The sequence below is a fragment of the Delphinapterus leucas genome, chromosome 20 (genome assembly GCF_059928025.1).
Source record: "Delphinapterus leucas isolate spDelLeu-1000000601 "Yukka" chromosome 20, BTC_Dleu_Yukka2, whole genome shotgun sequence".
NCBI classification, from domain to species: domain Eukaryota; kingdom Metazoa; phylum Chordata; class Mammalia; order Artiodactyla; family Monodontidae; genus Delphinapterus; species Delphinapterus leucas.
The window spans coordinates 8483196-8609684 of record NC_143148.1 but is presented as its reverse complement, the minus strand read 5'-3'; the positions used below and the strand labels follow the sequence as shown (position 1 = coordinate 8609684).

Sequence of the window (126489 nt, the reverse complement as noted above, 5' to 3'; positions counted from 1 at the left end):
AGGAGGGTTGCTGCTATGCCCATTGTACAGATGAGGAAACTAAGGCACAAAGAGGAGACTAACTTGCTCAAGGCACAGAGCCAGTAGGTGGCAGAGCTGGGATATGAACCTGGAGACCTCATTCCAGAGCCTGTACTCTTCAATATCATACTCTCTGGCTTCAGAATGAAGCTGCAGGGCTTCCCTGGTGGCACAGTGGTTAAGAACCTGCCTGCTAATGCAGAGGACACGGGTTCGAGCCCTGGTCTGGGAAGATCCCACATACTGCGGAGCAACTAAGCCCGTGCGCCACAACTGCGGGGCCTGCGCTCTACCGCCCATGAGCCACAACTACTGAAGACCACATGCTTAGAGCCCGTGCTCTGCAACAAGAGAAGCCACCACAGTGAGAAACCTGTGCACCGCAACGAGGAGTAGCCCCTGCTCGCTGCAACTAGAGAAAACCCGCGCACAGCAACAAAGATCCAACGCAGCCAAAAAAATATAAATAAAATAAATAAATTCAAAAAGAAAGAAAGAAAGAAGCTGCAGTGCCACTATGGAAAACAGTATGGAGGTTCCTCAAAAAACTAAAAATAGAATTGCCATATGTTCCTGCAATCTCTTTCCTGGGCATATATTTGGAGAAAACCATAATCGAGAAGATACATGCACCCCAATGTTCATAGCAGCACTATTTACAATAGCCAAGACGTGGAAGCAACCTAAATGTCCATCCACAGATGAATGGATAAAGAAGAGGTGGTATCAATACATATACATGATGGAATACTACTCAGCCATAAAAAGAATAGAATGAAATAATGCCATTTGCAGCAACATGGATGGACCTAAAGGTTATCATACCAAATGAAGCCAGACAGAGAAAGGCAAATACCATAAGATATCACTTATATGTGGAATCTAAAATATGACACAAATGAACCTATCAACAAAACAGAAACAGACGCACAGACCAGACCAGACGCACAGACATAGAGAACAGACTTGTGGTCACCAAGGGGGAGGGGGAGTGGGGGACGGAAGGATTGGGAGTTTGGAATTAGCAGATGCAAACTATTATGTATGGGATGGATAAACAACAAGGCCCTACTGTAGAGCACAGGGAGCTATAGTCAATATCCTGTGATAAACCATAAGAGTTTATCACAAAAGAATGTGAAAAAGAATGTATATATGACTGAATCACTTTGCTGTACAGCAGAAATTAACACAACGTTGTAAATCAACTATACTTCAATTTAAAAAAGAAATCCTTTGAGACTATAATAATAAAGATATTCTCCTTAAACAAAACAAAACAGAAGAAGCTGCAGGAAAAATTTATTGAATGAGTTAACACTGCAGGGTGTGGAGAGGATGGGGGGTGGGGAGTTTGGGAAATGTGTTCCAGGTCATTTCAGCTCCCTCTACTTAAAATCCTTTTAAGGGGGATTTTTGTCTTGTTTGCTGGTTTTTTTTCAATGATGGGAAATGTCCAGCCTTCACAGAATGCGTTTTCTGAGTACGAGTCGCACTGGGCCAGCCTGGCAGATGGGTCCCTGCTCTGCCATGCCAGGTCCTTTAGGGCACAAGGCTCCAAGATTCCAAAGTGCAGCTCCTTCCATGAAGAAAAAAATTCAAGTGTGTCCTATGTCTGAAGCCACCCAGGATATTCATTTTCCTAACAGAAAAATCCAGATTCACAGGTACTGTCCCTTCCTTACCAAAGTCGTTGAAGTTTCCCTGTGTGGGGTCCAGAAAAGAAGAAAGGGTGTGACAAAGGCAATTTGGCCAAAGCCATCTTTGCGCAGGTGACGTGGGTGGCTGAGGAACTGTGCTTCTCTCCCTTCCACTAGTACCTCTCACCTTATTTCCTGAGATTCAGCAAGATCATCAACTGCTCTGAAATTAAGACCATTGTTCCTTGATTTCAATGATAATAATAGCTCTCAGATAACACATGGTCCAAGTTTCAAAGCTGTTATTCTTTGGCTGTGCTGTTCTCTCTTTCTTGAAATGTTAATTCAGCATCCCTGGAAGGGGCATATTTTGTATTATTAGCAGCAAGCTACAAGCTGAATATAGGAATAAGAGTTTCAAGAGGAAGTTGTTGAGGGAAAGGTGAGAGATAATTTTGGATTTCTTTTGTCATTCAATAAATACTAAAATACTGGGTATTGGGGATGCCCACACGTTTATCCTAGCGCTTAGCCTCTCCTTTGTATCAGTTAGCTACAGCTGTGTAAGAAACCATCTTGAAATTTAGTAGCTTAAAACAACAACTTTTTCTTTTTTTCTCATGTGTATTTGGGTCGTCTAGACAGTTCTGCTAATCTGGGCCAGGCTTGGCTGACCTTGGCTGGTTTCACTCGTGAATCTGCCATCATCCTCTGGCAGGTTAACTAGAGGCTGGCTGGTTTTGAATTACTTCAGCTGGGATGACTCAATTCTTCTTTACCTCTCCCTCACATCCCTCCAGCAAGCTAGCCCAGGCAGGTTCTCATGACAAAGGTGGAGAAGAAGAGAGAGAAGTGAAATACTCTGAGTCTCTTAAGGCTTAGCCTTGGAATTTGTACACTCCTGCTGTATTCTACTGGCTAAAGCAAGTTGTAAATTTCAGTTCAGGGGGTGGGAAAAGAGACTCCATCTCTCTTTTTTTTAATTTTTAAAAAATATTTATTTATTTATTTTGGCCCTGCTGGGTCTTAATTGCGGCATGCAGGATCTTTGCTGCAGCATGCAGGATCTTTAGTTGTGGCATGCATTTGGGATCTAGTTCCCCCATCAGGGATCGGACCCGGGCCCCCTGCATTGGGAGCACGAAGTCCTACCCACTGAACCTCAAGGGAAGTCCCAAGAGACTCCATGTCTTGATGGGAGGAGCTGTGAAAGCACACCGCAAAGCGCCCGGATAAAGGGAAGGGTGGAGAAGGGCAGCCTCAAGGCAGGGAAGAGAGGTCTTTCTTATTTCTGCTTCTCCCATGAGCCAACGAAAGTCTGATTCCCATTGTCCACAGTTGCACAGTCCTGTCTTCTGACTTTAACCTTCACTTCTTTCTGTGAGTCCCTTAGGTCTCTTTTGGGGCAGCTCTATCCCATTCCTTACTCTCCAAGCCCCCAACCCCACCTCCACCCATCATTGGAGGCTGATGAATCCCCCTCCTACTTCAGGATAAGGCTGATTCCAGCTTCCCTGCCTTTTGTTTATTTCTTCCATCTCCTGTGAGGAAGTGTTTGTTCTCGAATGCTCATGAGGGAAGGGTTCAACCTGGACTCCTCCCACTTTCTCAGATCCACCCCCCACCCCCACCCCGAGTTAGTCACCCTTCTACCTCCCTCTGGGTCAGTCCTCTTGTTTCCATCCCCACATTTCCACCCCAGTCCAGGCCCCACCATTATTTCTTGCCCTAGACTAACAACCACCATACACACAGGCATGGTGGGGGATGGTGTCTGGTTTTTAATCCTGGTTCTGCTGTTGATCAGCTGGGTGACCTCAGGGAACTGACTTTGCCTCTCTGTGCTTCAGTTTCCTCCTGCTGTAGACTGAATGTATATTTCCCCCCAGCCCTCAAACTCTATATGTTGAAACCTAATCCCCAATGTGGTGGTATTTGTAGATGGGGCCTTTAAGAGGTGATTAGGTCATGAGGGTGGCGTTCTCATGTATGAGATTAGCTCCCTTAGAAAAGAGACCCCAGAGAGCTCCCTCACCCTTTCTGCCATGCAAGGACGTGCAAGAAGATGGCTGTCTGTGAAGCAGGAAGCACCTTGATCTTGGACTTCCCAGCCTCTAGAACAGTAAGAAATAAATTTCTGTTGTTTATAAGCCACCCAGTCTACGGTATTGTGTTCCAGCAGCCTGAACAGACTAAAATACCTCTTCTATAAGACACCTCACTTCTATAGATTAGTGATGATAATAGTATCTGCTTATAAGGTTGTTTGCTGTAAGGATCCGAAAAGCAACCTCATCTGAACATCTGAAGCTCTTGGGACTGTTCTGGTCCTGGAAATTGACAGGGATAAATGGCGATGATAGGATGGGGGTGGGGGGATTGATTCCATCCGATGTGCTAGGTCTGTGCTCAGTATGTCACTGGTCCTCCCAGTGAGCCTAGGGGTTAATTCCATTTTCCCGATGAGACAATTGAGGCTCAAAGAGCCTCAAGGTCACGGTTGCCCAAGGTCACGGTTACTGAATAATTGGGCCACGATTTGAATTGAGATCCATCTGATTCCTAAGTTTCTCTTTCTGACTGTGAGCACCGGCTTCTCCCTTGTCTCCCCGCTTCCCCTCTGACCCCCCCAGTCTCTGCTCCTCAGTCAGCCAAAGGGAGGCAAGGAAGGGGTAAAGCTAATCAAGTCTGCTGAAGGTTTTTCAGCAACATGAATCAGTCCAATGCATGATCCAAGACTGGATCCTATACTGGCGAAAACATGGCTGTAAAGGACATTACTGAAGGGAAGTGAGAGATTTGAAGTTGTGGATTAAACAACAGTATTACTGTATCAGTGTTACATTTCCTGATTTTGATAACTGCCCTGGGGTTTTTGAAGAGAATGTCTTTGTTCTGTAGCTCCATGCTGAAGTATTTATAGGGATCAAGGGACAGGATGTCTGCCGCTGCCTCTCAAATGTTCAGAAAAGCGTGAGATAAAACACATGTGGTTAAATATTATTGGCTGATGAACCTAGGAGAATGGAGTTCTTTTTACTCTTCTTGTTTGAGAAGAGTAAACTGTAAAAGAGTTTTCTGTAGTTTGATCTTATTTCAGGTGAAAAACAAATCAGCAAAAACACACTCTTCATTCTGCTCCTCAGTAGGTGCCATGAGAAAGGAAAATCTATGTCCACGCAGACACTTGTACACGAAGGTTCAAAGCAGCAGTATTCACAGCAACCAAAAAGCAGAAACAACCCAAATGTCTATCAACTGATGAATGGAGAAACCCAATGTGGTGTATCCCAACAGTAGAAATATTTTTTTATGGAAGTATAGTTGATTTACAATGTTGTGTCAGTTCCAGGTGCACAGCAAAGTGATTCAGTTATCTATCTATCTATCTATCTCCTTTTCCATCATAGGTTATTACAAGATATTGAATATAGTTCCCTGTGCTATACAGTAGGACCTTGTTATTTATCTATTTTATGTTTAAAAAAATTTTTATTGCAGTATAGTTGATTTACAATATTATGTTACTTTCTGCTGGACAGCAAAGTGAATCAGTTATACATATACATATATCCACTCTTTTTAAGATTCTTTTCCCATATAGGTCATTACAGAGTACTGAGTAGAGTCCCCTGTGCTATACAGTAGGCCTTTATTGGTTATCTATTTTATATATAGTAGTGTGTATATATCAATCCCAATCTCCCGATTTATCCCTCCCCCCTTGTAACCATGAGATTGTTTTCTACATCTGCGACCCTATTTGTGTTTTGTGAATAAGTTCATTTGTACCAGTTTTTTAGATTCCACATATAAGCAATATCATATGGTATTTGTCCTTCTCTGTCTGACTTAATTCACTCAGTATGACAATCTCTAGGTCCATCCATGTTGCTGCAAATGGCATTATTTCATTCTTTTTTTTATGGCTGAATAATATTCCATTGTATATATGTACCACATCTTCTTTATTCATTCCTCTGTCAATGGGCATTTAGGTTGCTTCCATGTCCTGGCTATTGTAAACAGTGCTGCAATGAACATTGTGGTGTATGTATCTTTTCGAATTACAGTTTTCTCTGGACATATGCCCAGGAGTGGGATTGCTGGATCATATGGTAGCTCTATTTTTAGTTTTTTATGGAACTGCCGTACTGTTCTCCATAGTGGTTGTACCAATTTACATTTCCACCAAGAGTGTAGAAGGATTCCCTTTTCTCCACACCCTCTCCAACATTTATTATTTGTAGACTTTTTAATGTCAGCCATTCTGACCAGTGTGAAGTGACACCTCATTGTAGTTGTTTTTTTTCTATTTTTGGCTGCACCATGCGGCACGTAAGATCTTAATTCCCCAACCAGGGATCGAAACTAGGCCCCCTGCATTGGAAGTGTGGAGTCTTAACCACTGGACTGCCAGGAAAGTCCCCCACCTCACTGTAGTTATGATTTGTATTTCGCTAATAATGAGCAATGTAGAGCATCATTTCATGTGCCTATTGGCCATATGTATGTCTTCTTTGGAGAAATGTCTATTTAGGCCTTCTGTCCATTTTTTGATTGGGTTGTTTGTTTTTTTTGTTATCAAGTTGTGTGAGCTATTTGTATATTTTGGAAATTAAATCCTTGTCAGTTGCATCATTTACAAATATTTTCTCCCAACCCATAGGTTGTCTTTTTGTTTTGTTTATCGTTTCCTTTGCTGTGCAAAAGCTCATCAGTTTGATTAGGTTCCATTTGTTTATTTTTGCTTTTATTTCTATTGCCTTGGGAGACCCAACAGTGGAATATTATTCAGCCATAAAAAGGAATGAAGTTCTGATTCATGCTACAGCATGGGTGAACTTTGAAAACATTATGCTGGGAATTCCCTGGCAATCCAATAGTTAGGACTCTGCGCTCTCACTGCCAAGGGCCTGGGATCAATCCCTGGTTGGGGAACTAAGATCCCACAAGCCATGAGGGGTGGCCAAAAAGAAAACATTATGCTAAGTGAAAGAAGCCAGACACAGAGGCCATGTATTGTAGGATTCCATTTATATGAAATGTCCGGAATAGACAAATCCATAGAGATAGGGTCGGTGGGGAGGGAGAAATAGGAAGGACTGCTAATGGCACAGGGTTTCTTGTTGGGGTAATGAAAATGTTCTGGAACTAGATAGTGGTGATGGTTGCACAGCCTTGCGAATATACAATAAACTGTGGAATGGTCCACTTTACATGAACAAGTTTTATGGTATGTGAACTGCATAGCAATTAAAAGTAATAACGACAGTGACAATAAAGCCTTCAATGACTGTGTATGGCTTTTGGGATCAAACCCCAAATTCCTGGTGTAAGGTCACCCAGTCCCTAAGCCTCTCTCAGCCAAGCTCTCAAGACTCCAGCAGCCCAACCTGCCTTCCTTCCCTGCCGCTGCCACCTCTGGGGCTTTGCACCTGCCCTTCCCCTCCATCCTTGTCTGACTAACTCAATTTATCTTGCAAGTCTTAGCTTACAATTGACATCCTTCAGGAAGGTGTCCCTTAATCCCCAGAGTCTGAGTCACCGGGTTCCCAAAGTAGCATTTGGGATGATTTCCATGTGACATTTTAATTGTTATGCATTTATTTTAAAGCACGTTGGGGGAAAAAGGAACTGGCCCTTCACACCTGTGATTTCATGATTATTGTTCCTTGGGATCAGCCTAAGGTAGCCCCAGGGGGACCCATCAAAGGAAGAAAAAAAGTTGGTTGAAAGAACAAATTTTATTTTATTTTATTGAAGTATAGTTGATTTACAATGTTGTGTTGATTTCTACTGTACAGCAAAGTGATTTGGTGATACATATATATTTTTTCACATTCTTTTCCATTATGGTTTATCACAGGATACTGAATATAGCTCCCTGTGCTATACAGGAGGACCTTGTTGTTTATGAGAGAACATATTTTCAAGGTACAGACAATAGAGGGAGTACTCGGCAAAAGTTGTGAAATAGACTTTTAGGAATAATAGAAGTGGGGAAACCCCGGGGGGCTGAGTTAACTCCACCTGACCTCCCATAGCAGCCGTCAGGCTAATATCTGTCACAGTGCGAAATGATTTGTTTTATGTCTGTCTCCCGCACTAGGGTGTGAGTCCCATGAAGGCAGGGTTGGGCCTGGCTCTTCCCCACTGTGTCCCCAGCACTGCCCATGCAGGGCGGGGCACAGAGCAGGTGCTCAGAGAGGGTGTGCTGAATAAACTGTGGCCAAGCTGTTCTGGACTGTGGACTACCCGCAAGGGCACTAGGGAGCCTTAGGAGGGCTTCAATCAGGGGAGTGTCAAGGTTGATCTGTGCTTTAGAAATTCCAGGCTCCCTTTCTACTTTGGACCCGGAAAATCCACATTCCTCCCCGTCTGACCTTTCCTATCAGACTCCTCTTTACCCTTCTCCTCCTCCAGGAAGCCTTCCTGAACTGCAGGCTGGGTCAGGTGCCTGCTCTGGGCTTCCACAAGCCCCCACTTCCCCTATCCCAGCCCTGTCTACCCTGGGGGTGGGTCTGTATCCTCCAGAGACTTGTGAGGTCTCCACAAGTTCTGCCCTAGGCTCTCAGGAACCACTCCAGAGTAGGTGCATTGACTGGACCTCTCTCCACTGCCATCTCCCCAGATCTCGCTCCATTCTTTTCCTCCACCAGCCCCTCCCTAGCTGTTTTTGGATCCTCTCCTCATATACACGCCATGTGTATTATTTTTAAAATCGTGTGCTTAACACCACTGCTTTCTCACCATTTAAAATTAAAAAACAATTTTTGTGTCATGAAATTGACTGTTGTCACCATTTAAAATGTACAATTCAGTGGCATTAAGTACATTCACAGTGTTGTACCGCCATCACCACTATCTAATTCTCGAAATTTCCCATCACCCCCAAAGGAAACCCTATGCCCATATAGCAGTCACTAGCCATTCCCCCCTCCCCCCAGGCCCTGGCCACCTCTGCTTTCTGTCTCTATGGATTTGCCTTTTCTGGACAGTTCGTATAATGGACTCGCCCAATATGTGGCCTTTTGGATCTAGCTTCTTACACTTAGCATCATGTTTTCAAGGTTCCACGTCATAGCATGGATCCGTTCCTTTTTGTGGCTGAATAATATTCCATTGTGTGGATAGACCACATTTTGTTGATTCATTCATCTGCTGGTGGACATTTGGGTTGTTTCCACCTTCTGGCTATTGTGAATAATGCTGCTGGGAACATTCATGTACACGTTATTGTTTGAACACCTGTTTTCAATTGTTCTGGGTATACACATAGGTGTGGCCATGTAGTAATTCCAGGTGCAACTTATGGAGGAAACAGCGAACTGTTGTCCATATTGGTGGCCCCTTTACCCACCAGCAGTGTGTGAGGATTCTGATTTCCCCACATCCTTCCTAACACTTGGTATTGTCCCTTTTTTGGATTATGGCCATTCTAGCAAGGGCGAAGTGGCCTCTCATGGTTTTGACTTGCATTTCCCTAATGACTAATAACCTTGAACATCTTTTTATGTGCTTCTTGGTCATTTTCTCCCTACCTTTTGCAAACTGACCTCAGCTCCTACCACCTTGCTAAAGCCATTTTCCCCATATTCACCAGTCCACTGGCTTCCCTTTTTAAAAATTTTTTAAAAATTTGTTTTATTGAAGAATAGTTGATTTACAATGTTGTATTGATTTCTGCTGTACAGCAAAGTGATAAAGTGATTCAGTTATATATATATATATATATATATATACACTCTTTTTCATATTTGTTTCCATTATGGTTTATTACAGAATATTGAATATAGTTCCTTCGGCTATACAGTAGGACCTTGCTGTTTATCCACTGGTTTATCTTAATTCCCATTTTTTCCTGTCTCTCAGCAACTCTGGATGCCTTCCTCTCTCTCCCACCATGACCTACCCATTCTTGGTCTTCCTCTTCTTTTTCTGGAGAGAGATGTGGGACCTTGGGCCAGTTATTTAACTTCTCTGTGCCTCGGTTTTTTCATCTGTGAAACGAGACCGCTAACTCTTTCGACTTCTTGGTTGTTGTAACAATTCAATGAGCTTAGAACTGTGCTTGATGATTACAGAGTAATGACCAGGGAAGTATTTAATGGTGAGAGGAGTCGGAGGGCTGAGGGCAGAACATTTCCTCGTGAAAGGTGCTTTAAAAAATTAAAAAGCTGGAGGGTGAAAAAATAAAATAAAATTTAAAAGCTTGCCCTGATACAGAATTTTAGGAAAAACCATCAGAAATTCTTTTATTAAAAAAAAAAAAAAACCCACAAGAATATTACTCAGCCATAAAAAAGAATGAAATAATGCCATTTGCAGCAACATGGATGGACCTGGAGATGATCATACTAAGTGAAGTAAGTCAGACAGAGACAAATACCATATGATATCGCTTATATGTGGAATCTAAAAAGAAAAAATACAAATGAACTTATTTACAAAACAGAAAGAGATTCACGGACATAGAAAACAAACTTATGGTTACCAAAGGAGAAAGGGGAGGAGGGTAGGGATAAATTAGGAGTCTGGGATTAACATATACACCTACTATATATAAAATAGATAACCAACAAGGACCTACTGTATAGCACAGGGAGCTATACTCAATATTTTGTAATAACCTACAAGAGAAAAGAATCTGAAAAAGAATATATATATATAATATATATATATGGACTGAATCACTTTGCTGTACACCTGAAACTAACATGACATTGCAAGTCAACTATACTTCAATTTAAAAAAGTAAAAAAAAAAAAAACCCACAAAACTCCTCTACAACAGAAAGCATACAAAATAGTTCACCTTCATTAAGAATCTGCATTAAGAAATAGAGACACAGATGTAGAGAACAAACGTATGGACACCAAGGGGGGAAAGAGGCTCGGGGCGGGGGCGGTGATGAACTGGGAGATTGGGATTGACATATATACACTAATATGTATAAAATAGATAACTAATAAGAACCTGCTGTATAAAAAAATAAATAAAATTCAAAGATTCAAAAAAAATCTGCATTAAGCTTCTTATAGCTTTTAAAACAATGCATCAAAAGACAAAAACGTTTTTAGGGACAAGTGTAATATGGTGGTTACAAGTATGAATTTTGGAGAAGGGTTGCCTGGGTCCGAATCCCTGTGACGCCTGATGTGGGCAATTCTATAACTCTCTGTGACTCAGTTTCCACATGCGTAAAACGGGATGCTGTTAGAACCTGCTAGGATCTTTAAGGGCACTCACCGAGTTTATCTATGTACCTGGGCCGGCAGCGCCAGCTCTGGTAGGCGTTAACTTAGAACTACATCATCTCGTAGCCGGTCAAGTTTTCACTCCAGGCCTGGGTGACTTTCCCAGCCATCTAAACAATGTTTCACAAACCCTGTTGCGAACTTATACAGAGGAAGTCTTGACAAGTAAGATCCATAACAGGTCAAATCTCAGCTGCAGGAAGTCGTTCTCATTCTCTGCTCCAGATCTCCCGGAACAGAGAGTTATAATAAAAGTCAAAACCCGGACAACTCTCCCTTCTGCAGGTCAATTCCGCCAGCGTCGTTTTCCGGAGGAGGCAGGCTTCCGTTCTTAAAGGGGCCTCTCCTAGTTTTGACTTTCTCTTCTCTCTCCTAAGAGGGCCTGGCTGGTTTCTCCTTCTCATCCCCCACTTAGCATCTCTCAGGAAGCGGCCCCTCCCTCTCGGTTGGGATGTTAAATCCTGCAGTGATTACTATTAAATAAAGCCACTCTTCATTGAATCTGGATTTCTGTTGGTCCTGGGTACGCGAAGCAGCTCAATTCCCCAAATACCACTGTGGGTTGTAGGGGGCGCAGGTCGAGGGTCCATGGCCTCTATAGCCAAGTCAAGAAGTTTCCTAGGGGCCGTTGCTTCGAGGTACGTGGATGAAAAGGGAGAGTTCTCAGAACTTAATATTTGTTTACAAGCTTCTAACTTTACAAAAGTCCAAATAGACCTACCCTCCACGCACCCCGGTCTCCCTCTCCACAGACGCTGCAGTTACCAGTTTGTTTCTGCTTTCGAAGATATTCTGTGCATTTAACAAGCAGAAGCTTATATTTTCTCACCTCCCCCTTAAATTATTATACACTCTTCTTCCTTCATTGCCGTTTCCCCTTAACTGAATTCATAGCTTATTCCGCGTCGGTTCATGTATTACTTCCTCATTTTACGGTTATTTCATGTCCCCCTGTGGGCCAGACCACAGCTTATTTAATGAGTCCCCTATCCATGGACAGCTAGGTTGTTTGCGGGTTTGTTTATCCTTACTACTTTTTATGAAAACAAAAACACTGTTCCCTACTCCCTTGGTTAGCATTTATCAAGAAACCTGCAGAAGCCTCAACCTGCCCGCCCCCACTGCCAGTCTCCACTTAGAGTATCCCCATCTCCAGGGTTCCAGTGCTTTGGCGGCTCATCTTATGTGGGTTGCCTAGCTGAAGCTGTCAGGCGCAGGCCGGGGCCCTCTGGCGCCCCGCCCCGCGGCCGGCCCGCAGTCGGGCCGATTCAAATCCAGCCAATGGCAGCGTGTAAACAAACCCAGGCCCCGCCCCACGATGAATAATTCCCCGGGCCGGCGCGAAGCCTATTTAACTAGGCGGGGGATGGGGGCGGGACGGAGATGTGGCCCCGCCCCCATCTTGGGCCAATGGGCAACTAGGCCCCGCCCCCCGCACTTGCCGCTCTGAGGACCCAAGGTCGGGGTGGGCTTGTAGCTGCCTGATTTGCCGCCGCTCGCGGTCTTGGCGCTCCAGGCGAGCCAGCGTAGCTGCGTGCTGGGGTAGCACTGTCCCGCTGTACGAGCCATATTTAAAGGGCGCGGTCAGAGGGCGCAGGTCGCTCCGGAGTCAGTTCCTTCCTAGTCCTCCTATTTTTCCCCTCCTGGCGGCTAGAATTCGGATCCTGGAGAGGTCTTTGATGAAAACTTTCCCCTGAAGTCGGATTGAACGAGAAGTGGAGGGACTGCAGGGGTGTTTTGGGCAAGGTTTTTTCTTGCTTTGTGCCTTCTTGTTATTGAAGTGTTACATGCCTCCAGAAAAGTGCACGGATCCTAAGCGTGCTGCTCAACTGAAAACGAAAAACACCCGTGGAAACATCTTGCCAGATCAAGAAACAGAACTTGGGTTGGCCAAGTTTTAGACTTTGCAGTTGCGGGTGCGAGGGAGGAGCCGCGATGGCCGTTCTTTTGACTTTCAGAGGCACAAACAACTTGTTAAAAAAAAAAAAGAAAGAAAGAAAAAGGAAAACCACGCCTCTGTAGAGAAACGGGAATCAGGCCAGACTCTGGTCAGGCTCCCTCAGGGTAGGAACTGGGCTGTTGGACGGGTAGGACGTGTAGGACTCTGAGATAAAGGGCATTAGGATCTGGTTGGGAGATCTGAGGGTGGGGTGGGGAAGGACTAGAAATTTGAGGGGATAGAAAATGCGCTTGTACTGGGGGTGGGAGAGGGGAGGTTTCTGGGCTGGAGGGTTGGGAGGACCAGGGGGACTTGGAGCCGGTGGGCTAAAAGTGGAACAAGGCATCACAGCCCTTGGGAGAGGGCAGGTTAATTCTCCAGTGTCCTGGACTTTCCACAGCAAATGGGTTTCCTGCTGTTCCTTTTCAGTTGCACAGTTATAATTAAAACAGTCCATGAAACGTTGAGATGAGGGGCCCAGGAATCCAAGCTCATTCAGCAAATATTTGTGAGGTGTCTGTCTCCTGCCCAGACCTATGTTAGGAGAGAGGAAATATCATTACCTATATGGGATTAAGTTCCATATTGGCAGGCAAGGACCTGTGTCCAGAGCCCAGCTGAGCACAGAGGTGTAGCGTATTTGGTAGATGAGAAAAGGTGGGTGCATCTTCTCCTGTCCTAATTTCTCACATCTGGATGCTGCTCGTTCCCTGTCCCATAAGAGCTTCTATGTGCCTCGTCCCATTTCATCCTTTCCATAGCCTTCATAACGTCTGGACTCTGGGGACAAACAGAGCTGGGTTTGACTCCCTGGCTGTGTGACATTGATCCGGTTTCTTACCCTCTCTGAACTGGTTTCTCCACACAAAAAAGTTAGAATTGAGGTTTAAATGAGAGTCAGCGCCTGGCCCAGGGGGTTGGTATTAACAGTTGTCAGAGTGTTTATCAAAGCGAGGAGTTAGTTAGGATTACCAGCTTAATGATGTGTTCGGGAGAGATAAACAGATGTCTGCAATGCATCAAAAACTGAGATGGATTTGATGGATGGATAGATGCACAGATGTGTGATTAAGCTAGTAGAGTAGGATGCTGATGGTTGAATCTAGGTGGTGGGTATTTATCCTATTTCTTCCACTTTTCCATATTTGAAAATGTTCAGAATAAAATGTTGGGGGGCAATGGATTTTGGTGTCTGACTATACAGTCCCATTTTACAGATGAGAAAATGGAGGAGCTGGAGAAGTGACTTGCCCCAGGTTCATCTGGTGACTCATAACAGAACATCTGGGATTAGTCCCTCCCCTGGCTGGGTATCCCTGGGGCAAGTTGCTGAACCTATCTGGGTCTCACTGCCAACCCGATTCTGAACCTGGAACTTATAACTTGCATCTGATTTTCAAAGGGCAGGGGTGTGTCACCCCCTAAAGAATAGCAGGTCTCTTCCCATTTGGGTGCATATAGACCCCTCCTCTGGCCTTGGACATTTGACCTCCCAGGGCTTTGCCAGCGATGGCTAGATTGGGGGCTTCTTTCACACCCATGCCCATTCCAGGCCGCCTGGCCTCAAGACCATCTTCCTAAGAGGTCAGGTATGCCTGTGGAAGGGTGGGTATTATCTCATTGCTCAGCAGATCTTTCTTGAGCACTTATTAAGTGCCAGGCACTGTTCTGGGGTGTGTGTTGGGGGGGTGGTAGATACCATAATGCACCTAAGAAGCCTGGAACCTGCTACAGAGGGCAGGGGAAACTGAGGCTAAGTGACTTATTTGCTTACTTGCTCATTGTCTGTGTCCCCTAATAGACTGTGAGCTGCAGAATGGGGGTAAGGGGTAGCGATGGGGCAGGAACCAGGGTGTTCTTGGTCACTGCTATATTCCTGGTACACACTAGATACCCATAAACAATACTTCCTGTATGAATGAATAAACTTGGACAGCCACCCCCCGCAATGCCTCAGGTCTGCTACCTTTGAACCCCAGTCAGTTCCCGAGTTCCGAGTCCCCCAGGGTTGGCAGCTATAACAAGAGACACCAGTGCCACCCAGCTCAGATCAGGTCCCACTTCCCGGTTGTGTGACCTTGGGCAAAACGCTTCACCTCTCTGAGCCAATTTAGTTTTCTACACTGCAAGGTGGGAATAACTAAAGGTCTCTAGATGGGAGTTCCTGGAGATCTCTTCTTGGTGAAGACTGGAAAAATGGCACCCAGGTAAATGAATACTCAAGGTGTAGCCCAGTGGCTCAATCTTAGCAAATGGAAGGGCAACCTGCACAAAAATAATGTCCTTGTATGTTGCTGTTCCTGGAAGGGTCACATACCTCAGTGGGCCATGGATTACTATAACTATATGAGTTATAGATTGACCACTGTCTTATATTTGAGGCAACACGTGTTCACTTCTAGAATTGATAAAGTTTCCTTTTACTATAATAGTAAATAATAACAGCACTTATCTGGCACTTCCTGTCAGATGCTGCTCTCCATGAGAACATTTTCTTCTAATGACCTTATGAAATGAGGCCTATTAATTATTTCCTCTTGGAAATGGAGGCACGGAGGTGAAGTAATTTGTCCAAGGTCACACAGCAAAGGAAGCGGCAGGATGTGAAGCACAGGCTCACTGGTTTGAGTCAGCGCGCTTAACCTCCGTGGTCTCTTAAATAATACGCGTAGTGCCACCAAGATGCCAGAATCAATTCTAAAGCTTAAAACATTGGTCTCAATCACTCATTTATTCAACACACATTTATTGAACTGCTTCGGTATACACATGGCTTTTCCAGGGCATCGGGGAAACAGAAGGTAAGAAGAGACCAGAATATAAGTCCCGTTGGCCTGTGCGCCCCGGCAGGGTAGCTTCGAGCTGTCTGGGCGCTCGATGGGCCCCGAGCAAGGCGCAGGGCACACAGCAGGCGCTCAGCAAGCGTTCCCTGAACGAACGCGCGAATCGAAGTGTCACGCCCGCAAGGCGTACACGGCCCCGCGGGGCGGAAACAGACCCAACACCACCGAGGCGTCCCGGGGCTTCTGGGAGTCCCATCTGCGCGGCCCGAGAGGCCTCGAGGAGACTCTAAGACAGGTCGGACCCACGTCCCCGGCGCCCTCCCCGAGGCGTAGCAGCTCAAAAGACCGATTGAGGTGAGTGAGCAAGCCGCGTTCGGGGTCCCGGCCAGTAGCCCCAAAGCACCCCCCGCCCCCGCGCCTTCCACCCTTTTGGCTCCGACTCCCGGATCCTTCGCGATTCCACCTGCGGGGCCTCCCCTCTCCTCCAGCCGCGACTCCCGCTACCTTTTCGAAACTTCGGCGCTCCCCCAGATCGCGTCCTCCCGCCCGGCGACCATCCCCCGCGTCGGGGCGCGCCCAGGGCGCACCGCGCCCGCTCCCCAGACGGGCTGGGCGCCCGGGACACGGGAGGGCGAATCCCTTTAGCCTTTTCCCCTAATCCGGAGCATCGCTCGATGCAGTCGGCGGACTCCACCGTAGCCTGGGAAGGCGCGCCCCTGAACCCCCGGGACTAGGGCTGGGGAAGGGGCGGCGCCGGTGCGGAGGTCGCCCTCCCGGGGCGTTCGCAGCCTCCCATTCGTTCGCGGGCCCGCAGCTCGGCGCCCAGAGCCGAAGCTGGTTTGCTGAGTCGCGGGGCGGGGCCTCCCCCAAGCCCGTCCCTCGGCGAGGGCGGAGGGAGGAGGAGGAGGAGGAGGAGGAGGAAAGGGGGGGGCGGAACACAAAACCTGCAAGGTTTTTTTTTCTTTTGCATGTAATTAAAAAATAATTTTTTTTTTTTTTTTTTTTTTGCAAACCCGAGGGGTCCCGCCCGGAGCGGGCGCGGGTCCGGGGTGCCCGGGCCGCGGCGCGGGGCGGCGGCAGGGGCCTGGCGGAGGCTGCCGGGCGGCCGCCATGCGATCAGGCAGTGCGCTGACCGGCCCGGCCGGTCGGCCCCTTCTGGGTCCTCCCTTTGCAGCCCGTGCGGGGCCGTCTCGGAGACCCCGCGCCGACGGCTGCTCAAACATCAGGGTGAGTTTCTCACAATGTAGCAATTTCTCTTTAAATCTCTTAACTCTCTCTACCTGCGAGTCGGGGCTGTGACAGGGCGCAAAAGCGAGGGGGGAGTGGGGGTTGGCGGCGAGGGTGTGTGTGGGGGGAGCCGGAGCCGGGGCCGAACCCACCCCCCCGACACTCACACACTTAGCCCCCCAACCGGGGCGCATCGCCCGCTGCCTCTTTTTCTGTTCGGCGCCCACCACCCCCGGCAGCCCCCCCTCACCCCCCGCGTCTCTCCATCACCGCCGCCCCGATTCTGCGGGGACCCCCCCCTCCACCCACCCTGGGCTCCCCTGCCCAAACCCGGCGCCCGGTGCCTCCCCGGCCCTCCCGCCGGCTGCCGGGGATACAATGGAGCGGCGGAAAAACGAGACCTAACGTTCCACGGGGGGAGGGGTGGGGAGACCCCCTCCCCCGGCCCGGGGGCCCCCCCTCCCCTCACCCTGCTCCCTGCCTTTTGGGGAAGAAGAGGGCAACGGGGGCAGCGGATGGTGGTTTCCCGGCCGGAGCTGGCGAGCCTTCATCTCCCCCTCTCGCCCGTCCCCTGCGCTCCCTCCTCAGATCCCTCCGGGGGTGCCGGAGAGAAACGGGGCCTCCGGCATGCTGGGGAGGGATGGATGCGGAAGGAAGCCACTGGGTCTCCTCCTCCCCACCGCCCCGAAACAATGAAAGGAGTTGACTTGGTCCCCCACCCCCCAGCAATGAAAGGAGTTGACCCCCGCCCCCGCTAGCTGATTGTTCCCGGAGGGGGCCGTTACGGGGGTTGGGGGGAGGAGGGAGGTGAGCCTTACCCCTGTCACCTCCGAGATTTGGGGCGGCCCCCCATCTCCACCCCCTCGGCCTAGCAATGGGAGACACCAGGCCCAGCCCGGGCACCGCGCTCGGGTGGTGACCTTTAGACAAAGGCAGCCCTTTCCCTGTGGTGAGCCCGGACGAGCCGGGCCCGAGGCCTCCCCTAGCCCCTGCGGAGGGCGGCCGGGCCGCGGGCACCCGGAGGGAGGGATGGAGCCATCTGGTTTTCCCATCCCTCACTGCCCCTTGGCTGCTTCTCCGGCTCCTGTCACGGGCGGCCGCGGGGAGACCAGGGACCGCGGGCTGCCCAGGCCTTGGTCCGCGGCCAGCGGCGAGCGGGGCGAGCAGCCGCGGGCGGGCTCGGGAGGCAGCGGTGATTGGAAGGCACGGCGGCTCCTTCCTCTCCGCACCCCTTTGTTTTGCTTTGTGGTTCTGAGCAGCTGAACTTCCCGGGAGGTGGGGTCAGAGGCCGCTGTGTCAGCTCTCCCCGGAGGCCAGGGTGACAGGTCCCAGCCCTCTGGTGTACCTGGACCGGGGCTCCTGCCCGTGCTCGGCCTTCTGTCCGGACAGGCAGCCCCTTTTGTCACACAGCCCTCCGATAGTATAGATCTGAGGATGTATTGAAGGTTTGCTTTTCCCTCACACCTGCTTTCCCGGGGCGCTTGTCAGGGAAACAGTTTTTAGAAACACCCCCACCCTCACGGCCGGAGACTTCTGAGAAGTGCTCTGTGCTTTCACACCTCTCCCTTCACCTGGGGTGGGGATGGGGGCCTCAGTCAACGCCGACCTGCTAGGGTGGTGGGAGAACAGGGGAGGAGGACAGCTGAGGAGCCACCCCCTTCCCATGTGCCAGCGTCCAGTGAGACTCAAGGGGTGTGCTTAGCTACACCCCCCTCCCCCAGAGCTCCCCCACTCCTGGAAGGCGGAAATAACATCTCCTACCCAGAGAGCATTAGGGATTGGCTACTGTTAGGTGCGCTACCCACTGGCCACCACCCGAGGAGGAATTTGGGTCAGTTATGTGATTCCCATTTTGCAGACAGGCTAATGGAGGCTCAGAGAAGCTAAGTGACTTGCCCGGGGTCACACAGCCCCAATCTGTAACCGTCTCAGGTTTTTCCAACTCAGCTCAAAACTCTTAGGTTCTCCTGTACCCCTCTTTAGCAATTTGTCCCTTTGACTTCAGTTGAGTCTCAAATGTAGATAATACCAGGAAGGAGCGGCCGAATTCACCCCGCCCCCCCACCCCCCCACCGAGTGCTCGTTTGGGGAAGGGGTAAGGAGCATCTGGAAGCTGGGCTGAGGGCAGGATGCCTTCACCTGTGGCTGGAGCAGAGTGTTTGCCTGCAGGAGCTGAGGATTGGAGGTGTGGAGTCAGGAGAAGGGGGGGCCCTGGGCCTCGCTGGCTGGGGTTTGGGGGGCACTTGGTTGGTGGCCCCTCTGTCATCCTCTTCCTGTTCCACCTGAGCTGGGACTTGGCCCCGCTGGGAGGGAATCTGAGCTGCCGGGGACCTTCGTCGTCGCTCTGCTCTGTGACCCTCCGTGGCTCCGTGATGTAGCTGGCAGAGAACTCCCCTGCCCGTTCTCCTCTCAGCCTGGGTGGCAGACTCCCTGTCCCACTCTGTAACCTCAGTCATTGGTCCTATCTGCAGGTGGGGATCAGTAGAGCTTCCTTAACTGACCTTGCGGTGACTGAAAGTTTTATCCAAACGTTATTTTTATTTGTCCTTCAGCATACGGGGATATGGCAGGCCTGTAGGAGTGGGGAGGAAAGTTGGGTGCTGGGTATTTTAGGGTGAATGGCAAAAGGCATCTACCCTGGAGGAATTCCCTGTGGTGGTGGGTGAGGGCAGGCAGTAAGGAGTTCCACTTTGGTGACTCTCCATCTCCAGCTCTCTGGGACCCTACCCCTTCAGCAGCCTCCAGCTCTCTGGGACCCCACCCCTTCAGCACTTACTGGTGCCGAATACACATTTGGCCGGTGGGCTGTGGGGGGGGGGGAAGGGGAAGGGCTGGGGAGGGCCCAGCTTACCCAGTGAGGGGGGCAATACGGGGCGATCTTGCCATTTTACAGATGAGGAAACCGAGTCCAGCGGAAACCTGTTCCATGGCTGAGAGGGAACTCCAGCCCAGACTTCAGGGACGGGGGTGTGATTGGAGAGGGGCTAACACTTTGAGGGACACCCTGCAAATACCTTCCTGAGGTGACAGGCATCATAAGTAATCATAATTCCTGTGGGGCGGGGGCAGGAGGGGAGGGGCTGTAGGTCTCTCTAGGGTGAGTGCTTCCTGAAAGTTGGAACTGATTTTTGGGGGGGCAGGGTGGCGGTGGAAAAGGGGGGAAGTGTGAGGCCTAAGAGTGACAGGCCTATGCCCCGCCCCCCTTTTTTGCCCGCTTCCTTCCCAGAGGCCTCAGGGGCCTTCCTCAACCTTCCCTGGGGATGTGGGGTCTTCCCCCTCTCCCCTGTGAGAGTCTGTGAAAGGGTCCAGGGGTCAGCACCAAGCCCAGGGGGCCTGGCAGGAGGGTCCTGGGGTGTGTGTGGGTACCCCGGGGTCCTGGGGGGGTCACCTTTGAGCTCCAGGCCCAGCCACCATCAGAGTTCCCTCCCGCCCTCCCAGCTCTCCCCCGTGGCTGTCTTGACTCCTGGTCTGAAGAATGCAGAGGGCTGCTGGTGGGGGGAAGTTAATTGGAAACAGGAAAACATGGCATTCCTTTCTAGCCGGCCTGGGCCTGGAAAGCAGTGAGGGGCTGCCTTTCTCCCTCTCCCGCCCTGCAGGGGAGAGGTTGGGGGGGCATGGTTCTCTTGCCTCTGTCTCTTCGGGGTCTTTCCCCCGCCAGGCTCCCTGACTCTTAGTGGAAACAGCAAGTTGCCTGTTTTACATCCATGATATAAAATGCTCTCCCCCCAATCCGAATGACTTGCCCCCCTTTTTCACCGGGTCATATCCAAGTTTGTCCCCGTTCTCTGAGGGTGGAGGGCCTGTCTCAGTTGGCTCCCCAGCGTAGGATGTGTCACACTAGAGACACATGGGAAATGTTTGGTTGACTGGTCCCCAAGGATTCCCTCCTCCTTCCTTCCCTAGACTTCTCCCCTGCCTGGGGTACCACCAATAGAGTTTTATCCCCATTGACCGAAGCCTTTGTGTCTCAGTGGCATGCAAGAGCCCCCGACGGGAAAAGAGAAGGTTTTCTAAGACATTTCTAGTTTGGCGACAGTTTTTGTGTCCTGAGTTTGCAGGTATTCATGGTGGCGGGGGATCTGTTGGCAGGAGAAGCTGGAGAGAGGGCCTGTCTGTCTTTAATTGTTCCTGATTAAACTTCCTGAGGGCCTACTGTGTGCCACGACCCTGGGGCCCAGTTATGATATTGGGACCCAATCCGGGAGGAGGCTAGAGAGAAGTGTTGTCTTCAAGGCCGCTGGGGGACTTTGATGCCTTTTATCTGGGTGGTTTGCAAAGGCTCCAAGGGGGAAGCAGCTTCTTTCTCTCTTTCTCTTTTTTTCTAACTGATACATCCACGTGGGACAAATTCAAAATCTCAAACATAGTAAGTCTCCCCCTTTACCCTCTGGGGCATCCCTGGTCCCCCAACTCGCCTCCCCAGAGCACCGCCTCAATCCTGATGTTCTGTGCACACACATTTATATACATGTGTATGTCTTAAAAAATATTTATTTTGCACAGATGGTAGCACCCTCTTCCCATCGTTCTGCACGTTGCTTTTTTCACTTCATCTCCCTGGGAGATGTGCACAATACATGGAGGGGTTTCTTTGGCTTTTTCTCAGCTGCGTTGTATTCCTCAGTGTGGGCAAATCCTCCTAGACTCAGCACGGATATGGAGGTGTTTCCTAAAGTTTCAGCGTGCAGAGCCAGAGGGCATGCATCCATTTGTCTTACTGGGAAGTGGGCATGCCAGTGGGATAAACTCCTGGAGGCGGGGTTGCTGGGTCAAGAGCCTGCGATTTGTCATTCGGTCACTCTTAGGAGGCACCTGTGGAGCTGTATCTTGAAGGAAATCGTTTCCGCCCCTGTTCAAGTCATCCCACCCATCCATCCATTGTCTTTGCCTCTTGTGACCTCCTTGCCCCTTCCTTTCTGCCTGTGGCCTGCACCCTGAGCTTGCCACTTGGTGTAGAGGTCAAGGATGGGGGCGCTGTTGATTCGAATCCCGGCTCTGCCGCTTGCTGGCTGAATGGATGCAGGCAGGGGGCTTGCTGGCTCTGGGCCTCAGTTGTCCCCTCTGTTAAATGGGTTCACCTCAGTAGCTACTTTTGGAAAGGTTGTCGTGAGGATTGAATAATACCCATCAAGGTGCATGGGTAGCCTAGCTGAGCCATTCAGTGGAGGTGTCATCTGTCATTCTATGGCAGTTCTGTCTCCTGGGGTCAGGAACCCCTTAATTCTGGGCTGTGAGCCCCCTTACTGGCAGGCAGGGGAGGGAATGCTGGCTTTTCCACTTACCTGCAGCGTGACCTTGGGCAAGTGATCCTTTTCTGGGTCTCGATTTCCTTGTCTGTAAAATGGGCCCATGATGGCTCCCTGGCAGGTGGGCTGTGAGGACCGAAGGAGGCACTGCCTTCCCCAGCCGGGCGTGCAGTGGCCGTTCAGGAAGGAGCATCTGATGTTACTGTTATCTTCACTATGATTACTGTTCTCCTGTGGGCCCCACGCTGACTTCGCCACTCTGAAAGCTCTCCATTGTCTTCCTGAAAGGCACATAGGGAACATTGTTGGCATTCTAAACCGCACAGCAGCGGAGGGCACAGGGCAGGCTGCTGCGGCGGCCTGGCCCTGGGGACAGACAGGGCTGTCCTGCTGTGGGTCTCGCTTTCCTCATCTGGAAGAACGGCTGTGATGGGAGACCTACCTGCATATCACAAGTGCTCAGAAAATGTCAGTGGCTGTGATGGTGTTGGTGGTGATGATGGAGAGAAATCTCCCGTGGAATTAGATACCTGCGTCCTTGCCTCCTTCCCCTAAAACCCCGGGCAGTCAATGTTGGCATTTTAATCAGAGGGAAGGTTCCAAGGCAATCAAATACCCTTTGGGCCTCAGTTTCCTCATCTGTAACAGAACTCATGGGGTCTTTGTGAAGCTTAAATGAGTGAAGATGTAGAAAGCTTTTAAGACAGGCCCTGGCTTGCAGGAGTGTGGTGAAAATTCACTTTGCTTGTTATTATTTTAATTTTTTATCATGGAAATTTTAAAGAGTTGAGAGAATAAAATAATCAACCCCTGTGTACCCATCGCCAGCTTCACCAATTTTCTACTGATCCCTCCTCCCACCCCACCCCCACCCTCTGCGCCACCCTGCGCTTTCTTTTTCCTTTTCTACTGGAGTACATTTAAGCAGATTCCAGATATCATATCAGTTCAACTGTATCATTATCGTTACTAATGGTGTTATTATTTTTGGTATCCAGAATCTGTTTCATCACCTCCGGGTTCTATCCTGTTCTGTGATGGAAGAGACATTAGGCCCATTTCATAGATTGGGGAAATCGAGGCTGCGGGTAGTAAACTTTGGTCAGGTTGTCCTTGATCTGTGTTCCCATCCTGTCTTGGCCACCCCAGGCTTTGCACCTTGGTGGCTGTTTCTGATCACACGGGCTTAGGGATTTATGCCTGGAAGTGGGTTCTGATATTCTGGGCAGAAATCACAGTCAGAGAAGGTGGGCCAGTGGCAGGGGGATGGACAGATGACCCCGGCAATGAGGGGTTACTAGGTCAGCTGCCCAGGTTCGAGTCCTCTTTCTGTCCCTTCTAACCTTGTGACTTGGCGGCAAGTTACTTCCTTTCTCTAATTCCAGATTAGAGAACCAGAAGTACAGGAATAATAAATCGATGCTTCTTTCAAGAGCTTTTGCATCAGTTAAATCAGGTCCTGAGTGGAAAAGTGTTTTGCAAGTGCCTGGCTCAGAGTAAGCGCTCTGCAGAAGGTAGCAGTCACCATTGTCACTGTAGTTAGTTATCACTTCCGTGGAGGCTGTAACCAAACGCTCCTTCCAGGGTTAAGAGGGTCAGAGGAAGGGTTATATCCCTGGAGCCCCTGACCAGGCCTGGCTGCCTTAATCCCCTCCTTTTGCTCACTCCATCCTCTATAATTCTCCTTCAAAGTGTTTCTTGTCCTTCGAGGGGCTGGAGGGGGCTGTTGACTTCTAGGTAACCACCCCCCCCAGCCTCCTGTGTCCCCTATGTCCCATCCTGGCAGCCTTGGGTGCGGAGTGAGGGAGGAACATCGCTATGGCTGTGGGACCCTCGTTAATGACCCCTGGGGCCCTGGAGGGAGCCCCGGCGGCCTCCGCAGCTTGGAGGTAAAAGCGGTCCGTTCCTCCAGGACACCTGCAGATCGAAGGTCCCTGGAGCCCCCTTTCCAGAGGATGGATGCCTCCCTGCCTCTCGTCCACTATGTGGTACTGGGCAGGCTGTTGCTCACAGATGCTCACGGGATGATTGTGGCAGTTGGCTAGACTGTAACCTCCCTCCTGTCCTTCAAGGCACCTCACCCATCTTCGAGCACCAAGCCCTCCAGGCTAGGTGACGGGGTCAGGCCAGGCCCCCCTCGGCCTAGCAGGCTCTGGCCACGGTGACCTCACTTCTGTCCCCACAGCATGCCCAGTGCCCTCCCGCTTTTGTGGACATGCATCCCCCTTTTTTTTTTTGGCGGTACTCAGGCCTCTCACTGCTGTGGCCTCTCCCGTTGCGGACGCGCAGGCTCAGCGGCCATGGCTCACAGGCCCAGCCGCTCCACAGCACGTGGGATCCTCGCGGACCGGGGCACGAACCCACGTCCCCTGCATCGGCAGGCGGACTCTCAACCACTGCGCCACCAGGGAAGCCCCCATGCACCCCCTTTCACAGAAAGTTTTGTGTGTGTGTGTGTGTGTGTGTGTGTATGTATGTATGTATGTATGTATTTCTCCCCCATCCTCTCATTGAGTGTAATTGGCATACAATGAAATACACAGAGGTTAAGGGTGCTTCTCCATGAGTCTTGCCAAACCCTAGCAGCCTGTGTAATCCGCACCCCATCGAGATCCAGAGCGTTCACATCGCAGCCAGAAAGTTGCTTTGTGCCCCTTCACAGTCAACACCCCCTCCCAGAGCAGCGGGTCACTGGCCCGCTGCTCGTTTATCCTGTTGTGGATCTGCCTTGCCTCTTCTTGAATCTTGCAGACTTGTGTGGTCCTTTGGGTTGAGCACCTCAGCTCAGCATCACTGTTTTGAGATTTAGCCTTTTTATCACTGAGCAGGAGTCCTTGGGAAGGCTTTACCTCCTTTCTCTCGGGAGAGAGAAATCTGCCCCCCCAGCCCCGCCTTGAAGTCTCATCATCCCATTCACCCCTCCCCTGGGTGCCCTTCCCAGCCTCAGCCTCTGGCCTAGGGATGCTCTCCCATTTCACTGTTCCACCCCTCGTAGCCCCATTGGGATGTAGGTATCCCATGAGCTTTTCTTCAGGCCTGGCTTTCTCACTAGATTCTATAAACTACAGGAGGGAAATGATGTGCCCCGTGTTCTCAGCTCCTGGTGTGCAGTAGGAATCCTGTAATGTTTGTTGACTGACTCACTGACTGACTGAAGGATGGACATGTCACAGGCATGGAGAAAGGGAGCAGAGAGCCTGTGCTTGCAGTCGCTATTGTGTTTCTTAAAAAGTGTGACCCACCTGCTTCCAAAGCATCAAAAATGCCAATCTCGGGGTGCCACGCATCTCCTGGGAGTCCTGGTGGGTGGGGCCCGAGAGGCCCCCAGCCAGGCTCAGCTGCCTTCATTGCCCCCCCCGCCCATCCCCCCACCACTTTTATCAAGCCTGGCCCCTGCATGGTTCCTTGGCTCAGGAAGCCCAGCCCTCAAAGCTGCAGGGCTCTGCCTGCAGTGGCAAAGCTCCACCGGCAGGCCCCTCACCCAGGACAGGCAGCCATGGGTCTCCCAACTGCACTTGACACTTGGTCCATGGACATTGCCCATCCTACCCTAGCCACCTCCCCACTGCCCAGTACTCGCTCCCTAAGTGTCTTCAGAGAGGGAGTGAATCAGGGCCCAGGGGGCAGGTCAGGACTGCCCACTGCTCAGCAGGGAGACTGAGGCTGGAGGGGGGCACTCAGGTGCTGCCCTCCTCAGTTCAACCAGGACTGGAAGCCACACATGCTGTGTTCACACGAGCCATTTGTTTTAAGTTACGCCGCCTTTTACAGAGATGTTAAAATGGGGAAAGACTCAGGTCTCGAAGTTGATAAAAATGTCCGGGAAACTTCTGCCTCCGTCTTTGCCTTCTGGTTTCTGGGGCCCTTCCGGGCTGCCTGTGCTTTGCCACCTAAAGTCTCAAAGCTGTTTCGTGAGGAGCTGTTTTTCTTTGTCAGATTTCTGTCTCCTTAGCTGGACCAGCAGAATTCCCTGACATCTGCCCAGCCCTTGCCCCTCCCCGAGCCCGTCCCCCTTCCACAGTCCTATTTTTTCTTTGCGACCTTTAAGGGGCAGGGAGCCGTGTCTGCATTGGTCACAGGGAACACTGAGCCAACTTCTGGGCCTGAAGAGCCCCCGGCCAGACTCTGTAGCAGAATAGGGAGATTTATTTAAGGGAGTTCCTGATGGAAGTCTGCTTTAAGCAAATGAACGGTAAAATATATATACCCACACACATACATTAATATATGTTACATATTATTATACTTTATGTAATAATTTAGTGGTAAATTTAAACTTAGCAGTATAATAGGCATATAGTAAATGTATATATTGTATACACATGTATACAAGTGCATATATATATAATCTGTATAAGATTCCCTTGTATTCCCGTTCCCTTCCCTGGCCCAATGCCCTGGCAAATTGTTCTGTGCCCTGGAGAATTGTTTGCTTTGTGTGGTGGATTTTTGCTTTCTACAGAGGATCCTGCTGTATTTCTCCTTCTGAGTCTTTTTCGCCCAGCACCCACTTTCAGGCCTCCTGTGTTGTTACTTGTCCATCTTGTCTGTTGCTTCTCCTGGCTGTGGGACTCCGTGCGGTGCAGTTTTCATGGTTTGCTTAGAATTCTCCCCAGGGCCAGACCCCCGGGTTGCCTTCCTCTCCCTGTTACAGCGAGAGGTGAAGTGCCTTGTCCAAGGTTACACAGCTAGCTGCTGGCAGAGCAGGGATTTGAATCCAGGCGCATTGTACTGGTTAATTCAGACCCACATAGCAGGCCTCCCTTGTGCCGGGCCTCAGAGCTCTGCACTCGGGACAGGGGAGTGGGGTAAGCCCAAAACACACCCATCCTCCCTGCAAGGTGAGATCAGTGTCTCAGGAGTGTCAGCTGGGCTGGTGGAGGCCAGGAGGAGGCATTGCTTCTGGGGTATGTTGATGCATCAGGGCAGGCTTCCTGGAGGAGAGGGCTTCTGGGGGCAGGCTTTGGGCTCCACGCCATTTCTAGCAGAGAGAAACCTGGCATGCTTTGCACAAAGGCCAGTTGAAGCTTCACGGGGAAAGAGGGCCCAGGACACCGGGGCTGAGATCTGGGGTGCTTTGGTTTTGTTGATGGCAGGTAAGAGAAAGAGGGAGTCCAGGATGATCCAAAGTCACTGGCCTGAGCAACTGAGTGGATGCAGGTGCCCTTTCTTGAGATGCTGTAGTGGTGTCTATAGTTTGGGGAACACAAACCCCAGAGAGTAAAGCTCCAGCACCCTCTCGGCTGGTGGTGAGGTGCAGACGGAATGAATGAATGAACTGGAGGCATCATGAGTGAGAGAGGGTGACACAGAGTGATCACTGAAGTCCCAGGGATGGGGATGATTCCCCAGGGAGAGGACAGGAGAGGGTGGAGAATCAACTTAGGCGGCCACCCACATGTAGGGAGGGGTGGGAGCTTCTTTGGCCAAAACAGAGAAAGGGAGGAGCAGGATAAGGCGCAATCAGTGTCTCAGGAACAAAGTGGGAGAGTTTTTAGAGAGGTTTAACTTCCATGGACCTGAGGACAGGCCTCCTGGGTTGGATGAAGCTGTTCTGGAAGCAAAGATTTCCTGGGTTTGATGGGTATGTAGGGGCGGAAGCCAGACTGGAATATGGTGAGAAGTCATGAGAGAAGGATGGCTTCGTGGATGGATGGATGGATGGATGGATGGATGGATGGATGGATGGACGGACGGAAGGCAGGCAGGCAGATGGAGCTCTTGGCAGCCAGAGATTGAAAAAAAAAATCTTGCTACCCTTTATGGCTCCCTAGTGCCCTCAGGTGAAAGTCTAACCCTCACCTCCCCCCACAGAGCCCCATTAGTCTGGCCTGGGCTTATCTCCCTGACCTCATCTCCTGCCCTTTCACCTTGCTTTCTTCCCGCACCCAGCTTGTTCCTGCCTCCCCACCTTTGCCCTTGCCTCTACTTGCCGTGATCTTCTCCCATTCCTTCCTGTCTCTGGGCTCCTCGTCCTGTCCTGCAGGCCTCTGCTTAAATACCGCCTCCTCTGGGAAGCCTTCCTGGACTACCCTGTCCAAATTCCTCCATGTCACACGGTTTATTTCTGTATGAGGATTCTTCCCCCGGACCTGACTGGGAATGCGTCCAGACTCAGTATTCACTGCATGAATGAGGGACCAGGCTTAGAGAGTTTTAGGATCTGAGCAGGCTTAGAGAAAAGGAAAGGAGCGAAGGAAGATTCTAGGAGAAGAGGGAGGAGGGGCGGTGCTGGGTTGGGCTCAAGAGTGAAGCTTCCTTACAGGTCAGGAGGTGAGGAAGAGAGGGGTGTGAAGGCAGAAGAAAGATGTTTGTGCAGTTGGGAAGTTCAGGAGGCCAGTGCAAACCTGCTTGGAGACAGGAGAGGGGGGCAGGAGCTGGGGGGCAGGAGAGGGGGAGGCCGGTGGTATTGCCAGCTGTTGGGAGGGCAAGAGCTTTGGCCGTCCTGCCCCAGCTGGGAGAGGCAGCCGCCTTTTATCTTTTCCAGGGCAAGGTCTTAAGAGCACGAGGTAGTCCTTAGTGTGGGGGAAGGAGGGCTCAGGTCCTTTGGGGAACCTGCTCGGAGGCCTCTGACGTTTCCCCCAGAGAAACGCATGCTTGACTCTACATCGCAACCTTTGGTGGAGGATTTCAGGGGTGTTGTGGATCCAGTTAGGAGCTTTCCACAGCTCATGACTGTAGCAACAATAATAATAACAGCCCACACGGCCATGGGCACCAGTTTAGGGCCCTCACAAGTCCTGACTCAGTTACTCACGTTAGGACCTTAGGAGGTAGGTGCAGTGAGCATCCCCATTTTACAGATGAGGAAACTGAGGCACTGGGCGGTTAAGTGACTTGCCCAGCGTCACACATCTGCTAAAGGGTAGACTGGGGATCCCCCACCCCACCCCGGGGGGCGCAGTCTGGCCCCAAAGCCCAGGCATTTAGCCATAAAGCCTCACTGTTTGCTTGTTACAGGGACCAGGACTGAAAGCCCACAGTCAGCAAGTTGCCTTTGCCCCGCCCCCCTCCACTCCACTTTTTGCCCTGGGATCCAGCTTGGGTCTCAGCTTAGCCAGTGGAGGCCCTGGCTCAGCAGGGTGCCGTCCCACCCTCCTCTTTCCCTTTTTACCCTCTGTGGTGTCTTCATTAACATAACTGTGGCGCCCCCAGCTTCCTCGGATGTGTTTGTGAGTTTGTGAGCCCGGGTGGGTGACTGATGGTGAGACCTGCAAGGAAGGGGTCAGGACCTTGGAGGCAGATCTGGCCTGGAGGCAGCTGCGGGACTTGGAGCAGGGACCCACCACCTCTCGCAGCCTCAGTTTCCCCATCAGCGAGGGGGGGCCTGATGCCTTCTTCTCGGAGTTTTCATAGGTGATGTCACATGTCAACAGATGTGCTGCAAATTTATGGCAGTAACCAGCTTCCGAGGTGTGTCAACATTCAGAATATTTCAGACCACAGCGCAGGCTGGAATGAGGTGAAACAGCCCTCAGCCAGGCAGGGCAGCTCCCCTTCCCCAGATAGGCTAAAGATTTCTGCAGCAAATACTATTCCTGCTGCTAATATATCTGTGGCTGTTTTACACTAAGAAGGATACATAAGGATAGTCATTGCAGGTTAGCTTTTGCCCCACAATGAGTAAAGGGGAAAACAAAAGGATGGCTTTTAGAGATTTTTGGAGGTTGGAATTGCAGATATGGGGTTGTAGATCGAGATGATCTGCGACATGATGGGATGTCTGTGGAGTTTCATTGAGATAAGGTACCGCCTGGCACTTAATAAGCCCGTTGAAAGTGCTGGTTGCTATTACTAGCACAGTGGTTGCTATTATTATCACTGACCAGCCTTTAGTCTGTACCTACTAAATCTGTGCAGACAGATTGGGCTGTGTTGCAGATCAACAGTTTCTCAAACTTGAACATGCACACGCATCCCTTGGGGAGCCTGTTCAAATGGGGGGTCTGATTCAGCGGGTCTGTGGTGGGCCTGAGACTCTGCATTTCTAGCAGGCTCCCAGGGGACACTGAGGCTGCTCCTTTGAGTAGCAAGGGGTAGAGTGGTTTCCGGATGATTTCCGACTTGCTTCAAGGGCCCTGCACTGGATGCCGAGGCTAAGATCAGATTCCTTAACTCTTTGGGGTTTGCCAATTTGAGGGCAGATCTGTATGAATTAATTAGACACGGAAAAAAGTCATATATAACACTATGAAAGTCTTTTCACTGTCCCCTTGTCCTGCCCTCTCCAGAGGAGAGGGTGCATTCTTTCTACCCCTCTATTCTGTGCATACATTTTTTTCCTCTTGGTCACACGTACCATATGAATTATTCTACACCTTGCTTTTTAACTTGAACAAATGTCTTAGAATTATTTCCATGGCAGCAATCTAGAGCTCCACTCTTTTTAATTGAAGTATAGTTGATTTACAATGTTGTGTTAATTTCTGCTGTACAGCAAAGTGATTCAGTTATACATATATATTTACATTCTTTTTCATAGTCTTTTCCATTGTGGTTTATTACAGAACATTGAATACAGTTCCCTGTGCTATACAGTAGGACCTTGTTTTTTTTTAAAATATTTATTTAATTAATTTATTTATTTTTGGCTTTGTCGGATCTTAGTTGTGGCACACGGGATCTTCACTGCGGTGCATGGGCTTCTCTCCAGTTGTGGCATGTGGGCTCCAGAGCACGTGGGCTCAGTAGTTGGGGCGTGCGCGGGCTTAGGTGTGGTGTGAGGGCTTAGTTGCCCCAAGGCTTGTGGGATCCTAGCTCCCTGACCAGCGATCAAACCCACGTCCTCTGCATTGGACGGCAGATTCTTAACCACTGGACCACTAGGGAAGTCCCCAAGACCTTGTTTTTTTTGTTGTGGTTGTTTCTGTTTGTTTGTTCGTTTGTTTTTTAAGGTTTTTTTTGGCTGCACTGTGTTGCATGTGGGATCTTAGTTCCCCAACCCGGGGTCAAACCCTGCATTGGAAGCGCAGAGTCTTAACCACTGGACCGCCGGGGAAGTCCCAGGACCTTGTTGTTTATCCATTCTGTATATAATAGTTTGCATCTGCTAGTCCCAGACTCTCAATTCATCCGTCCCCCACCCCTCCCCCCATAACCCATTCTTTTAGCAAACTAAAGGAGTAGTATTCCGTAATTTATTTAACCTCTACCCTATGGATTTGTTTTTTTTTTGGTTCCAGTTTTTACTGTGAGCCTATATATGTCTTTATATTTAAAGTGTGCTTACATTTAAAGGGTGTCTCTTGCAGACAGCAAATAGTCTATATCCTTTTGATGACTGGAATGTCGAGACCAGTGCTGTCCAGTAAGAAAATCCTAGCCACTTATACGTTACTTAAAATTTTCTAGTAGCCACAGGAGAAAGAAATAGGGAAAATTAATGTGAATATATTTTTTTCTTTGTTTGTTTGTTTTGTTTTTTTTTTTGTGGTACACGGGCCTCTCACTGCTGTGGCCTCTCCCGTTGCAGAGCACAGGCTCCGGACGTGCAGGCTCAGCAGCCATGGCAATGTGAATATATTTTATGCAACCTGTTATATACAGAATACTATTATTTCAACATGTAATCAGTCTAGAAGTCACTAATGAGATATTTTACAGTCTTTTTTATTGTGGTAAAATGCACGTGACATAAAATTTCCCATTTTCACCATTTTTAAGTGCACAATTCAGTGGCATTAAGTGTGTTTGCAATGTTGTGTAACCATCACCGCTATCCATTTCCAGAACTTGTTCATCCTTCCAAACAGAAACTCTGTGCCCCTTAAACAATAATTCCCCATCCCCCTCTCCCACCACCTACTGGTAACCTCCATTCTACTTTCTTTCTCTATGAATTTGACCACTTCTTCCTCATATAAGCGGAATCATACAGTATTTATCCTTCTGTGTCTGGCTTATTTCACTTACCAGAATGTCTTCAAGGATCACATTCGTAGCATCTATCAGAATTTCCTTCCTTTTTAAGGCCGAATACTATTCCATTGTCTGAATAGACCACGCTGTGTTTATCCATCCAATAATAGACCGACACTTGGGTTACTTCCACCTTTTGGATATTGCGAAGAGCGCTGCTATAAACATTGGCATACAAGTATCTGAGTCTGCCTTCAATGCTTTTGGATATATACCTAGGAATGGAGTCGCTTGGTCATCTGGTAATTCTCTTTTTAACTTTTTGAGGAATCACTGTTGCCCACGGTGGCTGCACCATTTCACATTCCCACCAGTAACGCACAAGGGTTCCGATTTCTCCACATCCTCGCCAACACGTGTTGTACAGTGTTTCCCCCCTTCCGCCCCGCACTGAGTTTTTGAAATCCAGTGTGCATTTTCCACTCAGAACATCTTGTTGGACTAGCTCTGTTCCCAGGGCTGGGCAGTCACATGAGGCCTCTCTGAGTGGACGGTGCAGGGTTAGACCGTTCGTATTTGCCCTCATTACTGATGCGGCTGCGTTGAAATCTTCTATCTTGCTATTCATTTTCGGTTTATCTCTGGTGTTCTTTGTTCCTTATTCTCTCGTTTCCTGCCTCCTTTAGATTAACTGAGTAATGTGGCCTTCCATCTTATCTCCATTAGGAGCTGATTCATGCTACCTCTTTATTACCTTAGAGTTTCCATTCTGCGTCTTTGACCAGGACCTGGGCTCTGATCCTGAGTGAGATGGGAGCCATGGCAGGCTTTTGAGCAGGGGAGTGACCCGACCTGACATTTTTGTATCCACACCTGCAGTTGCTTGTGCAAGAGCGTTTCTACTGGCCAGATTCCTGGAAGAGGACTTGCTAAGGCAAAGGGAAGCGTGTGCTGAGGTTTGAGGAGGCCCTGGCAAATGGCATTCCAGAAAGGCCTCACTATTCTCATCCCTTGCAAACAGCAACCAGAATTTACTGAGTGACTGCTTCGTGCCAGGCCCTAGAGATGCTGGCGAGAATCGGCCCAAGTCCTGCTACTTAAATAACTCTTGGTCCTGGAAACGCTGGGCAGCCTCTGGAGCGGCCTCTGAGCTCAAAGGAAGGTGAAGCTTTCAGAGGAACCAAAAAAGGAGAGGCCAGAGGCTATTCTAGGTGCCAGAAGGAGGCCTGGCACAGCCCTGGTGTGAGCTCTGGCTGGACCAAGAAGTGGACTGTATTGGCCTGGAGACTGCATGTGTGGGCACTCCATGCATGTGGGACATATCGAGGTACAGCTAAGGAGTAAAGTAATAGTACCTACCTCCCCCTTGGGGCTTGTTTGGGAGGGTTCAGCAGGAAGCAGACAGCACACGGGTGGTTGTTTGGCTAACTTATCCCCACTGGGAGGGGATCAGCATCAGGGATGGGGCGGCCTGACCTAGGGACAGGCATGATCCATGCTTTGGACATGCTTAGGTCCTGTGGCAGATAGACTTGGACTTGGAGCCCCAGCTGTCTCCTTCTTCAGGCCAGCTGCGCCAGGCCTCTGTTAAAAGAGGATAAATAACAGTAGAAGCTGCTTCTCAGAAGAGGGATGAGGGTCAGGCAATGAGACGGTGGCCACATGGAGCTCAGGGCCCTCCTGGACCAGAGTAGGGTTCCATAAAGGTCAGCCACTATTACTATTATTGCTGCTGCTGTTGTCATTGTTGTTGATTTAAGGCTTATAGGCAACAGCCAGATCCTTCCAGACCCGCCCCCCCAGGACGGAGACCCCTGGAGAAATGAGGTCGGTTGCTCAGGGTCAGGAAATTGCAGAGCAGGGATTTGAAGCCAGGTTTGTCTGACCTGAGCTCAGGGGCTCCCTGCTTCCAGGCCTTGGGAGAGCCTTGGGCTTAGCACAAAGACTCTTCCTTTCTTAGATCAACCAGTGAGCAAGGCGTGCTTTCACAGTAACACCACCTCCATCAGTAATGATAACGGCAGCTCGCCTGCAGTGACTCAACAGGCAGCAGGACCTGACCCAAAGCCAAGCTATTTGTGGTCTGTCTTTGCTCTCCATGTGAATATTCATACATTTGGCTGCAGAAATATTAGTGTTTGATTACTGGGTGGCATCTCAGAGCTGGTTGTGGGTGTTCCGTCATAGACAGGTGCGCATCCCAGCACCTGGCAAAGTCTGAGAAAGAATCTGCTTTTCGGAAAGCATCTCCCCTCAAAGGTTTTGAATAAAGGCTCTTGGACCTCTTAGAATATATATTCTGTCTCGCGCTTGCCCACCCCCCAGGGTGCATGTTGCCTGTACTGTTTGGCGATGTTGGATGGTGTTTACTATTCAGATTCCGCGCTCCTCGCTAGACGACGCAGAATGAGCAGCCACATCGAGCCTTGATGGGCTCCAAAGGCGAGGAAGCCGGGTGGGTGGTAGGAGTGGGCAGGGAGGCTTCTGGAAGCCTGTTCCCCGAAAGCTGGGAGCCTGGAGGCTGTGTTGGGCTGTGACTGGTGATGAGGGAGGAAGGGGGAACGTGATGATGGGCCAGACTGGGGCCTGCCCTGTGATAGGATGCTCCTTGCGCGGCTGGACACGGTGTCAAGGGAACCAAGACAGAAGCCAGGCCCTGGAAATGGGCAGGAGAGGAATTAAGGGCAGATTTTATTCACTTCTGTCTCCAGCCCGTCCCGCTCTGCCAAGCCCTCCACTGGGTTGTCTCAGAGGCACCTCAAACTTAACACGTCGGACCCCTCACCCCCACCCCCCAAGCAAATGAACAAAAGTAAAGTCTGCCCCCTCCAGTTCGTCACCATCTCGGTCCATCCTCCCAGTGGCCTGGGTCAGGTACTTTGGCACCATCCTTGACTCTTTTTTTTCTCTCTCTTTTTAAATTTTATTTATTTATTTATTTATTTATTTATTTATGGCTGCTGCTCGGCTTGCGGGCTCTTAGTTCCCCAACCTGGGATCAGACCCAGGCTGCAGCAGTGAAAACGCTGAGTCCTGACCACTGGACCGCCAGGGAACTCCCAAGTTTAATTTTTCTTATTGTGATAAACAACGCATGACATAAAACTTACCATCTTAAGCCCTTTTTAGACACACTGTTGTGTGGATGCCCCTTATCCTTCTGTCTTCTGCACCCCGTCAGTCCAGCAGTGTAGCCTGTGAGCTCTGCCTGTGGAAGATCTCCACGGTCTGGCCTGTCTCCCCACCCCCGCTGCGCCCACCCCGGTCCAGCCACCATCACCTCCCGCCTGGACCATCTCAGTCTCCTACTCCTGGGGCTCCCTCCATCCCCTGCCCCCCACCGGCTATTTCCCTCACTCAGCCAACCGGACCCCGTTGTAACCTGAGTCAGCTCACGGCCCTTCTCTGCTCAGAGCCCTCCCGAGCTCGCCCAAGAACTCTGCTCACCAATGCACTAACCACTGGGTGAGCTGTGAGTGTTAAAAATTTCAAAGACTTCGAAGGAAGGGGGAAAAAAGTCAGTTCCCCATTAATACTGTTTTTATATTGATGACACGTTGAAATGATCATGTTTGTATATATCATATTACATAAAATGTATTCTTGAAATTAACATATGTTAAATTCACCTCTTCTTTCCACTAGAAAATTTAGAATCACATATGTGGCCTGCATCGCCTTTCTGGGGGGCAGCGCTGCTTTAGAAGGCACCTCCCCTATTGGGTTGTCGGAGGGGTGAATGAATGAACATAGTAAAGCTTTGAGGGCAGTGCCTGATACATCTAATGCAACATGTTAGCTGTTATTGCTTTTTAATTGTGGGAAAATGTGCATACCATAAAATTTACCATTTTCACCATTTTTAAGTGTCCAGTTCAGTGGCACTAAGTACATTTATGGTGTTATGCAACCATCACCTGTATCCATTTCCAGAACTTTTTCGTCATTCCAAACAGAAACTCAGTACCCATTAAACAATGACTCCCTGTTCTCCCCTTCCACCAGCCCCTCGTAACCTCTCATCTACTTTCTGTTTCCATGAATTTGCCTATTTTGTGCATCTCATTTTAAAATTTACTTTATTTTTTTATCTTTTGGCTGCGCCCTGCGGCTTGTGGGATCTTAGCTCCCCGACCAGGGATGGAACCCGTGCCCCCTGCAGTGGAAGCGCAGAGTCTTATCCACTGGACCGCCAGGGAGGTCCCATATGGTCTCATTTAAATGGAATCATACCATATTTGTCCTTTTGAGTCTGAGTTATTTCACTTAGCATAATGTTGCCAAGGTTCATCGATAATGTAGCATGTATCAGAATTTCATTCCTTTCCAAGACTGAATAATATTCCAGTGTGTGGCTGTACCGCATTTTGTTTCTATCTACATCCCTCAGGTGATGGGCACGTGGGTTGTTGCTGCCTTTTAGCTGATATTATTTTTAGTTCATGATCTGACCCCTGGCTTTCTATCTATCTAACCTCATCTCCCACTAACTACTTTCCCCCTTACTTACTCCACTTCAGCCTCACTAGCCTCCTTCCTTGACTCAGACACGCATCCACCTCAGGGCCTTTGCGCTTGCTATTCCTCTGCTCCATGATTCCCTCCCTCCCCTCCTCAATCAAGCCTGCCTTTATTACTCTAGTTAAAATTACAAATACCTTGTCCTTCTTTTTCATTGCTTTTCCTCCACAGCACTTAGCAACTTCTGACATAATATTTATTTTACATTTATATTGATTTTACATGTCATAATCTTTTGTAACATTTGTATTTTAAATATTGATAAATAATTCTATACATGACATATATATTCTAATATCTATTAAATATTTATTCAATAAATAAAAGCTAAATACATGTAAATTAAATATTTGTAAATACTTAGTATAATCTGTTATATTGTTCTTTCTTTGTTTCCCTCCTTAACCCTCCTCAAAAATGTAAGCTCCACGTGAACAGGGATCTTTGTTTTGTTCACAGCCGTCCCTCCAGCTTCTAGACAGAGCCTGGCACACAGCACATATCCCACGCCTTAATTGCTGAATGGATGAATATTTCGTGAATGAGGAACCTGGGAGGATGTGAATGAGCCAAAAGAAAGTGTGTTAATTGGGGAGAGGAGAGGAAGTTGGGAAGAGCAGAAAAAGGGCCCCGAGGCTTAAAAGCTGGTGTGATCAGGCCCTGGGTGAGTGTGAGGGACACTAGGGAACAGGCTGGCAGAAGAGACACAGTGAGTGCTTTGCGGGGGTGGGGATCTGAACTTTACCTGAAATGTGGTTCCGTCATTTGCTGGGTAACCTTGAGTCAGTGACTTGCCCTCTCTGGGCCTCATTGCCTCATCTGTAAAAAGTGAGAAGAGCAGCTGTTTGTTCGTGAATGCAACATGAACATACATATTTTCTGCATTTCTGCCATGTGCCGGGCACTATGGTAGATGAGGCAGGCAGCGTCCTCACCCTCATTGATCTATTCCAGGCCCCCACCTCCAGGGTCATGTAGAATTAAGCACTGTGGTGGCCTGTGGTGAACCGCAGTTCCTGTCGTCAGGTTAGCTGTAGGCTTCAGCTTTCCTCATCGGTAAGGTAGGGATAGAGGTACCCACCGTGCATGGTTGTCATGGAAGCCCGGTACCCCGTTTATGGTAATGGCGATTTCTAAATGGGGGCTTTGTTATTGGTGTGGTCTTGGGCTCGAGATGCAACTTGGACCTTTCATCATTGAGCTTATGTTTCTTTTCTTTTCTTTCTTTTTTTTTTTTTTTTGACCACACCACGCAGCTTGCGGGATTTTAGTTCCCCGACCAGGGGTTGAACCTGGGCCCCCCAGGTAGTGAAAGCGCTGAGTCCTAACCACTGGACCGCCAGGGAATTCCCATGGAGCTTATGTTTCTTTTCAAAATATGAACTTGACGTGGCTTAGAACGCATTTTGTGGATGCTAAATCTCTGGCCTTGGATGTGGCCTTGATGCTTCACTAGGCTTTTCTGAGTTGGGCACACCTGTTGTACTGTGAGGAGTCCAGAGACTCAGTTTCCTCTCCTCTCCTCTCTGGAACTTCAGCAAAAGATTCTTCGTTCAGCAGGCTGCTGAGTTAACCAACCTTCATTTGGGGGGTGTGTAAGTTAGCACAGGTCATGCTAGCTGCTGTAACAAATAAGACCTTTATTCTCAGTGGCTTCAGTGTACTAAGTGGCTTCAAAGCATTCTTCTCACACATGTTATAGACCAGTGAGGGTGTTTCTGGTGGGGCAGCCTCATGTGAACTCATTGAGAGAACCAGACTCCTTCCCTAGAGTGGCTTTGCCCTCCCCTAAGCCTGTGGAGTCCACTGTAGATGAAGAAGTGTGGAGGGATGTCTTTTGTGGCAGGCCTGGAAAGTACGAATGTCACTTTCACTTATGTTCTGTTGGCCAGAATTCAGTCATGTGACCACACCGAGCTACAAGGGATGCTGGGAAATGTAGTCCAGGGAAAGAAAATGGTTGGGGGAAACATACAGCAGTCTTCACCATAGTGGGTGTGTATTTGTAGATGCCTGGGTGGCCAGTGGAATGAGTGGGAAGGTCTCAGTCAATGGGAGGGGGCATCTGGATTAGCTGTTTTCCTGACCTTTGGACCTGCAGTCTCTGATAAGACATATATTTCACACCATGATCCAGGAGGGATACACACACACACACCTGAAACAAAGTTTTGTGGAACACTTAGCTGAACCACCTTTGAGTCATTCAATATGTTTTCTCAATTTTCCTTCATTTGTTTCAGTGATGGTTGAGACTCACTATACTGATTTCATCATTGCTCAAATTTTCCAACTCACAATTTGAAAAGCGCTGAAAATGAAAGTAGAAATGTGAGGAACCGTATGGGCAACTTCTACACTCCTGAGAGAGTACCACCTCAATTCCCCATGTGTCCCAAGCCCAGTTCCAGAAGCGCGTTGGAGGCATTGGGGCAATTCTGGAAGGTTAGAACACTTAGAACAAAATCTACTCGCTTCCCATGCTTACTGCCCCCCCACCCCAGCTACTTCTCTGACATCCTTTCCAGTGCCCTCCACCCACCTCACAATGATCTAGTTGTTCTTGGTGCCTATCAGGCACATTCCTGCCTTAGGGCCTTTGCACTCACTGTTCCCTCAGCCTGGGATGCTTTGCCCCCATCTATTTGCATGGCTCCCTTCATTTCAGTCTCTGCTTCAGTGTCACATGTATTGACCACCCTGTTTTAAAACTAAAGCCTCCCCTTCCCCATCATTCCCTTATCCTGCCTTTTGAGCTCCTCCTGGCCACTTGCGACTAGCCAATATCACGTAGATGACTTTTTTTTTTTTTACCAATTTATGGTTTGCTTCTTCCAGGAGAATTTAGCTCTATGAGGGGTCTCCCAGGGCCTGGGGCATACTAGGTGTTCACTGAATATTTGTTGAGTGAATGAATGCAAATGTTTTGGTTTTGTGTTTTTTTCTCCCTGCCCAGTGGGAAAGCAGCTTCCTCTCATCAGCATTTTGGGAAGGTGAATTGTCCACAGGGTGTTGTAAGAGAGGGTCTGGGTGGGGGTCGGGTGAGAGGGAGAGAACCAAGCTGGGAAAGCTGTTCCCAGGAATTCTGTGGAACCAATAGCTTGGTTGCTTGACGTGAGAACATATGTCTATAGATTATTATTTCATAAAAGAATCGCTTAGGAACTGTGTGTGTTTTTCTGTCCCCCCTGCTGAAATAACAGTCCTAAATCTCACCTCCTAACCAACTTAACCTCCCAAGGCACTGCAGAGCGTGGCGGGGCAGAGGGGGGTTCCCTTAGGTCCCTCTGGCCTGATTTGCTCTGTGTGTGTGTGTTTTCACTTTTTGTTGAAGTCTAAAGGTTTGCTTGGTTTTGTGTTTTGAAGTATAAAGGTATTTCTGCCTCTGAAATCAGCACTTTACACACTTAGAAAATTCTACAAACCCAGCACATTTCACATGACTTTGTGGTTTCTGTGTTTTCTTGCCCATTTTTGGCTTTGGTGGGGTTGGGGGGTGGGGTGTGGTGGATGGAATGAGAGGCTAAAGCTTCATACTCACCTCTCACACGTGGCGCCCCCATCCCAGGGCCAGTAGTGGGTACAGAGGGAAGTGACCCAGGGACGTGCTGGGGGTGTCCCACCTGGGTCATGGAGGGCACCCAGGAAATTCAGCTAGGGCTGGAGGCGGGGGTCTGGGCGCTGCCACGTGCGTTTGGGGGGGCGGGGGCCGTGCTGAGGGAACATGTTCTGGGAGGATGTGCAGCCTGGTAAGTGCAGGTTGGGAGTCATGGTCCGGGTGGGGGTGGGGGTGGGGATGGGCCATGTGACCGGTTCCTTCCTCCCTCTCTCCCTCTCTCCCTCCCTCTCTCCCTCCCTCCCTCCCTCCCTCCCTCCCTCCCTCTCTCCCTCCCTCCCTCTCTCCCTCCCTCCCTTCCTCCCTTCCTTCCGGTTTTTCCTTGCTTAAAATTTTGAGCAGCTTTATTGAGATATAATTCACATAACCATAATTCCCCCATTTAAAGCATACAGTTCAGTGGTTTTCTGGTACATTCCCAGAGTTGTGCAGCCATCCCCACAACCTAGTTCCAGAACATTTTCATCCCCCCAAATGGAAACCCCGTATCCTTAACAATTGCTCCCCATTCCCCCTTCCATCCAGCCCCTGGCAAGCCCTAACCTGCTTTCTGTCTCATGAATTTGCCTGTTCTGGACATTTTCTATAAATAGAACCCTACACTATGCGACCTTTTGGGTCTGGCTTTCATGCAGTGTGTTTTCAAGGTTCATCCACGTTGTAGCATGGGTCAGTGCTTCATTCCTTTTTTTTTTTTTCTTTTTAAACATTGAGATATTTGCATACCATGAATTTCTCCCCTTTAAGTGTACAATTCAGTGGGTTTTAGTACATTTACAGAGTTGCAACCATGCTCACAATCTAGTTCTAGAACAATTTCATCACCCAAAAGGAAACCCTGTATATTTTCCCCTAATCCCTGGCAACCATTCATTTACTTTATCTTTGGGGATTTACCTTTTCTGAACATTCGTACAAATGGAATCGTGCAAGATGTGGTCTTTTCTGTCTGGCTGCTTTCATTTCACATATTGTTTCCAAGGTTCATCCACGTTGTAGCATGGATCAGTGCTTCATTCCTTTTTATGGCTGAATAATACTCTGTTGTACAAATGTACCGCATCTGGTTTATCCACTTGTCAATTGGTGGACATTTGGGTTGTTTCCACTTTTTGTCAACTGTGAATAAAGCTACTTGGTGGCTATTTCTTCAGCTGAGGTGGAAGATGGCATTTCCAGCCACCCCCTGCCCAGGCCTGTGCTTCCTTTGCGTGCTGACAGGTACACAGGCTTCCCCTTCCCTCTCTCCCTCCCCGCCCTTCCTCTTTTCTTTTCTCTTCCTCGTCTTCCTGTTCTTCCTATGTTGTATCTCCCCCTCCCCCAGCCTCAGCCGAGGGCTTAGGAGTCTGGAAATCATTTCCAGGGAGCCCTGGGCAGTCCCACAGGGCGGTTCTGCTCTCCCAGCAGGGAAGCCTCAGCCCTGCCTGGCCTCCCACCCCTGGGAGGGAACAGAGGGGACAACCAGATCCTTCTAATCCAGCCCCAGGGGAGATGTGTGGGGACGGGGCCACATGTAGGAAACAGCTCTTCTTTGGGGCTTAAAAAAATTTTTTTTTCTTTTTTTTAAATAGGAACAATGCACCCAAGTAGAAAACTCAAATAATATCAGAGATTTCTAGTGAAAAGTCTCCCTCCCTCTCCCAGCTCCCAGCTATCGGTACCCACATCCTCTTCCCAGAGGTAAATGGTTATAGTTTGGGGCCCTCTTTTCAAACAGACATTTTGTGCATGTGTAAGCATCTCTCCCTCTCTCTCTCTCTCTTCTCCTTCTCCCTCCTTCCTTCCCTCCCTCTCTCTTCATGCCCCACCCCCCCCATTTTTTAAGGCACTAATGACAAGTTATTCTAACACTGTTCTACCCTTTGCCTTTAGCTTTTAATGATATATCCTGGGGGTTCTAACTTGTCAAGTTCTGTGCCTTTCTCAGCTGCACGGTATTTATTCCATTGGAGGGCCCTAACTTGCTGAACCAGTCCCCATCTGCTGGAAACTTAGGTTAGTTCTAGGCTATCACAAACAAGACCACAGTGAGGTACTGTGTGTACACCTGTTGATTTGCATGAATGTGAGTAATGTGAGTACCGTGTAAGTTAAAAAGCCCAGAGGTGGAATTGCTGGGACAAAGGGTGTGCAGAAGAAAAAAAAATTTTATTAATGAAAATTTCCAACTGTATACAAAATTAGAGAGAACTGCATAATGAACCCTCCTTACTTATCCCCAGGTTGCATAGATCGAGATCTGGCCACACTTGCTTGTATCGATATCTTTTTTGTTGCTGTTGAAGTATCAATATTTTAAAGCAAATCCCAGATCTCCTGTCATTTTAATTCTACAAACTCAAGTGTGTATTTAAAAAGCAAAACTAGGCATTTTCTTACATAGCCACAATGACATTGTCAAACCTAGTAAAAATTATGGTCATTTGGTATCATCAAGGGATGTGCTTTTTTTTTTTGGCGGTACGCGGGCCTCTCACTGCTGTGGCGTCTCCCGTTGCGGCACAGGCTCCGGATGCACAGGCTCAGCGGCCATGGCTCACGGGCCCAGCCGCTCCACGGCATGTGGGATCTTCCCAGACCGGGGAACGAACCCGCGTCCCCTGCATCGGCAGGCGGACTCTCAACCACTGCGCCACCAGGGAAGCCCCGGGATGTGCTTTTTTTAATTACTTTTTTTTATGGAGATGTGATTCACATACCATAAAATTTACTGTTTGAAAGTACACAGTTCAGTGGGTTTTAGTATATTTACAAGGTTGTACAACCATCACCGTTTTCTGATTCTGGAATATTTTCATCACCCTCAAAAGAAATCCCATTTCCATGAGAAGTCTCCTCATTTCCCCCAGCCCTCCTTCCCCATTACAAGCCCGTGATCACCATTAATCTACTTTCTGTTTCTATAGATTTGCCTGTCTGGACATTTCACATGAATGGAATCATACAGTATGTGTGTGGTCTTTTGTACTTGGCATCTTTCACTGAGTATAATGTTTTCAAGGTTCGTCCATGTCGTAGCATGGATCAGTGCTTCATTCTTTTTTCTGGCTGATTAATGTTCTATTATATGAATATACCAGGTTTTATTTATCCACTGATAGACATTTGGGTTGTTGCCACTTTTTTGTCTCTTGTGAATATGCTGGTATGGGCGTTTGTGCACAAGTCTTTGTGTGGTTGTATGTTAATTTTCTTGGGTCTATACCTAGGAGTGGAATTCCTGGGTTAAATGATAACTCCGTGTTCAGTTATCGAGGTACTGCCAGACTTTTTCCCCCAGCGGCTGCACCAGTTTACTTTCCCACCAGTAATGCATGAGGATTCCAATTTCTCTCTTCTAACATAACTATCCTACTGGGTGTGAGGCGATATCCCATTATGTTTTTTTTTTTTTTAATTTTTTATTTATTTTTGGCTGCATTGGGTCTTTGTCGCTGCACGTGGGCTTTCTCTAGTTGCAGCGAGCGGGGGCTACTCTTCGTCGCGGTGCGCAGGCTTCTCATTGCCGTGGCTTCTATTGTTGCAGAGCACGGGCTCTAGGCGCGTGGGCTTCAGTAGTTGTGGCACGTGGGCTCTAGAGCGCAAACTCAGTAGTTGTGGCGCACAGGCTCAGTAGCTCCGTGGCATGTGGGATCTTCCCGGACCAGGGCTCGAACCCATGTCCCCTGCATTGGCAGGCAGATTCTTAACCACCGCGCCACCAGGGAAGCCCCCCATTATGGTTTTGACTTGCATTTCTCTAATGGCTAATGATGTTGAACATCTTTAAATGGGGTGGGGGTGTGCATCTAAATTCTCATCTCTGTTTCCACTTGGCGGATGGGACCACTGTTTTTCACTGCCTTGTCTTTCATTTTCCCCCAAACACTCTCCTTCCCTCTTCCCTGCCTGTTTTCTCTGCCCCTGCTTTCTGTGTCTTGACTGAGTAGTCTTTGTGTACAGAGACCTCCAATCCTTCTTGCTGCCTGTCATTCAGGGGATGAAATCTGGGCTTCATGGTGGCCTGGGCTCATGCCCTTCTCTGGGGCAGCATGCAGTGTGCAGTGTAGGTGGTTGGTGGTGTCAGCCTGCCCAGTGGGGACCCAAGCTCCACCCCTTACTTGCTGTGTGACTTGGGGCCAGTGCCTTTGCCTCTCTGAGCTTCAGATCCTTGAGGTTAGTGGTGAAGCCCATTTCTTTCCATCTTCCCTTGTGCTTTCTCCTTCTTTTCTTTACTAGATACTTATTGAGCATTTTGCAATTCACATCCCCAAATGGGAGTAACATGTATCCCTTAGCTCACTTATTCAGCAGTTATTTACTAAGTGCCTATTGTGTGCCAGGCACTATTCTAGGAGGGGGGATATAGCATGAACAAGATAAAAATCCCCGCTGTCTGGGGACTGACTGGCTGGTGGGGGAGACCCATGATAGGACTCATCAGAAGGTACTGAATGCAGTGGAGAAAAAGGGAAAGTGGGTGGAGAGGGCTGGTGGTGCGAGTGGTCGTTTTAACCTGCCCTCACTGAAAATGTGACATTTGAGCAAAGACCTGAAGAAGGTGAGGTGGAAGCCCTGTAGCTATCTGCAGGAAGGGTGTTCCTAACAGAGAACAGCAAGTGCAAAGGTCCTGAGGCAGGGAAGTGAAGATACTTGCCCCAATTCACAGCTGGTAACTTGTGGAGTCACAGTTTGAACCAGGCAGTCTGGAGTTAGAGTTTGTTTTTGTTTTGTAATGAACTTCATTAAGGTATAATTTATATTTAATGTGATACATCCATTTAAAAATGTTTTTAATTTAATTTTTTTAATTGAAGTGTAGTTGATTTACCATGTTTCAGGTGTACAGCAAAGTGATTCAATTATACATATATATATTCTTTTATTTATTTATTTTTGGCTGCATTAGGTCTTCGTTGCTGCGTGCGGGCTTCTCATTGTGGTGACTTCTCTTGTTGCGGAGCAAGGCTCTAGGTGCATGGGCTTCAGTAGTTGTGGCTCACTGGCTTCAGTAGTTGTGCCTTGCAGGCTCTAGACCACAGGCTCAGAAGTTGTGCCACACAGGCTTAGTTGCTTCGTGGCATGTGGGATCTTCCCAGACCAGGGCTCGACCTGTGTCCCCTGCATTGGCAGGCGGATTCTTAACCACTGTGCCACCAGGGAAGCCCCATATATCTATTCTTTTTCAGATTCTTTTCCATTATAGATTATTACACGATATTGAGTGTAGTTCCCTGTGCCATACGGTAGGTCCTTCTTGTGTATCTATTTTATATATAGTAGCGTGTATCTGTTAATCCCAAATTTCTAATTTATCCCTCCCTCCAAGTGATACATCCATTTTAAGGGTACTTATTGGATGCATTTTGACAAATCAGTACTATTGTGTAACCGCCTTCCCAGTCAAGGCACAGAACATTTGCTAGCATTTGATGTAAGTAGAATCACACAGCCTGTATTCTTTGGTGTCTGGCTCCTGCCACCCAGCACAGTGATTTTGAGGTTCATGTATGTTGCGCATCTTAGTGGTTCGTTTCCTTTTGTTGCTGTGCAGTAATTCCATTGTGCAGATATAATACATTGCGATCTGTTTATCCCTTCGGCTGCGGGTGCACCTTTGGGCTGTTGCCAGTGTTTGGCCATTACACACGAAGCTGCTGTGAACATTTGGGTACTAATCATTGTGTGACATATGCCATCCTTTCTCTTGGGTAAATACCTGGGCATGGAACGGCTGGGTTGGATGAGGATACGTTTAACTTTATTAGAAACTGTCAAGCCATTTTACAAAGTGGCCGGAACATTTAACATTACCCCATCCGTGCATAAGAGTTCCAGTTGCTCCACATCCTCACCACCACTTGCTGTTATCAGTCTTATAAATTTTCAAATGGGTATGTAGTGGTGTCTCATTATGGTCTTAATTGAAATTTCCCTCATGACTAAAGATGTCGAATATCTCATTGGCTTATGCGCCATTTGTAGGTCTCCTTTCGCTCGTTTTAAAATTGGGTTGTTGGTCTTCTTATTGTGTTGTAGTATTTCTTTATATATTCTGAATATATGTCCTGGTCTGATATATGTGTTGTGAACATTTTCTCGCAACATGTGAGTCCATTCTTGTTATTTGCAGTAGGTGTGTTCTGTAAAGTTGACAAAGTCACCACACTGGGGTCTTGTCAGAGATCCTGCTGGCTTTCCAAGTGGCAGGTAGCTAACTGAGGCCCCAGCTGATGTGCCGCTGTGGTGATTCCCCCCACCAGCTTACATCCCAATCCAGATACCTCTCAAGACCACCCTGTCTCTTCTGCAAGCGCCCTGGCATCCCTGTTCCCACCCGCTGCCTCCTCCGGCGCTTCTCTTTAAATGGCTTTATGGGATGTAATTCGCACACCCTCCAGTTCACCGGTGGCTCTTCGTATATTCAGAGTTGCACAACCATCACCGCAATCAATTTTTGAACATTTTCATTCCCCCCTGAAAGAAACTGGGAACAGTCCCCTGCCAGGTGGCCCTGGACAGACAGGCAAGGGAGAAGAAGGTTGAGGAGGCCCATGTCGCTGGAGCTGAGTGGAAAAAGGAGGGAGGGAGGAGGGCAGTGGGAACAGGGCCAGTTCCTATGTGGCCTGGTGGGCCTCAGTGAGGACTTTGCTTTGACTCCGAGTGAGACAAGAACTCTGCTCAGATTCGGGGCAGAGGAGGGACAGGAGGTGACTCAGGGTCAAACCAGATCCCTAGACTGAGAGTGGGGGTGGGGAGATCCCTAAACTAGGAGTGGGGGTGGGGAGACTGTTGAGGCTGCTGAAGAAATTCAGGCATAATGTGGGTTCGGGAAATATATTGATTTTTGAATTGAATGAAGGAATGATTTCAGCAAAGCAGTAGGAGGCATTTGCTGAAGCAAATGTGCAGGGAAGAGGGCTAGAAGGTCAGTCCCAGCCACACTCCAAAACCAGCCTCTCATGCTTCTGCCCGCTAGAACAAGCAGGGTATCGGGAGGACCCAGCCACTTAACAACCAAAAGCCCGGCTTCCAGGCAGACCTACTTTGTGACCTGGGGCACGCTCAGGGGGGTGTTGCCTCAATTTTCATTCTGTAAAATGGGAATAATCAAGTGCCTGGGTGTGGTTAGTACATGTTTGGTAGTTTTCTTTTCTTTTTAATTTTGAAATAGAGTGTTCATACAGAAGAGTAGAAAACGTGTCTTCCACCTAGCAATGATCAACTAACACTCTCACAGTTACTTTTTTTTAAAACAGCTTTATTGAGCTTCAATTCACATATCATACACATTCAATTCACATATCATACCCATTCGCAGAGATGTGTAACCATCACCATTTCAATTTAAAACATTTTCATCACCCCCAAAATAAACACTGTGCCCCTGAGCCATCACCCTCCCCCGCCACTCCCATCCATCCCAGGCCTGGCAGCCACTGATCTACTTTCTGTCTCTATGGATTTGTCTATTCTGGACATTTCATATAAACAGAATCATATAATATGTGGTCTTTTGTGCCTGGCTTCTTTCACTTGGCATGATGGGTTTCTCTGTTCATCCATGCTGTAGCATGTGTCAGTGCTTCATTCCTTTTCGTGGCTGAGTAATATTCCATTGTATGGATGGACCACATTTTGTTTCTCCATCCATCAGTTAATGGGCATTTGGATTGCTTTTACCTTTTGGCCATTATGAATAATGCTGCTAGTGAACATTTGTGTACATGTTTTTCAGTGCATACATATTTTCATGTTTCCTGGGTAATGTAGCCAGGAGTGGAATTGCTGGGTCATAGGGTAACTCTGTTTAATCCTTCGAGGAGCTGCCAGACTGTTTCCCACGTGATCACACCATGTTACATTCTACCAGTAGTAGATGAGGGAGACAGTTATTCTTTTGTATTCTTCTGTCTTCTCCCCCTTTGGGGGAACTTTCTGTTGAATTACAACATGGAGAAAAGAGCACACATCATAAATGTCCAGTTGGATGAATTTTTTGCACATTGGACACACCCATGTAACTGGCTCCCAGATTTAAAAACAAAACACACAAAAAACCCCCAGAACATGACCCCCTCCCAAAAGATGCCCCAACCCTTTCTGGCCCTTCCATATGCCCCCCACCCCTCCAACCCCCAGGGAACCACCATCCTGATTCTAACTCCATAGTTAAAAGTGGGTGTGTACTTTACACAGGAAACCATACAGTGGTGTTTTCTTTCACTCAACGTGATGTTTGTGAGATGATTCCATGTTGTATATACCAGTAGGTTTTTCCTTTTTCATTGTTGTGTAGTATTCCATTATGTGATGGACCGCAGCGTATTCATGCATTCTTCCGTTGATGGGCATCTGGGTTGTTTCCAGTTCAAGGGTGCTGTGAACATTCTAGAAGGTTCTACATCTGCCCCATTATTCATAAGGGTGGAATTAGAGTAGGCCCAGGCTCTGTGTGATGCCAGGTAGAAATTATCTGTAGGCTCCCCTCCCTTCTTGACGGAGGTGTGCCCCCAATCGCATATTCTAGAACCCTCCTTTCTGAGTGAGGGATGAAAGCCATCATGGCAGTCCCTGCTGCTGGTGTTGGTTATTTAACTCTTGCTCTGTGGACTTGAGAGATGTTGTCTTCCACAGCGCCTGTGAACAAGCCGTCCACAGTGTCAGTGGGGATGCGGGCGTTGTCTGGGGGTCCTGCCCCTGTGGAGGGTTCCTAACCAGCTTGACAGGGTTCATCGGGGTGGTGTCTGTACACATTCTGCACACTTGCTTGGAGTTTTTATTGTCTTCCATATTGGGGTGGCTCCTGGCATTTGGGGCAGGAGCCACTGGTGTAGACTGATTGGATTAATTTGCCTCCTGGGTTGGTGTGCAGGGTGGGGAGGGTGGTAAGTCCTGTGGAGCATCCCCCCACTGTCCTGGGAAGATGCGCCCACCTCCTCTCTCTCTCCGTGTCTGACTGTCTCTGAGACGTTCTCTATGGCATCGGCCCCATCAGCACCTCTGCTCAGTTCTCCCTTCTCTGAGCAGCTTTCTGTGGTGAGGCCCAATTTCACCCTCCCCCACCTGTGACCTTTCACCTCCTCTCCCATCTGCCCCTGACAGGTTCCCTCTGGGCCCCTGGGCCTTGCTCTCATCCCAGTGGCCGGTCCCCCGTTGTGAGCCCTGCCCTGTGGGTCCCTGGTCAGCCTGTGATGTGTCCCCCCTGCCCACCATGCCCTCCCCCAAACCTGGTCACACACCTACTCTGTTCAGAATCAGCTGTGACCACTGAGAATGGTGCCCCTCTGTCATTCAGTCCATGTTTACACAGAGCGAACACAACAGACCAAAACCTGGGCTCACCCGCTCCTCCTTGCAGAGTCAGGCAATAGATAAGATAAATCAGAGTCACGCGTGAGATAGTAATCAGAGCTTTGAAGTAAAGCAAAGCAGGAGAGGGAGGAGGAAGTGCTGGGTGAGGGGGTGGGGATCGTGACTGCCAGCAGAATCAGGTTGAGCCTCACCGATCTGGTGCAAAGGTCCTGAGGCAGGTGTGTGCCTGGGGCATTGGAGGAATATGGAGCAGGCTGGTGTGGGTGGAGGGAAGTGAAGGAGGGAGAGAGGGTGAGAGGTGAGGACAGAGGTGGGATGGGGGCAGATGGTCACAGTAAGAACTTGGACTTTGATTCTGAGTGAGGCAGGAGCCATGGAAGAGCTCCGAGCAGAGGAGGGACATGAGCGGACTTGCATTCTAATATGATCCCTTTGGTCACCATGTGGGGATGAGATTGTAGGAGAACCAGGGCAGAATCAGGGGGACAGAGGGGACAGAACCTGGTTGATGTTTGTCACAGCCAAAAACCAACATCACTATGAACCCAACTCCAGAATTGATTCAGATTTCCTTAGTTTCCCCCTAATGTCCTTTTTCTGTTCCAGGACTCCACCTAGCACACCACCTTATACGTTGCGTCGTCATGTCTCCTTAGACCTCTCTTGGCTGTGACAGTTTCTCAGACTTTCCTTACTTTTGATGACCTTGACATTTTGGGGGACTACTGGCCAGGGAATTTGGAGAATGTGCCTCTCTCGGGATTTGTCTGATGTCTTTCTCGTGATTAGACAAGGGGTTAGGGGTTTGGGAGGAAGACCACAGAGATAAAGTGCCCTTCCCATCTTATCACATCAAAGGTACATACTATCCACTTGACTTATGATGGCTGACGCTGACCTTGATCGCCTGGCGGAGGCCACAATACTTTTGATTCTACACTCCTGGCAGTAAAAATGGTAAGCGTGTGCCTAATGCATATCTATTTACATGCATCCATTCATTTTAATCCTCACAAACCTCTGAGGTGGGCGCTACTTTTAATCCCATTTTATAGAGAAAGAAACTGTAGGAAAAGGGAGGCTGAAGTGACTCGCCTGAGGTCACACATCAGTTAAGTGGCATTTGAGCCCAGAGGTCTGGTTCCAAAGTCCAGGCCTTAACCATCACCTGTTTTTTATAAACTGTATACGTACATGACTCCACTTTGGTACATTATTTAAAAAATACATAAAAATGTACATTAAAAACAGGTGAGGAAGATTTTTAAAAATCAAACATTTTAAATAGCATTATATTTATCAATAGTCATTACTAATGATAAAACCTAAAGTCTCTATTTTGAATGATGTTCTTGATAATTAAAGTTTCAGTCAACTTTTTGCCAGTTCTGCTGAAAACATCACTGATTTTACTTTTTTTTTTTTTTTGGCTGCGTTGGGTCTTTGTTGCTGCGCGGGCTTTCTCTAGTTGTGGCGAGCAGGGGCTACTCTTCCTTGCGGTGCGCGGGCTTCTCATTGCAGTGGCTTCTCTTGCTCCGGAGCACGGGCTCTAGGCACACGGGCTTCAGTAGTTGTGGCACATGGGCTCAGTAGTTGCGGCTCGCAGGCTCTAGATCGCAGGCTCAGTAGTTGTGGCACACAGGCTTAGTTGCTCCATGGCACGTGGGATCTTCCCAGACCAGGGCTCAAACCCGAGTCCCCTGCATTGGCAGGCAGATTCTTAACCACTGCGCCACCAGGGAAGCCCCTGATTTTACTTTTTAATGTGGCTTAAAAAGAGCTTACAATAGGAACAGCTTACAATAGGAATGGGACCATCGACTTTATTTTCTGCTTACATTAACTGTGTTTTCTTTTTTTTTTTTTTTGCGGTACACGGGCCTCTCACTGTTGTGGCCTCTCCCGGAGAACAGGCTCTGGACGCGCAGGCTCAGCGGCCATGGCTCACGGGCCTAGCTGCTCTGTGGCATGTGGGATCCTCCCGAACCGGGGCACGAACCCGTGTCCCCTGCATCGGCAGGTGGACTGTCAACTACTGTGCCACCAGGGAAGCCCTGTGTTTTCTTTTTTTGAGATAACATTCACATAGCATAAAAATTAACCATTTTGAGGGGGAAGGGATAAATTAGGAGTTTGGGATTAACAGATACACACTGCTATACATAAAAGAGATAAACAACAAGGACCTGCTGTGTAGCATAGGGAACTCTACTCAATATTTTGTAATAACCTATAAGGGAAAGAGCAACTGAAAATTTATATATATATATCTGAATCACTTTGCTGTACACCTGAAACTAACACAACATTGTAAATCAACTCTACTTCAATTTTAAAAAGTTAACCATTTTAAAGTGCACAGTTCAGTGGCTTTTAGTACGCTAATAACGGTATGCAACCATCACCTCTATCTAGTTTCCTGCCAACCCACCTATCTAGGATAATTTCGTTTGCCCAAAAGGAAACCCTGTACCCATTAAGCAGTTTCTCTTCGTTTCCCCTCCCCCAGCCCCTGGCAACCCCTTATTTGCTCTCTGTCTCTATGGATTTACCTTTTCTGGACATTTCTTAGAAATGGAATCATACGATAGGTGACCTTTTGTGTCTGTAGCTTATGGTTTTTAACCTTTTGGTTTCTTTGTGAGTCCTTTCTTATGCCCTCTGTCTCTTTTTGTGAGGATGGTTTCATTAAAAGTTGATAACGTGATCTATAAGTCAAGTTATTTGAGAATGTATTGTCAAGCAAAGGGACATCACGGTCTCTGCTTTGGGGACCTTGTACCCTTCTGAGGCACCTTGCTGCCTGGACTGTCCATCACCTTCTGCCCAGCATCAATCCATCTGTTGATTACCTGTCCAGCTGAATATGTTTTATCTCGGAGATTAGGGAATTAATAGAAATTGACATTTTACCAATGGAAACGAACAGAGAGCCCAGGATGAGTATGGACATCTGGTCTGAGGCCAGAGTGGCCAGTGGTCACCTTGATGGGGAAGGGAGAGACTTAATAAACCAAGCTGGGGACCAAAAACTAGTCATTCATTTGGAAAGAGATGAAATGGGATCCCTACCTTACACCATATACCCCCAGATGGTTTAAGGATTCAAAGTCAGATGTAAACCGCCAATCTCAGTTTAGACGTCGGGGAAAGGCCAGGTTCTGAAACAAGACACACAAAGAGCTGCTGGGTGAGGAAGATTTGAAGGCCTTGCATATCTCAGCTATTTTTCTCTGTCTCTGAGCAGCAGCCCTCCCGGCATGGTCCTGGGCGGGAGGCCAACCCCTCTCCTAATAAGATAATTAGTAGCTTTGGGACCGTCGGAATACCTTAGCGAGGAATGGCCTTAGCTGGAGCAGCTGCTTGATCAACCAGGAGAGCTGGTGTAAGGGTGCGTGTGCACTTCACATCCTGCCTGGCTGCCCACTTTTAGCTGCTCTGCCCTGCTGTCCGGCTCAGATTCCAGCGGGCCCTTGACTCTGCTCTTTCCCCTACACCTCCTGGTCAGTCCGTCTGCAGACCCTGTTGCTTTGCCATCAAATCCAGACTCCAACCACTTCTCGCCTCTTCCCCTGCCACCATTGGCCTCCTCTCTGGGCTCCCTGCTCCCATCCTCGCCTCCTGCAATTCGTTCTCCACTCAGCAGCCGGAGGGATCCTGTGAAAACCCAAGTCAGGTCATGTCCCCGGACTCACCCAGAATAAAAGCCCGAGTCCTCACCACGGCCCACCAGGCCCTCTGTGGCTGACCCTCATCGTCTCCTCAACCCCGCTTCACCTCCTTGCTGTTGCTCAAGCATCCCCAGCATGTTTCTGCCACAGGACCTTTGCATCTGCTGTTCCTTCTTCCTGGACCACCCTTCCCTGGGTGTCTGAATCGCTCCTTCCCTTCCCTCCTGCACATCAGCTCAGACTCCCCTTTCTCTGTGAGGCCACCCCAACCACTTTCGCTAAAAATGCACCCGCAGCCCTCCCCGCCCCCTCCCCACAGCACCTTTCTCCCGCCTCCTTGCTTTCCTCCTCTCAGCACCATGTCTTTGTTCGTGGTCTGACTCCTGTCCTAGAACGTCTTCAGGAGAGTAGGGATGTCTGTTGTCCTTGCCGCTGTCTCCCCAGCACTGTTTTGTTGAGTGGGGCAGCGGAGAGTCCTGGGGAGGGGAAACCACGTGACCTCAAATCAAATGGATCTCTTTGGCCCGAGTGGGGAGCTGAGTTTAGAAGGGACCCGAGAGGAAGCCGGAGGCTGGTTAGCGACTCCCCTGCAGCCCTCCAGGCGGTGAGCACAGACAGGGTTAGACGGACGATGCTGCTTGTAAGTAAGCCCTGGAGGAGGGTGGGGGGCATCTGTTAAGAAACAGGATGAAGTGTGGCATCTTGAAACCAGGACCACAAACCCATGGCTGGCTCAGGACCTGCCCACCCAACTCCCTGGCCCTCGTGGGGTAGACCTCAGGCTCCCACTTCTCAGGACTCCCCAGTGGTTCTGCCTCAAGCATCATGTGAGAGAAATCGGGCCATGACTAGGGAAGGCTCCTGAATTTCCGCCGGGGAAGGGTAGAGGGAAGGGAGGTCGTGCCAGCAGATGCCCAGTTTCGCAGCATTTTCCTGGACACTGGAAATGAGGCAGTGGGGTGTCCTGGAAGGCAGTCCAAGGATTTGGTGTCCCGAAGTCTGGGTTCAAATCCCAGTGCTTCCTTTTACCACTGAAAGGCTTTTTAGTTTGTGTGCGTTCGGCTGCAAGTAACAGTTTACGCTGATGAGTGATGGCGGAAACTGTCCTCTTATTTTTTTTAACACATTTTATAAAATGTACTTTTTGGGGAATTCCCTGGTGGTCCAGTGGTTAGGACTTGGAGCCTTCACTGCTGTGGCCCGTGTTCAATCCCTGGTCAGGGAACAAAGATCCTGCAAGCCTCAGGGCATGGCCAAAAAAAAAAAAACAAATTAAAAAAAAACTTTTGCTTTTTGGAATGTTTAGGACATTGGCTGAAAAACCAAAAACTATTTTTGAAAAATTTGCAGTGGAGTGTCTCCGTCCCATCTGCTGGGTCCCCCTCCTAGTTCATAAGTGGGTTTAGTGCTGTAGAGATCCTTCTGGAAGTTCTTTAGACCTAGAAAGGCATTTAGGATATATAGTCTTTTTTTTTTTTTTAAGTGGATATGTAGTTGATTTACTAGAATATATATTCTTGTATCTCCTCCCCACTGTCTTTAAGCAGATGGTAACGTTTTATACACACTTCTGCATTTTACTTTCCGCACAGAACAATAGTTGTGGAGAACTTTCTCTGTCAGTATATGGAGAACATCCTTGTTCCTTTTTTAAAAATAACATCTTTGGGGCTTCCCTGGTGGCGCAGTGGTTGAGAGTCCGCCTGCCGATGCAGGGCACACGGGTTCGTGCCCCGGTCCGGGAAGATCCCACATGCCGCGGAGCGGCTGGGCCCGTGAGCCATGCATGGCCGTTGAGCCTGCGCGTCCGGAGCCTGTGCTCTGCAACGGGAGAGGCCACAACAGTGAGAGGCTCGCGTACTGCAAAAAAATAAAAATAAAAATAACGTCTTTATTAACATATAATTCACATACCATGAAATTCACCTATCTAAACTATACAATTCAGCACTTTCTAGTATATTCACAGGTTATATATTCAAGATTATATGATGTGCAACCATCACCACTATCTAGTTTCAGAACATTTTTATCACCCCCCCCAAAAAAAAATTTTGTGTCCAAGAACAGCCACTTCAAATTCCTCTCTCTCCACAGCCTCTGGCAACCACTAATCTTTCTGTCTCTGTGGATTTGTCTATTCTGAACAGTTCATAAAATGGGATCATACAATATATGGTCCTTTGTGTCTGGCTTCTTCCACTCAGCATGATGCTTTCAAGGATCGTCCATGTTGTACTGTGGTATATCAGTACCTCATTCCTTTTGATGTCTGAGTAATATCCCACCGTACCGAGAGACCACGTTTTGTGGATCCATGCATCCATTGGTGGACATCTGGGTTATTTCAACCTTTTGGCTATTATGAGTAATGCTGCTGTGGACATTTGTGTACAAGTTTTTGTGTGAATGCATGTATTCATTTCTCTTGGGTATATATGTAGGAGTGAAATTGCTGGGTCACATGGTAACGGTGTTTAACTGTTTGGGGAGTTTCCCAGACTACTTTCCACTGAGGCCCCGCCATTTTCCATTCCCACCAGCAGTGTCTGAGGGTTCTGCTTTCTACACATCCTCACCAGCACTCATTATTGTCTGTCTTTTTGACTGTAGCCATCCTAGTGGGTGAAGCAGTCTCCACTTGTGGTTTTGATTTCATTTCCCTGGTGGCTAATGATGTTGAGCATCTCTTCATGGGCTTGTTGGCCATTTGTATTCTTTAAAAAAATTTTTTTAAAAATTTTACGTTGGAGTATAGTTGATTTGCAATGTTGTGTTAATTTCAGGTATACAGCAAAGTGACTCAGTTATAGATATACATATGTCTATTCTTTTTCAGGTTCTTTTCCCATATAGGTGGCCATTTGCATTCTTCATTCTTTTTTACAGCTGCGTAGTATTCCCATTTAGATGGACCCAGTTTATTTAACCTGTTTTCCACTGATGGCCAGTGGATTACTTCCAATATCTCGCTGGTAGACACACACCTTGCCCTAAAAACCTCCTAAATGTATAATTTTGGATATGTCAGGTTGTACCTGTAGGATCAGGCCCATGAGTGAAATCTCCGGGTAAAGGGAAACTAAATGTGCTATAATCTTGACCAGTTTTTCCCTGTACAGTTGATTCTCGTTCCCACATGCCATATTTGTGAATTCATCTACCTGCTAAAATTTCTTTGTAACCCCCAGATCAGCACACCGGGTGCTTTCCCAGTCATTTACAGACATGTGCCGAGCAAGTGAAAAATTTGAGTTGTCCTGTGTGCCTGTTCCCAGCTGAGATCGACCAGGGCGACCCTCTGTCTTCTTGTTTCAGCTCTTACACTGTAGCCAAGTGGCTTTTTCTTGGTCTGTTTAGTGCCATGTTTTTCACATTTTGGGGCTTTTTGTTGCTGATTTAGCTGTTTAAAATGCCCCCCAAACATTGTGCTGAAGTGTTGGCTAGTGTTCCTAAGCTCCAGAAGGCTGTGATGTGTCTCAGATGAGCTTCGTTCAGGTGTGAGTTACAGCGCCGTTGGTTATGGGTTCGCTGCGAATGAATCAGCCGTATATATTAAATCAGGTGTCTTTAAACAGAAACACACGTTAAAAACAAGGTTATGTATTGATCGGTTGATGAAAATGTTGGGACCAGAGGCTCATGAGAAGCTGTATTTCCCCCAGGAGCAATAGTTCCGTATTCTCTAATTCAGTGTTTGTGGCAACTTTGTAGAACATAACTACCACGAATCACAAGAATCGGTTGTGTAGGGTTTTTTTGTTTTTTGTTTTTTTAAGCTGTGCTTTACCGGGATACAAATTAAGTATAATAAAAGGCACAAACCTTAAGTGCGCTGCTTGATGAATTTTGGCAAATATTACCTATGTAACCATCACCCAGATCTAGCTACAGACCATTTCCATCATCACAGAAGATTTCCTCGTGGACCTTCCTAGTCAGTACTTAGCCCTCTCCCCCTCCTGCTGCCCCCTTAAGGCAATCACACCTCCGATTTTTTTCCCCATCAGTTTCACTAGAACTTTACTTCAAGGGGATCGCACAGTGAATGGTCTTCTGTGTCTGGCTTCCTTTCCTCAGCATGGTGGATTTGAGATTCATCCATGACCTTGCCTGTATCAGTCGTTTATTCCCTTTCATTATTAAGCTGTATTCAAGCACGTGGATATAACGTAGTTTGTTTCTCTATCTACCAGTCGATGGACACTGTGCTGTTTCCAATTTGGGGCTTTTGTGAATAATGCTGCTATGAAAATTTCTGTACAAATGTTTCTGTAGACATACTTTTCACATCCGTTAAGTCAATACCTTGGAGTGGAATTTCTGGGTCATAGAGTAGGTATATGTTTAACCGTAGTTAATTCAGGCTTTTAGTTCTCTTCTGGAACAAAACATCTAGTTGAAGGCCATTCCAGGGATATTTGGCAGCTCAGTGTTTCTAGGACGCTGGGTCTGTCTCTGATCCACTGAGCCTTCCCCCTCAGGAGTGCAAAACGGCTGCTGTAGCACTGGCCATTGTCACCATGCTTCACATCATTCTCTCGAGCAGGAAAGAGTAGGGGCAAATAATCTTCCCAATGTAAGGCTCTGTCTTTTTTATCCAAATGTAAAAACCTTCCCGTGTCCACACTTGGCTGCAAAGGAGGCTGAGAAAGGAAGTTTCTGGCAAAGGGGCAAAAGGCCTATACTCACCGTGAGTCATCCTCTTAGGAGGGTACATTCTGAATGGAACCAAATCCAAGTTCTGTTTAAAAGGATATCAGACTGAGACTGGATGTTGGACCCTCCTGAGCCTCGGAGAGGACCCTGTGAGGCCACATTGTCAGGGGCCTGGACACTGGCTGGGAACTGGTGGCTTGTGTTCTATACAAGAGCAAGAGCCCCAGAAGGAAAACTAAAGAGACAAAAGCTTCTAGAGCAGTGGTCCTTGGACCAGAAGCATCAGCATCACCTGGGAACTTGTTAGAAATGCAAATTTTCAGCACCCCCGCCCCCCCCCCCAGCCGCCCCTGCCCCCAACCTGCTGATTCTGAAATCCATTCTTTTCATTCTTTATTTTAAAAGCCTTCCAGGTGATTCTGCCTGCCCATGTTTAGGAACAAGTGGTCTAAAGCATGTGTGGAATGTTGTAGGGGCTTTTCTTTCCCGTTCACTTCTCTTAACTCCATTTTTTCCTGAACTTGAAGTGTTCTCTTTTGCTTGATGCCCTGGGCAGCCCTGTGTCCGGTCAGTGTAATCCCTGCTTTTGTTCCCTTCACCCCACCCCGTTACCTGTTTCACTCCTCAGAATTTCCCCCTGTTTTTTATACACTAGTATTAAGAAAAAATTCAAAAACCTTTTCAGATGCCTGATTTTCTTGGCAAGTCTGTGGCTTTATAGCTTCACTTAGGAGAGCGGCGAATGGCAAAAAGGGAAAAGAGAGAACATACCAGACATTTCTAGTGTGTGACTACCTGTGTAAATAAGGCTTTTAGGAGCTAGACACCAGTTGCTTTATGAGCAATCCAGGTTTTATAGGGCACGCTTTTATGTTGTTAAACTAATTCAGTGATTTTAGAACTCTAAAGGTCACTGAACATAAAGGTGGTGTCGATTTTAATTGCTCTCCAAATAGCTCTTTCTTTCTCTCTCCCCAAAAGTCTGGCTGGATGGATAGATGAAAAGAGAGATGGTGAGGCCTGGATCTGGGCAGGAATAGTGGTCATGGAGAGGAGGAGATAAAGTGGAGAGATTTGGGAGGTGGAATGGGTAAGACTTGGGTGAGGGACTTCCCTGGTGGCACAGTGGTTAAGAATCCACCTGCCAATGCAGGGAACATGGGTTCAATCCCTGGTCCGGGAAGATCCCACATGCTGCGGAGCAGCTAAACCCGTGCACCACAACTAATGAGCCTGCGCTCTACAGCCCGTGAGCCACAACTCCTGAGCCCGCGTGCCACAACTACTGAAGCCTGTGCACCTAGAGCCCGTGCCCCGCAACAAGAGAAGCCACCTCAGTGAGAAGCACGTGCACCACAACGAAGAATAGCCCCTGTCGCTGCAACTAGAGAAAGTCTGCATGCAGCAATGAAGACCCAATGCAGCCAAAAATAAATGAATTAATTTAAAAAAAAAAGAAAGTTGGGTGAGTCAGAGGTGTGAGGTCAAAGTTGGTACTTAGTCTCTAGAGAGGGCTGTATCAGCTAGCTGCTGCCACATAACAAATAACCCCCAACTTTAGAGGCTGTTCTGGTTACTGTTGCTGTTTAACAAATTACCCCAAAATGTAGCAGCTTAATGGAACAATTGTATTATGCTCACAGGTTTTATGGGCCAAGAATTTGACATGGAATTTGACACAGTGGGTCTCTGCTCCATGATGTCTGCGGTCTTGGCTGGGAAGATTCGCAGGCTGGGGGCTGAGGGCTTGTTCATATGCCATGCATGGCACCTGGGCTGGGATGACTTGAAGATAAGACCATCAACCAGAGCATCTACTCATGGTCTCTCCATGTCTAGCTTAGGCTTCACCATAGCATGGTGGCCTCAGAGCGGTCAGAATTCTATTAAGGCGGCTTAGGGCTTCTAGGGTAAATGTCCTGGTGGACATGGCAGAAACTGAATTGACTTTTATGACCTAGCTTCAGAAGTCACATGGTGGCACTTCTGTTGCACTGTCCTAGTTGAATTAGTCACAAATTTTCCTCAATTCAAGAGGACTGGCAAGATCGCACTTTGGTAGATCATGGGAGGTTGGAGACATTATTTCAGCCATCTTTGGAAAACACAATGCGCCACAGTGGATTAAAACAAAACGGTGATTCTAATGGTTGGAATTTGGCCTTGGGTACCTCTGGCTACTTCTGTCTTACCTGGGTGTGTACAGCTGTAGGTCAGCTAGGCGGCTCTGCTTCTAGGGCTTGGCTGGCTGTGAGCTGGGATGATAGAGGTGACGGGCATGTGTCTCTTGTCCTCCAAAAGGCTAGCCTGGACTTTGTCACATGGCAGCTGGGCAAAGAGTAGGCTCAGAAACGCACACCATCACTTCCACCACATTCTGTTGGCCAAGGCAAGTCAGAAGGCCAGCCCAAGTTCAAGGGTTGGATAATAAATAGGAGGAGCTCTAAACAGTGGGACTAGGGAGAAGAAGAGTTTTTGGCCCCAGTGGTCTTTTTTTCAGATCCCCTTACCATCAGCCCTCTCTCATTTTGCTGGGCCTCTCTTCTCAATCAGCGGATTCACAGAGTACAGTCCTTGACCCACGGAAGGCTTTGAGAGTCCTTGTGATGGGCTGCAAAGATGTCTAGAAATGCCAACTCATTTGTGTCAGGTTGTGTTTGACTGCAAATAACAGAAAACCTAACAGTGGCTTAAACTGTAAGGATTAAGAAGTCTGGAGGCAGGCAACCCATGAGGAGTTGTTAAGAACCTAGTCTTTTTCTCTCCTCTCAGCAGTTATCCTCCGTAGGTAGGCTTATCAGCCTCAGATTTATTGCCTCATGATTGCAAAATAGCTGCCACAGCTCCAGTCTTCTCAACTGTATTCAAAGCTGGAAGCAGGAAGCAGGAAGCAAAAGACTTTCTCCCTAGAGAAGCTCTGTCTTTATATTCTGGAAGAAAAACTTTCCCAAATTCTGTCTTCCCCAGAAGATTCATTGAGCAGAACCCAACTCTGTATACTTTGGCTTTTACTTATTTGCAAAACGATGGCTAGCCTAGCTGCTAGGAAGCCTGGGAAAGTGAATGGCTGATAAAGGGGATAGCAGTGCCCCTGGCCTCGTCCAATTATTTTAAAGCTATTTTGGCCACAACCCACAGTAGGAAATATGGACACACAGAGACACACATAATTGAAACCAGTATCACAAACTGATCCCTTTGCTTACCCTGTGTGATGCTTTTTAGTATTTTCTATTCTATCCCATTCCATTTGACCCTATACTCTTTAACTTAAAAAAAAAATTCCTTGTCGCAACCTGCTAATTTGATTTCACAACCCTCAAAGGCATGACCCATAGTTTGAAAAAGACTGACTGACTCAGAACAGCGTTTGTTTACATCTTGGAATTGGCAGGGGTTACCCCGAGCAGCACCAGGCTTCTGTGAGCAAGGCGAGGAGGGGTGGGGAAATGGTGTTTGGAAAAGCAACAGCTAGACTTTGCCACATCCTCTTCTCCACCTATCACTTCCCATCAGCAAATGGTAGAGTTCCGTCGACTTTCATTTTTATGACTTGCAAATAACCCGAGGGTTACTAGCATTAAGTTAAATCTAAATTAAAATTAGCCTGTTTCTGGAGCTTCGCGGGGACTTTTAATTCTGTATCCTGCTCAGCAGCCTGGCTTCTGCACAACTCCTGATGACAACGCAAAACTCCAATGGCATTCCAAGTGCCGGAGGAATTCACACGATTTTCTGGAAGGACACTTTGTCATTGTTGCATCATGGCTGTTCTCTTGAGCTGGTTGTGGTTTCGCAAGCCCAGCTTTTCCTGCTTTTTATAGCCCAGTGGTGGAGAATGAGGTTCTTCAGAATCACAGGGTCTGAGTTCAAATTCTGGCCTCACAGTGTGGTTTGGGGCAAGTGTCCTGACCCCTGGGAGCCTCAGTTTCCTGCGCTGTGGGAAACGTTCCTCCTGCCTCCCCGGGGACTGGGAGGAATCAATAGGTGTGGGGTTAGCCCAGGGCCTGATACCAAGGAAGCACTGGGGCAGGGTGGGCTCTTCCGAGATGTATCAGTCAGCTTCGGCTGAGTGATTTGCAGTAATGAGTGAGCCCTAGATCTCAGTGGCTGACAACAGCAAAGGCTCCTCTCTCGCTCATGTGTCCGAGCTTCGTGCGTTGGCTGTGGCTCTGTCCATGTATCCATGTCGTGCCAGGACTTGGGCAGAACCATGCGATGGCTTTTAAAGCTTCTGCTCTGAAGGAACGCAAGACGTCCACTCCCCTGTGCGTAATTTGGGGTTGCAGCTTTGCATGCTAATTGTGTGTCCCCCGCCTGCCCTGGTCACTTTTTCAAAAGCTTTTTGAGTATGTGTGTGTCGAGGAAGGAGAGGGACGTCTAATGTCACCCCTGGTTGAGAACCACTAGTCATGATCTTCCCCAAAGTCAAGGACTGGGTCTGCTTTTGTTCATTATGGTATCCTCAGCTCTCCCCCATGCTGGACACAGAGCCAGAGATTAGTAAATGCCTTTCTCACCAGGCTGCTCTTTGAACGAATGATTGGGTTTGTTTAACCCCCTGTGCAAATTCATTTGTTCACCCCACAAATATTTAGTGACCCCCTGCCATGTGCCATGCTCTGTGCAGGCTCTGGGTGTCCCACAGGGAATAAAACAGACAAAAATCCCTGTCCTTGGGGGGGTTGACATTTTGGTGGGGGAGACAGACAATAAAAACTCAGAGAGACGTATGATTTTTTGATGTTGAAGTATTTTCAAAGTAAAAAATTTTCATTTTGGAAAACCGCAAATGTGCACAAAGTAGAATAAGTAAAACATGGACCCCATCAACCAACTCTTTGCCAATTTTCAGTTTTCCGCCACTCTGACAGACCAGCGCTGTCCAAGAGAGCTTTCTGCCACCATGGGAATGTTCTAGATCTGCGGTGTCCTGTGTGGTAGCCACCAGCCACGTGTGGCTGTCAAGCCCACAAAATGCCGCCACCGTGACCGCGAACTAAATGTTTAATTTCCTTTACACTTTTAAGGTAAATCTTTTTTATTTAAAACGTTCATATTCCTCATTGTTACCCTTTTTTCCCATTTGTTTATTGCGGTAAAATATACATAACAAAACTTACCATCTCAGCCATTTCGAAGTGTGCGATTCAGCGACATTAAGTGCGTTTGCATAGTTGTGCAACCTTCACCCCCATCCTTCTCCAGAACTTGTAGCATCTTGCAGAACTGAAAGTCTGCACCCACTAAACAATAAGTCCCGGTTTCTCCTCCCCTGCCCCCAGTCCCTGGCAACTGCCATTCTACTTCCTGTCTCTCCGTCATAAGTGGAATCAGATGGTATCTTTGTCTTTTTGTCACTGACTCACTTCACCTAGCTTAAGGTCATCCATGCCTGTATTAGAATTTCCTCCCTGAATGATAGTCCATTGTAAATAGACACCACATTTGGCTTACCCATTCATCTGTTGATGGACACTTGGGTTGTTTCTACCTTTTGGCTCTCGTGAATAGTGTTGCTGTGAACGTGGGTGTATAAATATGTCTTCAAGACCCTGCTTTCAGTTCTTTTGTGTATATATCCAGAAGTGGACTTGCTGGGTCATATGCTAATTCTATTTTTAATTTTTTGAGGAACCGCCAAAGTGTTTTTCACAGCAGCTGCAGCATTTTATGTTCCCGCTAACAGAGCACCAGGGTTCCAGTTTCTCCAGGTCCTCGGCAAGACTTGTTAATTTTTGGTTTTTTGATAGTAGCCATTCTAATGGGGGTGAGGCAGCATCTGTGGTTTTGATTGCATTTCCCTAATGACTGGTGGTGTTGATCATCTTTTCCTGTGCTTATGGCCATTTGTATATCTTTTCTGGACAAATAACTACTCAAGTCATTTGCCCTAATTTCATTTCATTAGCTTGAACTTAAATGCGCGTAGTCACACATGGCTAGTGGCTTCCGTATTGGACAGCGCAGGTCAGTACGCCCCTGAACTCCCAGAACTGGATTATTTTGCAGTAAAACACAGACATTTTATCATTTCACCCCTACGTATTTTAGGATGTATTTCTAAAAGGTAAGGACTCTAAAGGAAAAAAAGCAGAAAAACAAAAACACGATGTCGTTGTTATACCTAGAATCTTAATCACAATTTCTTAGTATCATCAAGTATCCAGACAGCATTCAAATTCTGTCTTTCCACTCTTAGTGGGTTCATTTGCGTCTTTCAAGGCTCCCTCTGTCTGCCAGGTTGAGAGCTGCAGGATCCTGGGTAGCCCTGTGCATGAGTGGGCAGGGGGCACGTATCACTGGTTGTGTGTGGCCCATGGTTTCCCATTCAACACTCTATTTAGCCTCGTTTATCTCACCTGACAAATAGGGTAACGACAGGGGTTTGGAAGGACCCAAGGAGACCTGGTACCTGGCAGTTTAAGTCGGACCAAGTGCATAATCAAATGATATGTAAACCCTTCCATATGGTAACTCCATTTTTAGTTTTTTTAAGGAGCCTCCATACTGTTCTCCATAGTGGCTGCACCAATGTCCATTCCCACCAACAGTGTAGGAAGGTTCCATTTTCTCCACACCGTCTTCAGCATTTATTATTTGTAGACTTTTTAATGATGGCCATTCTGACTGGTGTGAGGTGATACCTCATTGTAGTTTTGATTTGCATTTCTCTAATAATTAGCAGTGTTGAGCATCTTTTCATGTGCCTGTTGGCCATTTGTATGTCTTCTTTGGAGAAATGACTATTTAGGTGTTCTGCCCGCTTTTTGATTGGGTTGTTTGTTTTGTTGTTATTGAGTTGTACGAGCTGTTTGTATATTTTGGAAATTAAGCCCTTGTCAGTCATATCATTTGCAAGTATCTTCTCCCAGGCTATAGGTTGTCTTTTCCCTTTGTTTATGGTTTCCTTTACTGTGTAAAAGCGTATAAGTTTGATTAGGTCCCATTTGTTTATTTTTGCTTGTATTTCTGTTGTCTTGGGTGTAAACCCTTCAAAATGTGCTCAAGGGCCAAATGTGGCAAAAGGCACCAGGTGGAAAAGCTGGGGCCTGGGGACTTTTGTCCAACCTGACTGTGCTGTGGCCAGAAAGCTTTGGGAGTTGCCACGCTAGGTAAGATTCACATGGCAGCTAAAATGATTGTGTAACAGGATCTATCGCTTACGAAATACTCTACTACACCTGAGGATTAAAGGCCTAAGAGCCTCTCCACTGCCGTACGTGAAAATAAGGACTGTGATTGTGCCCATTTTACAGATGAGGACACTGAAGCCTAGAGCGGTGAAGTCACTTGCCCAACTTCAGCCCATGTGTGGGGAAGTGGGGATTTGAACTGCTGACTCCAACCCCAGACTGTCACCCCATGCTGGGCCTCTTGGCATCAACCTGATAGCGACATAGATGCCAACCCTGGCACCTGAACGGGGGACTCATCTCAGAGGAACCCCGGACCTGCTGATCATTGACAAATGGTTTTCTTTTTATTATGGAAACTTTCAAGAAGACGTAAATTAACTAGAATGGTGTACTGAAGCCCCCAGGTAGCCATCATCCAGCTCTCACAGTTACCAAATTTGCCATGTCTGTTAGCTCTCCTCCCCCACTACAACTCTGCTAATTATTTATTTTGTACAGTTTTTTAAAGGTAAAATTAACATGCGTTGAATTGACATGTGTTGACATACACAAATCTGAGCTGTGAATTTTTAAACCCCCATGTAACGGACACCCCATCACCATGCAGAGCCTTGCCCTCTCCCCGGAAAGTCCCCCTCATCCATTGCTCTGCTGTGACCATCTGAATGAAAACACATGGATAACAGATTCTCACAGGCTGGAGCCTCCCACTGGACATTCACCCGCAGATCCCGTTTGGAGAGCCCTGTTCAGGAGACACCCACCTCCTGGCTCTACTTCTGGTCCGACGACGTTTACAGAACTTGGGCCACACCCAAAGCTTGGGGCAGGGAGGAGGGGAGAACCCACTTGCAGCTGGCGGCTCTCACAAAGCCGCCTTGAGCGCTTGTGATCACCCTGGTCCAGGGCAGTGCACCTGGAATCTAGATGGGCCAGGATCCCGTGTTCCAGGGTCTTGTGACAGATGCTTTCTAGATCTTTCTGGGGCCTGGGGCTCTCCATAAAAAGGAGAAGCAGCTCCCGTTCCTCCTCTCTCTTCCATCTGCTCTCGCTTTATCGCTTTTTTGGATCTGAGCTATCCCAGGCATTCACAAAATGCTAACAAAGGCTGTCACCCAGCTTCGTCTTATCTTGACGCTGTGGCCATGTTGGCTTCACATTTAAAAGAGAAACAATATGGGGCTTCCCTGGTGGCGCAGTGGTTGAGAGTCCGCCTGCCGATGCAAGGGACGCGGGTTTGTGCCCCGGTCCGGGAGGATCCCACGTGCCGCGGAGCGGCTGGGCCCGTGAGCCATAGCCGCTGAGCCTGCGCATCCGGAGCCTGTGCTCCGCAACGGGAGAGGCCACAACAGTGAGAGGCCCGCGTACCGCAAAAAAAAAAAAAACCCAAAAAAAACCAATATGATGAGAGGACCGTCTGTGGGATAGTGGTTAAGAGTGGGGACTCTGGAGTCAGCCTACCTTGGCTCAGACCCCAGCCTGACCACTGACCACTGGAGGGATCTAGGGCATATGGCTCACCGTTCTGAGCCTCGCCTTCCTCATCTGTGGAATGGGGCTGCGAAAAGCACCTGCTTCATAGGGATTCAAAGATGGTGAACAGGCTAATACGTGCAGAGTACTTAAAACCAGCAGCCACCACCATCATCATCACAGCCACCATCATTATTGTCATCAGGTCAATCCTTGTTATTCGTGGATTCCATATTTGTGAATCCGCCGATTTGCTAACATTGGTAACCCCCGAATCAATACTCACGGCGCTTTCCTGGTCACGTGCAGACGTGTGCAGAGCCATGAGTCTATTTGAGTCTCCCGATGCACGTGCTCCCAGCTGAGGTTGAACGCGGCGACCCTCTGCCTCTCTGTTCAGCTCGAGAGCTATAAACAAGCATCCTCTTTAGTGCCCTGTTGTTTTGCACTTTTGTGCTTTCTGTTGGTAAAGACGGCCCCTCCCGCGTAGGGCTGAAGGGCCGCCCAGTGTTCGTAAGCACAGGAAGGCTGCGATGTGCTCTGGAGAAATCGCGCGTGTGAGATGGCCTGCCCTCAGGCATGAGTTATAGCGCTGTTGGCCTTGAGCTCAGTGTGAGCGAATCAACGATTTATATTAAATAAGGTGTCTTTATTGTTTTTATTATTTTTAAAATAAATTTATTTATTTATTATTTATGGCTGAGTTGGGTCTTCGTTGCTGTGCGAGGGATTTCTCTATTTGCGGCGAGTAGGGGCTACTCTCATTGCGGTGTGCGGGCTTCTCATTGTGGTGGCTTCTGTTGCGGAGCACGGGCTCTAGGCGCATGGGCTCAGTAGTTGTAGCACACGGGCTCTGTTGCTCCACGGCATATGGGATCTTCCCGGACCAGGGCTCAAACCCGTGTCCCCTGCATTGGCAGGCGGATTCTTAACCACTGCGCCACCAGGGAAGTCCCAAACAAGGCGTCTTTAAACAGAAACACACGTAAACCGAGGGGATATATTGATGGGTTGATGAGAATGGGACCAGAGGCTGGCAGGAAGCTAACCCCGTCTTTCCCCAGGGGCGGCAACTCAGTGGCCATAATCCCAAATTCACAGTGACCTTATGGGACATAAGCACCTCAGATGACAAGACCTGACTGTATTTTGCTAGATTGAAGTGCTGATGGATTATATCAAAAAAAATATAATGTTATATACTATTGCATGATGTGTGTGTGTGTATATATATACACACACACACACACACACACACAGTATATGTAGATATAGTGCGGTGTGTCTGCATATATATATGTGATAATGTACAGTGTTGTTTCCTGTAGTTTTAAACTTGTATTTGACCTCTCGTTTCTCTGGCTACATCCTTCTCCTTTTCACTGACTGTCCCACTCACAGCCTCTCTCTCATTCTCTCTCCACAGCTGGCCCCCGAAAGGACGCTCCCCACGTCCCCAGCTGGGGGCCCTGCGTAGACCTGGAGTGGACACCCCCTCCTTCCCTTCATGATTCGTTTGTAGCGCAGGTAACCAGCCAAGCATCCCGCTCATTCCCAGAGGGGCCGTGGTCCCCTGTCCACCTCCCCGTAAGGGACGTTCCTTCTTGGAAGAGCCTGGCTCAGCCACATCCTTCAGCCCCGCCCTCTCCAGCCTGGGCCCCCTGGGTCATTCGGGCCATTCCCCCAACCTCTATGCCATCTGCAGCCAGGATCTCCCTCCCCGCTTTCCGTCTTCTCCAGATTCTCTGCAGATCCTGCCTTGTCATTCCCTAGCCAGGCCTTGCCCACCTCAGGCTGGTTGGGAAGGGCAGGGGCTCATAGGCCACAGAGCTGGTGACATGGGAAGACTGGGTGTGGGCGGAGATATGAAGCCGGAGAGAGTGTGTTATCTTGCTGCACCGATGCAGCAAGAGCCTTGGAAGGGCCTCTCTGGGGCAGTCCCCGGGGCCAGCTCTAGAGGCGAGGGTGATTGGTGTGTGAGGCTCCGGGGCCGTGTGTTTCTGTTCTAGACTGGGCTTGTTAACCCAGGGCCCATGAAGTGTGTACGTGTGTGCATATGTATGTGTGTGTCCCATGACACACTTGCCCCTGGGAAAGAACGTGTAACATTTCTGGCCCACATGCATGTTTCTGGCAAGAGGGTCTTTTGCTTTCATCAGACTCTCCAAGGTACTGTTCAGAGAAGACCCTGAACTAACCATGTGGGGTCCCTCCCTGAGATTCTTTGTGTCACAGAGCCGTCGAGGGTAATAGGGGCTGTAGTAGCGATCAGGAAGTTCAGAGAATGCTATTGGGGGTTAGGGGTTGTGACCCAGCTGAGAGCACAAGTAAGATTTTGTGTGTGTTTGGCGGGGGAGAGGGGGGCGGTGCACGACAGTCACCCTGTCCTCACCATCCCCCTCCCCCTACCAAGAAGAAAAAGAGAGGCTAAGAACCCCACAGCCCTGGACTGGGATTGTGTGTGATTCCTCGCGTTCTGTCTGCGCGGTTGGGAGGGAAGGATGTGTGGGCTGGAAGGATAGGCGGATGGGGACTTCCCTGGTGGTCCAGGGGTTAGGACTCAGTGCTTTCCCTGCCCGGGCCCGGGTTCAGTCCCTGATTGGAGAACTGAGATCCCGCAAGCCTCTCAGTGTGGCCCAAAAAAGTAAAAAGGAGGAGTGGGTGGAAGGACGGGTCAGTTTGTGTGTTTGGAAGACAAGGAAGATGGGTGGTTGGGTGGAAGTTTGGAGAGATGGGTGCGTGGAAGCTTGGTGGGATGTCCGGAGCAGTGATGGTTGGTGCAGGGGTGGATGGGCAAACACAGAGAACTTGTTTTCTCACTTGTAAAATGGGGCACACGGCATCCCTTTCCCATGGGGGCTGAACAAGCTAACATTTGTGAAACGCTTGGGACAGTGCCTGGCATTTGGTAAGCAGGAGACAAATGTTAGCCGTCCTCATCATTCCGACAGGCTCAGCCCGGCTCCGGCGGTTCCTCTGCCTCAGAGCACCCGCCCTCCTGGTCCCTCTCCCTCTCTCTTCCCTTCCTTGAGAACCACGCTGCATGTGTCTTCCAGGGGGGACCCAGAACCCGGGCCCCTTCATGCCGCCTCCCCTCCCTCCCTCCTTCACCCAGTCACATGTAGGACAGGAGCACAGGCTTGGGGCCAGACTTCTGGGTTCAGGCCTGGCTCTGCCACCTGCTAGCTGGGAGGCAGAGAACCATGGTCTCAGCTCTTCCTTTTACTCATCTGCAAAGCGGGGGTGGCAGGACTCACCTCGAGGGATACTGTGGGGATTAAATGAGTTACATGTGTGTGAAGCACTTAGCACGGGGCCTGCATGTGATCAGGACTCAGTCTGGGTTGATGTCATCACCATCGTCATCGGATGCTGGGGGGAGAGAGAGGGAGGAGGGAGAGGCAGCTGTCTGTCTCTGATCAGGAGGTTCTGGTACAGAGGGCACCTGCCCAACCCCTACCCATGCCCCTAGACTTAAGGGGACGGAAACCTGACCCCTCCAGGGGTCTTGGCCCCAGGGAATGGTCCTTGCAGGGAGGGTCCTGGCACGCTGCCGGCATCTAACTTGTCTCCCTTGCCCTCTTCCCGCCCCGTCCAGTGGCGATGGATGATGAGGATGGGAGATGCTTACTAGACGTGATTTGGTGAGTAATGGGCTCCCCACCCCACCCCACCCTCCCCCACCCTCTCCCTCCCCTCCCCTGTCCCTCATCTCCTCAAATGTCTCTCCTCTTCTCTCTTTCAGTGACCCTCAGGCCCTCAATGACTTCTTACATGGATCTGAGAAGGTGAGTGCTGGGGCAGGGAGAAGCATCCCCAGGGCAGGGGCCTGTGGAATTGGGAGTTGAGAGACAACTCCCCCCTGATTCAGTAGACATCTGCCCCTTGCCTCCCATGAGCCAGGCCCCAGGGTTATGGCAGAGAGTGAACGAGATGGCAAATCCCTGCCCTCACTCCATACACATTTCCTTGGTAAACAAAGCAACCAGAGAGCTAATAAAGGTGATGGTGGAAAGCACCATGCAGAGCAGCATGAGAAATAATAATGTCACTTGCACAACAAAAGAGGTTTAAAAGAAGATGAATGGGAGGCAGAAGCAGGGGCTTCTCTAGCTGGTGTAAACCTGAGGGATCCAAGGGAGGTGCCCATGGCACTCTGGGCAGGGGAAGGACAGGTAGGAAGGTTGGAAAGTTTGAGGAAGAAGGCCTGTGGGGCCGGAATGAAGGGGAAACTAGAAGGTGGTAAGACTGGAGTGGACAAAAGTCAGCAGGTCATGAAGGGCTTGGAGGACCTTGATTGAGGAGTTCAGACTTTATTCTGAATGTGACAGGCAGTTCTGACGGGTTATTAAGCAGGAGAATGCCACATTCTGTTTGCACTCCAGAGAATGGAACAAAGTGGGGGAGAGTGGATGTCTGTTGAGCCATGAGGAGCTGTATCAGTCACCTACAGCTGCATAACAAGTTATCCCATCACTTAGTGACTTAAAACAACATTTGTTAGAGCTCTTAGTTTCTGAGGGTCAGGAACTGGGGAGTGGCTTAGCTGGGTGTCTAGCTCAGTGTCTACCCTGAGTAGCAGTCAGGATGTTGCCTGGAGCCGCTGTCATCTGAGGGCTTGTCTGGGGCTGGAGGATGTGCTTCCACAATGACTCTGCCGTGGCTGTTGGCTGGAGGCCTCAGCTCCTCACCATGTGGGCGTCCCCATAGGATTGCTTGAGTGTCCTCACAGCATGGCAGCTGGTTCCCCCAGAGCAAGTGACCCAAGGGAGAGAGCCAGGAGGAAGCTCAGTGCCTTTTATGACCTAGTCTCCAAAGTCACACACTGTCACTTCCGTCATACTGCATTTACTAGAAGCGAGTCACTAAGCCTGCCCACACTCACAGGGAGGGAACGGAGCTCTGCTCCTTGAGAGGGGATGTATCAAATAATTTGTGGAGCAGAGGCGAGTGTGGAGTGGAGGTTGGTGGCCTGGGCCCCAGGGCAGGCACAGGAGGAGGTGCCAGGTGCTGGCTCTGGGATCTGTCTGGGAGGCAGAATCACTAGACTTGCTGGTGGATTAGATGGTGAGGAAGAAAGAAGATCCAGAATGCCTCTTGGACTTGACCTGAGCAGCTGAGTGGGTGGTGGTACCGTTCTCTGAGACTGGGAGTTCGAGGTGGATTGTAGAAGTCCAAGGGTGGCTATTGGATATACCAGTCTGGGGTTCTGGAAGAAGATCAGCTGGACAGAGAAACTGGGGAGGCTTGGTTGTGGACAGACATTCATTGGGTGCTTAGGGCCTGTTCTAGGCATCGCCCATGTCTGCGGGAACGAGACAGGTCCCTGTGCTCCTAGACACGGGAACAGCACGCACATTAGGTGCCCGGGTGGCAGGGCGTGCCGGGTGCTTGGGCTGGGCAGTGGAAGGAGTGACTTAGTAGGAAGGGACTGACAGTTGTCGGGAGGACGTGACAAAGGTGACAGGCCCTGCCAGATGTGTTACCAAAGACGCTTGAGCAAAGCCACGGAGGCAGGATTCTAGAGTTCAAGGCAGGCGTGTCGGGAGAGGCTCGGACTCAGTGCTGGGGTTGCCTCGCATTTTAATCTTGCAGCCAAGCCCCTTTCTTTGGGGCGTCTTTTCTGGAGGCGGAGTTTCCTGTACCCCTCGAATCTCCCCCTCAACCCCCCCCACCTTGTCTTTGTCTTTTTGTCCCATGTAACCCTAAATTGGTTTTTGTTCTAGAGGTGGGCCGGCCCACTGCCCAGCTGACCTTTGACCTTGGGTGGGGGCGGGTCTTGTTGCAGCTTGACAGTGATGACCTCCTGGATAATCCCGGGGAGGCCCAAAGTGCCTTCTATGAAGGTCCTGGGGTAAGTGGCCCAGGGGCTCGGGGCCTGTGGTGGCAGCCAGTGGGGGAGGGGAGAAGGGGTCACACTCGTCCCCTGAGGCACTTTGCCGGGAGGGGGTCAGGGGGCAGTCACTGAGAAGCAGTGTGGGGTGGAGGTGAGGCCGGAGTTGCTGGACCCCCAGCTGTGCCCTCAGGCCCCTCAGAGAAGGAGGTGTGGTCCTCAGTCCCTGGCCTTGGAGGGCAGCTGCTACAGAGCTGGTACAGAGGCAGAGGCTGGCTGTGGAGTTCACAGTGGGCAGGGCGGGGTGGTGCTCCTGAGGAGCAGTGCAGGGGTGGGGGGGGCTCTGGGGGGTCCTGTCCCGGCCCAGCCATGGGTGGGGTATGTGACCTGGGGGAAGGGGATCGACTGTTGTGCATCTCAGTCTCCACCTGGAAGATGCAGGCTGGGGTGATGAGCAAAGCCCCGAGCGGGGAACACAGTGGACTTCTATTGAGCACCTACTGTGCGACGGGCCCATTACTCAGTGCCAGCCGTCCCTCCCTCCTCTTCCTCTTCTGTGGCCTCTCCCCTCCCCGCTTCGCTCCCCATCCCTCCCCCTCCTTTTTCCTCCTCCCCCCTCTTCTCTCTTCCTCCTGCTCCCCCCTCCTCCCTCTTCATCAACATAACTATCATATACCAGGCCCTTTACAGTAATTTTCATTTAGTCCTCGCAACAACCACAGTAACTCCAAATAATTTATCTGGCGTAATATAAATGACTAAATCCAGAACCCAACAAATAAACCTTATGTTCACGTTATTACATTTACATGTTATTTACATTACATTACAGTAACAATATGCATTATTCTTACCCGTGCCATCCTCTTTTAATACCCATAACGTCCCTGGTCAGGTTCTCAGTACCTCCTGTATGTGACGTCAGTGAATGTCACGACTGTCCTAGGAGGCGGGTTTGGTTATGGCCATTTAGCCGTTAGGAACTCAGAACTGGCTGGTCCTTGGTTGGGGGCTGAGCCGGAGCCCCATCCTGCCAGGCACTGCTCTCCACTCAGCAGCAGGGTGACCCCTTTCCCCGGTCTGGGAGGCAAGGAGGGAGCAGTGCCCACCTCACTGGGCTGTTATTAACAACAACGTGGACAGTAATAATGACAGTAACAACGCTAGATGTTTCCCGCGTGCCAGCCAAGAGCCAGGTACTGCTCTGAGCCCTCCACTTGGATTAACTTAGAATCTTTCAAACTACAGGTGGTGTTCTTTTTTTTTAATTTTATTTATTTATTTTTGGCTGCGTTGGGTCTTCATTGCTGTGCGTGGGCTTTCTCTAGTTGCGGCGAGCGGGGGCTAATCTTCGTTGCGGTGTGCGGGCTTCTCATTGCAGTGGCTTCTCTTGTTGCAGAGCATGGGCTCTAGGCGTGTGGGCTTCAGTAGTTGTGGCTTGCGGAGTCTAGAGCGCAGGCTCACTAGTGGCGCATGGGCTTAGTTGCTCCACGGCATGTGGGATCTTCCCGGACCAGGGCTCGAACCCGCGTCCCCTGCATTGGCAGGCGGATTCTTAACCACTGCGCCACCAGGGAAGCCCCCGAACTACAGGTTTTGATCCATTACCTGGTCAAGTGTCAGTGGGTTTTCCATGCCGTTGGCATGATTATTACTTGTGGAATATTTGCTCAAAAATGCATGCATGTATCGATTACACACTCGTGTCCTGGATTGCCATCCCAGAAAGCATTTAAGAAACATCAGGTTCGGGACCTCCTTGGTGGCGCAGTGGTTGGGAGTCTGCCTGCCGATGCAGGGGACACGGGTTCGGGCCCTGGTCTGGGAAGATCCCACGTGCCGTGGAGCGGCTGGTCCCGTGCGCCACAACTGCTGAGCCTGTGTGCCACAGCTGCTGGAGCCTGCCCATCTAGAGCCTGCGCTCCGCAACAGGAGAAGCTACTGCAATGAGAAGCCCGCGCACTGCAACGAAAACCCAACGCAGCAAGCAAGCAATCAATCAATCAGTCAATCAGTCAGTCAGTCAGGCTCACATCGCGCTGGGCACCAGGTGAGGCTCCCGTCCGGTAGCTGCTGCCGCTGCTGCCTTTAACAGAACCGCACGATCTTTTATCTGAAAGCTTTGGGGCCAGGCTTGTTTTGGAATTCAGGGTTTTTCAGATAATGGAAAGGTGATGCAGAATATGTGTGTGCTGCATGTAACATAACACACTGGCTTTTCTGTGGTCAGACTTAAGGCGAGTCACGTTACATGGATGAATTATGCCTTTCCCTCAGAGCATCACCTGAGTTCCGTTCAGGATTTACAGCCTACAGTTAGCAAAACATTTGCGGTTTTCAGAGCCTTTCGGGTTTTGGAATTGCAGATAAGTATTACGGGCCTGTATGGCTGTTTAGAAAATGGTTTTTACTACATTCTGCTGACGTGCGCAGATGGGGAAACAGGCTGGATTAAGCAAGCACCAGGTTGCCCAGCCCAGCCCTGGCAAAGCTGGCATTTGAACCCGGGTCCAGCCACTTCTAGGTGGAAGGTTCTTCCTATCCCTGCCGCCCTGACTCCGAGTGCCCTTTGCTTCCGCGGTGCCGAGCCCGGCCCCTTGCTAACCTCGGCTCTCTCCTTCACACCTTACCTGCCTCCAGCTCCACGTGCAAGAAGCTTCTGGCAACCACTTGAACCCAGAGCCCAGCCAGCCGGCCCCCAGCGTGGACCTCGACTTCCTGGAAGATGATATCCTGGGCTCACCGGCGGCGGGGGGCGGGGGCGGCGGGGGCACCGACCAGCCCTGTGACATCCTCCAGCAGAGCCTCCAGGAGGCCAACATCACCGAGCAGACACTCGAAGCCGAGGCCGAGCTGGACCTGGGCCCCTTCCAGCTGCCCACGCTGCAGCCTGCGGATGGCGGGGCTGGCCCAGCGGGGACCGGAGGGGCTGCCGCCGTGGCCACGGGGCCCCAGGCCCTCTTCCCGGGTGGGGCTGACCTGCTGGGGCTGCAGGCCCCGCCCACCGTGCTGACCCACCAGGCCCTGGTGCCGCCCCAGGACGTGGTCAGCAAAGCCCTCAGTGTCCAGCCCTTCCTGCAGCCCGTGGGCCTGGGCAGCGTGACCCTGCAGCCCATCCCAGGCCTTCAGGGCCTGCCCAACGGCAGCCCCGGGGGCGCCGCGGCGGCTACTCTCGGCCTGGCTCCCATCCAGGTGGTGGGCCAGCCCGTCATGGCACTCAACCCGCCCACCTCCCAGCTCCTGGCCAAGCAGGTGCCCGTCAGCGGTTATCTGGCCTCGGCAGCTGGCCCTTCAGAGCCAGTGACCCTGGCGTCGGCCGGCGTCTCGCCGCAGGGGGCTGGCCTGGTCATCCAGAAGAACCTCCCTGCCGCCGTGGCCACCACGCTCAATGGGAACTCGGTGTTCGGAGGGGCGGGAGCCGCCACGGCCGCGGCCAGCGGGGCGCCCTCGGGACAGCCGCTGGCGGTGGCCCCGGGCCTCGGCACGTCGCCACTGGTTCCGGCGCCCAACGTGATCCTGCACCGCACGCCCACACCCATCCAGCCCAAGCCTGCCGGCGTGCTGCCCCCCAAGCTCTACCAGCTGACACCCAAGCCGTTCGCCCCCGCGGGCGCCACACTCACCATCCAGGGCGAGGCAGGGGGCCTCCCACAGCAGCCCAAGGCCCCCCAGAACCTGACTTTCATGGCGGCGGGCAAGGCCGGCCAGAACATGGTGCTGTCAGGCTTCCCGGCGCCCGCCCTGCAGGCGAACGTCTTCAAGCAGCCTCCTGCCACCACCACGGGCGGGGCCCCGCCGCAACCCCCCGGGGCCCTGAGCAAGCCCATGAGCGTGCACCTCCTGAATCAAGGCAGCAGCATCGTCATCCCCGCCCAGCACATGCTGCCGGGCCAGAACCAGTTCTTGCTGCCCGGCACGTCAGCAGTCCAGCTCCCCCAGCCGCTCTCGGCCCTGCCGGCCAACGTAGGCGGGCAGATCCTGGCGGCCGCAGCCCCCCACGCGGGCGGACAGCTCATCGCCAACCCCATCCTCACCAACCAGAACCTGGCGGGCCCGCTGAGCCTGGGCCCTGTGCTGGCCCCCCACTCCGGGGCCCACAGCGCAGCCCACATCCTCTCGGCGGCCCCCATCCAGGTGGGCCAGCCAGCGCTCTTCCAGATGCCCGTGTCGCTGGCCGCGGGCAGCCTGCCCACACAGAGCCAGCCGGCACCCACCGGCCCCGCCGCCACTACCGTCCTCCAGGGGGTCACTCTGCCCCCCAGCGCTGTGGCTATGCTCAACGCCCCCGACGGTCTGGTGCAGCCTGCCACCCCTGCCGCCGCCGCTGCCACTGGGGAGGCCGCGCCTGTCCTCGCAGTGCAGACGGCGCCCCAGGCGTCCCCCGCGGTCAGCACGCCGCTGCCTCTGGGCCTCCAGCAGCCACAGGCACAGCAACAGCAGCAGCCCGCACAGGGCCCCGCCCCGCAGGCCGCCCCGGCTCAGGCCTCCACTCCCCAGCCCAGTCCAGGCCTGGCGTCCAGCCCGGAGAAGATTGTCCTGGGGCAGCCGCCCTCTGCCGCCGCCACGGCCATCCTCACTCAGGACTCCCTGCAGATGTTCCTGCCCCAGGTAACCAGGGCTGCCGGGCAGGGGAGGGGACGGCAAAGGCAGGGGCGGGGGGTCTGTGTGGAGAGGGGCCAAGAGCTAGAACCGGGTGTGGTTGAAGCAGCGGGTGGGAGGGTCCTGTGGGTTAGGGAGAGCGTCTCAGACATGGCCCCCCTGCTCCAGGTCCCCAAGGAGGAGGCCTGAGGGTGACGGGGCCAACTGACTGACACAGAGACAGACAGACAAGGAGAGTGACTGGCTGACAGACTGCCCACTTGCTGGAGGGTTGGAGAGGGGTCACACAGAGAGAGTGGCTGAGACATGGACGGACAGATGGGGCAGGAGAGATGCACATTGGGGTGGAGCTGGAAGACGACTCACGGGACTGAGGGTTCGGAGCTGCCCCGGGTTGTGGCCTCCTGGACCCTGGGGCTCCCTCCCAGGCCCCGGCCTTGGTGCCCCCCAGCCGGTTCCCACCACCCGCTTCCCTGGTGCATCAGTGGGGGCGGGGTGTCAGGGTGGGGAGGCCGCGGGTCCGTGGGGATGGCCTCTGACCCTGTGCGGGCTGCCTGTTTCAGGAGAGGAGCCAGCAGCCCCTCTCCACAGAGGGCCCCCACCTCTCCGTGCCCGCCTCGGTCATAGTCAGCGCCCCGCCTCCCGCCCAAGACCCAGCCCTGACCACCCCCGTCACCAAAGGAGTTGGCCTTGGCCCTCAGGCCCCCGACAGCCAGGCCTCCCCGGCGCCGGCCCCCCAGGTAGACGAACCCCAGCAGCCTCTGTCCCAGCGCAGACCGGCCCTGCCCCTCGCCCCCCTTCCCCGTTCCCTCCGCTCGCTCCCTGGCTGCCCTGCCTGCCTCTCTGTCTCGCTGGCTTGGGAAACGGTGCTCTCCTTGGCTCCCCAGATGTTTCCTGAGGGTCTCCGGACAGTCATGGATGCTTGAGCCCACACTCTAGTCAGGGACGCAAGATCCACACAGCAGAAATGGATTAGGTCCTCGAATGATCATTTTCCTATCTGGGTAACTAATATTCAGGTAGCTCACATTTTAAGGAAGATACCAAGAGGTCTAGATCAAAGCCCCCTCTCCTGCTTTCCCTCCCAAGGCAGTTTCTTGCACTCCTTTCCCACGCATAGACGAGCAAAATGACAACTGGATTCCTTCCCTTCCACTTTTACCAAAGTGATAGTGTACCCTGCATGCATTCTGCACCTTTTATTATTTAAAAGTTCATCTTGGAGACTGTACTTCATTCTTGCATAGTATTCCATTGTGTGGAGGTACTATTATTTATTTAATCGGTTGTTGTTGGGAATTTAGATCACTTTTGGTCTTTAGCTGTGGTTGAGCAAGGTTGCAAAGAAGAACTCTACATATGTCTCTTTGTAGGATAAGTTCTTTAAAAGGAAATTGCTAGGTCTAAGAGCAAATGTATTTGTAGTTTTGACAGATATTGCCAAATTGCTCTGGAGTGTAAATTGGTTTAACAGATTATCAGCAATATACGATCTGTGCCTTTTTGCCCCCACCCTCAGCAATATTGAACTTGGCCGATCAGATAGGTGAAAATAGTATCTTGTTTTGTTTTAATATGCATTTTGTTTTACGGTAAATGAGGCGGGGCAGGTTTTTATAGATTTAGAGCTATTTGTGTTTTCCTTTCTACGGAATTGTCTGTTCATATCCTTGGCCATTTTCAAATTTGGGGTAACGGTCATTTTCTTGTTGATTTGTAGAAACTCTTTACATATTAGAGAAATTAGCCGTTGTCTCATGTAAGTCATTAGCACATCAGCATTTGAGAGGATGGATGTTGTACTCCTTTGAAAAGGACCAGTGGGTAGGTGGATTAGGGTAGGCAGGAAGGGGAGGGAATAACATAAGCGAGGTCCAGGAAGGCAGAAATCAGCTGGGCCTTGGCCTTAAACAGCCATGATTTCATTCTCAGGCTCTGCTACTCACCATGTGACTTGAAGCAACTAGTTTCTACATTCCATCAACAGTTGTTTAGGGAAAGGGGTGCACTACGTATGTGTCAGGCCTTGTGCTAACCCTGGGCGAGTCCCTGTAACTGCCGAGCCTTGATTTCCTCACCTGGAAAATGGGAATAATAGTTTCTTTATAGGTCTGTTAGGACAAATAAACCAGTTAATATGTGCTTTGCACAGGGTAAGCACTCCATAAATATTTGCTATTATTATTATTATCTTAGCTATTGTGTTTATGGGTCAGTCCAGAGGGACATGGGGCCAGGATGTCCTCAGGTCTTCTCTACCCAGAGAGGAAAACCAGGCAGGAGTAGGGGAGGGGCGAGGGGCCGCCTGGCCCATGAGAGACTCAGGTTGGAAGCACTGTCTCTAGAGTGGTCGGACCGGGCCTGGGTCCCTGGGGCCAAGGGCAGTCCCCTCTCCGAGCCTCACGAGCTCCCGTCCTCAGCTGGAACGTGGGGCCGGTAGGAGCCCTTTTTCTGGGTGCTGTGGTTGAGAGCCAGGCCAGGGCACACGTGTACTCTGTCACTTTAATGTTGCACACACCCTGCGGGTACTTGCCTAGACTCGCTCCTTGGGTGGCCAACCAGCCCAGTTTACCCAGTACCGAGGAGGATCTCGGGAGACGGGACTTGCAGTTTTAAAACTGAGACGGTCCCAGACAGACCAGGACCAGTTGGTCACCTTCCTGACCCCTCCCGGCCCTCCCTTGCCACCTTCCCTGCTTTGCATTTCTCCGTCGCACTGACCACCCTCTGACCAGGCTGCCTGTTTTCCCTGTTAACTGTCTTCACTGTAACGTAAATGCCTCTCCGTAACGTATACGCTTCACTATAACGTAAAGTCCGCGAGGCGGAGAGCTGTGTGCGTTCAGGCCCTGCTGTCTCCCCAGCGCCCAGAACAGTGCCTGGCCTACAGCAGATGCTTGGTGAGCACTTGTAGAATAAATGAGTGGAGGAAGGGACCCAGCCACGCGTACGAGCACCCGCCCGGCGCTGAGCAACCCACCGCGAGAGCAAAGGGAGAGCCGTTACCGCTGGGCACTAGGTGGGCCTTGAAAACCACGGTCCCGGAGAACTGTTGTTAGGGGAAGTTAGGAACAGGGACTCTGCTCCCGACCCTGCCACTTACAGGCTCTGTGACCTCCACCAGGTCCCTTACCGCTCTGTGCCTCAGTTTCCTGACCTGTCAAACGAGGAGGATAGTGGCATCTACTTCATAGGTTGTTGTGAGGGATAAATAAGTTAATGTATGTAAAGTGCTTGAACAGGGCCGGGCATGTTGAAAGTCCTGCAAGCGTGAAAGAAGCCGGGTGAATTTTCCACGAAGGGCCAATAGGAAACATTTTAGGCTTTGCAGGTCTCTGTCATTACAGCCTAGCAGCAGTTCTAGATCTAGATTCTAGATAAATGAATGAGCATGGGCGTGTTCCAATAAAACCTTATTTATGGGCACTGAAATTTGAATCCCCTGTCGGCGTCCCAAGTCAGAAAATATTCTTCTTCTTTTGACTTCTTTTCAACCATTTACAAATGTCTAAAAACTATTCTTAGCTTGCGGGCCATACAAAATGGTCAGCTAAGCGGGTGGCAGGCCAGATTTGGCCTCTGGGCCATAGTTTGCCAACCCTTTTGATGTCTTTATTTCATTACGTAGACCCTCAAGGCTTCATTTATTCAGTCCCCTATTCATGAATACTTAAGGTGGTTTCCCGTGGAATTGGTAACAAACCACACTCCCCTACATATTCTTGTATCAGGCTTTGCACGTGCATGAGAATACCCGTAGGGGTAAATTTCTAGAAGTAGAATTGTTGGACCAGAGGGTATACAGTCGGCCCTCCATACCCACAGGTTCTGCATCCCCGGATTCAGCCAACTGCGCATCAGAAATACTCGGGGAAAAATATTCCAGAAAAAAGCAACATTGAATTTGCTGCGCTCAGACAGCTATTTACATAGCATTTACATTATATTAGATATTATAAGCAATCTAGAGATGATTTAAAATATACGAGAGGATGTGCATAGGTTATATGCAAACACTGTGCCATTTATATAAGGGACTTGAGCATCCTTGGATTTTGGTATCCGAGGGAGTCCTGGAATCAGTCCCCGTGGATACAGAGGCTTGACTGTAAGTGCTTCCCAAGCATGTTATGGACCAAACCGGTTGCTCCTCTGTGAGGTCTGTGCCAGTGAAGGCCTTCTCCCACAGCTTCCTCAACCCCAGATCAACAGCCGACTCACTGCTGGCCAGGCGGAAAAATGCACTCCTCCTCCTTCGCTTCTCTCTCATTCTCTGCGTCAATCGAGCATCTTCCCGTCTCCTCACGGGCAGTTGGAATCTCTCAGTAAACAGTCCACTCATGTGGGAGCTTAAAAAAAAGTGATTATAAAAATAATTTCATGCTTCTTTAGAGAATTTAGAAAATACAGAAAAGAAACAAGAAGAAAAACAAATCACCCATAATACCAGCATGCAGAAGCCACTGGTAACATTTTTGGTATGACCTTTCCTTTCAGCCTTGCTTTTTTTTCTTCCCATCCATTTAAAACATTTGTCCTTTTGACATTAGGTATTATAGTCACATGGTTCGATCATGAAAAAGCATTTTTAAAGTACGGGGAAAAGCATCCCACCCCATGCCTGCATTCCCAGCCCCCGGCCCTTCCCCATAGCCGCAGCACTTTTTGTATCTCCTTCCAGCTCTGTGTATATACAGCCTCGTGCAAATACGGGTTTACATTTCTCTCTCTCCAGCAGGTAGCACGTTATCCACTTACTTGGGCAGCACATGGGGAGTTTCCTTGGTCCTTTGTTACAGCGGAGAAGTATTCCTCTGTACAGATGGGGATGGATGAGCATTCATCCCCCGAAGTGCTGTCCTGATGCACGACAGACCACGTCCAGGCTTTGGTCCTCCACACAGAGCTGCAGTAAACAACTCATCCACCTGTCATTTCCCACATGTGCAGGCGTATCTCTCTGGTCACTTCCTGGAAGCCTGTTTGCTGGTTCAAAGCACAGGTGCACTTAGAATTTGCACAGCTGCTGCTGAATTGCATTCCTCTGAGGCTGTAGCAAATGGTGCCAGTTTAGACCCCCAAAGGCAATGCACGAGTGTCTTTATGAGACATACGGCTTATTCCTAATGCGATGCCTGAACATGGTTCCATAGGGTGTTTTGATTTGCATCTCTCTTATTACAAGTGAGGTTGAACATCTCTTGATATATTTCAGCCTTTTGTGTTTCTTTTTCTGCACACTGTCTGATCATCTCCTTTTTTCTCACTGCTTGTTATTATTTGTGATTTCTAGAGGCTCTTTGTATATGAGGGAGATGAGCTTTGTCTAGGCTGTGAGTTGCAACTATTTCCCCCAGTATGTCATTTGGTTTTTGACTTGGTTTGGGGGGAGTGTGTGAGTATTTATCTCTGTATTTTTAATGAGGATGAGATTCTTTTTTTAATTTTTAAACTTTTTTGGTTACTTTTTAACTTTTCTTTCTTTCTTTTTTTCTTTTTTTTGGCTGCACCATGCGGCTTGTGGGATCTTAGTTTGCTGACCAGGGATTGAACCCATGCCCTTGGCAGTGAAAGCACGGAGTCTTAACCACTGGACCTCCAGGGAATTCACTAAACTTTTCATTTTAAAATCATTTCAAATATACAGCAAATTTATAAGACTAGTACATGGGAATAATACTCACGAGAGTTCTTTACTCTCTGACCAGATGTATTGGTTGTCTATCGCTGTGTAACAAATTACCGCCCCCCCCAAAATGTAGCAGCTTGGAACAACAGACATTAACTTATCTCACATGGTTTCTAAGGATCAGGAATCGGAAGCAGATTAACTGGAAGGTTCTGGCTCGTGATCTCTTAGGAGATTATAGTCAAGGTATCAACCAGGACTGCAGTGATATGAAGGCTTGACCCGGCTGGAGAATCTGCTTCCAAGATGGTGCACTCGTGCAACTGCTGGCAGGAGGGAGGGCCTGTGTAGAGACGAACTGAGGCTGAGGCCTCTCCGAAGGGCAGCTCATAACGTGCTCTACAGTTGGCTTCTCCCAAGTGCCTGATCCAACAGAAAGAGAGCAAGAGAGCACCCAGGATAGCAGCCACAGTCTTTTTTATAGTATAACCTAATCTTGGAAGTGACGTGTGGTCACTTCTCCTGAGTTCTCTTGGCCGCTTTTGACCAGAGACCAACCCTGATACCATGTGGGAGACTGGATACGAGGAGGCGGGGGTCGCTGGGGGCCGCCTCAGAAGCCGGCTGCCCCGCCACGTTTACCCACTGTAAATGTCTGGCTGCATTCGCTTTAGCTGTAGCCCTCTCAGCATGTATACTTTTTTTTTTTTCCCTGACTCATTTGAGAGTAAATTGCAGACATCATGCTTCTTTACCCCTTAATATTTTAGCATAGTATTTCAGCCCTTGAGAATAAGAGCATTCTCTTATTCGATCACAGCAGAGTTATCAAATTCCGCAAATCTGGCCGTGAGACAATACAGTTAGCAAATCCACTGTCCATAATGCAGTCTAGCCAGTTGTCCAGTGATCGCGTCATGGATCATTCTCCTTATCTCACTTAGCATCTGGCACGGCTGTGTTGCCACTTCACCAAGCCCTCGGAAGCCTGTGCTTGGGGGGGTGAGGGGAAGTGTCGAGTGGGCCGGCTCCCTTCACCCTTACTCACTTTAGCTACTCACCTGCTGCCGCCATTGGGTTTCTTCTCCTATTTTCTCTATTGTAAATAGTCCCACAGTGGCCAGGCCTGTGAACATTCGTCTGAATGCCCCTTATCACAGATTCCTGGAGGGGGGATTACCAGGTCAACTCGAGGGTCTTTCAAAACCACCAGAACAAACCGCCTTCCAGAGGGTTGTCCAGGTGACAATCTCACCAGCCCCTTGAGAGCCAAGGTCCAAGCCTCTGATACCTCCTTAGAGGTGGCAAGCCTTTGGGGACATAGAGAGTGGTTGATAGGTTAGTTGGTTTTTTAACTTTGAATTTGAAGTTATTCAGGGCCAAGCTTGGAGGCTTAAAAAGCAAGCCATAACTCCGGAATTGTCATTTGGCCCACTTTGGAGGCTTGAAGCAAAGAGCCCGAGCTTTGGAGCGTGGCAGCCATGGGTGGCCTTGGGCAAGTCCCCTGAGCCCTCTGAGCATGAGTCCTCCTTGCTCAGCTTGGGAGTCACTCACTGGGTGGTGTAGATAAGCCAGGGAGATGATGAGCACCTGTCCAAGACTCGACCAGTACTTTTGGCTCCCTGGCCTCAATTTCTCATCTGTGAAATGGGTCCAATATCATCACAGCTCTCGGGACCGTGGAGAGACCACACGAGTGGGTACAAGTTCCCAGCCGTACGCGCTGGATCAGTGTGCACCGTCACTGGGGTACGGTGAGCAGAAAGGCGCCACCAGCACAGCGTCAGGTACCCGGTGGTCCTCGCTGCTTCAACAGTAGCTGCCGAGGTTATGGTTCTCGGGGACGTGACCTCTGAGGGAAAAGAGTGCAGGGGGCTAAGGCGCTCTGGCTGAGGTGTATTGTAGGCGAGGTCACTGTACGTGTTACAGAACGAGTGCCCGGATTGCGTGTGCAAGTCTGACACATGAGTGTGCACACGCGCGCACACACACATGCACGCCCATACCTGCAGGCTCACGTGGCTCCCAGGTAGGCGTGCAGCCACGGCCACACAGGCACACGGAGGCAGCGGCCACGGACACTTAGAAGGGGACCCGTAACTCATGGGCTGGTGTCCAGAGGGGCCTGACCCTGACCCTCAGTTTCAGTCCTTACCCCCTGCCTCCCTGGATCCCCTAGTCCCCAGCCGTGAGCTCCTCGGCCATCAACCCCCCGCCCCAGTACGCAGGCACAGTGTCTGTGCTGCTATCTGTTTTCCTGGGTTAGCTGGACGGTCGGGCCAGGGCCGGCGGCTGGAACGCTGCCCCCGCCTGGCCACCTCCCTCCCCCCCTTGCTGCTGTGCTCATGCTCCCCGGCCCCCCGCCTATCCGCTGGGCAGCTGGCGTAGTGCCCCCGCCGCCGCCACTGCTTCCTACGCTGCTACCCCCAAAGCCTGCAGAGCTCGCCTTCATCTGGGGGGACTGGGGGGGCACATGGGGTGGGGTGTGAGATCGGAGGGCAGAGGTGTCGGGGGATGGGGGGATGGATGGAAGGCGGAGGTGGGGACAGACAGTGTGGGGGAAGGTGGGGGGCGGATTGAGGGAATGAGGTAGGTGGACGTGTGCAGGGCTTGAGGGGGGCGGGTGGAGCGGTGAGGTGGGGAGTTCAGAAGTGAGAGACGGGAAGGGTGGTGGGGTCCTTTCAGGACAAGGGGTGGCTAAGAAGCGGGGGTTTCTGGTGGGAGCGGCCGGGGTCCCCAGTGTCTTGGGGCAACGGGAGCCAAGGCTGGTTCTGACCCCGCCCCCTCCGCTCTCCCTCCCTCCCCTGCCCAGATCCCAGCGGCGGCTCCGCTGAAGGGCCCAGGCCCCTCGTCATCCCCATCACTACCTCACCAGGCCCCGCTGGGAGACAGCCCTCACCTGCCCTCCCCGCACCCTCCGCGGCCCCCTTCCCGCCCGCCCTCCCGACCCCACTCCCGCCCACCTTCGCAGCCCCAGAGCTTGTCCCGGCCACCCTCAGAGCCCGCCCTGCACCCTTGCCCTCCGCCCCAGGCCCCCCCCACTCTGCCTAGCATCTTTGTCATCCAGAACCAGCTGGGCGTCCCCCCACCTGCGAGCACGCCGGCCCCCAGTGCCCCAGGCCCACCGCAGCCCCCTCTGCGATCCCCCTCCCAGCCCTTGGAGGGGCCACTGGCCCCAGCCTCCACCTCCTCTGTCGTGGCCTCCTCCTCCGAGACGTCCTCCAGGCTGCCAGCCCCCACGCCGCCCGACTTCCAGCTCCAGTTCCCCCCTGGCCAGGGGCCCCACAAGTCCCCCACGCCCCCTCCGACCCTCCACCTGGTCCCCGAGCCCGCCGCGCCCCCCGCCCCGCCTCCTCGGACCTTCCAGATGGTGGCCACCCCCTTCCCGGCGCTGCCCCAGCCGAAGGCTCTTCTCGAGAGATTTCACCAGGTAATCGGAGGCAGGGACCGGCCCCCCGCCCGCCCCGCCCTCCCCTTCAGTCCCATTGGAGCCCCTGGCACTTCATGGCTTTGTCTTCGCCCCCAGCCCTGGTTCCTGGCCGCCCCCACTCCTAGCGTGTGCCCCCCAGCCACCTGTCGCCCTCCTCAGGTGCCGTCCGGAATCATCCTCCAGAGCAAGGCTGTGGGCGCCCCCGCCGCCCCGCAGACCTCCGCCAGCCTGGGGCCCCTCGGCAGCCCCACCGCCTCCGGGCTGGTCAGTGGGCAGGCCCCATCTGGGACCTCCACCGCCCCCAGCCATGCCCCGGCCCCGGCGCCCGTGGCCACTGCAGGTAGGGGAGAGGTGGCCCACGCACGAGGGCTGGGGGGCCCGAAGGTGGGCGGATGGGGGGCTGGGGGCCGGGGAGGACGGGCTAGGGCAGAGCCTGGGGGCGTGAGCCCAAGGGGTCGCCCAGACCTCCCAGGACAGGGAAGGTGGAGGAGGAAGGGCCTTCTCTCCAGATGTCCCTCCGGGGGCGCTCCCTCCAGGGCTGACACGGCCACTGAGGCCAAAGAAGCAGAGAAGTGAGGGGTGCAGGGTCGCGTCTTTGGAGGCACCTTCGCGCCAGTGACCCCTGAGTCCTGTCTGCCCCACCTCGCCCCCAGGCCTCCCTCCTCTGCTTCCCGCCGAGAGCAAAGCCTTTGCCAGCAACCTCCCCACCCTGACTGTGGCCAAGGCCGCTGCATCTGGGCCAGGGAAGTCCTCCGGGCTGCAGGTAAGGGGCCGCCAGAGTGGAGGGCTAGGGCCCGAGCGACATCGCCGGGAAACCGGGACGGGGACCGGAGGGGGGCAGGGGGTGCTGACCGGCAGACAGAGACGAGCAGATGAGACACAGCCTGGTGATGGGTGAGACACCAGGACGGTCTGGGCGGGGCGGGGGGGACACACGGGAGACCAAGATAGTTGGACAGAGACCCCTCCCGGACACCAAAATGACAGGGTGATGGTAGGAGAGTTGGCTTGAGTGAGAACCCCGACGGTCACTGGGGACTGGAGCAGGTGAGAGGTTGACTGTAGGAGGAGGGGCTGCATGGGCTCGGGACAGGTGGGGTGAGACCCTAGACGGAAGGGCAGGGCGGGGTGGGCAGTGAGACACTGAGTCAAACAGAGACGGCGGAGATGGAGGGGGGAGGTTGGGGGGAGAACTAGGATAGTGGTACCCAGGCTGGAGGGGCGAGACAGGGAGTGTGCGGGGTCTGGGGGAGACGGAGGCGGAGACCAAGATTCGAAAGAGCTTGAGAGGGAAGACCGGGCATGAGCAAGGGAAGTCAAGAGAGAGATTTAGGCAAAATGAGAAGAGTCTGCAAATCAGATGCCAGACAAGGACGAGGGATTCAAGGGCCATTTGGTGGGCAGGCGGAGGCCGAGAGACCCAGGCCGGATAAGGGGCTGGAGGGGACCCAGGCGGAGGGTGCCGAGGGCTCGAGCCTGCCTGTCACCCTCTCCTCACCGTGTCCAGCCCGGGTCTTCCCCGCAGGTTGAATGTGATGGGCAGAGCGTCCCGCAGCTGGGACCAGGACCCCATCTCGGGCGACGTCGGCCCCCTCCCATCTTTGTCCCGGGCTGGGGGGTAGAGAGGGTCAGGCTGCCAAGGGAAGGCTCCTCCGTCGCAGTACCTCTCATTGGCCTCTTCACCCCCCCACCCCGCCACCCCGCAGTATGAGTGCAAGTTGAGCAGCCTGAAGAAGCCACCTACCCTTCAGCCCAGCAAAGAAGCCTGGTGAGTTCAGTGCCCGGTCCTCGTGCCTTCCCTCCACCTCTCATTAGCCCTGTGGTTTGGGCAGTGCCATTTCCCTGAAGACCCTCAGCTTCCCCCTCTAGAAAGTGGGGTGGGAATAGTAGTGATAATAGGGTGATGGGTGAGGATTCGGTGAGGCTGTATTAGGAGCATTCATGAGACAGCTAGGCTGCTGGCTTCAAGAGGGAGGGATTTGGCATGGCTTGGTCACCTCTGCACCCCCAGCATCTCAGACAGGCCTGGGGCAGGCAGTGCTTCGTATCAGGGGATGGGCGATGAGCATTTGGGCGGGTGGAAGGATGAATGGGGGCCTGGGTGAATAGATGGACGGATGGTAATGAGACTGGTGCGTGGCTGATCCGATGTTTGGGTGGATGGGCGGCTTGCCTGCGGTCTGTCCCTCTCTTCTGCCCTCCTTCCACCTCGAGTGTTAGTCGTGTCCTCATACGGTGCCCAGTCCTGTGCTAGATTCTGGAAACACCAGCCAGACCAGGTCCTGCCCCCGTGATGTGTAGGGGCTGCTGGTCTAGAGCACAGGGTACAGCCAAGCATGTCTGGTGGGACATTATGTCTGGTGTATGGTGTACATTCGTACATGTTTACGTGCTGGGCTAGAAAACAGCCCATTGAGAGAGCAGGATCTTATCAACCAACCAACCAGGGGCCCAACCTCCCTGCCCGCCTCCCCAAGCCTGCTGCTGGGTCAGAGGCAGAGCGGGGACATGCTGACCCCAGGTGGCAGGAGACGGTATTGCATGGAAGCTGAGTCTCAAGCTCTGGCCTCTGACTCCCAGCACTGCCTCTTCCTCGCTGTAGGTGCTTTGGGTCAGGGACTTCACCTTTGTGGACCCGTTTCCTCATCTGTAAAATGGGCATAATGAGCACCCATTAACACACACTCCCCCAGCGTTCCTTTCCCTGTCCCGTCGTTTTCTGTCTTGTGGCCTGGGGCTCAGGGTCCAGGATCTGCTGTCTCCTGGCCTCACCACCAGCTCTGTGTGTGTGTGTGTGTGTGTGCGCGCGCGTGTGTGTGTGTGTGTGTGTGGGTGTGGGTGTGTGGTATCCTCCCCAACCCCCAGCTTCCTGGAGCATTTGCACAAACATCAGGGCTCTGTCCTGCACCCTGACTACAAGACGGCCTTCCCCTCCTTTGAGGACGCCCTGCATCGCCTCCTGCCCTACCACGTCTACCAGGGTGCCCTCCCCTCCCCCAACGACTACCACAAAGGTGAGGCCTCCCCTGGGACTCTCCCCACCCTGTCCCCCGCGTGTGGAGGCGGGTGGCGAGGAGCGGATGCTAGTGCAACTCTGCACGCGCCCTTGACTGTGGGTCAGGATGCGCCCAGCTCCGTGCGCATCTGCGGGTCCCTAGGTCCCCAACATCTGGACCTCCAGACCCCTTCTCTTCCTCCACAGTGGACGAGGAGTTTGAGACAGTCTCCACGCAGCTGCTGAAACGCACCCAGGCCATGCTCAATAAATACCGCCTCCTGCTCTTGGAGGAGTCCCGGGTAGGGTGGCCGTCACCTTCTTCCCCGGGGGACCCTGCCCTTTCCCCTCACCCCCTCTGGACAAGAAGGAGGGAGGGGGGCTGGGTGGGATCACAAGGACAGTTTGGAATGTGTTCCCATCCATGCCGGTTGCTCGCGTCCCCTCCCCCACCTCACCTCTTCACTTGCCCATCTTCTCTTCTCTCCCCCCTCAGAGGGTGAGCCCCTCAGCGGAGATGGTAATGATCGACCGAATGTTCATTCAGGAGGAAAAGACCACGCTGGCCTTGGACAAGCAGCTGGCCAAGGAGAAGCCTGGTGAGAGGGGAGAGAGGCGGAGTCCCCCACTCCTACCCGCGTAGTGCCCAGTGCCAGAGCCGCCGAATTAGACTTGGGGCGGGAGCAGGGTGCGTGGCCTCACCTCACCCCACCACTGGGCGGCGCCCGAGCCCCGCCTTCCTGCCGCGTGCTCCCGGCTCTGAAACCACAGAAAGCTGAGCTCACCTTCCTCCTCCTCCATCACCAAGTGTCCATTTCACCTCCCCGATCCTGGCCTGGATGGAGGGAACATTCTGCCACCCCCAGGGGATAGAAAAGCAGGGGAGCAGAGCCAGGGCTGGGGTGCAGCAAGCAAGGTGCCTGGGCTGCAGAAGTGAAGAGGGCGTCCCCTCTCCGGTGCTGACCTGTGCTTGCACACTGGGGGGACTTGGGAATTGGGGAAAGGGTCCTACCTAGCAGTATGTCCTCAGGACTCGGTGAGTCAAGGGCTTAGCCCCGGGCCTGGCAGGTAGTAGGCGCTCAGCGTACGCCGGCTCCTCTCAGCTCTGCTCTGCAGGCGCCTCGTGCTTTCCCTAAGCCCCTGGGTTTTCTTGGCCCCCTTCTCCTGCAGACGAGTATGTGTCTTCCTCGCGCTCTCTCGGCCTCCCCCTCGCCGCCTCTTCCGAGGGACACCGGCTCCCCAGCCACGGCCCATCACCGTCCTCAGCGTCTGGGACCCCGACCCAACCCCCTCTGCACCTGCCCACCAAGCTGGTGATCCGGCACGGTGGGGCGGGAGGCTCCCCTTCCGTGAGCTGGGCCCGGGCGTCCTCCTCCTCCCTGTCCTCGTCCGCCTTGTCCTCCGCTGCCTCCTCCCTGGACGCCGACGAGGACGGCCCGATGCCCTCCCGTAACCGCCCGCCCATCAAGACCTATGAGGCCCGGAGCCGCATTGGCCTCAAGCTCAAGATCAAACAGGAAGCCGGACTCAGCAAGGTCGTCCACAACACAGCCCTGGACCCGGTGCACCAGACCCCGCCGCCGCCCCCCGCCGCCCTCAAGGCGGCCGAGCCCCCGCCCCGGCCCCCGCCGCCGCCCCCCGCCACCGGCCAGATGAACGGCACAGTGGACCACCCGCCGCCGCCGGCCGCTGCCGACCGCAAGCCACCGGCGCCGGCCCCCCACTGCCCCCGCCTGCCCCTCCGCAAGACCTACCGCGAGAACGTGGAGGCCTCGGGCGGCGGGGCGGCCGAGGGGGCGGCGGCGGGCAGAGCCCGGGGTGGCAGCCCGGCCCCGCTGCCCACCAAAGTGGACGAGGCCACCAGCGGGCTCATCCGCGAGCTGGCGGCGGTGGAGGACGAGCTGTACCAGCGCATGCTGAAGGGCGCCCCGGCCGAACCCGCGGCCGGCGCCGGGCAGGGCAGCGGCAGCCGGGAGCCCGGCTGGGAGGCGCCCCCGCTGCCCCCGGCCAAGCGGCGCAAGTCCGAGTCGCCCGACGTGGACCAGGCCAGCTTCTCCAGCGACAGCCCGCAGGACGACACGCTCACGGAACACCTCCAGAGCGCCATCGACAGCATCCTGAACCTCCAACAGGCCCCCGGCCGGACGCCCGCTCCCCCGTACCCACACGCCGCCCCGGCGGCGGTCACGCCTGCCTCCCCGACGCCCCTGCACAGGCCGGAGGCCTACCCGCCCTCCAGTCACAACGGTGGCCTCGGCGCCAGGACGTTGAACAGATAACACCGGGCTGGTCTTCCCTTCCCTGTCCCCTCGCTCCGCAGGGACGCCGCGGGGAGGGGGGAGGGGGGCAGCCGGGCGTCCGACCTCAGCCTCCTGGGGGACACGAGCCGGGGACCCCTTGAGTTTTTCTTGCCTAAGTTATTTGAGTCACAAAGGCCTCGTCCCCCACCTCCTGCTTCAGCTGGGTTGTTGGGTGGGGGTCGTGGATTTCGAGGAGGGGCTGTAATGTAAACTGTCCCCCTGCCAAAGGAGGGGGTAATCCTGGTGTGTCATTTCCTATTTCTTCCCATTTCCTGCACACTCCGCCCCCCCACCGGGGGACACGTGCGCTTTTGCCAGGGATGAGGGCTTCCTGGCTGTCCCCACTGCTCACGCGTCTCCGGGTACCGGGCCTGTCCGTGTGGCTTCACGGATCCCTGCGTGGAGGGCGCTCAGAGCCGGCAGGTCCTTGCGAGCTGCGCTCAGCCCCTCCCCACCGCCCCCCACAGGCCGAGAAAGGAAACGCACGGGAGGGGCGGCGTGAGCCTGCCTGCCGGGACCCCCAGCTGGGAGCGCTGTGCCCGCGGGCAGCTGTGTCCCATCCATGTGTGTGCGTCCCGCTCCGTGTCCTATGTCCCTCTGTGTGCGCTCGAATGAGAACGAGGGATTGCGAAGCCTCCAGTCCCTCGACTGAAATCCGAGCACCTCCAAAACAGGAAACCGGGGTCTTCCTCCCACCCCATCCCCAGCCAGTCTTCCCTCTGTTCTTCCTGCCGCCAGCCACCCACGCCAGATTTCGAAATCTTGGAGACAAAACTAGTACTGTAAGATAAATTTTTTTGTACTGTATTTATTGTGTATAACGATTTTTTTAAAGGAGAATTCTGTACATTTAGAACTCTTGTAAATTAAAAATCGATCCTTTTTTTTAAAACTGTACTGACGCCCCCCCCCCCGGCCCCCTTTGCTTTCGGGTCTCTGGGGACTTGTTTGGAGTCCGGGGGTAGGGGCGACAGGTGGGTGGAGAGGGGGATTGCGAGGGCTTAGTCCACATACACATGTGAGCCCCTGCTGGGCGCCAGGCCCTGTTCCAGGCACAGGGGTGCAGCTGAACAAGACAAGTGCCTGTCCTGGGAGGGCCAGCTTGGTGGTGGAGAAGGCAGACAGTGAAAAAGTTCAGCCAAACGCAGGCGATTCGTATCATTCCTGCTAAGGTTCTGTGGTCTCTGGGAACACGGAATTAGCAAATACTGAACCATCGCTCCTGGGGGGAAATACAGGGTTAGCTTCCTGCCAGCCTCTGGTCACGTTTTTGTCACGCCGTCAAGACATCACCTTGTTTTGTGTGTGTTTCTGTTTAAAGACACCTCACTTAATGTATAGTGCTGATTCGTTAACATTGAACTCACGGCCAACGGCACTATAACTCGTGCCTGAGTGAAACTTCTCTAACCCGTGTTTTCTCCGTGAGGCACATCCCAGCCTTCTTGTGCTTAAGCACTTGAGACAGCACAAAGCACTACACCTGGGGGCCACTTAAAACAGAGAAATCAGGACTTCCCTGGTGGCGCAGTGGTTAAGAATCCACCTGCCAATGCAGGGCACACGGTTCAGTAAGATCCCACATGCCGCGGAGCGACTAAGCCCATGCGCCACAACTACTGAGCCTGCGCTCTAGAGCCCGTGCTCCGCAACAAGAGAAGCCATGGCAATAAGCCCGCGCACTGCAAGGAAGAGTAGCCCCAGCTCGCCACAGCTAGAGAAAGCCCGCGCGCAGCAAGGAAGACCCAACACAGCCAAAAATTAAATTAAAAAATATATATATGAAAAATAAAACAGTGAAATCAACAGAAGCACAAAAAATGTGAGACACGTGGCACTAAATAGACCCCCAAAAGGATACTTCATTTCCAGTACGAGGGCGCCGCCTTAGCGACTCAACGTTTTTGCCACTCTGTGCGTGTCCATGGAAGTGCTGCGAGTTTGTGGCATCACAGACATTTTAACAAGCGGACTCATTCAAAATAGGGCACCTGCTCACAGTGAGCATTGACTGTAAACGTGTACAGTGTCAGAGATGTGGGGAAAATCAAGCAGGGTGTGTTAGTTTCCCATGGCTGGCATAACAAAGTACCACCAATTTGGGTGGGTGGCTTAAAAGAAAGAAATGTATTCTCTCAGTTCCGGAGGCTAGAAGTCTCAAATCAAAGTGTGAGCAGGGCCACAGTCCCTCTAGAGACTCTAGGGGAGGATCGATCCTTCCTTACCTTTTGCAGTCTCTGGCCCTCCCAGGTGTTCCTTGGTTTGTGTCCGCATCACTCCAGTCTCTCCTTCCAAGCCACCTTCCCTGTACATCAGTGTGTCTTTTAAGGACACCAGTCATATTGGATTAGAGCCTATCCTGCTCCAGTATGAGCTCATCGTAACTTGATTCCATCTGCAAAGACCCTATTTCCAAATAAGATCGGTGAAGGAGTGGACAAAGCAGCTGCTATCCCCTAGAATCCCTTTGTGTGAACAAGAAAACGGCACCCCTTTCTCCTAGAGCTTGGAGAGCAGCATGTGACCTGGAGTCCAGCCCCCTTCATACAAGCGAGTGCTTTTTGTAGTGAACAACCCGCCCAACTGCACATGACGGCCCTCAGGATCAGGTGGGAGCGGAAGACTTCTTTGAGGAGGTGACATGTGAGCAGAGAGCTGCATGAAATAAGGGAGGGAACCACGGGGAGATCTACGGATAGAGCACCCAAGGCAGTGAGAACAGGCAGTGCAAAGGCCCTGAAGCAGGAGCGTGGGTGGAACGTTAAACAGCGAGGAGGCCCTGTGACTGGAACCTAGGGAAGGAGGGGGTGCAGACAAGAGGTAAGGTCAGAGAGAACGAACGGGGCCCATCCTGAAGGATCTTGAGCCCCACGGTGATGACAGCTTTGACCGTGAGTGAGGCGGGAGCCCCAGGAGGGTCCCGAGCAGAGAGCTGAGCCGTTTTAGGTTTCCCAGGCGCCCTCTGGCGGCCGTGTGAGGAACCGACATGGCGAGGAGGCGACTGGCATAGCCAGTGGGAGTGACGGCGGCTGAACTAGGATGATGCTCCCCGTTCCTCTTCAGGCCCCTGGGGGTGTTTGAGGGGGAGGAGCATATACATGGGATCTCCAGGAGAGGGACCGCCCCCCCTTCCTAGCTCTAGACCTACTTCCCCCGCGTACGTAATAAAGCACTGAAGGAGAATGGCAGTTCTTAACATCCTCTAATCCCCTGCAAGCTCCCGGAAGACCTCACGTGGCCTGGCCGCGTAAAGAAGTTTGCCAGTGATTTCCACCTGCTCACGGCCTCAGTTCTGAAAGGCTGGCTGCATGCAGCCCGAGCAGAGGAACACGATGACTAACGTTTTCAGAACACTTACCAAGGCACTGCTCCGAGCCCTTCACTTGGGGTATCTCACAGAAGCCCCCGTGTGGGAATTGATAGTCCCACCTCGCAGGTGAGGAAACCGAGGCCCCGAGGGATGCAGTAAGTGTCAGACTGGGCTGCAAGCCCGGCGGTCTGGCTGGGAGCCTGCGACCTTCCCCTATGCACACCCAGCTTGGGGGGAGGGGTGTATATAACAGCAAGCCTTGGCCCGCTGTGCAGGAGCCAGAGACGCTCCCCCTCCCGGGCCCCTGGGCAGGAGACCAAAACTGATCTCAACTCCTACGGTTAGTCCTTGGGACCAAACTTCTTTTTTCCATGTGGACCATTTTTAAAGTCTTTATTGAATTTGTTACAATATTGCTTCTGTTTTATGTTTTGGTTTTTTGGCCGCAAGGCAATGTGGGATCTTAGCTCCCCCATCAGGGATCCGGCCTGCACCCTTTACACTGGAAGGCGAAGTCTTAACCACTGGACCGCCAGGGAAGTCCTGGGACCAAACTTCTTAGGTACTTGCTCTTAGACGCTAGGAGCAGCAGAGTGGGCATCTGGGGGGTCCCTTTTCTACAGCTGAGCCATCTGGAAAAAGAGGCCAGGAATGGCTACCTCAGGGCCCAGATCACCTGGACACAGAGCAGGATTGGAACCCAAGATTGACAGTGTCCGAACTACAAGCTCACTGGCTGCCTTCTTCCATCTTTTTTTTTTTAGTTTATTTATTTATATTTATTTATTTATTTTGGGCTGCGTTGGATCTTCATTGCTGCTCGCGGGCTTTCTCTAGTTGCGGTGAGTAGGGGCTACTCTTCGTTGAGGAGCACAGGCTCTAGGCGCGCGGGCGTCAGTAGTTGTGGTGCATGGGCTTCAGTAGTTGTGACGTGCGGACTTCAGTAGTTGTGGTGCACGGGCTTCAGTAGTTGTGGCTCACGGGCGCTAGAGTACAGCAGGCTCAGTAGTTGTGGCACAGGGGCTGAGTTGCTCTGTGGCATGTGGGATCTTCCCGGACCAGGGCTCGAACCCGTGTCCCCTGCATTGGCAGGTGGATTCTTAACTACCGCTTCACCAGGGAAGTCCCTGAAGGCGTATTCCTAACCACTGTGCCACCAGGGAAGTCCCATCAGTATATTTTGAAAAATCCACAAGTCTGGTACTTTCCTGGCGGTCCAGTGGTTAAGACTCCACGCTTCCACTGCAGGGGGCCCCGGTTCGATCCCTGGTTGGGGGACTAAGATCCCACATGCCGCACGGCCAAATAAAAAAAAATTTTTTTTTTTAATCCACAAGTTTGTGACATGGTAATAGGGGCTGGTGTATCAGCTCACGATTAGCTGTGGGTCTAATCAGCGATGAGTGAACAATCCCTAGAAATTCCAAAACAACCGAAGTGTGAGAACATCAGCGATTCCTCTTGCTGACAGTCTAAAATCCCTGCTCTCATGGAGCTCATGTTCTCGTGAGGGAGATCGTCGCTGAAGCAGAGAAATGTAAAATATGTAGAGTGGTGATAAAGATAGCAGAGAAGAATAAAGCAGCGATAATGGATAAATCGTGGGAGATCAGGGAGGGCTTCCCAGAGGAGGTGACATTTGGGTGGAGACCTGAAGGAGGGGAGGGAGGGAGCCACTTGGATCCCTGGGGGAGACAGCATTCCAGATGGAGGAACAAGAAGTGCAAAGGCCCTGAAGTTGGAAGGTTGTATGAGGAACAGCGAAGAGGCCAGTGTGGCTGGAGCTGAGTGTGCGAAGGGGAGAGAGAAGGAGGTGAGGGCAAAGGGAGACCGCAGATCGTTCAGGGTCTTGTGGGCCACTCTGAGGGCTTTGGCTTCTACTTGGAGTGAGAGAAGAACCAAGGAGAGTTGTGAGCAGAGGAGTTTCATGAACTCGTTTAAGTTTTAAAATTATTATTACTGATAATAAATTATTAGTAGTATTGGTGTTATTGTTTTATTATTACTATTCTCATGTTAGGAAGGGAGACAGGGATGGAGTTTGAATCCGGGACCGGGAGCCCGCGCACTCACCCATCTCGCAAAGGCGCCCTGCCACTCCCCACCGGGGGGCGCCAGAGGCCCGGCGCCCGGTTTCGTGGGGGGTGCGGGGGGGGGGTGGCGGGGGCGCCTTGTCCCGCCCCCCCCCCGCCCCTCCCGTCCCTCCTCCCTGCTCTCGGCCCCACCCGGCTCAGACGGCTCCGGACTGGACCGCGAGCACAGGCCGATCCGCGGGCGCCTTGAATCCCCGCGGGACCCCCGCCCAGCTCGTCCGCCCGGTCCAGCCGCCTGCGCGCCCCATCGGTGAGTGGTCCCCGACCGCAGCTGTCGCCTCCCAGCCTCCGCCCGCGGAGCCCCCGAGTCTGCCTTGGCTCTGAGTTATTTCCCTGCTCGCCAAAGACCCTCAGTCCCCACCCCAGTCACTGTGTAACGGTCTCCCGGGTCTCCCCACTCCCTGTCTCCCCCACTCCCCCCAGTCCCTTCCAGTCTTAACAGTGTCCCCCACTCTCCTCCTCCCTCCCAGTGTCTCCCACTCCCTCATCCTCTCAGCCAGAGGGGATCCCCTCCTTGGGGTCTCCCTCCACCGCCCTCATCCATCTCTGTCCTATTTGGTCCCTCCTCCCACCCACAAGCTCCTCTCCTATCTCACCAACCCGATCGCCTGTCCGGTCAACCCCAAAGCGTCCTCCCCAAGATGTCCCCCAGGTCCCTCCCTGCATAGGGCACCACCCAGGGCTCCCTCCCTCTGCCAACATCCCAGGTCCTGGCTCCAGCCTCTCCTTTACCTCTCTGGCATACCTTCCCCGAATTCTTTTCCTTTTTTTTTTTTTTTTAAGTATCATTATGATTTTATGTATTTTAACATATTTGATTTGCAGTTATTTTTAATGTTCAAATTGTCCCATCTTTGGCCAGTGGGAGTCCTGTCAAGCTGAGTCTGTGTCCCTGTGACATGCCCCATCTATGTTTGAGCACTTCCCCACTGTCTGACCCAGGCTCACTTGTTCTTTCCCCACCTCAGCCCCAGAATCAGCCATTTCTCCAAGAAGCCTCAGTTTCTCTTTTAGTGGAAAATGGTATTTAGAGACTCCAATCTGACGAAAAGTTGGTTCTGTGAAAAGATCAGTGCAATTATAAACATCCAATTAGACTGATCAAGGGGGGAAAAAAAGAAAAAGCAGACACAAACGACTGATATCAGGAATGAAAGAGGGGACATCACTACAGATCCTACAGAGCATGAAAGGATAGTAAGGAAATGTAGAGAACATGGTCTGGGTGCTGCAAGGGCTCACTGCTGCTGGGTTGGTAATTATTTCTCTCCCTAACTCCTTAGACCTATGATAGGAGTGCAGGATCTGCGGTCAGGTTGCCTGGAGTCCCAGCTTGAGCACTTTCTAGCAAAGTGATCTTGGGCAAGTTATTGCTATCTTCTTGAACCTACATTTCCTTGTCAGAAAAGTGGGGATAATAATAGCCCTACCTGACAAGGTTTTTGTGAAGATTAAATGAGTTAGAGCAGTGTCTGGCATGCAGTGATCATAAATGTTACATTCTTGTGAATGCCCAAGCCCCATTATGATCTGGGGGGACCCAGGCAGTAGTTCAGACTCGTTTCTCATCCTTGTGCCCATGTGTCCAGCCACTCTGTCCATCCGTTCCACAGCTCCAGGTCATGATATTCCCCACCCTTTCTGCCTAAATGCCCTTGTCATGCCCACTCTTTAGGGAGCAGCTCAAAAGTCAGCCCAGCCAGAGCTTTCCCAATCCTGTGGTTGGCTCACCACGTCCCCCTCTGGTGCCTACGAGTCCACTTGCCCGGCATTTCCCAAGCATCATTGACTGCTTGGTGCCCAGGTTCTGTCCTCACTGGAGGCTCTGACTGTGTGGGGGGAGGGGGGGGCTGGTCTCTGAAGTATTTTTGCATCCATAGCTCTTGACACATGGTGTGATTTCAGTGAAAATGTGCAAAATAATGGGAGGGGTGGAGGAGAAAGAAAAAGATGAAGGAATACACTTCTTCCAATCAGCTTCTGCATCGTTCCCTTTGTTTATCTCTTGGTCTTCCACCATCAATCCCCCTTCTTCAATCATGCCATTGTTACTCTGTTTCTCTTCCTCCAGCTGGAATAATCACCTTCTTCCTCCTTCAGCCATCAACTCCTGCCATCCACCAACAGTGCTCTAAGAAGCTCCTCTTCCCTACCCATTCCACCACCGTCTTTCTCCATCTATTCGACCTCCTGGCTCCCTTTCTTCTCCACCTCTTCCTCCAGGCAGTCCCCCATCAACATCCTCTCCTCCCACAGGTAGCTCTCCCCCTGTGCATCTCCATCAGCGAGCTCAGCAGGCAGTGTGCAGCCACCATGTTCAGCTGGCTGAAGCGGGGCGGGGCTCGGGGTCAGCAGCCCGAGGCCATCCGCACGGTGACCTCAGCCCTCAAGGAGCTGTACCGTGAAAAGCTGCTGCCTCTCGAGGAGCACTACCGCTTCGGGGCCTTCCATTCACCAGCCCTGGAGGATGCTGACTTTGACGGCAAACCCATGGTGCTGGTGGCCGGCCAGTACAGCACAGGCAAGACCAGCTTCATCCAGTACCTGCTGGAGCAGGAGGTGCCCGGCTCCCGGGTCGGGCCCGAGCCCACCACCGACTGCTTCGTGGCCGTCATGCATGGTGACACCGAGGGCACCGTGCCTGGCAACGCCCTCGTCGTTGACCCAGACAAACCCTTCCGCAAACTCAACCCCTTTGGGAACACCTTCCTCAACAGGTGTGCAGCCAAGAGCCAGGAGTGCATCTTCCTGTCCCTGGCCCCCAACCCTGCCCCATCCCTGCCTGTGTTTCTCTCCTTTTCAGCCCCAATTCCCTTCTCTCTACTAGATCCTTCCTCTTCCTGCCTTCTCTAGGGGAGCAGTTAAGCCAGGGACGCATGGGTTCAACCGCTGTCTAGCTGGGTGGCCTTGGGCAAGTGACTTAACCTCTCTGTTTCTCTCCTATCCTCATCTGGAAAATGGGGATAACCGTCCCTGAACCTGATTCTCCTCGGTGCAGTCCTGGGTTCCCTTCTTATGTGTCCTCTCCTCCCGCCCCTCCCTGCACTGACCCCTGACCTTCCCTCTACCCCAGGTTCATGTGCGCCCAGCTCCCCAATCAGGTCCTGGAGAGCATTAGTATCATCGACACCCCAGGCATCCTGTCTGGGGCCAAACAGAGAGTGAGCCGCGGTGAGTGAGGCCCGGATCTCTGGGTCTGAGGGGGGAGGGGCTGGGGGCCTGGACTTTTGAGTCTGAGGGGGGAGGGTCCCAGGGTCTCTGCTAGGACTTGGGCCTGTGTCCGCGGGCCCTGAGCTGGTGGGGTAGCAGAAGGGAGCTGGTGGAAGGCTGTGATTCCTCCATGTTGGCACACGTTGAAGGGTGGGGGAGGCGTGTGGGTGAACACGTGCGAACGGGCTGCAGTTGCATATCTGGGTGGGTCTGGAGGATGGAGGGGGAGAGATCAAGAGAGACAGAGAGAGATACACAAAGTCAAAGATGGACAGAGATTCAGAGGGCGAGGCAGAGATACAGAGAGACAGGAGACCCAGCGAGGAGGCTGAGCCGGGCAGGCAGGCCCTGGGCCCGTGTGAGCTCTTGGCTCTGTGTCTGGGCCCCAGATGGGGCTGAGGAGGACCTGGGAAGGGGAATCTGGGCGGGCGCCAAGGGCGGCCTGGAATTTATAAACAGCTGTGCAGGGGGAGCGTAGAGGGGAGGGGGTGAATTCCAGCGGGGCCTCCGAGGGAGCCCGGCCCCCACCCTCATTCCACCCAGCATTTCTGTCCCCTTCCACCCCTGTCCCACAAGGCCTCGGAGGCCAGAAACTGGGGCAAAGGAGGCTGCAGTGTGGGGCAGAGGGGAGTGAGAGGCCACTGCAGGGAGGCAAGGAGGCTGGGCCCCGGGGGGAGGGCGCGGACGGTTCCGGGAGGCCCTGGCCGCTGCCCAGGAGGCGCCTGTTCCCCGGAAGAGAGGCAGGAGGCAGCTGCAGAAGCAATGGTGGGGGGGGGGGGGAGCTTGGGGCGTGGGCCTGGGAGAGTCGGAGGGGAGGGAGGCCTCCAAGCCAGGGCAGGGGTGCAGGGTGGGAGCCCAAAGGAAATGGGGAAGAGCAGAGAACAGGGTCTCCTTCCCTTTCAGCAGAGGTAGGGGAAGAGGAGAGTCCGTCCATCTGTCTGTAAGGATGTGTGTGTGTGCGTGTGCGTGGGTGTCTGGGAGTTTGTGCCCGCGATTGTGGCAGGGTGTGACTTTGTGTGCAGCTCTGAGGGACTCCGGGGGGCTTTGTGGGATTGTGTGGGACAGTGACTGGTGGTGTCTCCATATGTGGTTGTATTGTGAAATGTGCGTGTGAGCGTGTTGGGCAAGGGAACTTTTCTGTGACTGTGCGGATCATGTAGTGTGTGTCTGGGAAAGTGTGTAATTGTGGGTGTGACTCTGAGGTGTCAGGGCTGTGCTTGGGACGGTACCTGTGTGCAGTTGCGCCCTTGTGTGTACAGTGTGTGTGTGTGTGTATGTGCACAAGTGTATCTTTTGTGTAACTATATATGATTGTGTCTCTACTTTGGTGCGTGTGCGAGTGTGCACGGGCTTGTGTGTGCCTGCTGCTGTTACTCTGTGTGGGTCTCACAACGTCTTTGCAATTGCGTGGCCACGGATATCTGTGTAGGTTCCAGACTGTGAGCGGGGGTGTGTTTGGGAGTGTGCATCTTGTAGTGTGCGGCTCTGATGGTGTCCAGGTGTACGCTCCTGAGTGCACGAGTGTGTGTGTGCACGTGTGTGTGCACTGGTGGAGCATGCAGCCTCTGCCTGGAATATCTGTGAAGGCCACACGTGTGTGATTGTAGCATAGTGGAGCCTTCTGGCGGGGTTCAGATCTGGCCTCTGCTCCCTCTAAACTGTGGGACCTTGGCTGAGCCACTTAACCTCTCATGCCTCAGTTTTCTCATCTGTAAAACGGGAACGTGATAGTATCAGCCTCATAGGTTGCCCTGAGGGTTCAATTTAAATGTCGAAATGTGTGAAGCACTTAGAGCAGTATTTGGCACACACTAGGTGCTATGGAAGTGCCCATGGTGACTGCTTTTCCTCTGCAAGGCTGTCGTTGTGCGCCCCCGGGTGCCTCTCTGCCACGTCTCCCGTTCCCGCGCTGACTCAACCTCCCTCCCTCTGTCCCTCCCTGCATGAGACACACTTTCCAAAGCCGGGCCGCTGTGTGTGTTTGTGTAGACGTTGGGGAGGGAGGGGGGGCCCCAGCTGCTGTCCCTCTGGTGACCTGGCCCTTTCTCCCCGCAAAACAGTGTCACCCACGCCCACCCCATCCCATCCAGTCCCCAGTGGCTGCAGGAGCCTGCTTCCTCCCATGCAGGATTGGCCTGGCACCAGCTCCCCAGCAGAGCGTGGAGGCCCACGGGGCTGCTGCTCTGTTGCTTCCTACCTGCGTATCTGGAGTAAATCCCTTAACCTCTCCGTTCCTCAGTTTCCCCTTTTGGAAAATGGGGGTCATAAGGGTGCCTGTCTCCTGGGGTCGTTTTGAAGATTCAATAAGTTGAATTGGGAAGGGCATGAGGTGACATCAGGTGAATCAGCGATGGCTCCCTGTTCTGCCAGTTAACTCCTCATCCCCCAGGTTGCCACTCTGTTCCCTCCTCCTGGAAGCCCTCCCTGACCACCCAGGCTGGGTCAGGCGCTCCCCTCTGGGCTGCTGCATCCCAGCCTGACCACTCTGGACTGTGAGCCCAGTAAGGACAGACCTGGGGCTGCCTGAGCCACACTGTGTCCCCAGCACAGAGCAGGCGGCTCTGGGCATGGCTCCTGGATGACCCCCCCAGCGGTGTCTCACAGGCATCATGAGTAATGTTTGTTGAGTGCTTACCATGCGCCTAGCACCATTTTTTTTATAAGAGTTTTATTGTGGTATAATTTACATGCCTAAAGCTCACTCATTTTAAGTGTATAGTTCAGTGCCAGGCACTGTTTAAGCTCTTTATATATCTTAGCTCATGCGTATTACTTAAAAATTTTTTTTAAATTTTACTTATTTATTTGGCCGTGCGGCATGTGGGATCTTAGTTCCCCCACCAGGGATCGAACCCGCGCCGCCTGCATTGGAAGCAAGGAGTCTTAACCACTGGGCCACCAGGGAAGTCCCCTCATGTGTGTTCTTTTAATCTTCACACAGTTCTAGGAGGTAGGTCCTATGATGATTTCCATTTTACTGAGGAGGAAACAGAGGTTCAGAGAGGTTACCTGCTTGCTTAAGGTCACCTAGCTGATGGGGGCAGAGCCGGGATTCAAACGTGGGTCTTCCCAACTGCCAAGTCGGGGGGTCTCAACTGCTCCTCTCTCCCAAGCGTCACTTGTTGATCGATGAATGAGCGAACAAGCAAAAAAGCAAACAGCGTGAATGAATGAATGAGTGAGGAAATGAAAGGTGAAAGGAATGAATGAATGGACCCAGGAGCCAGCTGTTGGGATGGGTGCCCCACGAAGGCAAGGACCTTGTCTGAGTGTTCTCTGTGGGACCCCCAGTGCCCAGGACAGGGCCTGGCACACAGAAGACTCAGTAAATGTTGTGAATAAATTAAAAATATTTAACATCTGCTATGGCAAGAGCATAACCAGGGCCCGAGTGAAATCTTTAGTTGCTGGATGGTGGGGAGATCTGACGGATCCTGGGGAGGGGCTGGGGTGATGGAGGCACTCGGGGGCCTTGCGGGGGGTGGGGGCAGTGGGTTGTCCATAGAAGCACAGGGAGTCTATTAGGAACACTTGAGTGTTTCAATAACTGGGCCAATGCCCGCTGCTAATATCTGCCTAAAGAATGAATGAAAAAGGGGAGGGTGTGATTGTCGCCTGTGGTAGATGGCTTGAGAGACGGGGGCCAGAGTGATGGGGGAAATTCTGAAGGCTGTGGAGACAGAGCTGTGGGGCACTCTTGGGGCCTCGGCCGTTTCTCATAGACAAAAATTTCGAAGGTTAACAACCTGAACATCCGGTACAGTCTAACTTGAGTCCAAAGGAATGGCCGCATCCCAGTGGCTGGAGGCTCGGGTGCTGACCTCTGCCCCTGGCGCCCATGTACCACCCCCTCCCCCTAGGCTACGACTTCCCGGCAGTGCTGCGCTGGTTCGCCGAGCGCGTGGACCTCATCATCCTACTTTTCGATGCTCACAAGCTGGAGATCTCAGACGAGTTCTCGGAGGCCATCGGCGCCCTGCGAGGCCATGAGGACAAGATCCGTGTGGTGCTCAACAAGGCCGACATGGTGGAGACACGGCAGCTAATGCGCGTCTACGGGGCGCTCATGTGGGCGCTGGGCAAGGTGGTGGGCACGCCCGAGGTGCTGCGCGTCTACATCGGTTCCTTCTGGTCCCAGCCCCTCCTGGTACCTGACAACCGGCGCCTCTTCGAGCTGGAGGAGCAGGACCTCTTCCGCGACATCCAGGGCCTGCCGCGCCACGCCGCACTGCGCAAGCTCAACGATCTGGTGAAGAGGGCCCGGCTGGTGCGGGTGAGCAGTAACGGGGGGCTGGCTGAGCAGTAACCGGGGCTGGGGAGGCAGCGGCAGCTCTTGCCTTTCCTCTGATCCTCCTCTACGTGACTGCTGGTCCCTGGCATCAACTCTCTGATTAGTTCTCTAATCTGAGAAAGTTCTCCTGCTGTGCCTGGCCCTGTGCCGGGTGGTGCTGGGAACACAGCAGTGACCAAGGCAGTCCAGGGGAGAAGACCACCCCATCCGCAGACGGTGACCATCCAACATGGTCAGGGCTGAGACTGGGGAGACCAGGGGAAATCCAGGAGGGCTTCTTGGAGGAGAGGGCATCTGAGCTGCAAACTGGAGGATGAGGAGGACAAAGAGGGGAAGAGATTCTAGAAAGCAGGACCAGCAAGTGCGTGGACTGGAGATGAGAACATGGCCAGTTCAAGGAAGAGGAAAAAATGTCAGTGTTGAAGCCAGTGTAGACAGTGGGAGTAACTGAATCTGAGGCTAGGGGCAGGGGTGGGGTGGGGTGGGTGAGAGATCACCCAGGGCTGTGGCCTGGAACTTGTGCTTTGTCCTGAGGGCACTGGGGAGCCATGGAAGGTTTCAGAGCAGGAGAGGGACAGGGTCAAACTCTAGCTGCCCTCTGGAGGGTGGATTCAAGGGCAGTGAGACTCGGCTCCCAGAACAGGGAGGAGGCTGGGGATTGAGGATCAAGGAGGAGCCTGGATCAGGACAGGGCCTCCGGGACTGGGAGGGCAGAGCACTGGTTTAAGAGCGTTTTGGAGGACGAATGGAACATTCACAGGGGAGGCTGCCTGCCAGGGTGGAGGTGGGGCAGGAAGCTGGGCAGGCAGGGAGGCCTGGAAGGTTATGGGGGATGGAGGAGCCTGAGGTGTTGGTTTAAGGAGCTGCAGAGAGGGGGTGAGTCAGAGCCCCACCGCCACCCCAGGAATCCTCCTTGGGAGGGAGCCGCCCAGTGTGGTCGGCTCCTGAGGGCTCCAGAATCCACCTTTCTCTCGTCCTCTGCCCAGGCCCTGGACTGTTTCCGTCTGTCTTTCTGTCTCTCTCTGTGTGTGTCTCTCTCTACATCTCATTTCTACCTCTTTCTCAGTTTCTCTCTCTCCCTTATTGTCTCTCTTTTTTTCCTCTTCTCTTCCCTCATTCATTCTCTTTTCTCTCTCTCTTTCTCCATTCTCCCTCTCTCAGTCCTCCCTCCCTCAGTCTCCCCCTGGGTCACCCTCTTCCCCTACGGACCCCGGTCCCCCAGGCCCCTCGGGGAAGCAGACAGCAGCGGGAGGGGGAGCCCAGGGTCCGTGGGACCCAGGGGTGGGGTGGGGCCGGACACCTGGTGCCCCCGCCACGCAGGAGGTGGCTCCGGAAACCCAGACAAACCCCGGAGTCCGGGACCCGCGCCCCGGCCCACCCCGCCCACCCACGTTATCTCTTCCTGGCACCTTCCGCGGCTTCCTCTCTGGAAAAGCCATTAGTGCCTGGCCTCCTCCTGTCTTCTGGGTTCCCGAGGAGCCGCCCTTAGGCCCTGTCCCCTCTCCCCGTTGGCCCGCTCTCGCAGGCCCCACCCACCGGCCTGGCCACACCCCTGCCCTGATTGGCCTTCTCAGACCTGCAGACCACTCCTTCCCCTTCCTCCTGCAAATCCATCTATGGCTCCCCAGTGCCAATCAAGACACAGGGTCTACAATGACCAAGCCTTGTTGCTTCTCCCCTGCCCCGTGTCACCCGCTCATCCCCCACGTGTGATTCTGCCACACTTGGTCCAACAGCACACCGTTTACCTCCCCATATGCTCTCCCCCAACAGTACAAGGCCTTTCCGCACTCTTGGTAACTACCCCTCTGTGCCTCAGTCTCCCTGTCTGTCCCAGTGTCCGATGCGGATGAGTCCTCTGGCTCTGCCCTTTGGTTGAAGTGGTAGCCGCTGCTAGAAAGGGCGATTTCACTGTGCTGTGACACTTGAGGCCAGGGTCTTGGGAGGTTCTGATTCTAAGGAGACCAGGATGCCGTGAACCTTCATACCGAGCTCGCTGAGGTGACTCGATAGCATTAATTCAACAAACAATTATTGAGCACCTACAATGTGTTCCTGCACTGTTCTAGGTCCTGGGGATAGAGCAGGGAACAAAACCAGATAAAGTTTCTTTTCTTGTAGAATTGCTTTTTAATTGGGAAGTGGTTGTTAAACAAATTAATCTCTAATATTATATTGTATGTAATAAGGATTATGAAGAAAAATGAAGCAGAGAGAATGGTGAGAGGCTATTTTAGGGTCACTGGGGAGGGTCTCCTGGAGTAGGCGATATTTGAGCAGAGGCCTGAAGGAGGGGAAGGGGTGAGCAGAGTGGAGATCTGGGGGAGACCATACCCAGGCAGAGGGAACAGCAAGCGCAAAGGCCCTGAGGCCGGGACGTGCTTGAACAAGGAGCCCAGGGTGGTGGAGATGGGAGATGAGGATTCAGAGCCAGCCAAGGTGCCACCAAAATGTTTAGCATTCTAAACCTATGACTTATTAAAAGGACTTTTTTTTTTAACATCTTTATTGGAGTATAATTGCTTTACAATGGCGTGCTAGTTTATGCTTTATAACAAAGTGAATCAGCTATACATATACATATGTTCCCATATCTCATCCTTCTTGCGTCTCCCTCCCACCCTCCCTATCCCACCCCTCTAGGTGGTCACACAGCACCGAGCTGATCTCCCTGTGCGATGCAGCCGCTCCCCACTAGCTCTCTATTTTACATTTGGTAGTGTATATATGTCCATGCCACTGTCTCACTTCATCCCAGCTTACCCTTTCCCCCTCCCCGTGTCCTCAAGTCCTACATCTTCATATCTGCGTCTTTATTCCTGTCCTGCATCTAGGTTCTTCACTAAAAGGACTTTTTAACGAGTGCTTTTAATTGAACATTTAAGACCATCTCATGGGAAAGCACTCATGTTCTGTCAAACGTGCCCCCTCCCACCTCTGACCCCAATGGCTCTCAGGTCCTCTTCCTTGCAGGCATCCCCCGTGAGTAGTTTCTTGTGTCTTTTTCCAGATATATTCTATTTTTATTTAAGCCTATCCATTTAATTATTGAGCTTCTTATTAAAAATAGGACATATGAATGCTCTTTTTTTTTCTCTCCTTTCTTTTTTTAATAAAAATATTTATTTATTTATTTGGCTGCGGCGGGTCTTCGTTGCGGCGTGCGGGATCTTCAGTTGCGGCGCGCGGGATCTTTTAGTTGCAGCATGTGGGATCTAGTTCCCTGACCAGGGATCGAACCCGGGCACCCTGCCCTGGGAGTGCAGAGTCTCAGCCCCTGGACCACCAGGGAAGTCCCCTCCTTGTTTGCTTTTCGATAACTTATGAGATCGTGGCTCAAAGGTTCTCAAGTTCATTGGTTTATTCCACAAATATTTCTTGAGTCTTTTCTCTGCACACTGTACCGACGCTGGGGACAGAGCGAACAGACAAGGTCCCAGCCCTCCTGAAGCTCACATTCTGATGGAAGGAGACAGAATAAGTAAACTCACAGATAAATGAAATAATGATGAATTGTGATAAGTGCTGTGAATGAAACAATAAAAGTAAAGGTAGAAAGGAATTGGATGGTGGTGCTTGCGGCACCTGCTTCCCATAGGATGGCCTCTGTGAGGAGGTGACATCAAAAGGAAGCTGAAGGAGCCAGTTGTTGGGAGACTAGGGCAGAGTCCCAGGTGGGGAGTAGCACGTGCAAAGGCCCTGAGGTAGGAAAGTGGTTGGCATGCTGATTAAAAAAAGGACAGCAGGTGAGGAAGCTGGAGCAGATGGAGGGAGATAAAGTTGCATGAAGTGGGAGGAGCCAAGTCGTGTAGAGCAGTTTCAGGCCCTCATTACACTCTTAAAAATTATTGAGGCCCCCCAAGAGTTTGTATGTACACGGATTAAATCTTTCTATATTAACCATATTAGAAGTTAAAACTGAGGGTATTCCCTGGCGGTCCAGTGACTAGGACTCAGCACTTTCACTGCCATGGCCTGGATTCAACCCCTTATCGGGGAACTAAGATCCCACAAGCTTCGCGTTACATCCAAAACAAAAAACAAAAAAACCCAGTAAGTTAATACTGAGAAAACGTTTCATATTTATTTCTCTCATACTATTAATTAACCAACAATACTTATATAATTTTTTTTTTCGGCCGTGCCGCGTGGCTTGTGAGATCTTAGTTCCCCGACCAGGGATCAGACCTGTGCCCTCAGCAGTGAGAGCACAGAGTCCTAACCACTGTACCGCCAGGGAATTCCCAAACAATACTTATATCCTTATTAATAAGTAACACTTATTATAAATGTTACCTATACATTTTGATCATGTCGAAGTATACTAATGAATAGATATTGATGATAATTAACATCGTAAGATCATTTAAAATAGCAAGAAAAAATCTACTACCTGTTAACCTAAGTAACAGATGTTGTATGAAAATTAACTGTTTTCCAAACCCCAAAATAAACCCAACTTAGGGAGGACAGTGGCCCTGTTTTACATGTTTGCAAATCTCCTTAATGTCTGGCTTCAGAGGAGACCTCTGGATTTGCGCATCTGTTTCTGCAGTCAATTGCGATATCTTTTAGCCTTTAAAAACTCGACTGTCCACTGGGGAGGAAATGAGAGTAAAAAGACACACAACACCTCAATATTCTTATGAAAATAGTTTTGAGTCTGAAAACCCCTGAAAGGGTCTCGGGGACCCCCGGGCCACGCTTTGAGAATTGCTGCAGTAGGGCCTTATCAGCTGTGGGAGGAATTTTGCACTTGGATAAGAAACAAATTGATACATAGTAGCAGTGTCTCATGGTGCCGCACTTGTTCCTTAAAAAAGCAAAACAAAACAAAACAAAAATGACCCTCCAGCTGCTACTTCATGGGGGAAGGATTGGAGGGGCTGGAGGGGCCAGAGGAAAAGCCAGGAGTCCAGTGGGGTGACTGGTGTGTCCCCCCAGGCAAAAGATGGGATTGCTGGGATTGGGGGTGCAGCAACTGAGGTGCAGAGAAATGGAAAAGGAGAAGAGAGATTTAGGAGTTAAAAGGGCTCGCTGATGAAACAGATGTGGCCAGTGAGGAGAGAGAATCAAATCAGGAATGATTTTCAGCTTTCTGGGCTCCACTGGGTAGGGAGAGGTGGAGGTGCCGTTTGTCTCCCGAGATGGGCACAGCTGAGAGTGGCACAGCTCTGGGAGCTGGACCTGAATTCCATTGCGGGCGTCCTAAGACGGAGCTGTCCAGGAATGTTGACAAGGCAATCAGCTCTGAGTCTTGAGCTCCAGGGAGAGGGCAGGGCTGGTATGTAGATTTGGCAGTGGACATGGAGGGATGTTTATGCCACGGGAGGGGCTGAGAGTACCTAGAAGAGATGGGAAGCCCTTGTACCCACGGCAGCAGCAGCTCACCTGTAATTGTTAGAAATGCACATTCTCAGGCCCCACCCCAGACCTAGTGAATCAGAAACTCCGGGCAACCCATGTTTTAACGAGCCCCGCAGGTGACCGTGAGGCAGGCTTAGGTGAGAACTCTCCTCCCCCCAGGTTCACACCTACATCATCAGCTACCTGAAGAAGGAGATGCCCTCTGTGTTTGGGAAGGAGAACAAGAAGAAGCAGCTGATCCTCAAGTTGCCCGTCATCTTTGCCAAGATTCAGCTGGAGCATCACATATCTCCCGGCGACTTCCCGGACTGCCAGAAGATGCAGGTGGGAGGCCGCCCGGGAGCAAGGCATCAGGGGTGATGTGATGGGAAGGTTGGCTTCCGTGGGCTCCGGGATGGGACCTTGAAAATTAGAGGGATGGATGGCAGGTTCCTGAAAGCACTTCCCGCAAATGATTCTGTGGGAGCGTGGTTTTGTGAATTAAGGGAGTGAACAGCAAACCCAAAGCAACTGTGGCTTCGTTAGGATAGAAGTTTATTTCTCTCCTTCATAAATGTCCTGGAATATGGTCCAGGGCTGGTTTGGTGCTTTACAGAGCCAGGGACCCAGTCTCCTTCTGTCTTAATTCTCCTCCAAGTCTGGCCTCCAGTCCCAAGAACCCCGTCATGGTACAAAATGGCTGTGGAAACCCCAGCCATTGTGTCTGCATTCCAGCCAGAAAGAAGAGGGGGAGGAGCGGTGCGGGAGGGGAAGCTAATGGTACAGTCTCTCTCTTTAAAAACACTTACTAGAACAGTGCTGTCCAATAGTACTTTCTATGGTGACTTTCTATGCCATGCTGTCCAATGTGGTAGCCATTAGCCACATTAAAACTGAAAGTTTAGGTTTTAGTTTTAACTAATTTAAATTTAAATAACCACATGTGGCTACTGCATTGAACAGGGCAATTCTAGAGTTGCACGTGCAACTCGTGCTGACATCCAATTGGCTAGAACTTAGTCACATGGCCACAGCTGCTGCAAGGGAAGCTGGGAAGTGTAGTCTTTTCTCTAGGTGGCCAGATACCCAGGTAACGTTCAGGGATTCCATACTGAGGAAGAAAGGAAGATGGATATTAGGGGATAACCGGAGGCTCCTCACATGTCCAGGCCTAGGATTAACCAGTGTTGGGGGAAGCACTGAGTCTGGGTGTGGCAGTGTGGGGTAAATGAAGAGCCGCAGGTGGTGGGCAGGGCAGGAGTGACAAATGGACGTGGGGACAGAGGTCCAGGCTCAGGCATGGAGGCAAGGACTAGCGCCCCTGGCCCAGGCTCTGTTTTGAGGTTGTGTTAGGCTGATACTGAAAGCCTGTGACCTTTAGGTCTTAGATATTTCTAGTTCAATACTGAACAATTATAATAGAGTGAATTTCCCCTTGGTCACTGACTAGCTCTGTGAACCTGGTCAAGTCACTTAACTTTTCTGAGCCTCAGTTTCTTCAGCTGGAAAATCGGCATCCTGATAGTATCTACCTTGGATGCTTAATTGGCCAGTGTTCGCGACGTCCTTAGACAGTGTCTGGCACAGAGTTTGGGCCGAATCAAGGTTTCTCAGCCTCCACACTCCTGACATTTGGGCCCAGATAATTCTTCCTTGTAGGGGGTGTCCTGTGCATTGCAGGCTGTTTAGCAGTATCCCTGGCCTCTGTTCACTAGATGCCAGTAGCACCCCCGAGTTGTGACAATCAAAAATGTCTCCAGGGGCTTCCCTGGTGGCGCAGTGGTTAACAGTCCGCCTGCCGATGCAGGGGACACGGGTTCGTGCCCCAGTCCGGGAAGATTCCACATGCCGCGGAGCGGCTGGGCCCGTGAGCCATGGCCGCTGAGCCTGCGCGTCCGGAGCCTGTGCTCCGCAATGGGAGAGGCCACAACAGTGAGAGGCCCACGTACCGCAAAAAAGAAAAAAAAAAAAATGTCTCCAGATATTGCCCACTGTCCCCTGGGGGACACCGTCATCCCTGGTTGAGAGCCGCTGAGCTAGATAAAGAGCAGCTGTGAATATTACACTGACATTTATTGAGCACTTCATCCAGATGAATTCATTTCGCCTTTCCCACCTCCCAGTGACGGGAGTGCTAGTTCTCAACCTGTTTTACACATCTGGAAACTGACAGGGAAACCAGAGAGGTCAGGTCACTTGACTGAGGACACACAGCTCCCAAGTGGCAGAGCTGGGCTGGAACCTGGGCAGCCTGGCCCTGGAGTCCTCCCTACTCATCACCATTAATCACACCCCCATCTCTTTATGGTCATGATCAGTGGAGCTCTCTGCCTTGGCTCTGGAAATTAATGTGGTGCTGCGATATGGATTGGTCTTTGCTGCAACTCTTCTGGGGCAATCGCTTTAACAGCTGCACGTGTGAGAAGCAGCGTGACCACAAACCCAGCCCTGCAGCGGCTCTAGTACCAGATGACTTCTTGCCCCGGGGGTGGGGGGTAGTCCCAGGATCTCCTGATGACCTGTCCATCCCAAACCTAACCTCCAAATATGGAGCAAGCCGCTTAGCCCTTTCTGTGTGGTGGGGTAACAGAGCCAGCAGGGTGGCAGGAATTGCATTTTCTCAACTTGCATAATGGTGGGGATGCTGACTGGGCAGCTGGGTACCGTAGAGGGTGGGCAGGACTGAGGGCTGATGGGTGTGCTCTGGTAAAGCCGTGGCTGATGTCTAAATGTTGAAATCCTTCTCTACCAGCTGGTGAAAGACCCCTGCTCTCCCTACTGTCCAGGGATTCTGGGGTCATGCCCGGCACTGGGTGGGGTGGGGGGCACCGTGGGACCTTGCTGCCCAAGTCTCTTCTGAGTGGTGGGTACTCAAGTGGATTGGGGTGTTCAGATAATCAAATACTTCTGCACCTCTCTGTCAAGAGCTGCCCGGAGCCAGCACGGGGCTGGGGGGCTTCGGGATGGTGCCCCCTGACTTCTCTGTGTTCCCCTCCCCACAGGAGCTGCTGATGGCTCACGACTTCACCAAGTTCCACTCGTTGAAGCCGAAGCTGCTGGAGGCGCTGGATGAGATGCTGACCCACAACATCGCCAAGCTCATGCCCCTGCTCCGGCAGGAGGAGCTGGAAAGCACGGATGTGGGCGTGCAGGGGGGCGCTTTCGAGGGCACCCACATGGGCCCCTTCATAGAGCGGGGGCCTGACGAGGCCCTGGAGGACGGCGAGGAGGGCTCGGATGATGAGGCTGAGTGGGTGGTGACCAAGGACAAGTCCAAATATGATGAGATCTTCTACAACCTGGCGCCGTCCGATGGCAAGCTGAGCGGCACCAAGGCCAAGACCTGGATGGTGGGTACCAAGCTCCCCAACTCTGTGCTGGGCCGCATCTGGAAGCTGAGCGATGTTGACCGAGATGGCATGCTGGACGACGAGGAGTTCGCCCTGGCCAGCCACCTCATCGAGGCCAAGCTCGAGGGCCACGGGCTGCCCACCAACCTGCCCCGCCGCCTGGTGCCACCTTCCAAGCGGCGCCACAAGGGCTCCGCTGAGTGAGCCAGCCGCTGCCTGCCGGCCCTTCCTCCCTCTTGCCCTGCTGTGGCTCCCCAGCTCCGGATGGCTGCACGCACATTCCCACCCTGGCCCACGTGCACCCTGCCTGCCCACTCTCCCAGCTGCAAGGATGGGGGTCCCTCTGCCCCCCACTGCCAGACAGTGGGGACCAGGGGAGGGGCAAGGCTTCTCTGCCCACCCTTCACACCTCTACCCTCACGTACACTTAGCACATCATTCCGACACTAATACACACACACACACACACACACACACAGAAGCATCCATCCATGCATCATTCATTCAAAAATTTGTTTGAGCACCTACTATGTTCAGGGCTCCTTCTAGGCACTGGGGATTACAGCAGAGAGCAAAACAGACACCTCTATATGCCCTCATGGAGCTGACATTCTCAGGAGAGACCACCTACAGAATCACTCAAACACACAGAGACACACCCCCAGGCCTAACCCATCTGATCCGTGATTCTGAGCAGGACCCCTCATAAGTGAGCGGCCACTTGGTTGAAATGACTAACAGAGTCATTTCCTTGCCCTGCTTCCTCTTGCCCAGCGAGGCGGGGACCCTCCACCCCATGGTGTCCTCAGGTCTTGGCACCACTGGGGGCTCAGGGAGGAGACACACCTCCTACTTCCTCAGCTGGACCCCTCAGCCCCTCCCCCCAGTTCCTGCCACACCCCTTTCTTTAAGAAGGATCCTCTGCAGACCAAAAACCGCCTTCCATCCCTGCTTCTCCCAGAAGGCGTCCACTCTGAGGCCTTTCTGTCCTCCACTCACCTGCCCTGGATTGAAAGCCCAGCCTGCTCCCCCCACCTCAGGCTCCCCACAGCTGGTGGTCCGAATTTTAGACTGCTGGGGCACAGCCTCTCGGCCCACCATCAGTCCATATTTAAGTGGAGCCCCTGCCAGATAGGCCCCAGGATGTTATTTTAGTCCCCTTTTCAGGGACGTCGTGGGGGGAGGGGCTCTTGGTGCTACAACCCTCCCTTCCCTCCCCTAAAGGGAACTCTCACCCTGCCCCACACACACACCTTTTCCTGCCTTCACTACGTATTAGTGCTTGACCCTGGTGGGGGACCACACGGAAAAGATGGGGAAGCGCGAAACAGATGGGGACGATGGCCCCTCCAAGGTGTTTGCTGGGATTCCCACGCCCATCACCCCTCACCCCGTGCCTGGGAGGGGATTGTGAACGTAACAGCGTTCCCACAGTGCAAATAAAGCCATGGCTTCTTTCCCTATGGGAGTCAGGCTGTCTTGGGACGGATTAGAGGTGGGGATCGCTCTCCCCACCAAACCCTCTGGGGAAGGAGAGCCCTGGGCAGAACTTCAGGGGGGTACCCTCCAAGCTCTCAGGGGCAGAGGTGGAGGCCGTGACTCAATGCTGCGGGAGCCTGATGACTCAGGCCTGGGCTGGGGACCAGACCGACATATTTTCCGAAGAAAAGTTACTCTGAGGCCCTCCCTCCGGGACATCCCTCCCTCAAACCTCCTGCCGCGGGGGCCTGGGAACCAAGCCTTGGGCCGTGGGGTTGTGTGTATGTGTGTGTGTGCCAACTTGGTTACAAGGTGCCCCCGTCCTCCTCCCTGCCCGCCGACGTCCACCCACACAACCTGGGTACATAGCTTCTGACACGCAACACCGAGGACAAGCGGGCTCCCGGAGGTGTAGGAGGTGATGCTGCCCATTAGGACCACCAAAGTGTGCGCACGCGCTCGCTCACGCCCAGGGGGGACCCCGCTCGTGGTCTCGCCGACTCACACCCGAGGCCACACCCACGGCCCCCGGGACACTCTGGCCTCGCGCCCTCCCCGCCCACGCGCGCCCGGTGGCGCGGCTCCTGGCGCCCCCTGGTGGACACACGAGAGCTAGGCTGGCCGGTCGCTGAACCCCCTGCCCCAGGTGGTGGGTGATCAGGTCTCCAGGGCCAAATCCCGGGCCTGTCACCTTCCCCAGGCCGAGTTCCGCTGTGTAACCCCCCGCGTGGCGCCTTCCTTCTCTGTGCCTTTTTTCTTTTCGAGTGGAGAACGGCCTTATGAGGCTCTGGATCCCTACGGATGGTTGCCAGGGCCCAAGGGCATCTGAGCTCCTTTCCTTATTTGTAAACAGCATAGATTAATTGGTTCTAAGATAAAGTCTCAGGGAGCGAGGTAATAACAATAGTTAACATTTAGATCCCGGCACAATCTTAAGGGTTTTGTATATATTACTTTGTTTAATCTCCAGAATAACCTATGAGGCAGATGAACCATTATCGCCCCCATTTTACGGATGAAGCAACTGAGGCGCAACTATGTAGCTTACCCAAGATTAATGATTCTGAGCCTGTGCTTCTAGGGTTCTAATAATGTATGTTTCTAACATTTCTCGCACGTAAATGTTCTGTGCTGCCAACCTCGACATTCCGAAAACTCTGATTTCCAAGATTCTAGGGTTGGAACATTGACAGGTCAAACGTTCTGAGATTGGAAAGTCTTGTGTGCCGAATCTGTCACTGACGGGTATAACTTTTCTTTTTTAAGAAAACTAGATTTTTAAAAAATACAACAAATTAAAAATGATACTCAGATTTTAAAAGAATTCCTAGGCGGCCAGGAAAGGTATTTTGCCTAGGGCTAGAGCCCCAAACCTACAACTTGGGGGGAACCGGAATCTGCAGAAGAGGGAGGAGCCATTTATCCTTTACCAAGATACTAGCCTCCCCGCCCCTTTGCGTCTCCAGCCACCCTACCAAGATGGCGGACGCCGGAAGTAGGTCACGGGAAGGGGCGGGATTTCGGCGCGCGCATGCCCCAAACCGGATTTCCGGGCGCCAGAGAAGAAGTTCTTCTTTTAACAAGATGGCGGTGGGAAGTGGTGGTGGTGGTGGTGGTGGTGGGCAGTGCTCGAAAGGCGAGGCCAATTCCGGCTTCCTGGGGCTGCGGCCCACTTCGGTGGACCCGGCGCTGAGGCGGCGGCGGCGAGGCCCAAGAAATAAGAAGCGGGGCTGGCGGCGGCTCGCTCAGGAGCCGCTGGGATTGGAGGTCGATCAGTTCCTGGAGGACGTGCGGCTGCAGGAGCGCACGAGCGGGTGAGTGGGGCGGGACTGCGGACAGGTGGGCCAAGTTCTCTGTGGCGGGGTGCGAGGCCGAGCTGCCTGGGGGGACTTCCGGGGGCCTGGGAGCCCCTGTCTGGCACCGCTGGGGAAGCCGAGGGGTTAGACTGGGAACTCCGGGTGACGGCCTGTGGGACTTGATAGGGTCACCGGGTACAAGACGCCCAGTTAAATTAGAATCTAGGTAAACCACAAACACTTTTCTGATATCAGTACGTACCACGCACCCAGCCTTCAACTGTGCGTTTTACGTAGTAAATTCTGCAAACTGGAGGGAGGAGCTCTGGCCTGGAGGGGTCCCAGGCGGGAAGCTTGTACTTGAATGAGCATAACAGGAAAGCTGAGCCCGGAGAGGTTAAACCTGTTCCTTTCTTAGCTTCGTGCTCCTCTCCCCAACGTGTATGGCTGACATTCTGAATTTCTATCTTCCAGTGGCTTGATATCAGAGGCCCCCGATGAAAAACTCTTCTTCGTGGACACTGGCTCCAAGAATAAAGGTGAGAAAGGGTTTTTGTGGCGGGTGTATGGCGATGATTAGTCCTTATTGAGGCTCCCTCAGCCTGTAAAAGGATCTGTGTTAATGACGTGGCTTGGGTGGAAAACGCCTGCCAAAAAAAAGGTATTTACTATATAAACAAGAGGACTTGGAATGAACAGAAAGCAAGTTAGGGACTAACCTAAAGAACTCACATTTTTTTCTGAGGTTTCAGAGACGTCTCAATGCCCAGAGAATCCAGTCGGGGTCTGCCTTGTTGAGTAGATAATCATAAATCAGGAGGTCTCCGTTAATTTGCAGAAAACCAAGTCAGGGACTTGCTGTAAGGAATCGTACCTGTTTTTCCTTTAATGAGAACAAAAGGATCAACTTGAATAAGAGACCCGTCTTGACCCGCTTGCTTTAATTTGCCAAAATGCAGGTCGGGACCTTCTAAAACAAGTGGAGGAGAAGCAAGTTAGGGTTTGCTTTAGTGAGTAATAAGGTTAACTGTCAATACCTGGAGAAACAGATGAAGGATAAGCGACCTGTTTTAAAGAGGGGCTAGAAAAGCTGAGGGGTCCGTTTGAACGGGAAAGCCGATAGCTTTAATGAGCAAAACGTCAGGCTGCTGTAGCAGCAGGATGGCCTTGATGAGCACGTATGAGGTCAGTCAAGGGGTCTGGTCTAAGGGAAGTGAAGGGACCTCTTGGGGGAGAGCAGTCTTTGAGTGAGCAGGTAAGGAAGGGGTATTAAAGAGGTCGACTTTCACAGGAGTGAGGAGATATGCTCTGTGAACAGAAGAGTAAAGGCAGGGAGCTGCCCTGGTGAACAGGTGAGGAAGTAGTTACAGATTCTGCTTTAGATTTAAAAAAAAAAAAGCAGAAGGATAATAGCGATTGCGCGCTTTCACGGGTGATCACTGTGCTGTGGAGTCGAAACACAGCGGACCCTTGAACGATGCAGGGGTCAGGGGTGCTGACGTTCCATGGGGTCGAAAATCCACGTGTAATTTGTAGTCGGTCCTCTGTACCTTGGTTCCACATCTGTGGATTCAACTAACTGCAGATCGTGTGTTCCTGCAGTATTTGCTGTTGAAACAAACCTTGGTATAAGTGGACTCGCAGTTCAAACCCATGTTGTTCAGTGGTCAGCTGCAATTATTGGGTTGGCCAAAAAGTTTGTTTGGGTTTTTCCGTAAGATGTTATGGCAAACCCCGAACGACGTTTTTGGTCAGCCCAGCACATCTCCGCCTGATCCTGTGAGGTAGGCGTTAAACCTCATTTTGGCAGCACAGAGGAGGAAAGTCACTTTCATGAGGTCCCTTAGCAAATGGAAGGATGCAGATTCCATCCTAGTATGTTTTATTCTAGAGTCCTTTTTACTATTAGGCTTTAGAAGTAAAAGCAGAAAATTCTGTTGTGCTGAGAATCTGCTGTCTTGGGTCCTGAGTCCAGCTCCCTGGGCCTCATGTCACCTGACCACCTGCTTTCTTCCTTGTTAGCGTTAGTGGTTCTGTGGCCTCTTCCCTGTTGCCTCTGGAAGCCCCTTGTCTGCAGGGCTGTGGGTCTGACTCCTCTGTGTCCCCAGCACAGGGCTGCCTCCAGCTGGCCCAGGAAATGGGTGTGGTGTGGGGAGTCACAGCTTGGGCACCCTGGGCCCTGCCCTTGCGGGGGCCTCTTTCCTCAGGTGGGAGCCTGGGGTCAGCCTGGGCCCTCCAGGTCTGTACTGGGATGCAGGTCTCCAGGGGAGCCGGAATGAGGGGAGTGGGAAGTTGGTCTTGGGTAGTGAGGAGGCCTGAGGCCTTAATTCTTTCCTTTCTTCCACCCCCAGAGCCGAACAAGAAGAGGACCAAAGGTCAGAAGAGGTCGCTGCTTCTCAAGAAACCCCTTCGGATCGACCTCATTCTAGAGAACACGTCCAAGGTCCCTGCACCCAAAGAGTGAGTGTCCCACCAGCCCCAGACCCTCCTTCCCCTTTGGTTCTGGCCTCACGCCCTTCTGTGCAGGCCCTGTTCACTTCCTGACCCTAAAGGAATTCTGGGGAGGGAGGGTGATAGGTGAAGGGCACTGGAGGGGAGGATGGGGTCGGATTTGCGCTTTGGAGAGCGGATTGGAGGCAGTGAGGCTGGGGCCAGGGTGCTGTGGCTGGGCAGGCGAGGATGGACCTGGACGTGGCCGAGGGCTCTGGGGATGGAAGGGAGGGCTGGGTGGGCAGCCACGGCCAGGGGATGAGTTAGGCAGGGCTTAGTGACTGACCCCTGAAGTGGGGGTGGGGCGTGGATGGCTGATGGGGCGGACAGTGGAGCGATGCTGAGGTTGCTTGTGAAATGGTGTGTGAGGTCCCTGGGAGACATCCAGGGCAAGGGCCCCAGCGGCTGTTGTGTTGTTAGGTCTGGGGCTCAGGAGAGAGGCCTGGGCTGGGGGCAGACGTGGGGCGGTGGTCTCTGAAGCTGCTGGATCGAGTGAGGAGGCCCCCTGTGGAGGGAGGAGGTGCTGGGATGCCTGGCCGGGGCAGGGGGAGCCCGCCTCACCCGCTGCGCCTGTGCCGCTTCTCCCCGGCCCAGCATCCGCGCCCACCAGGTCCCCAACGCCAGGAAGCTCAAGCGGAAGGAGCAGCTATGGGAGAGGCTGGCAGAGCAGGGCGAGTTGCCCCGGGAGGTGCGCAGGGCTCAGGCCCGGCTCCTCCACCCTCCTGTGGCCAAAGCCAAGCCGGGGCCACAGGACATGGTTGAGCGGCCCTTCTACGACCTTTGGGTCAAAGACAGTGAGTGTCCCAGCTGCGGCGCGCCGTGTCTAAGGGGGGGCGCCCTGCGGGGGGCGCTTTGAGGGTCTTCGGCAGAGTCAGGAGTCTTGAAGTTGCACCGTTTTCCTGCTCGTGCTCCCCTTTTGCAAGTGGGCCGGCTCCTGCCCCTCCGCCTGGGGTCTCCTCTGCTTTCTGGACCCCGTCCACATGCTCTTTTGCTTGGCGTTCGAAGCCCTCTGGGGTCTGAGAGTCAGTCCTTCCCGGGCCATCTTGCAGTCAGTGCTTCGGTGCCATCTTAAGGGAGGAGGGCTGGGAGGGAGCCCCTCGGGGTCCCGATGTTCCCCCAGCAGCCGCCCCTCGCTGCCTCTGCAGACCCTCTGGACCGGCCATTGGAGCACCAGGACTCTTTTTTCCTGGAGCAGACCAAGAAGAAAGGTGTGAAGGTGAGAATTCGTCAGAAGGGCGTCCTGGGGGATAGGGGTCAAAGCGCGGGGTTGGGGAGCGTTCAGGCCGTAGAGCCTCAGCGTCAGAGCCCGACCGTCCTGTGACCGGGAGCCCACTTGCCGGAGCTAGGCAGGCAGTGCCGCCTCCAGGGCACAGAGCAGAGTGGTGGCAGGTCGGTGGGACGTGCTTCAGGGAGATGAGGGAAACCTTCACTGGAAAGTAAGATGGTACTAAGGGGCAGGAGACCTGGTGTAGTGAGTGAGCCTGCAGAGATGGGGGGCGGAGCCTCCAGCGAGGGCGCGGCTGTAGGGTGCGGAGGCCCGCTGGTCGGGGGTGGGAGAAGGCTGCGGGAGCCCACTTGGGGCTGTGGGCTTTTATCCTAAGTGCTTTTGCACACGGGAGCGGTGGGATTGTGGGACGCTCTGAGGAGGTGGGACAGGTGGGGCCGGGCACCCCAGCGCGGGGGTGAAGGGGGTGACCCAAGGCAAATCCTCGGGCAGAAGCACCCAGCCTGGCGGGCAGTTGGCTGTGGGGAGGGGCAGGGGGCGTCAGGGGCGACCCCCAGGCTTCTGCTGTAGACGGGGAGCATTTGCTGGGGTGGAGGCCAGCCGAGCAGGGACGTGGCAAGTCCAGACAGGGAGATGCTGCTCAGAGCTGAGCGTGCACTCGGGTCCCCTGGGGGTTTGTTAAAGTGCAGGTTCTGGTTAGCTGGTTTCAGGTGAGCCCGTGGCCCTGCGTTTCTCCCAAGCTCCCGGGGGCGCAGGGCTACACTCTTAAGTGTCTGTCAGCCCTTGTCTGCGGTGTCCTGCACTGACAGACATAGAACCTCATCCCCTCTGCCAGGCACAGCTGCCGATCTCAGTGATGGTCTGATGACCGTACCATACGGTTTTGCAAGTGTCACCCCTCCCCACCGCTCTGGCGACAGGAACCCTACTCAGGAAAGACAAGCGGAGTCCCTGCGTGCTCGTCCTGGGGTTGCCGCGCCTGCGGTACCAGCTGTCCATTGTTCTAGCTGCCGCAGGCACCTCCCAGCTTGAAGGCCGTGCGCCGTGCTGAGGCCTCTGCCGCCTCCCGGGCCCGGGTCCCAGCACTTGTGGGAGCTTGAGTCATGGCGCTCCCGGGCCTTAGCCTGCCTTGGTCTTGTCCTTCTCCAGCGGCCGCAGCGTCTCCACACCAAGCCCTCCAAGGCGCCTGCCGTGGAGGTAATGCCCGCGGGAGCTTCCTACAACCCGACCTTTGAGGACCACCAGGTACGCTGCCCCGCCGGGCCTCTCACTCGCTGCTTGGCCATTTGGTCAGCATGCCCTCCCAGGGCTCGTGGTCCAGTCGGGGAGACAGACCTGTTCCCGCACAGTGATGACCCAGAGTGGGCAGGGCTGGGATGGAAGGGCACGGGGGGGCATCAGACCCAGCCTTGGGAGTCAGGGAGGGCTTGCTGGAGAATGGGGCATCAGAGCTGAGACTGGGGGCAGTTTGTTATGGTAAGAGAGGAAGGAATGGGGGTGTTCCAGTCGGAGGGAACAGCATGTGCAAAGGCCCAGAGATGGGTGAGACTGTGGCACGTTTCAGGAACTCTGTGGGACATAAATGCAAAAGGCTTTCAGCTAAAAAAAAAAAAAAAAAAGACTTTAAACTGTTGGCAACAAAACGTGTGACCTAGTAAGCTTTGTGCAAGGGTGAAGGTAGTTTAGCAACAGGAAAAGCTGGTGGCAAGAGTCAGTGTTTATCTCATAGACATCTGTCGGGTACAGGTGTCACAAACAGAGAGGGGACAAACCCCTGCCCTCTGGGAGCTCAGGTTCCTGGAGAGAAATCGAGGTCACTGAGTAGACGCAGGTGCTCCTGTGAATGCTGTTCAGCGTTGTTCCCCGTGAGACAGACTCTTAGCTGACCAGGGGCAGGGGGCCGTGTCCCTCTCCCGGGGAACAGCATCTATGGAACAAACAGCGCCGCGCGAAACGTTGAGAGGATGAGGTCGGCCACAGGCAGAGGAGGCTGCTCGCAGAGGCTGCCGCTCATGGGGAGATGTTGTCGTTTTCTTTTTCTCTCTTTTTTAATATAATCGCTTTATCAGGATATAATTTTCATGCATGTGATTCACCCACCTACAGGACACAATTCAGTGGTGTTTAGTATATGCAGAGTTGTGTGGCCATCACTACAGTCAAATTTAGAACATTTTCATCACCCCAGAAAGAAAGCTAATGCCCATCAGCCGTCACCCCCCAGTTCCCCATTTCCCCTGGTCTCGGGCAGCCACCACTTCTTCCTGTCTGTGTGTGTGTGCCTGTTCAGGGCACTTCCTAGAAGTGGAACCCTGCAGTGTGTAGAGACCAGACTGTCCTTTAAGAGGACGGGCAGAGCAGATGTGAGATTAGGGATTAGAAGCCCCCTTTGGCCGGTGCAGGGAGGCCAGGGAGAGGAGGGGGCGCCTGGGCCATCGAGGGGGGTGGGCTGAGCCCTGGGGTGGAGGTGCAGGTGGGAGGTAAGAGGGCCGGGTCTGTAACTCCCAGGAGAGGCCTCCAGGGCCTGGGTCCTCACCTGCATCCCCGCCCCCTCCCAGACTCTGCTCCGGGCGGCTCATGAGGTGGAGCTGCTGCGGCAGAAGGCAGCAGAGAAGCTGGAGCGGCAGCTGGCCCCGCCGGCCTCGGAGCAGGCCGCCACCCAGGTGAGCCCAGGCCCACTTGCCCACCCTTCCCGCCCGCTCCCTGCCTTGCGCCTGACCTGCTCCCTCTCCCCAGGAGTCTGCCTTCCAGGAGATGTGCCAGGGGCTGCTGGAGGAGTCGGATGGGGAAGGGGAGCCCGGCAAGGGCCAGGACGAGGGTCCCGAGGTTGGAGGAGACCAGGCCACGGGAGCAGAGGCCTCTCCCACAGCCGTCCGCCCGGCCTCCGCGGAGAAGAAGACGGAGCAGCAGCGGCGGCGGGAGAAGGCTGCCCGGATGCTGGTGAGCACCCTGGGCTCCAGTCTGCTCTGCCCAGTCCCGCAGCCTGGTTTCTCCTGCCTGCAGCCTGCTTTTTTGGGGCTGTTTGGGATCCTTGAAGCTCCTTTGTCAGCTGAGACCTGGTTCCTGGCATCCTCCAGATGCCTCTCTGGGCTCAGAGGATGCAGCGGGGAACACGCCAGGTCAGGCCCTGCTGCCCTGGTGATGATGTTCGGGGGTGGGGGCTGGGGAGGGTTTATGAACCACAGACAGAGAAAAACGGATAAGGAAGGTCAGTTCACGAAACAAGCACTGGGCTTCCCTGGTGGCACAGTAGTTAAGAATCCGCCTGCCAGTGCAGGGGACACGGGTTCGAGCCCTGGTCCGGGAAGATCCCACATACCACAGAGCAACTAAGCCCGTGCGCCACAACTACTGAGCCTGTGCTCTAGAGCCCGTGAGCCACAACTACTGAGCCCGCGTGCCACAACTAATGAAGCCCACGTGCCTTGAGCCCGTACTCTGCAACAAGAGAAGCCACCACAACGAGAAGCCCACACACTGCAGTGAAGAGTAGCCCCCACTTGCGGCAACTAGAGAAAGCCCAGGCACGGCAGTGAAGACCCAATGCAGCCAAAAACAAATAAATAAAATTTTTAAAAAAGGAAAGCAAGCGCTGTGGAGAAACAGCTGCTGTGACCTGGGAGCAGGTGGAGGAAAGGCCCCCCCGGGGCGAGGTGGTGCTCGACCTGGCCCCTGACCTTGCCCGTCTCCGCAGAGGGTGCAGCAGGCTGCGGTGCGGGCCGCCCGGCTTCGGCACCAGGAGGTCTTCAGGCTGCGCGGGATCAAGGCGCAGGTGGCGCAGCGGCTGGCGGAGCTGGCTCGACAGCGGGAGCGGCGGCAGGCACAGCGGCTGGCAGAGGCGGACAGACCCCGCCGGCTGGGGCGGCTCAAGTGAGGCCTGGGCTGGGGGCTCCCTGGGAGTCTGGGAGGGGTCCAAATCCCCTATCTGGCGCCTTCCTATCTTTGCTCAGCCTGGGCCTCTCCTGGGAGACCATCTCTTTCCCCCAGAGTTCCGTGTTCTCAACCCCACTGCCCGGCCTCTTGTTCCCAAGAGGGGTCTTTGGTCCTGTGTCCTGGGCCAGGCTCACCTCATCCCCCCCCACCGGACGCCCCACATTCCCCAGGTATCAGGACCCCGACATTGACGTGCAGCTCAGCTCGGAGCTGTCTGACTCACTCAGGACCCTGAAGGTACTTGTCTGGCTGGGGGGTTGGGGGGCTGTAGGGGAGACACCCGTGCCTGGTGATGATACCCATCCTTGCTCCCCGTGTCCCCCAGGGACTATGGGCGACATCATGGCTGCCCCCAGGCTGGGCTGGTTGGGCTGATGCCTGGGGGCTGAGGGCACGGGGTCCCTGGGGGTGAGGGGACGAGTGATGGATAGTTGGAACCCGGGGCCCTCAGAAGACTGTTCCTCCTGGCCAGGTCCCATTATAGCCCCTGGTCTGCGGGCCCCACTCTCAGCGTCTTCAGTCCCAGAGGGGTCTTTCTAAAGCTCAAAATAGACCCTGTTCCTCCCCCACTCGGAGCCTGCTGTGGCTCCCCAGTGCCCCCGGGAAGAAGCCCAGCTCACACAGCCACAGACCCTGTGTGGTCTGACGCGCCTTGGGGCTCCAGCCAGCTGTACTTGTAGTGGGCCGACCGTGCACCCTTCTTCAGACCCCACCTCTGCCCCTGCGCTCCCCTGCCGGCCACACCCATTCCCCCTTCTCCAGCCTCCTTCGTGTTGCTTCCTCCAAGCCCAGCTCAGGGCCGGCCCATGGGTCAGTACCTATCACCCCATGAGCTCAGGGCCAGGCTGAGCCCCTGGTGTACGTGAGGCCAGACTCGGGGCCTTGGCTAATGGGGGGACTGCGGGGCGGACTCCCCCCCTCCACTGGACCCTGTGGAGCGGTCAGGGCCCTGGGGTTTCTGCCTAGCACCAGCTGAGGTCTCCCTGTCCGTGTCTCGCAGCCTGAGGGCAACATCCTCCGTGACCGGTTCAAGAGCTTCCAGAGAAGAAACATGATCGAGCCTCGGGAGCGAGCCAAGTGAGAGCCGGGGCCTGCCATGTGGGGCGGGCATCGGGAACCTTCCCCCATCGGATGGGCGCCGGATGGGCTTGAGGTCGCCGACTGCTCTCTTCTCCCTCCCCCAGGTTCAAGCGCAAGTACAAAGTGAAGCTGGTGGAGAAGCGGGCGTTCCGCGAGATCCAGTGAGTGGCGCTCCCCTTCTCCCCAGTGGTCTCCAGTGGTCCCGGGGCCCCTCCCAGACCCGGTTGCTGTAGCCAGTGATGGAGCGATGCTCCCTCGGCCAGGCCTGGGACAGGGTCAGCCTGCCAGAGCCACCTGACCCCAGAGTCAGGCCAGGGAGGGTCCCCGAGGGGAAATGGAAGGGCCCAAACCGGAAGAGGGGGTGTCACGTGGAGGAGGATGTGGCCCCCCCCATCCACCCTCAGCCTCCCCTCTGTCCCCAGGTTGTAGCTGCCACGAGATGTTGGAGCCCCCGCCCTTCAATAAAGCACCTTCTGACCAACACCTCAGGCCTCGCGTGTGACTTGTCTCCCTCCTGAGGGCAGCTCTGCCTGTTCTCCTCTAGCACACAGGGATGTGGGTACCAGGACCTTCGTCTCCACCAAAGGCTGGTGGGAAGCCAGGGCGTGGCAGAGGGCTTATCCGGCAGAGGCAGGGGCAGCCATCCCGGGAGCGAGCAGCGTCTTACAGAAGTAGGCGGAGGGGACGGGCCAGCTGCTGTTGGGTGTGGGAGAGGGGAGGGCTGCACTTGGGTTTCTGGTGGGGGGAGGTGGCCCATTGCACTGCAGTGACGAGGGAGGCGGACCTTGACCGCAGGCACCTTGACTACAGGCACGTCACATTGTTTAGAGCAGTAGCTGACGTTCGCTGCCCGCCTATCCTTTCTATTCAAGCCCTGACAGCCGGTTTAGGAGGGCTGGAATTACCTATCCCCGCCCCGCCCCCTTTTTCTTATGCCACACCGTGTGGCATGTGGCATCTGTTACCTGACCGGGGATTGAACCTGCGCCCCCCGCAGTGGAAGCGCAGAGTCTTAAGCACTGGGCCACCAGGGAAGTCCCCTGTCCCTATCCCCTTTTTAAAGGTGAGGAAACTGAAGTCCGTGAAAGGTTGATCCTCCCCCCACCCCCACTATAAAGGACTTTTAAAACACTTATTCTGCAAGTAATAAAGGACTGGTCCCGCTGTAAGTCATTGACACGGTTCATACGCATACCAAACAAACGTGACATCACCCTTGACCTCTGCCCTTTTTTCCCCACCCCGCCTTCTATAGAAGGGGAAACTGAGGCTCCTGAAGAAGTAATTCCCTCAGTGTTACAGGAGGAAGGAGAGACCCAGGGCAGAGAGAGGGGAGAGAGGTGTTTGGGTTTTTGTTTTGTTTTCTAATATAAATTTATTTATTTATTTTTGGCTGCGTTGGGTCTTCGTTGCCATGTGTGGGCTTTCTCTAGTTGCGTTGAGCAGGGGCTGCTCTTTGTTGTGGAGCACGAGCTCTAGGCGTGCGAGCTTCAGTAGTTGTGGCTCGCGGGCTCTAGAGCACAGGCTCAGTAGTTGTGGCGCATGGGCTTCGTAGCTCTGTGGCATGTGGGACCTTCCTGGACCAGGGCTCGAACCCGTGTCCCCCGCATTGGCAGGTGGATTCTTAACCACTGCGCCACCAGGGAAGCCCTGCCCTCCATTCTAATCCTCTGCAGAGGTAGCCGGCTCTGCAGTTTGCTCTGAAGGGTTCCGTCATGTTCCACGTGTGAGTCTGTTAAATTACATACGTATA

The 126489-nt window shown here is 52.2% G+C and overlaps 3 protein-coding genes and 1 non-coding gene across 17 annotated transcripts; all 4 read left to right on the top strand.

The window, feature by feature from the left end:
- The first annotated feature begins 15653 nt into the window (after window positions 1-15653).
- On the top strand, window positions 15654-92387 carry BICRA (BRD4 interacting chromatin remodeling complex associated protein). Of its 11 annotated transcripts, none has more exons than XM_089902639.1 (16): window positions 15654-15997; window positions 50264-50362; window positions 67774-67874; window positions 69946-69991; window positions 70093-70135; window positions 72136-72201; window positions 74821-76788; window positions 77343-77519; window positions 85221-85838; window positions 85935-86178; window positions 86492-86601; window positions 87545-87606; window positions 88704-88852; window positions 89041-89135; window positions 89330-89432; window positions 90004-92387. In XM_089902639.1, exons 4-16 carry the CDS (start codon window positions 69951-69953, stop codon window positions 91110-91112), a joined length of 4785 nt encoding a protein of 1594 aa, XP_089758765.1. In that variant the 5' UTR covers window positions 15654-15997; window positions 50264-50362; window positions 67774-67874; window positions 69946-69950; the 3' UTR covers window positions 91113-92387. The 11 variants fall into 11 exon arrangements, with proteins under 11 accessions (XP_089758765.1, XP_089758763.1, XP_089758764.1 ...); XM_089902637.1 differs by lacking the exon at window positions 50264-50362 and adding an exon at window positions 16818-16870; XM_089902636.1 differs by lacking the exon at window positions 15654-15997 and adding an exon at window positions 16655-16870.
- Window positions 92388-96646: 4259 nt separating this feature from the next.
- Window positions 96647-115658, top strand: EHD2 (EH domain containing 2). 3 transcript variants are annotated; one of them, XM_089902647.1, is made up of 6 exons: window positions 96647-96786; window positions 98608-99253; window positions 99610-99707; window positions 103607-104019; window positions 109564-109728; window positions 112386-115658. In XM_089902647.1, exons 2-6 carry the CDS (start codon window positions 98850-98852, stop codon window positions 112935-112937), a joined length of 1632 nt encoding a protein of 543 aa, XP_089758773.1. In that variant the 5' UTR covers window positions 96647-96786; window positions 98608-98849; the 3' UTR covers window positions 112938-115658. The 3 variants fall into 3 exon arrangements, with proteins under 3 accessions (XP_089758773.1, XP_089758772.1, XP_022440929.1); XM_022585221.2 differs by having other exon boundaries at window positions 96648-96786; window positions 98793-99253; XM_089902646.1 differs by having other exon boundaries at window positions 96647-99253.
- Window positions 115659-115781: 123 nt separating this feature from the next.
- NOP53 (NOP53 ribosome biogenesis factor) lies at window positions 115782-126055 on the top strand. Of its 2 annotated transcripts, none has more exons than XM_030761214.2 (13): window positions 115782-116026; window positions 116483-116547; window positions 118360-118468; window positions 119093-119292; window positions 119644-119714; window positions 120873-120968; window positions 122282-122386; window positions 122460-122663; window positions 123418-123593; window positions 123827-123893; window positions 124657-124733; window positions 124841-124897; window positions 125281-126055. In XM_030761214.2, exons 1-13 carry the CDS (start codon window positions 115797-115799, stop codon window positions 125504-125506), a joined length of 1683 nt encoding a protein of 560 aa, XP_030617074.2. In that variant the 5' UTR covers window positions 115782-115796; the 3' UTR covers window positions 125507-126055. The 2 variants fall into 2 exon arrangements, with proteins under 2 accessions (XP_030617074.2, XP_022440927.2); XM_022585219.3 differs by lacking the exon at window positions 125281-126055 and adding an exon at window positions 125159-125219.
- On the top strand, window positions 123940-124050 carry LOC115802619 (small nucleolar RNA SNORD23). Its single transcript, XR_004023121.1, has one exon. It is a non-coding gene; the product is annotated as a small nucleolar RNA SNORD23 (small nucleolar RNA).
- Window positions 126056-126489: the final 434 nt, after the last annotated feature.

What these genes read in the sequence shown, in the direction of transcription:
- BICRA (XM_089902638.1), top strand. Translation starts at nt 69,951, where the DNA reads ATGGATGATGAGGATGGGAGATGCTTACTAGACGTGATTTG. An exon ending in TCTTACATGGATCTGAGAAG is followed by an intron (nt 70,136 to 72,135) that starts GTGAGTGCTGGG and finishes GTCTTGTTGCAG; the next exon opens with CTTGACAGTGATGACCTCCT. An exon ending in TTCTCGAGAGATTTCACCAG is followed by an intron (nt 85,839 to 85,934) that starts GTAATCGGAGGC and finishes CTTCGCCCCCAG; the next exon opens with CCCTGGTTCCTGGCCGCCCC.
- EHD2 (XM_089902646.1), top strand. Translation starts at nt 98,487, where the DNA reads ATGAAGGAATACACTTCTTCCAATCAGCTTCTGCATCGTTCCCTTTGT. An exon ending in CAAACAGAGAGTGAGCCGCG is followed by an intron (nt 99,708 to 103,606) that starts GTGAGTGAGGCC and finishes CCCTCCCCCTAG; the next exon opens with GCTACGACTTCCCGGCAGTG. An exon ending in AGAGGGCCCGGCTGGTGCGG is followed by an intron (nt 104,020 to 109,563) that starts GTGAGCAGTAAC and finishes TCCTCCCCCCAG; the next exon opens with GTTCACACCTACATCATCAG.
- NOP53 (XM_030761214.2), top strand. Translation starts at nt 115,797, where the DNA reads ATGGCGGTGGGAAGTGGTGGTGGTGGTGGTGGTGGTGGGCAGTGCTCG. An exon ending in CTGCAGGAGCGCACGAGCGG is followed by an intron (nt 116,027 to 116,482) that starts GTGAGTGGGGCG and finishes TCTATCTTCCAG; the next exon opens with TGGCTTGATATCAGAGGCCC. An exon ending in CGACCTTTGAGGACCACCAG is followed by an intron (nt 120,969 to 122,281) that starts GTACGCTGCCCC and finishes GCCCCCTCCCAG; the next exon opens with ACTCTGCTCCGGGCGGCTCA.